The sequence below is a fragment of the Xyrauchen texanus genome, chromosome 9, assembly GCF_025860055.1.
Source record: "Xyrauchen texanus isolate HMW12.3.18 chromosome 9, RBS_HiC_50CHRs, whole genome shotgun sequence".
In the NCBI taxonomy this organism is placed as follows: Eukaryota; Metazoa; Chordata; class Actinopteri; order Cypriniformes; family Catostomidae; genus Xyrauchen; species Xyrauchen texanus.
In genome coordinates, this window is record NC_068284.1 from 39,244,939 (window position 1) to 39,363,281 (window position 118,343).

General features: G+C 37.7%; 4 protein-coding genes across 10 annotated transcripts; 1 reads left to right on the forward strand and 3 right to left on the reverse strand.

Annotated features, from left to right (window-relative positions):
- The first annotated feature begins 4,628 nt into the window (after window positions 1–4,628).
- Window positions 4,629–53,010, forward strand: LOC127649102 (enhancer of polycomb homolog 1-like). Of its 5 annotated transcripts, none has more exons than XM_052134030.1 (15): window positions 4,629–4,825; window positions 8,431–8,530; window positions 34,851–35,010; window positions 39,450–39,595; window positions 43,066–43,272; window positions 43,382–43,530; window positions 44,428–44,572; window positions 45,697–45,852; window positions 46,087–46,176; window positions 46,289–46,437; window positions 47,261–47,610; window positions 48,772–48,893; window positions 50,181–50,313; window positions 50,447–50,756; window positions 51,616–53,010. In XM_052134030.1, exons 1-15 carry the CDS (start codon window positions 4,719–4,721, stop codon window positions 51,686–51,688), a joined length of 2,397 nt encoding a protein of 798 aa, XP_051989990.1. In that variant the 5' UTR covers window positions 4,629–4,718; the 3' UTR covers window positions 51,689–53,010. The 5 variants fall into 5 exon arrangements, with proteins under 5 accessions (XP_051989990.1, XP_051989992.1, XP_051989993.1 ...); XM_052134032.1 differs by lacking the exon at window positions 4,629–4,825 and adding an exon at window positions 7,260–7,551 and having other exon boundaries at window positions 51,616–53,008; XM_052134033.1 differs by lacking the exons at window positions 4,629–4,825; window positions 8,431–8,530 and adding an exon at window positions 7,260–7,551 and having other exon boundaries at window positions 51,616–53,007.
- Window positions 53,011–55,871: 2,861 nt separating this feature from the next.
- On the reverse strand, window positions 55,872–67,959 carry LOC127649397 (NACHT, LRR and PYD domains-containing protein 1 homolog). Its single transcript, XM_052134469.1, is given in 13 exon segments — window positions 55,872–56,982; window positions 57,456–57,578; window positions 59,007–59,165; window positions 59,282–59,428; window positions 59,682–59,762; window positions 60,530–60,697; window positions 60,799–60,882; window positions 62,298–62,500; window positions 62,502–64,024; window positions 64,244–64,285; window positions 64,701–64,949; window positions 67,475–67,579; window positions 67,748–67,959. Coding segments are annotated over 12 exon segments (2,925 nt in total). The 5' UTR covers window positions 67,494–67,579; window positions 67,748–67,959; the 3' UTR covers window positions 55,872–56,855.
- Window positions 67,960–71,290: 3,331 nt separating this feature from the next.
- Window positions 71,291–100,644, reverse strand: LOC127648669 (kinesin-1 heavy chain-like). Of its 2 annotated transcripts, none has more exons than XM_052133382.1 (26): window positions 100,477–100,644; window positions 92,227–92,314; window positions 92,042–92,115; window positions 91,210–91,314; window positions 91,054–91,102; window positions 90,842–90,897; window positions 90,113–90,200; window positions 89,750–89,874; window positions 88,354–88,458; window positions 86,829–86,974; window positions 86,504–86,652; window positions 85,704–85,912; window positions 84,698–84,766; window positions 84,399–84,605; window positions 84,152–84,295; window positions 83,346–83,531; window positions 80,889–81,006; window positions 80,744–80,799; window positions 80,276–80,385; window positions 79,983–80,084; window positions 78,437–78,497; window positions 78,258–78,329; window positions 77,951–78,055; window positions 77,568–77,784; window positions 77,112–77,247; window positions 71,291–73,111 (listed from the first exon to the last, which is right to left on the reverse strand). In XM_052133382.1, the coding sequence occupies exons 1-26, from the start codon at window positions 100,600–100,602 to the stop codon at window positions 73,108–73,110; spliced, it is 2,907 nt and encodes a 968-aa protein (XP_051989342.1). In that variant the 5' UTR covers window positions 100,603–100,644; the 3' UTR covers window positions 71,291–73,107. The 2 variants fall into 2 exon arrangements, with proteins under 2 accessions (XP_051989342.1, XP_051989340.1); XM_052133380.1 differs by having other exon boundaries at window positions 83,346–83,534.
- A 935-nt stretch (window positions 100,645–101,579) lies between these two features.
- Window positions 101,580–116,926, reverse strand: LOC127648671 (tripartite motif-containing protein 16-like). 2 transcript variants are annotated; one of them, XM_052133389.1, is made up of 7 exons: window positions 116,363–116,695; window positions 106,372–106,757; window positions 104,952–105,047; window positions 104,526–104,759; window positions 104,203–104,362; window positions 104,058–104,117; window positions 101,580–102,606 (listed from the first exon to the last, which is right to left on the reverse strand). In XM_052133389.1, the coding sequence occupies exons 1-7, from the start codon at window positions 116,562–116,564 to the stop codon at window positions 102,071–102,073; spliced, it is 1,674 nt and encodes a 557-aa protein (XP_051989349.1). In that variant the 5' UTR covers window positions 116,565–116,695; the 3' UTR covers window positions 101,580–102,070. The 2 variants fall into 2 exon arrangements, with proteins under 2 accessions (XP_051989349.1, XP_051989350.1); XM_052133390.1 differs by lacking the exons at window positions 101,580–102,606; window positions 104,058–104,117; window positions 104,203–104,362; ... (1 more) ...; window positions 104,952–105,047; window positions 106,372–106,757 and adding exons at window positions 111,302–112,342; window positions 112,741–112,800; window positions 114,816–114,975; ... (1 more) ...; window positions 115,775–115,870; window positions 116,903–116,926 and having other exon boundaries at window positions 115,974–116,700.
- Between the last annotated feature and the right edge of the window lie 1,417 nt (window positions 116,927–118,343).

Consider the following 118,343-nt stretch of genomic DNA (forward strand, 5'->3'; position numbering starts at 1 on the left):
TAGCACAACATCAGTGTCTGTGGACTGAACTGTGAATCAGTTTGTCTATCATTCAATCAATTTAAAGTTAATTTCATACTGAAATATTCAAGCTAAAAAATAAACAGTTAGACCTTCCAAAGCAGATTGCTTTACTGTATCGGGTTTTTAAACATATGTTTACAAGAGGCCATCTTTATACTTTTATATAATGTGAACATGGCTTACAGAGATCGATTCTTGATAGAAATGATGTAAAGAGGTTCTTCTCCAGGTTTATTTTGAAAAGTTTGCAGAAAAGTATGTTGCATGGATATGTGTAGACAATTTTTGGCTTTTGTTTTACAATACTAGTGTTACTGAGGTATGAATGTACAGGACGTGTGTGTGTGTGTGTGTGTGTGTGTGTGTGTGTGTGTGTGTGTGTGTGTGTTTCCAGGGTTGGGAGTAACAGAATACATGTAATGGGATTACATATTTAAAATACAAAATATAAGTAACTGTATTCAACTACAGTTACAATTTAAATCATTGGTAATTAGAATGCAGTTACATTCAAAAAGTATTTTGATTACTGAAGAGATTACTTTGCATTTTATTGTCGTTTCAATTTATATTTAGTCCTTTCAGATGGAAAACTTTTTTACATATAAAATGCGATCCAAAGTGTATTTGAACATTTTCTCATGATGTGTTACATTCATACTAGCAGACAGAGAAGTAAGTTTGAAGTAAGTTTGGAACAGAAGAAATAGAAATAAACCTTGTGTAAATTGTCAACTTTACGCTAAGCTAAAATGCTATTTCTAGCCATTTTACATGCACGTGTTACCAGACACGATCATATTTTTTATCAAGAAAATTCATGATGGATCATAATTTCTTTTTTTTCTACTAAGACCTTTGATATTAGGGCAAAAATCATATTCCTGATGATCATTTTTGTATTGTTTTCCTGTAAAAATGTATTTAAAAAAATGTCAAGATCAATTTGATTTATCTTGTTTTAGAAACAACACTGCATAAGATATTTAGGTTTTTCAGAGAATGTATTTTTAACATTTTGTCTTTCTGTAGGCCTACTTGCAGAGTTTTTATAGTCAAAACGAGTGAAAAAAATCTACCACTGGTGAATGAGTAATCCAAAGTAATTAGACATATATACACACACACATATTAGAATCAGAATCAGAATCAGCTTTATTGCCAAGTATGCTTACACATACAAGGAATTTGTCTAGGTGACAGGAGCTTCCAGTCAACAACAATACAACAATACCAAAAACAGCAGCAAGACATAGGTAATTAAAAACAAAAAAGAACACAAAATAAATAATTATACATATACGTACATACACTCACCTTCATACACACCCACATACACACACGTAGTGCAAATCTAATACAATCTGTATATAAAGAACAAAAAACAGTATATTATGTACAGAGCAATGGAAGTAATGGCAGAAGTGGATATGTTGGATAATATAAATTAAAATTAAAATTAAACTGTGTATTGCACATAATTATTGCTCAATGGGGCAATTTAATTGTTCATTAGATGGATGGCCTGAGGGAAAAAACTGTTCCTGTGTCTGACGGTTCTGGTGTTCAGAGCTCTGAAGCGCCGGCCAGAAGGCAACAGTTCAAAAAGGTAGTGGGCAGGGTGAGTGGGGTCCAGAGTGATTTTACCAGCCTTTTTCCTCACTCTGGATGTGTATAGTTCTTGAAGGGGGGGGGGGGGGGGCAGGGGGCAACCAATAATCCTCTCAGCAGACCGAACTGTCCTTTGTAGTCTTCTGATGTCTGATTTCGTAGCTGCACCAAACCAGACAGTTATTGAAGTGCAGAGGACAGACTCAATGACTGCTGAATAGAACTGTTTCAGCAGCACTGGTGGCAGGTTGAACTTCCTCAGCTGGCGAAGGAAGTACAACCTCTGCTGGGCCTTTTTCACAATGGAGTCTATGTGTATCTCCCACTTCAGGTCCTGTGAGATGGTAGTGCCCAGGAACCTGAATGACTCCACTGCTGCCACAGTGCTGTTCAGAATGGTGAGGGGGGACAATGTTGGGGTGTTCCTCCTAAAGTCCACAATCATCTCCACTGTTTTGAGCGTGTTCAGCTCCAGGTTGTTTTGACTGCACCAGAAAGCCAGCCGTTCAACCTCCTTTCTATATGCAGACTCATCATCATCTCGGATGAGGCCGATGACAGTGGTGTCGTCTGCAAACTTCAGGAGCCTGACAGAGGGGTCCTTGGTGGTGCAGTAATTTGTGTAGAGCGAGAAGAGTAGTGGGAAGAGCACACATCTCTGGGGGGCACCAGTGCTGATGGTACAGGTGGTGGAAGTGAATTTTCCCTGCCTCACAAGCTGCTGCCTGTCCGTCAGAAAGCTGGTAATCCACTGATAGGTAGAGGTGGGAACAGGGAGTTGGTTTAACTTAGTCCGGAGTATATCTGGTATGATTGTGTTGAAAGCCGAGCTGAAGTCCACAAAAAGGATCCTTACATATGTCCCCGGTCTGTCCAGATGTTGCAGGATATGATGCAAACCCATGTTGACTGCATCATCCACAGACCTGTTTGCTCGATAAGCAAATTGAAGGGGGTCCAGAAAGGGTCCAGTGATGTCCTTCAGGTGGGCCAACACCAGTATCTCAAATGACTTCATGACCACAGATGTCAGGGCGACAGGTCTGTAGTCATTAAGTCCTGTGATTTTAGGTTTCTTAGGGACAGGGATAATAACTGAGCGTTTGAAGCAGCATGGGACTTCACACTGCTCCAGTGATCTATTGAAGATCTGAGTGAAGATGGGGGCCAGTTGGTTAGCACAGGAACGAAGGCAAGCTGGTGAGATGCCATCTGGTCCTGGAGCCTTCCTTGTCCTTTGCTTCCGAAAGACACGGCACACATCATCCTCACAGATCTTGAGTGCAGGTAGTGTAGCAGGAGGGGGGTTGCAGGAGGTGTTAATGGTTGTGTGAATTGAAGGTCCGAGTGCATGTGGGGTGTGAAATCGGGCCTTTCAAATCTGCAGTAAAACACATTCAGGTCGTCAGCCAGTCGTTGGTCCGCCACAGGGTTGGGGGTAGGAGTCCTGTAATTAGTAAGTTGTTTCAGGCCACTCCACACTGATGCAGGGTCGTTAGCTGAAAACTTGCTTTTCAGCTTCTCAGAGTAGCTTCTTTTAGCCACTCTGATTTCCTTATTCAGTGTGTTCCTGGCCTGTTTATACAAGACTCTATCCCCACCCCTGTAAGCCTCCTCTTTGGCATGACGAAGCTGTCTGAGTTTCCCTGTGAACCATGGTTTATCATTGTTGAATGACAAAAATGTCCTAGTAGGGATGCACATATCCTCACAGAAACTGATGTATGATGTAACAGTATCTGTGAGCTCGTCCAGGTCTGTAGCTGCAGCTTCAAAAACACTCCAATCAGTGCAGTCAAAGCAGGCTTGTAGTTCCAGCTCTGCTTCATTAGTCCATCTCCTTATAGTCCTTACAACTGGCTTTGTTGATTTTAATTTCTGCCTGTAGGTCGGGAGAAGACGAACCAGACAGTGATCAGAGAGACCCAAAGCTGCACGTGGGACAGAGCGATATGCATCCTTTAATGTTGTATAGCAGTGATCCAATATATTCCTGTCTCTGGTGGGGCATGTAATGTGCTGTCTGTATTTGGGCAGTTCGCGTGTGAGATTTGTTTTGTTAAAGTCCCCAAGAATAATAATGACTGAGTCCGTGTATTGTTGTTCTGTGTCTGAGATTTGATCAGCCAGCTGTTGCAGCGCTAAGTTCCCAGACGCGTTAGGAGGAATGTAAACACTCACCAGAATAAACGAAGAAAACTCCCGCGGCGAGTAGAACGGCTTACAGTTAATAAAGAGCGCTTCCAGATTAGGACAGCACATCCTCTTTAGTGTTGTTACATCTGTACACCAACTTTCGTTGATGTAAAAGCATGTTCCACCGCCTCTCGTTTTCCCCGTTAACTCCGCGATGCGATCCGCTCTGAACAGCTGGAAGCCCGGCAGATGTAATGCGCTGTCCGGAATGGCTTCACTCAGCCAGGTTTCAGTGAAGCACAGTGCAGCAGAGTTTGAAAAGTCCTTATTAGTATGTGTGAGGAGATGTAGTTCGTCCGTTTTGTTGGGAAGAGAGCGGAGATTTGCGAGATGAATGCTCGGCAGTGCTGTTCTAACGCCGCGCTGACGGAGTTTAAAGGGGTCATGACATGAGAAACCAAATTTGCCTTGATCTTTTGGTATATAAGAGGTCTTTGTATCATTAAAACGTCCTGCAAGTTTAATATTTTAAGACGTCCTCCCCATTCTAAACGAATCATTTATTTAATCAAGCTCAAAATACAGCTCGTTCTGGATTCATGGTTAGAAGTGACGTGTCGGTTAGAGTGACGTAACAGCGTTTGCATATGACCGCCTCCAGCACAAGATAACTACGCTTTAAGCGCAAGACAACTACGCTCATTTCAGTATCGCCGTGCGCCTCACAAGTGTTCAGTCGATGGACAGCGAGCTCTGACAGAGACTACTTGTGCACAGGAAAATTACGATGCCACACAGATGTGCTGTTCCTGGCTGTGGTCAAACAAAACCTCTGAATAAGCTGCCGAAAGATCCAGACGTCAGGGAAAAATGGATGCAGTTTATTTTTTGCGGACGTTCCAGTCACGGCAGTGTTAACTTAAGCGTTTGTTCTGTACATTTTAAGGATGACTGTTTTGAGAACAAATCTCAATATGATGCTGGCTTTGCCAGAAAACTGTTGCTCAAAGATAAGTCCGTGCCGATTATCCTGGGAACAACGACGACGCAAACTGTAAGTACTCTATTTTAAACTTTAAACTACTTTTTAAAGCGCAATTTCATTCATTATGAATAATCACAGTGTTTTTACTTAGTTTACTTGCATATTGTTCTGGCTGGGGGCGTCAATAATTGATACATAGGCACTGACGTTAGCCAATCATAACAGTGGGCGTTAACACTGAAGTCTTAAATGGAAAACGCCCCCAAAACAGACTGTTTGAATCAGAGGATGAGAAACAGGGTGGGAAAAGGTCATAAATCACTAGATTTTAAAAGTTTTTCTTAAAAAAAAATATATTAATACTATAATTGCACCTAAGGGAACATAATAATACAATAAAAAAACCATGTCATGACCCCTTTAACCTGCGTGCCAGCTCGTCTCCCTCGCCTGCTTCTCGTAGCGCATCTAAACAACACAGCAGCGCCTCCAACTAAAATGTCCAGCAAAACGTCCGAATATTGAAAAACAGGGAAAAGATGATCTGGTATGTGCTGCCGAATGTTCAGCAGTTCGTCCCTGGTAAAACTGATTGGTAAAAGACTGCTAAACACAGGACAAACTAACAAAAACAACAAAAGAATTGAAGAGCTCCACACCGAGGCTGCCATCTGCGGCGCCATGTTGTAGTCATTCCTTTTATTAGGGCTGTCGATTTAACGCGATAATAACGTGCGATTAATTTAACAAAAACGCGAAATTCCAGCTGTGTGAGCAACACACAGTTTATACAGTGAAGAAAACAATTTCTTGCGTTCAAAACACTAAGGGATCTTAAGATGTGTTTAAAGATTGAGTATTAAACTATATTTAACTCGACACAGTGACCTAAACATTTAATTTTTATGACACAACACACCCGAGACGCGACACAAGCATGTCTGATGCACTGGGTTCGAATTATGATTTCATCTTTGTGGGGGTCTCTTAAAAAAAAAAAAAAGTAGCCTATAAGCAGGCGTGGTGTGTGTGATAAATAATTGCTGAACACTGCACTTGATTCTTTTGATTTCAATGTTTATTAATACAGGAGTAGAGAAACGACAATAATAAACCACCTTATATCACCCTGTTGCTACTGATGGTATGATCATACGTGCAAAAGGGTTAACATAAACATTGAAGGAATATATTGAAGGAAAACATGCTTTATTTGTAATTTAAAATAATGGTGCTGATGATTTTTAGAGACCCCCACAGGTGTATGATTTTACTGCTTTCATGGGAGCTCATCCTCTCTATGGGAGCTCAGCTCCCACTGGCTCCCACGTAATTCGAACCATGCTGATGCAGGTCGTACGGTCTTTCTTTACCTCATACATATTTAATTACCAAGAGGTTAAGGAGATGTCCTTTAAACTGTTACACCATTTTTACCCAGTCAATCTTTATTTAAGAAACATGCTCCCTGAAATAGATCCACTTTGCTGCTCCTGTAATGCTGTAGATGAAAAGTTTGTTTGTTTGTAAGTATCTCTATTTTGACTAGTTTTTCTTTGCTTTATAAAGTCGTTTTATTTGGTTTTCACAGATTTGATAACTTAAGTTAATATTTTCTGATTAATCTGTTTATTTTTCTTGCCAAGTTTTTAATACATAAGTGTAAATTTATGTCTATAAAGCCCCTATTTGCACTTTTTTGTAAAGACTTGAAATATTATTTAAATACTCTTTGTACCTCCAACAACTCCAAAGCATTGAAAACCATTGCACTATGTAATGAATATAATGTCTTGGCATTATTGTAAAATACATCTGTAGTATTGGATGCACAGCTTTCAATGTTAACAACAAAAGATATAGAAAGCATTTTATAATTGTTGTTTTCCCCTCTTGAATGTTTGGGTCACAACCTGTGGCATAACTTGGATCTTATGGGCCCCAGTGCAAAGAACCTGATTTTTATCACCAGTCGGGCCCGTGTCTGATTTTATGGTTCCTTTTGGTCGACCTCCTCTCACCCCGGGCCTTGGAGCGGCTGCCCTCCCAGTAGTTACGCCCCTGGTCACGTCCCACCAGTTGATAACATTGTCACTGAGCTGGCTTTCCATTGTTTTTAGGTTTTATTTTGTATCTTTCTATTTATAGATGCTTTTTAAATGCATCTATGTGTAAATATTAAACCCCTTACTTTTTCTTTGCTCTAGCCCTGACACACCATAACATCAGAGAGGTCATAAAATCAATCAATTTATTTTTTATATTATATTTCAATGCTTTCTATCAAGCCAAATAAACATCACTGTTGTGTTTTATAAATGTATTAATTAGTGTGTCTCCTTGTGTGGGTGTTAAGTGTGTTTTGCAGTAATTAGTTCTGCCACTGCATCTCTTCATGCTGCCATTAAGCTATGTCTGAAGCTTCCCCCAGGTGATTGGTGCCACTCACTGACCAATGAGGCGGCGTCTCGCTGCCATTGCAAAGTTATTAACCCCTGTGGCAGTGTTGGACTCTCCCCGGGGGTCTGCTTAGTGCTTAGAGAGCTTTAATCTGCTGCAAATAACGCTTTCATTTCCCTGCCGGATCTTTTCACTGAGTTGCGTTGTCTTCATTTAGCGGAAGAGATCCCTAATCGCCGTGAGATAGACCGAGACATCGAGAGACAGCATGCCTGACGACTGTGCCGTTTGTTTGCCAAACACCACCTTGATGCGTTGCACAGTTACGCCGCCGTCTGTTTTCGGGCAAAAAATCGAAATGTGGCAAAGTCAGTACAGCTTCGTGGAGATATCTGGTAAGTCTCGACTATATTTCTGCCTCCCGTTTAATGTGGATTGATCGATTAATGTAATTTTACAACAACAAAAAAAGAGGGTTGCTGAATGAGCGAGTCCAACAGTGAACTTGGCAGGCGAGCGTCTGCATATTCCCAGCATCATGATGTCACATCAGCCTGGAAAATACTTCAGAAAAGAGCTTCAAAATTAGGTCTGGCTTAGGATGTACGCACTTGGATAAAATGTCGATTATATTTTGATAAGACAAAGCTGATGGTGCACTTTAGCGCGCAGGTTAAATATTTGCGGGTTTGTCTGCGGATGGCCGCATAAACTGAGCTAATGTGAATGCGGGACTACGTGTCATCCGCTTAAAAAAAATAAAAATAAATGCCACGACAACGGTTTTGTCCTCATTTTATTTTTTATTTATTTACTTATTTCTTGGCTTACCATGAAAGTAGATGGATATTGACTTTTATATTCTCTCGCGCTGCGCGAGTTTTATAGCGCGCAGTTTAAAGCGACCGTTATTCGTTTTCGTAGAATCCGGATTCTAGTTACGTAATTGTGAACAGACAAATAGGTTTGCGTCAATGCTTATTTCCCGCGCCTGATAAGCTACCAAAAATGCGTTCTTTTTCAGTAGTTAAGCATGGTGGCGCTGTACGCGCCCTCCCCCTTCTATAATCCAATGTGACAAAGCCATGGCAGAACAACAGTCTGCAATCTATATGCTACTTTATTGTGGGTACAAGAAAGGTTTGTGTATGATATCATAATTTGGCTTTTTCCATATATGGGTGGAGAGGTGGTGCCCATAGATATGGTGACGTCTTCACCCTTGATACTTGAGGTCAAGAGTTAATGGTCAATGTTGTTTATGTGCCTTAAAGGGGATTAGCAGACAGCTGGACAATGCCGGATGGATTATTACCCCTCTGGAAGGACAAGGGGGGGTGCCCAGTGGGCAGTGTGTGTCTCCCAGGAGTGGAGGTAAGATATCTGTTGTTACTCACAGACCACACATTATTAGTGTTTAGATAAGATTTGCAATAAGCAAAAAACAAAATGGTCTTTAACTACAGGTTTTTGGTTGCTTAATTTTATATATTGACTTATCTGCTAAATCTGAACTAAAATTTAAATTAATCTCTACATAAGCAGATGTGGTTTCAAAATATGTTCCTGATACATGTTATACAATTTCACTGATACACGGTTATAATTGTTGTCTGAGTTCTAGTCTTATACTTATTTGAGTGTATTAATATAGGAAGGACAAAGAAAATACTGCTGGATAAGCAGGCGGAAGAGAAATGGTGAATGTTTTTGCAGTGAAACATGATCTTGTGGGAGTCTTCTTTCCGATGAGAGGTAGTTGTATCTTTGCTTTCCATGGGAATGGCGCTAAGATTCTGCTGCAACATCACTAGAATGAAACTGTAAAGAAATCTAATAAAGCTAGGGTGAAATCTCCAGTATCTTCTCTTGAATCATGTTTACAAAAAATGGGGATTAACATGTCTGTATTTCAGATGGATAAAGAATAGAAGTCAATGAATAAATTATGCTGTTATTTATATTCAAGAAGACTAAATCTAGCCTAACTTCTTAAATCACCACTTGAACAGGCTCTTCTGCTAAGGGCATTTTCATACCTACTGTAGTTCGTTTTAAGGACTACAAATGGTCTCAGAGCAATATATAACATGTATTATGTGAACAACCCAAATTATATTTTTGTGGTTTAATTCACTAAAAAAAAAAAAAAACCTTTAAGGAAATTAATAAATAGATAATTATAATTTTTTTTTTTGTCAAACTCATCAGTTATGTTGAGGCAACTTAATTATACCATTTCTGTTTTGTTTGTTTGTAAGCGTACAAAGCTGAATGTTTGTATTCACAGCAATAGAGCATAACAGTTCCCGTCCACTTTTTTTTTTTTTTTAAGCTGTCTGGCTTCCGGAAGTATTTCCCCCATTCATTTCTTCTATAGACTCATTCTGTATCAAGAGTTGTGAGCCATGAACTAAACTAGCCAGCTCTGAGGTGAATTGCAACATCACAAACTTTGTTTTCTGGCAAAAAATATTTTGGAAAATTGGACATAAAGACAAAGGTACAAGGCTTTTTTTGTACAAGGCAAACTACAATCCCATGAAGCATTGCGTTCGCAGCAACTCCCATAAATTTAAAAGTGATTTATTTTTATAGTTAACGCAACACAATGTTCTCTGTTTCACTTTAATTTAACGATCGTGTAATGGCAAATGTTCTTGGAACAAAAGGGTTTCGGGTTCATATATGCTGTGTTCATGATAAGCAGGAGGAGACGCTAGAATGAGTTGAGATGATAGAATGAAGAAACCTATTTTTAAATACACCTAGAATCTCAAATGTCTTCATGTGGAATAAAGGGGTTGTGGGTTTAATGTGAGAGCCTTATCATAATGTGACCGTGAAGGATTTAGTACATATTACTATTAAACATATTACATATTTCTTAAGGTGCCAAGTGTGCTTCATACACCTTAAGTCTTTTTTACATTTTGAACTTTAAATATGTAAATAAAATGGGGATATATGATTTCCTATCAAGGCTTTAATACTATATGAATGACATGAAGAATAATGTTTTAAATATCAAAATATTTTGAAATACTTAAAACATGTCTCTCTTTTTGGTCAACTTTGGTCAGTTTTACATTTACACTTGTTTTTGGAACTCACTAAATAAATATAGTTTGATATATTTATATTATGCAATAATAAAATATTTCTGTTTTAATTTCTTCACTTTCACACATTATTTTTAATGCTCTGATTAAATCCAAAAGCTCTTATATGTCATGAAGAAAAACTTTTTTTATAATTTTTTTAAAATCATTTTATCACTACACAGAAATAGAGTAAGCGTGTTCACTCCCCTGTGCCATACAAATTAACACACAGAATATGAACCCGTTAAGACCAGGAAAAGCTGGAGCACTTTGCGTTCACTAAGTTTATATTTGTTCTTTTGATATTTTTGTTTGAGCTTGGCGTGAGCTTCTGCTGTCAGCACGTGCATCAGAGCAATTAAGACATCTTGACATCATATAAAGCAGAGCCAGTTTGTACCTTGCATTCCACTTAAGCAAAATGTACCTGCTATACCAGGGGTGCCCAATACGTCGATCGCGATCTACCAGTCGATCGCAAAGGCAATGCTGGTGGATTGCACAAAATTTATATGTACTTTAGTTAAATTTTAATAAAAATAAATCTAATGTCTTTCCTTCTTTTAGTTTCTGTCTGACTTGCACTTGACGAGGAAATATTGACCAGGCAAATATTGACTGTTTATTCAGTTGTCATGACAACTAGGTTTGCGCATACGCATCTTCCAAGGACTTCTGAGAACAGTGCGCGAAATTGCGATGCTGCTGCCCGGATTAGGCAAATATGAATGGAATCAGACAAAACAAAACCTCGCCTGGTCAATATTTACTCGTCATCAGAATAAGGTAAATGCCCAGGCTATTGTAATCTATTGTGCTGTAGGTGTTTTGGGTTTAGATTTAAAACTGAATGATATCAACATTGAACATTATTATATATTTTTGTATTAATTGGAAGATGAATTCCATGTAGGGATACATGCAGTAGTCCCAACAAGCATTCTCTTATTTTAAATGAAACTTTTTTTTTCTTTTTTTTAGTTGGTAGATCTAATTGAGTTGGTCATTTAAAAGTAGATCATCATACAAAAAAGTGTGGGCACCCCTGTGCTAGAGCATCTAAAAGGAAACACCCAGGGTTTATATCTTTAATGCATCCTTTAATAAAGTTTAAGTAATAAGGAAGTGGGTTGTATAAATGAGCACACACACTGAAACTGGCATTTCTCAGTGCGGTCAGAATTGCAGGAAAAACAGAGCGAGTTTCAAACTTCTGGCTAATACACTGTCTCGTGCAGAGACGCTCGTGCCAGACAGGCTGGTTTGAGTATTTCTGTGACTGCTGATCTTCTGGGATTTTCACACACAACCGCCTCTTGAATTTGCTATGAATGGTGCCAAAAACATAAAGTGAGAGGCAGTAAATGTGTTTTTATCATGTGTATTTCTTGCCTGAAGCTTGACTTTCTGGATAAACCGTTTGCAACGTGGAGACTTAAGTCATGTCTGAATTCTCATCTCTTTACACTGGCCTTCTGAGTCTGTCAAATGAAATGTAGGACATCATTTTGAGGAGTTGAAACACTGGTATCATTACGTCTTTTTTAATTTTATAATCAACTTGGTGCAGAAGTACCGGTACTTTTGACAACAGTAATATGTAGCAATATATTTGGAGATGTCCCAATACTGGTACCGGAATCGGGTCCGAAACCAAAGCTCATGTAATTGTACTCGTGAAAATGCTCAGATACCAAAAAGCGATACCATCTGATGTACAAATGTCATTCTGTAAACATTCAGCGTACATATTAAAATCCATTTACCATTCCAAATGAAGGAATTTGCTATCAAATTGCTTGAAATAAGAGAGGGGGACATCTATAGGGAGTGACTGTAGCAGGTAGTTGAATTTTGGAACACAGTTCATTTTAATAACATTAACCTTCCCAATAATTGATAAAGGTAATGAAGCCCACCTGTCCACATCGCCCAAATCTTATTAAAGGGCTAAAATGAACTAAATCAGACAAATTTGCTGGGAATAAATTATTCAATACGTAATGCCGTTTAGGCCTCTGGAAGGGGCCCGGCTGGAAGGATGTTACTGGACAGTATGCTGTCAGAGCCAAAGCTTTGTATTTAGACCAATTGACTTTTGTATCCTGAGAACTTGGAAAATGAATTAATGATTCTGTGGAGGCAAGGCATAGATCTGGTAGGGTCAGAGAACAATAATAAAATATCATCTGCGTAAAGGAGAAGCTTATGCGCCACACCTCCCACCATCACCCCTGGAAAATCATCCTCCTTTCTTACCGCGGCTTCTAATGGTTTATAGGGCAAGACTGAACAAAAAACGGGGAAAGTGGGCAACCCTGCCTAGTGCCCCTATTCAGAGTAAAATAATCTGAAATGAATCGATTTGTTTGTACTGCTGCTACAGGTTGTCTATAAAGTAACTTAGTCCAACCAATAAATGTACTCTCGAACCCATACATTTCCAAAATCTTTAGATAATCCCATTCTACCATATTGAACGCTTTTTCGGCAACAAATGAGATGGCAGCGACCGGAGACTGATCATTCGCTACTGACCACATGATATTGATGAAACACCTAATATTATCAGAAGAGCTACGGCCCCGAATAATCCAACCTGATCTATATTTATAAGAGATGTCATTACCGGTTAACCAAAATTTGACAATTTTTACAACTAGCTGGATCAGGGAAATTGGACAGTAACTTTTACACTCGCTTGGATCTTTTGTCCTTTTAAGAATCGGATCTGATCTGGGCTTGTGTCATGGTTGGAGGAAGCTTTCCATTCTTTAATGATTCTGTATAAACTTGTAACAAAATTGGAGACAATTCTGTAGCCTAAGATCTAAATGTTTCAGCGGCAAAACCATCTGTCCCCAGAGCCTTGCTTGTAGGTAAGGCCTTAATTACCTCATCAAGCTCCTCCAAGGTCATCTCAGAATCCAGAAAATTATTTTGTTCAGTCGTCAATTCAGGGAGTTCTAATGGTTCCACAAATTTTCTAATATCTTCATCAGTAGACGAAGACGTAGATCTATAAAGATCAAGATAGAACTCTTTAAAGGCATTATTAATATCAATGGCTGAGGTAAAAATGTCACCACAAGAATATTTCACTGAGGGAATGTTTTATATATCTAGCCACAAGCTTCCCTGCTTTGTCCCCTGACTCAAAGTATGACTGGTTTGCCCTGAATAACCAAAACTCCACTTTCCGTGACAAAATAGTATAATATCTGTATTTCAATCGAGTCAATTCTCTGAGGCCATCAGACGACATTCGGTGCTTCAGCTCCACGAGTTTGTGCTTTGGATTGTTTGGTAAATGAGGCATATTGTATGATCCGACCTAAGGCTGAGGACTCAAGATGGCGCCGAGTATGGCTGCTGCGTTGCGAGCTTCGTTACAACACTGCGGTTTATTGTTTGTTTTGTTTACAGTTCTTTGTTTTTTTTGTCTTGGATGTTGTCTGCCTTATTGTTTATGAAAGACAAACACTTTTGGACATTGGTTCTACAATTACACATCCAAAACCAGACTTCAAATTCCTTAATGAACGATCCAGTGTTGGTCGGACCAATCAGACTCTGCGCTACAAGACTGTTTTGATCACGCGGACTGGGAGATGTTCCGGTCCGCCTCTGATGACGACATAGAGGTTTACTCTGACAGCGTAACGTGTTTCATCAGGAAGTGCGTAGAGGACGTTGTTCCGACCAAAACAATACGGATATACCCCAACCAGAAACCATGGGTTAACGGCGATATTCGCGCGGCACTCACTGCTTTTAATTCTTCTAACACGGAGGAGTGTAAACAAGCCAGTTATGCCCTCCGTAACTCTATCAGTGCAGCCAAACGCCAGTACAGGCACAAACTTGAAGGTCAGTTCAACACCACGGACTCCAGAAGTATGTGGCAGGGAATTAACACCATCACGGACTACAAACGGAATAAAGACTCCGCCATGAACACTGCTGCATCTCTCCCGGACTAACTTAATACATTTTATGCTCGTTTCGAGGACAATAACACCGCCCTCGCGGAGAGAGCACTCACGGCTGACGCTACAGAAGTTGGTTCACTCTCCGTCTCTGTTGTGGATGTAACCCGATCATTCCGACGGGTGAACATCCGTAAAGCCGCGGGTCCAGACGGCATTCCGGGCCGCGTCATCAGAGCGTGTGTGAATCAACTGGCTGGTGTTTTTACGGACATTTTCAATCTGTCCCTCTCCCTGTCTGTAGTCCCCACATGCTTCAAAACATCAACCATTGTGCCTGTACCAAAGCAAGCTATAATCACTTGCTTAAATGACTGGCGTCCTGTTGCTCTGACCCCCATCATCAGCAAATGCTTTGAGAGGTTAATCAGAGATCACATCTGCTCTGTTCTGCCCACCTCTTTGGACCCATTGCAGTTTGCCTACCGCAACAACCGCTCCACTGATGATGCCATTGCATCTACAATACACACTGCTCTCTCCCACCTGGAAAAAAATGACACACATATGTGAGAATGCTGTTTGTAGGCTACAGCTCAGCATTCAACACCATAGTGCCCTCCAAGCTTGATGAGAAACTCCGGGCTCTGGGTTTAAACAGCTCGCTGTGCAGCTGGATCCTGGATTTCCTGTCAGGCAGACGTCAGGTGGTTAGAATGGGCAGCAACACCTCCTCATCACTGACCCTCAACACTGGAGCCCTGCAGGGCTGTGTTCTCGGCCCACTCCTGTAATTCCTGTATTCCCTATACACACATGACTGTGTGGCAACACATAGCTCCAATACCATCATTAAGTTTGCTGACGATACGACTGTGGTAGGTCTGATCACTGACAATGATGAAAGAGCCTACAGAGAGGAGGTGCACACTCTGACACGCTGGCACCACCTCTCCCTCAACGTCAAGACCAAGGAGCTTGTAGTGGACTTCAGGAAGAAAGACGGAAAACACAGCCCCATCACCATTAACGGAGTACCGGTAGAGAGAGTCAGCAGTTTCAAGTTCCTCGGTGTCCACATTACTGAGGAACTCGCATGGTCCGTCCACACTGAGGCCATTGTGAAGAAGGCTCACCAGCGCCGCCTCTTCCTGAGACGGCTGAGGAAGTTTGGAATGAACCAACACATACTCACACGGTTCTACACTAGTACTGTAGAGAGCATCCTGACTGGCTGCATCAGCGCCTGGTACGGCAATAGCACCGCCCACAACTGCAAAGCCCTGCAAAGGGTGGTGCGAACTGCCAGACACATCATCGGAGGTGAGCTTCCCTCCCTCCAGGACATATATACAAGGCGATGTGTGAAAAAAAAGCTCGGAGGATCATCAGAGACTCCAGCCACCCGAGTCATGGTCTGTTCTCACTGCTACCATCAGGCAGGCGGTATTGCAGCATCAGGACCCGCACCAGCCGACTACATGATAGCTTCTTCCCCCAAGCAATCAGACTGTTGAACACTTGATCTATCAGGATCAATAATTAGCACTGCACTTTATTCATCTATAATCTCACACTGGACTATCAACATATTCTCCTCAATACAACTACTTATATATATTTCATATACTCTTACTTATTGTATATTGTGTATTCTATATTGTGTGTATTGTCTACTGTACATTTGTACCGGTATATAATTATTGTGTTGTGTAAGTGTGTACATTTGATATGTAAATTGTGTTGTGTGTATGTTGTATACTGTAATTGGTATATGTCTCGTCACTGTCATGACTGCTATGTTGCTCGGAACTGCACACAAGAATTTCACCTACTGTTGCACTTGTGTACATGGTAGTGTGACAATAAAGTGATTTGATTTTGATTTGAAGAACCGCCTTAAGTTCCTCCCAATCTACACCCACAGAAGATACTTAGGACATTGATTACAGCCTTTTAACATTTGTTTGAAATCAGGATTTTGCAACAGAGTTGCATTAAAAACTATATGATTTATTTTTCTCCATATGTGGCAACATCTCTAAACTCACCAGGGCATGATCGGAGACTAAGATGTTTCCAATTGAGCAATCAACAACAGATGAAATGAGGGACTTGGATATATATACAAAAATTAATCTATTCTAGAATAAATGTTATGGACTTGTGAATAAATATATAGGCCCCACCAGATGGGTCAAAAGTTGCCAAATGTCTACAAGACCAAGATTTTTACATATTCTGTGAAGTGTCAATGTTGCTCTAGGGAGTCCATCAAAAGATTAAAGCCTCCTCCCAATATTGTATAATGAGGGGTGCAAGCGGCTTGCAACATCCCTTCAAGATTAATACAAAAAAGCCCAGATCATCAACGTTAGGTGCGTAAATATTAGCCAAAACCAACCTTTGCCCCTGAATTTCTGCTAAAACAATAATAATTCTCCCTAATTTATCTTTAATCTGTTTGAGAGATTTGAATTGTAGAGGTTTACGTATCAATGTAATGACTCCACTGCTTTTACATTAGCGAGCACTAAAGAAAACATGCCCACCCCATATCTTCCCGATTTTTGTATTTTTGTATTTTTTCAGCTTCCTGCGAGGAAAGATTTTCTTAAAGAAACACGATCACATATCTAAGAAATAACCTTCCTCCTTTTTATGGTGTGCCCCAACCCATTCACATTCCACGTGGAGAAATTGCGGATCCTTCAACAATTTTACTATGAAGATATAAAACTATACTGACTATTAAACACCATTTTATTGGATTGCTCTATTTTTAATACTATCCGAATAAAACCTTTGTCTAAATCAAGCTTAACATTTATTTTTAAACATATCACCTAAAAATATTTGAGATTGTCTAATAAAAATAAAAAAATCCTTATTTTATGACTTTTTATTTTTAATCTGTTCTAATCAAGTGTATAGCCTTGTTGCTGATATGACACTAAAAATAAATAAATAATATGCAGATATAAAGAGCTATTTAGGTGCAAATAGAAAAGTCCTTCAACGGCCACTAACCACTTAGGAACCACTGTCTGCAAGTTTATTCATGCCACATGGTTACATGATTAGTTAGTCTGTTCTTTGTTCTGAATTTGCTCTTTATTTAAATGTTCAAAGCTTGCTTATGAACGAGCTCTGTTTTGGTGTTTTTGAAGAGAAGCGCTCTGGATGGGCGTGGTTTTCACGCCCTCCCCTCTCTCTCCGTTACAAGCGCATGCGCTTTAAGCCCATGTGGGAATGGCTGATCTGGGATCGGGGGGTTGGGCCGCTGAGCACGAGCGGACCGTCAAAGAGTGTTTTTAATGTCCGCCATGTTGGCCATGGCGCACTGAGCCTGGAATCAGGGACCGGAGCGCGCTGGAAGCATACGCCGAGAGAGAGCGACCGCTACCCGGCCTCGCGCCTCTACTCCAACCGCCACCTCCACCGACCGACCCGTGCGCCGCTGGACACCGAACCGGCATTATCCATGAGAACTTTAATCGGACCAGTAGGATACATTAGGAGATCGGATAGATTTATGCTGCATCTCGAATTATAAAGAATAAAATGAGTAAACTGTCGTTTAGGGCGCGGGCGCTGGACGCTTCCAAGCTTCTACCCGTCTTCCGCTGCGAGGACCTGCCCGACCTGCACGAATATGCGTCTATTAACCGGGCAGTGCCACAGATGCCCACGGGGATGGAGAAAGAGGAGGAATCGGTACGTTTGATTGCTCAGAACCATGTATATTGACAATGTTTTTGGTTTTATTGTGAGAGGCGCGTCCCCTGCTTCTCTGCGCCAGTGAACACAAAATGGCCGCCATTTCTTATAAGGAAAAGCGTCAAATGTGTCGCTACCACCCTAGACAGTCGAAGTTTAGTGTCTTGTAACCAAACTTTATAGTTTTTACACGGCAAGTGTAGTCTCGGATGTGATTCTTATGCCGTATTTTTCCCAGTACACTGTTTACCGAGTACAAAGGAGTCACGTGACCACGGGCGAACCCGCCATTTTGTTGATATGGCTTCAGTGCAGCGGCAGTACCGCAAACTGACACAGAGGGCACCGGTCTATGCTCACTCACTGCAACCAATGGCTAATTAACACACAGCAAAACAATCAAGGGCCTCCAACACACCATGGCTGTGCAGTATTCCCTAATGCCTGAACAGTCAAGTGTTCATGCAAGAAATTGCTTTTCTTTTGGACAAAGGAGGCATCAGCTCTAGGTCAGAATAGTTGTCATGTAAACAAAAAAAAAATTAGCTGGTTTCTTTTTTTTTATTGTGAATGTTGATAAAGATACGTATTGAGATGTATTTACATTGTGCATGCACTGGGGAATTGCCTATGGTCTGTTTAGTGTATGCATTGATACGTTTGACCAGTGGTGCACATGAGGCCTTGTTTTGTTTTACTATCCCCAGCAACCGAAGCTCTCAGCTGTTCTACTCCATCTGTACATCAACCCCATCCTCCGCATCTTGAGCAAACATAGGCTACATTATGCACATCTCCCATTCAAATTCATTTCTCTGAGCAAGCTCCTCTTAATATTGAAGGATTTAGATTAGACCCATGAAACTTTGATTATCCCCCTTTTATCTCTGTATTTTTTTGTTTTTCACTAGGGCTGCCCCGACCAAACATTTTGTTAGTTTAAGCCATTAGTCAACTAGTTGTTGCACGTTTATTATGTTAATTTAATTCCTTCTATTTTTGGGGCATTTCTCTACATTACAGAGAAATACTAAACTGTAATAATGAGCCTTTAAAATCTACATTTTACAAGCGCACACAAACTAGTCACAGTGGCGCCAGCAAAAGCAGTGAAATAGAGAGAAATGCACATTAAGTTAAACATGCTGTAAGTGAGGTACTAATTTAGCTTCCCCACTCTCCATGAATACTTGGATAAGCTTTATAGTGCATATTTATATAGGTTATGTAACGTTAGAGCGAGCAGGCATGCTAAGTGGATAATGTTGGGCCACTTGCGTGTTTCAAATGATGAAAAGTGGCAGACCCAAGTCACCATTGAGGCTATGCCAAATTATTCTCTGATCTCTTTCCATACTGTTGTCAACATTAGCGGTTGACCAATATTATTATTATTATAATTGTTTTTTTTTTTAATGTCCAAATCTGATATCTAGAGCAGTGGTTCCCAAACTCTAAGATTACTTTTCCAATATCCTGCAATACTAGCTCGATTCAGCACTTTTTGACTACTTATACAGCCATGCGCATGCCTGCGTGTGCTCTATAGAGCGCTATTTTTTATTTTTTGGTTTGGTAGTGACTAGTAGACGGTGCTTCGTACACCATCTCTGAATATTCACAATGGACAAGGATATAATTTATAATGGTTGGGTTTCTTTTTAACTTCACTCTCCCAGATTGTAAAGTGCAACATTATATAAAAAGGGACTGCTTGGCAATTCGTTTTTTGCTGGTTTTACACATGCTCAACATCCACCCTTGCCACTTTCGTTAATGGAATTTCGCTGTATATAAATTCTCTCATTTAGCTACTCCCCTTCGTGACATCCCAGATGTCGCTCTGCAGAACGCAAATGAAGATTTTTAGAAGAATATTTCAGCTCTGTAGGTCCAGTGGTGGCCAGAAATCTGAAGGTACAAAATGCTGATAAAAGTAACCCATAAGACTCCAGTGGTTAAATTCAAATCTTCAGAAGCGATATGATTGGTGTGGGTGAGAAACAATCAATATTGGCAGGTGCACTAAAAAAATGTCCCTCATAAATTTAACTCGAGACATGAATTGTAATTTTGCAATCTGTAGGAAATCATGACCATTCACATTAAAACGAACCTTATAAAAGCTGTTTTAGCTTTATGATTTAAACACATTTTAGCTTTTTAAAAGTGTACAAATTTCACATTCTATCAGTTTATATGATGTCATGAAATCGCATTTTTAATAATGACATAAGCGGCTGTCACTCTTTAAAATTTCGTACTCATTTTTACAGAAACATTTCACAAGTTAGGAACCTAATAATGAAAATTTGGGGTCAAGTTTGAGAAATTTGTCTTGCAATTAATTGTCAAACAAATAATTGTGATTCATTTTTTTTTTTTTTTTTTTGCTTTTGTAACCCAGCCAACCTGTATAGCTATTATATTATGCAATGGTGAAATATTTCTGCCTTAATGCTTCACATTCACACATTATTTTAAGGCTCTCTGATTATCTCACAAGCCATTATTTCTCGTGAAGGAAGACTTTGAGATTCTGTTTCTTGCCTTTTATCATCTCCAGTGTTATCACTGCATGAATAAACCCACAATGACCAGACACAATTACATGGCCGTTAAGTGAAACTGGAGTGCTTTGCATTCACAAAATTAATACGCTTTTACCTTGTTTATATTTTCGCGGGAGTTTGACGCAAGCCTCTGTAGACTGTGTGCACATCAGAGATGTGGTTCATCTTCACACGCTCTTAATTCTTGTGGCATCTGCAGTGTGGTTCACTGAGATGCTCTGAGTTCAACTGAATGCGACAAGTGCTTTTTTCCTGCGCGTTCATGAGACCTCCTGCAGGAAAAGACCAGGCTGAATCCAGCTTCTTAATCAACTGCTTTTAATACAGTAAAAGGGCCTTGGTGCTTCGACAGTACACAACTCTATCACTGGCGAGTGAAGTGTTAATATTTACTTGCCAGTGGGTAATAACAGATGTTTTCTTTCGGTTGCATAGTGCGAAATTTTCTCGCAATGTAGAGGGCTGGTCCTGTTATTTGACAGTTTCACTCGGTGATTTAAGTAATCATGGCTGACTGAATACTACATTTCTACAATGGCACCTGAAACTGATAACTATTGATTTTAAATGATGCTGCATTCAAGCTGCTAGGTGTCAGTGCAAGTCCAAGATGACACAAAGACAAAAGTTACTAAGTGCACCTTAAGTCCTTTTTTTTTTTTTTGTCAAAATTCTCCATATTCACCTTCAAACTAAACGCACCAAATGTGACTTTCAGATGTGAAAGTGGAGTTATATAGTATTAAAGGTCTTTAATATTAATCTGTTTCTTACCCAGACCTATAATCACTTTTGAAGATACAGATTTAACCACTAGTCTTATGGATTATTTTTATGCTGCCTTAAGATTTCTGGCCACCATTCACTTGCATTTAAAGGACCAACAGAGCTGAGATTCCTCAAAGTCTTTGTGTTCTGAAGAATGAATTCACACACATAAGGTTGAGTAAATAATGAGAGAATTTAAATTTAGCTTTAAGCCCAATTCATTTCTATGGCAGGTCTTTTCAGTAAAACTTTTCCTATAAAATCGGTATTAATGTAGCTAAATCTAATCACACTGTAAAGAAAAAACTTTTTACAAGTCTGTCATACAAACCAGTGTTATCAACTGATGCCTATAATCTCAAAATGGCCATATCAGTTTAGCACTTGTGTGTGTCATTTCATTGAGAGAGCCTGCACTCCTACATGAAGAAAATAAGGTTGAGTGAAAGGCCAGTTGTTTGTGGTCTGTATTGTTGCTTTTAGAGCATGATTGGTGGTTTGTGCTGGCACGCTAATGTTTTGGTTTGGTTTATGTCTGACCGAGATCCAGCGCTGCTGTATCAGGGGTTTACTTGCATGGTGGGAATATTTCCCAGCTACACATTTTTTGTGTGTGCGGTAGATTTCAATGGTGGAACTGTAAATTTAAAATGTTCACAGTGTCCAGTAGTAATGTTATTGTTGCAGTTATTTATTAAGCAAGTTTGAAGGCAGGTAAAATTGTTGATGAAAGCCTGTGCTGTTATGGTCATGGAAGGTCTCTGTTCTGCTGTATAAATGTTAAATAATCATTAATAAAAGGATCAACTTTTCAACAACAAAGTTCTATAAAATCCCCAGTACTGTGTACATTTTTAAATATGTGGCTAATATGATGCTTTCAGCTACCATTTAAGTGTGTAATAAATCTGTGTAACCTGGACCTCTCAACCTCTGTGCACACTGTACAATTTTGGCCACGATTGTGCCATCTGAGACAAATTTCAGAAATCTTAAAGTATTTCTGTCGTTGCAGGGCAAAATCTTACAATGTTCAGTGAAACTTTCACAGTTTATTTTATGTAAATCCCAAAGTATTAGGGAATTATTTAAAAAAAAAAAAAGTACATTCAGAAGCATGTACCTTTTGTGGAATAAGCAGAGGCAGAACTATTTAAAGGAAACATCCCGGCGGTACATCTTAAATGCAGTTATATTTGATGCGTTATTGCTTTATTAAAGTTCAAATAATACAGAAGCAGGTCATGTTAATAACTATAAACTCAGAAACTGGCATTTCTCTGTGTAGTTGGTGCCTCTTCTAGGAGTTGCGCGAATGTCCCGATCTAAGGGGGAGAGATTGAAACTGCACCCGACTGAGAGAGACTCTGCCTCGGGGACGCTCATCCCTCGAGCACGCACACTTAATGGAGCTAGATTAGAAGCGACTGCTCGCGACTTATTTAATCCTAATATCTATATATATGTCCATATGCATTTCTTATCATGAAGAAAAATGGCAAAATGCAGCTTTATTAATAAGAGAGCACTTTGCACATTAGATTGGAAATTGTTTTTTATTCATTCTATTTTATGCTTGTTTATTTAGGTTTTGTTTTTTAGAACTTGGTAAAAACTTAAATTAAAAGTTTCAAAAGTTGAAGCAAATCGTATATAAGTGTTCAAAAATATTTTAAGCATACATTGTTCAGTTTTGTTATAATTATAATATATTTAAAGTGTTGCTCAATGGCATATTTTTGTTCTTAGTTCTGCTGCTAATGTTTTGTAGACTTTGTTATTAAGAGTGTTGTTTAGTAACCCGTTTTTGTGTTTTGCTTTGGTACCGAAAATGGTTTCGAATACCGTGAAATTTCACTGGTATTGGTATTAGGGCTGTCAAAATTGCTCAAAAATGACATTCGAATATTCCCTCTAAAAAAAACACATATATTCGAACTATTCGAATATCTGGTTGCGCATTTGGTCAATGACGCGCATTACGTCAATAACAGGACAAATTAATACAAAGAGACATAACTATTTTTATAGGTAGTTTATTTAAGTTTAAACATATTTGACAACGTATTACCTACACAAAAACAAGTAAATCAACTAATGGCCAAGACCTCACTCTGCTCGCACGCGCAGAGCACTCTTTCTCTCTCTCTCGCCCTCACGCTCTCTGCGCATAACGGTTTAAAAGAACAACAACAATAAACAAATGTTGAGTGCTGATCAAGAGTTTTGTGCAAGCAATATAAGGTCGCGACTCTTGTCCCAAATATAGCAGGCTTCATTCAGTGATTAAAACAAATTATTAACATTAATTGAAGTTTTACAGTATATAGAACCGACATTGAACGCTCCGAGCGAGCTGTGCTGTGGTAAACATGGAACTTTTCCTTGACATGAAACGGTAAATAATCAAACCAGTGGAAGCCTGCAGTGCATGAAACTGCTTTATCTAACCTACCTTATTCATGCAACATCTATTCAGTCAGTACAGTAGCCTTACATTTTAGTCATGTTTCTGTTTAACGTTAAATAAAATGAGGCACACAATTCGAGAAATGTGACAACAAAGACCCCTCAGGCAGCACGCCCACTCGCTAAAGCAGACAGCCGCACATCTGCTACCGCGGGCGCGTTTTTTTTTCCACATTCGAATATTAATTTTCACCTTCGAATTTCTGTTTTTTAAAACTATTCGAATATATATTCGAATTTAGAATATTCGTTGACAGCCCTAATTGGTATCAACTACTGAAATTTTGGTACAGTGACAACACTAGTTCAGTGTGACATGTTCACAGACTGCCAGAAAGTCTGAAGATCATTGCAAATCGGCCGTGTCAGCCATATAGTGTGACCAGCTATTCCGCTCCTCTCTCGCACCCCAATTCACTTGGAAAGAAATCTGCTCCGTGTTTCCACCACCATAGCAACATTTGTACCCAATTATCACTCTACTCTAGCACTTTCAGTGTTTTTTCTTCTTTTCATTTTATATAAAAAATTTTAATAAATAAGCAGTTAATACTTGGAGTAACACGTCCGCAATATGAAATAATTATTCTCTGAATTAAATGGAGTAGGGCTGCACGATTATAGCAAAAATCATAATTGTCGATTATTGCTCTTGATAATTGCGATTTTATTAACTCTTGCCCCGCCAAACACGGAATTTTCCGTGTTTTATGAAAAAACGCTTCCCCGCCAAACACAGAATTTTCCGGGTTTCCGTGTTTTAGGTGTTATACGGTAAGGAAGACCCCTCCGCATGTTTTGAAAGAGTACGCAACTCTTTGATCAAAGAAACAGACTGCGATCGTCTCAAACATGAAGAAGTGGAGTATTGAGAAGCTCAAAATATCAGACATAAACATGCCTTTTTATCAGCTTTTTGTCTGAAATGTTGTTTTTTGACAAAACTGACCTCTGTTAAAGTCGCAATAAAAAAAGAACAAATGAAGATAAAATAAAATCGTTTTTTTTGCCTAAAAGCAGAGGCTCAGATCTTTATTGTGATATATAGCATCTTCATGTATTCAAGGAAGAAAATATTCTGCGGGCCATTAAAGTTTAGCGAAAATCGTCAAAAACCCTGGCGGTGGCTGGCAACTTTTTTTAAAAAACGCTGGCGGGGAAAGAGTTAATGTTGATTAAAAATGTGAATTACTGTGACGTCACAAATTAAGCAACCGTGTGGTTTTACTGGTGGATTGTGAGCTGTGCTCCAGTTTCTTTAAAGCATCTTAAGCATTATATTGTATTTTATATTGTAATAATGTTTGTTACGGTAAGGCAAATGAAAATGATTGTAAATTGATATCTATGGTATAGAATAAATTGAATTATTGCTAAATTACTGCTTAAATTATTAGTCCACATACAGTAAATAATATGGAATAATCTATATTCAAACGTATTAACAGCTGATTTAAATCGACCAAGTTATTGCATTCAGTAAGCTCTTGGGTGGCTAGACAGGGGACCACTCATCCCGTTAGATCTTCAATGGTGATCTTGTTCATGTAAGATCATTGTTAGATCATTTTTGGCCTCAGTGGTTGCACTTTGGATATTAAAAACAGTCATTTGCGATCAGAGTTTGTGCGATTCGTGAAAATGTTAAATCTACCAATACCAGCTGCATGGCAAATGGGTCTTATAAGAGCAGGCGCAATAACAATGACGGTGATTCCTGAAATATGCTATTCAAGCCATTCTTTATGTTGGCCACACCTCCAAAACACACTTGGAACAGTTAAGCAGAGTTGTTTTGTACAAATCAAATTCACATTGGCCTACTTATTAACATGACAAAACAAAACGTATTAAATTTTTAATAAATTTTACACTGAAATCGAGCAACGCGACATGACTGCTGTCACTCACTGCAGGTTTACACTGAGACCTGCATTTCGACGCGAGCGCAGTGACGCTCCACAAAGTTCTCACGAATGCTCTCATTAAAAACAAAGCTATCTAATCGGCATAATTCAATTATTTACACCGCGTCTTTGCCTTGATTTGAACGGGATCGTTTTAGTTTTGCTGTGTATTTAACATCTTTGGATACGTCTGCAATATTCAATGAATCCAAAATATTTACAAAGTGCTTTTCGCTCTTGTTCTACAGCTTCTTTTCAAGTGTCAGATGTTTCTTCAGTATTCATTTTCGTGTGCCACGCGAAAAGAGCTAGAATAAAGCAAGCATCTGGGCATTCAGACAGTTTAAAACTTGCGCATTAGGATCAGTTGTCATTACAGTTTGGACGGAGGACTAATCTAAGTGGCCATTGCCATTTCATTGCTCAACGGATATGTTAGTGATTTGGTTAGAATAACTGCTCAACTGCTGCAAAAACGCGTTGTAAATAGAAACCATTGACGCAACAGGAGTAGACTTAAATTGAACTTTTTAATCTTCAGTTTTCACGATTACATAATCGTGGCAGCCATAATCGTAATTTCTTTTTTTACATTTTTTTTTTTTAGTTTTTCGATTAATTGTGCAGCCCTAATACAGAGCTTAGCCTACAAAATGAAAATAAATAAATGTTTGCATTTTCTGAACATGTTTTTTTTCTTTACATTTATCATGCATTTTCTTTACAACGTTATTTTAATTACCATTTTACTTTTAATAAATTTACTTTAAATGTCTGTAAACTTCTTTAGTTAAGATTCACACCACTCAAATTTGATTAAAAATAAAATAAAATGGAAAGATTGAACAATTTATGTTTTAATCCAATTCAGCAAATACAGTTGGATAAAATTATAGATACTGTGTCATGTTTGTGCATCATCCATAGGGAATTTGCAAGTGAGAAGTTTATAATTTTTCGGGCCACAAGTCTTTTTCCACAATTAATGTTTGCTTGTGGTAGCTCATTATTACTGTAGGCTCCCTCCTGCACTCATGTTCATTCTCAACATCTGACATTTTCTGTATTTGTGATCAGGCTGTCTTATTATAGACCTACTTGACAATCGATCTTTCTTGTAAATCTTAGCCTATTCTCGTGTTGGAGTGGGATTGTAGTGTGGAAATGCTGAGAGAGAAAAAAATGCTCCTCCGTTTCGCTTCTATTTTGCAACACTCCCGTAATACGAGTCATGTTCACTGATCAGGATGATTGGGACCACAGTCTGCTTACGATGTATATCGTGTAGTCTGGCAATGTCACACAGTGTGCCATGACAATATCGATGCATTCATATTGTACAGTCTGACAAGCAACAATCGTACAGTGTGCACCCGCCTTAAGTTTCTGCTGTAGTCAGAGTTTGGTGTGGAATGTCATACAACCATACCATTCATACCATTTTTACGGCATACTGTCAACAGTCTGCAAATGTTCTGAATGCCTGCAGGGCTCGTCCTTTCAGGGCTCGACAATAAGGATTGCCCGATGGCCCTGGGCCAATGTGAGATTCGGTCCAGTTGCTAGAACGGTCACTTGCCTGATCGGGCCAGTGCTGCGCAAAAATTACAAGGAGCGAGCGAAGTCTTCTAACTGATGAGCAGGCGCGAGTATATTTATCTCGCAAAGATGCGCAAATGCATAATATACTGGATGTTCCAAGGCACAGTCACATGCATGCACGAAATCATGAAGACACAGAACACGCACTCCTACCACCGTCCTCACTCTTTTCTGAGTGACTTAGCAGCAGCTATTACCAATGTGTAAAAAATGGCAGGAAAAAAACCCCACTTAATGAATTTTGTAGTGGGATTTAATGTGTTTTGCAACATGTAAAGTATCCCTGCACATTCTGTGTTCACAGTGTGTGAAATCCCCACATTTTGAGTTTTTACATGTTGGTGAAAATGAGTAATGCACATATTGGATCACAAGAAATCAATGCACTTGATCAATATAGGACTGAAAATCCATGTCTCTCCGTGCATAATGTCTCTCTCCGTGCAGCGTAGACTGTTTAACATGCATGCATTCTAGTAAAGAGACAGATCGCTACTTTTATTCACACTGTAAAAAAACAAACCCATTTTCTCTTGTTAATTTGCCTTTTAGAGATGAAGCTCCAAATGAGATGTAATAAACTTTGTTAAACACCAGTTATACACGTGTCTGGAAATCACGAGCTGCTCAATATTCAGAATGCAAGTATACATTTAGTTAGTTAATGGTTCAAAATGTAAACATTTGACACAAAATGGCATTTGATATGAAAAGAAGGACGATCACTATGGCTGTTAGGCTAGTATTATCAGAGCTGTTCAGCTGCAGGGTGAAGATGAATATTTGAAACGGTCTACTTCATATCATCCTCAAACACCTATTACATTTCTCATTTCTGGACCATACAGGTATTTTTGTTTTTGTTCTTTTGTATATAGTCAGTGTTGGTCGTGTTTGGGTTGTCTGATTTCATGTTTTACAAATTTTTAATTCACATATTAGGCCTAATGTCTACCTACTGTATATTAGACATCACAACCGATTTAGTAGCAAGTCTGTTCTCTCAGCCTATAATCAAATCTTTAACTCTTGTGAATCTTTGATCCTTCTTCTGACACACTACACATTAGGGCTGCGACTAAAGTTATTTTGATAATTGATTAATCTAATGATTATTTGACTATTCTGCGACTATTGCAACGATTAATAATTGGCTCTTAACTGATTATTCATCTTGTGCCCCGAATTAAAAGGTTGTATTAAATGTGCTTACTAACAATAAAGAGGGGGAAAAAATTATTTTTGAAAATACCTCTAAATGACATTCACTGAATTAAAGGGAAATACTTTAAGTTTAATTCAGTTAAGAAATTCACTGCAAAAAACTATTATCAAGTGTTTTTGTCTTGTTTTCCATTTTAAAAATGTCTAAAAGTCCTTAAAACAAGATAAATTAACTTGAAGCAACATAAGATTTTTGGACTTGCTTTAAGAGAATGTATCTTAAATATACAGTAAGTGTATTTTGTATATACGTGTATTTTCTTTCACTTGTTTATACGTCTGTGAGTGCAGTAAAGACAAAATTTACATGTTTTCAAGATCTATTCTCTAAAAGCAAGTCTAAGTATCTTATATGCTGCTTCTCTGATGAATGCTTTTTTTTTTTTTTTTAAATTAAGGATTTTTATATATTTTTAAAATATATTTTTATTGGAAAACAAGCCAAAACAAATCATAAATGTATATTGTTACAGTGTATAATGGGGTGAAGACTACTTTCTCACCTTTTGTTCACTTCAATCCATCTTTAATCACTAAAGAACAAACTCTCTTTTATTAATAAAGCTGTGTATTACCAATTTTCTTCACAATAAGAAATGCACAGTGACATTTATTATGATTCAATAAGTCGCGATCTAGCTGCAGCAAGTGTGCGCATTTGAGGCATGAGCGTCCCCGTGACTGTGTGTCTCAGCCGAGTGCTGTTTCAATGTCTCCCCTTAGATCGTGACATTCGCACAACTCCTAGATGAGGCGCTGACCGCACAAAGAAATGCCAATTTCTGAGTTTGTAGTTAACTACATGACCTGCTTCCGTATTATTTGAACTTTAATAAAGCTAGAATGCATTAAATATAACCACATTTAAGATGTAACACCGGGGTGTTTCCTTTAAAGAGCTCCGACTCCACTTATTCCACAACGAGAGTGCTTCTATATTTACTTATTTGGTAATTTTTGTGTAATTCCCTTGTATTTTGCCATCTACATAAGATGAAGCTGTTTGGAAAGTTTTACTGTACGTTCACACCAGAAGCGGCGAGAGCGTCCAAATTCGCTCTGGCTGCCCTGCCTTCGACGCTCAAGGACGCTCGTGGACGCTCTGACGTAGTTGAAATAGGCGGCAACGTCTGTTCAGAATGCTTTGTTTTGTGAACTATATTTAAAGGGGGCCGCAATTTAAACATCCAGACATGTCGACCATTTACTTTTTGCCGACCGATCACAAGTAGCCTATATACTCATGAACTCTTTAAAATGTGAAAATAAGAAATCGATCGATGGCAGAAAGTAATTAAAATTACAGTTGTTTGTTATCAAAATAAAATACATTTGTAGTAATAACTGTGGTCTTGGTCATATATTACAGGGAAACCCGTCACGGCAATAATTCGTTTCTCCATTTTATCTTCGGAACGAATGTTTGGTGGGAACCAAAGTTTACACGGTTATGTTCTCTAGACTTCGCTATAGCGGAGCACTTCTATATTCCAATAGGTTGCCGCCGAACCGCGTCACAGCTCATTACCATAATGTTGACTGCACTTGAACTTCCATCTGACGCCCACGCCGCTTCTCGCCACCGAGAGACGCTGGCTGTCATTGAAAATGAATGACTTCCGGTCGTTTTGACGCTCTCGCTGCCTCTGGTGTTAACGTACGGTTAGAGTGCATCTGGACTGTGAGCTGACTAATTCTTTCTCTCCTCAGTCAGGCGTGAGCTGCAGTGCTTCTCTTGCACGTTATTAGATTTATATGATCATGTTATGTTAAGATCAAACAATTATTTGATAATGAGAATTTTTGTTGACTATAACGTGGGCAAAAGTTGCATGACTTAACGGGTGACCGAAAACCCATCATCTCCACAGAACTCTTGGTTTAAAAGCACATGTGTAAATGGCAGGACGGCTGAGATTAATATGATGTATTTATTAATTTATAGGCTATCTGTAAAGCACATGTATGGTATTTCATGAGGCATAAATTATATCTTGCAAATTACAAATGTAAATAAATTTACATTTACATTGGGAATTTCCCAATTTGGAATTCCCAATGCGCTCCCAAGTTCTCATGGTGACCTAGTGACTCCTCAATCTGGATGGTGGAGGATGAATCTCATTTGCCTCCACTTTTGAGACCATTGATCCGCATCTCATCATGTGGCGTGTAGAGCGTGTTACTGCGGAGATGTAGCATGTGTGGAGGCCCACTCTATTCTCCACTGCATCCACACACAACTCACCACACACCCCACTGAGAGCGAGAACCACACATTATAGCGACCACAAGGACGTTACCCCATGTCCCCTCCTTAGCAACCGGGCCAATTTGGTTGCTTAGGAGACCTGGCTGAAGTCACTCAGCATGCCTTGGCTCTTTTTACCATCTGAAAATGTCTGTAAATTGATATTTTACATATCTTATGTTTTCAATACAGTGTCCCCTGGGGCCTGGGTAGCTCAGCAAGTAAAGATGCTGACTACCACCCCTGGAGTCACGAGTTCGAATCCAAGGTATGCTGAGTGGATTTCATGAGTATATAGGACACTGCCTGAGCAATGCTCACAAAGATAGATGTAGTAAAAGAAAATAAATGAATAAGATAAATCTTTGATTTAATACTTTTATTGAAAGGCTGTTAATATTTCTATAAGAAAACAAGTAAAACTTGGGTAGGCTTAATTGTAGCTCCTTATACTCATGAAATCCATCTTTTCAAATACAAAAAGTATTGGTGTTAAATACAAAGAAAATGAGTATCAAATTGCATTTGATTTATTAATCTTAATTTTACAATGTGTATAATTTCTCATCCAGTCTGTTTATCAGACTCCAGATTAATGGCTTTTTTGATGACATCAAAAACAGTGAAGTTTTGGATAGAGATCGACCAATAGTGGATTTTACAGATACCAATAACTCAACTGGGCAGTACCTGCTCAGTAACTAAACCGATAGTTTTTAAAATTGATACTGAATGGAAAAAATAACGCAAAGTAAAACAGTGCTGAATAAAGCCTGACTGATATGGGAATTTTGTGGTAGCAAATGTTCTCAAATAACTTGAACAAAACATTTGTTTGGCTCCAATAAAAAGTAAAATGATCCCAAGAAATATGTGCATTTCCTCCAACGTGGGCTTAATAGGTCCAATTCCCCTACATATGATTCGATATGAGGTGTCTGTAACGATCACGTCAAATAACGAAAGGCCTTTTGTTCATCATACTTTATCAACTCTCAATACCTTCCAGCTTTTCAAAGCTTTGAGAAAGTAGTGATTTAACTGTCAACACTACTAAATAACAAACGCACAAAGCACATTGCGGTCTATCCTTACTATGAGGCGGGAGCCATTGTGACAATACAGATGAATGAGAAACGAGCAAGAAAAATATATCCATGTTTTTACTCTCAATACACAAAACATAATGAATAAAGAACACTTACCAGGGTTTTTCCTGGCTCAAAATGAGGCAGAGTTAGTACCATCCTGATCATGTTTTCATACACTTGTACCATGCCTTCCAGTGGCTGAAACAAACACTTACAAGCAACATATTTGTGGTGTTCTAATAATTAGATAATGATTAGAAAATGACAATTAGAAAAGACAATTATCAACTTCTAGCATATTTCATTAAAAAAGCTAACCTGTTCAACATAAAATTAATTAAATACAACAACAGCTAATGTGTTAATTTATAGTTAACAAAAAGCAATCTTGATTAACCTCTTAACCCGATAAGATCATCTCTGATCTGAGGTATGTGGGTGGGTATGGTGGGAAGGGATGATGTGTAGAGAACAATCGGCCACTGTTTTACAGTTTGGATTGGACTGATTGCTTCGATTGACAGGTCTTGATGTACCATACGCACAATTGAAACAATGCTGGATCTTTTAACTTGTTACTTATTCTATGTAATTATGTTTCTTGTTTGTGGCATTTACAAATGCAAGTAGTTCTTAGGGTCGGGGAAAACCCTCAGATCACTTGTTTGGGAAGGTTTTTTATGTACTTTTTATAAAAAAAAAAAATAAAAAAAAAAGGCTACCTTGGTTCCAAATGCTATAACAGGGTTCCCACGCGTCCTGGAAATCCTGGAATTTTGCAATGCAGTTTTCCAGTCATGGAAAAGTCATGGAAAATGAGAAAAATACCTAAATGTCCTGGAAAATATTTTAGTATAATAAAACTGATTCTGACAAGGTTTTTGTAACATTTTCAAGTACTGATATAGTGCAGAATGTTTTCCTTCCAACACTGCTGAGGGTTAACAACAAACACATTTGAATTGTAAACTTTAGATAACGATGGCGGTCAGACGCAGATTTAAATTTTTTTGATAATGAATTTACACCCGAGGTGGTAGCAGCGTAGGGATGATGCAGCCTTTACACCTCAGTGTGTAGATTTAAGAGTCCGCTTACATGTAGGGCCCTACGATTCCGCAATGTGGAAAACACGGATTGCTGAATTCAAAAGTTGCATTAGCTATAAAATGTGAAATGTGAATGAATATGACATATTTGTGACAAAAGTGAATTTTTGAATGCATGAATAAATTAAGAAATGTTAATCTCGATATGTCCAGGTGTGATTATTAAACCATAAAGGCTGCAATTTAATTAAATAAATATATAATCTGCATGTGCTGCATGCTTCAAAATGAATGTGTGAAGCGGCTGCTTGTACGCTGAAAACCCCTCATCATGAGCGTCACGTGTTTGTGTGTGTGTGTGTGTGTGTGTGTGTTTGTAGCAGAGCGCTCTGAAGCGTGCAGCACATACAGACTATGTGTTTATTGTAATGAAATCAAAGCTTTTTGGTGTTTAATAATCACACTTAGTCATGTAGCCAACGCACAGAAACGCCAAAATAACTGCTCGTTTTAAATGAACACATGAAATGGGGAAATAAGATAATGTTTAATGTTATTAAATAATAATAATAAACCTGTATTAAGGCAATATCTCACATCTGTGATGTTCTGTTGTGCTGCACTTTATTTGATATATATATCTTCAGTGTTTCCGATTATGCTGTGAGGATTTTGTAGAAAAGAAATTAATTTGATAAAAATTTTAAAATTTGTATTAATTATTAAAATAATTGTATTTTCATTTGATTATAGTTTTATTTAAATTTGATTAGACACCATTTTGTGGATGAAATTGAATGAAACTGTCGAATATGGAATTTTGTTAAAACAACTCTCTAATAACCAAAATTTGAATGACCTCTTGTGTGTTTTTGTTTAAATATTGCAACCGTGTGGCACATAAAATGTCCTGGAAAAATGTGCTTTGAAAAGAGTGGGAACCCTGTATAACTTGCTTTGAGATAACGATACAAAATGTTGTCCTGATACAGTTGACATGATTGTGGTCATCATGTTAAGCATGAATAATGAACTAAATTAATAAATAAACTCTCTTTCTTAGTGTTGTAACATAAAAACATTTCCAAACATGAAATGTACATGTTTCCATTTTTGAGAAAATCAAGATTATGCATGGTTAGTAATTTAAGTCACTGAAATAAGGCCATGAAACACAATAGATTTTGTGGACTCCAATTTTCGCCCACAAAAATAACTTTTTGATAAGGCCATATCGGATCATGCTCCACTTCTGAGGTAAATTAACAGCGTGTCTTCCGAAAGCAATAATGCGCTCATGGGAAAGACCATATCTCGTCGGTTTCATACGGATTACACAATCAGAGAATATTTGTTTAAATTGGTTCATTTAAAAGTACACAATTAAAGATTTCTATAGACACACTTCTCATGTCTGCGAGGGAAGTATACCGAAATGAACCGAAAGTAAGTGTTTCGGTTCATTTTCGTGACGCGATCCAGACAGTCATAAATTTCATTCCTTCGAACCTGCAGATACCCTGACGTGGCGCGCTTGTTTTAATAATGAGCTCCTCTTCATTGAAGGTCATTTAAAATTTGCTTGGGCAGCTGCAGAAACATTTTCAATGCTGGAAAACCCCTGTCCATGTTTCTTCAATTCTCTGTCTCACATGAAGCCCTGCCCACTGATAGATAAGCCTGCTCTGCGCACATGGATATTTGCATATTACGATATAGCAAAATCTGTTGACACTGTCTTCGCCACGATATAGATAATCTTATTGCCTAGTATTTTAGTAAGATCTTAAATGTAGTAGGCAGTAGGTATATAAAACATACTGTGCATTTAGTAGTATGCTAATATTCCATTTTGAACGTAACCCGTGTTGGAAACGGATGCAATGTGTTATGTTAGCTAATGTTACAAATTAGTCACTTGTCAGCTTAAGCCAAGTTTGTACACTACTTCAAAAAGTATCTGAACACACTTCTTTGGGGCTAAGTCTTCTCTCTTTGTTTGTCTAGGAACACCATCTCCAGCGGGCGATCTCTGCTCAGCAGGTGTATGGGGAGAAGAGGGATAACATGGTGATTCCTGTCCCAGAGGCTGAGAGCAACATCGCCTACTATGAGTCCCTCTACCCGGGGGACTTCAAGATGCCCAAACAGCTTATTCACATACAACGTGAGTCGACCTGTATTTACTAAAGGCCAAACTGCTCATTCAGCTTCAAGTCTTAAGCAGTGAGTAGCCTAAAGGCCCCAATATACGTCCGGTGTAGGGTTGCAACGGTATGAGATTTTCACGGTATGATAACGGTCTCAGAAAATATCACTGTTTTACAGTATTACACAATTTCTATTATCGGTGAAAACAGAAGGGTTATTTTATTTATTTTTGAGCAAACACTTTATTATAATTGAAAATTGAAACCATTTATTTTATTGAAGTATGTGTAAAAAAAATCTCCCTTTTGAAAATAAAATAAATAGAAAAAAATAAGCTAACAGAATTATAATAATAAATCTAATTATAAACATGATAAAAATTATATAACATGTTATATAACTAAAGCATGTTAGTTTACATGTTAAATTAACTACTAAATGAAAAATAACATCAGCTTTGTGAGCTTTTAAAGTAATGTCCTATGATTATTAACAGTTAACATATACTGTTGTTGGCTTCTGTCTGTACCTTAACTCAGTGCTGCTTAACTGGTTTTGCTTCATGACAGATTTTACATTAGAAATTAAGTGGCAACCCACCATAGTAAAAACATAACCTGTGTTTAATGTATCTTGGGTTGCATTTCCTTTTATGTTGCATAGTTTTATTCATGGTTTTCCAGTACAAGGACATGCATCAAGTGACTTTTGTTGTTGATGTCAACGTTTGACTTTCAGTACACAACAGAATAACATTGACTGCATGACTATGATAAATGATTACTAGAGTTAAATTAACATATAGGTGCGAAGGGACTTCAACATTTCTCAATTGTACAAATAAAAAATACGTCTCTGGCTTGCTTTTGCTTGCCTGTCAATGATGCCGAGATCTAGTTTATATTTAATTGAATCACTGAGAAGGTTTACCTGCTAAATTAGTTGCACCAAACATCACAAGCAGCCTCAAGAATGGACAGAGTAGCTTTATAACACTTTTCATTATAGCAGAATGAGCAGAATATTGCACTACAGTTCGCTAAATTTGTTCAAAGGAGAAAGCGAGACATGCACTGTTGCCAGATTGCACAAAATAAGTATTACATTAGGTGGAATATTTCCAAGTATAAATCTCAAACTGGGGGTGTTGCATCTCTTATCTGGCAACCCTGATCATATTAAACGATTGTGGAGACGCGTTGGGTCCCAATGCAAGATAACTGAAATATCCAATAAATTTAAAAAAACGTAAACCCAGCCTAAACTGAATTCACCACAAAAAAAGTTCCTTAACACATTAAAACAGTCAGGATCTTGTTGAAAATAATTAATAGGTAGGCTGTGCCAAATCTGTGAGAAAGAAAATGCGCTGAAAAGTTGTGAAGTCGTGCATTAGTTATTGATCTAATTTGACAGCAGTTAACAGTTATGATGTAAAAAAAAAAGTAGCTTTATGATAGAAAAAATCGGTCTGTGATGTAGTCTAAAATAAACCTAATGTATTCTAAACATGACGTGCACACAGAATAAAAGTTTAACCCCGTTAAGCAGTGGGTATATCGTTGAAAATAGCCGCCTTAATCAGCAGATTTTAAAAATGGTATACCTAGCCTAAAACAGTCCTTTTCTAGGCTACTTAAAAGCATATATTTTTTGATGAGCAATATTAACACGTCGATATGGTCACCTGAAGCTGCTATACTGCGCTTGAATAATCCTGCACAGCGGAAAAATTACGTACAAGCACACACCGATTTAAAGAGGACTCAAATGTGAAAACATCCATAGGGACTTTAAAACATTTGGACATTTTCTGATTCCTGCACCACCCCCGAAGTGATTTCATTACTACTTTCATAAAGTTTGCTTGTCTAGCGAGAGGACATTTTCCTGCTTGCGCTGCGAACGAGAGAGGGAAGAAGCACGCGCAGCCTGAAATTAAATTAAACCGTATCTGCTCCTTTTTCTTAAATAATATTTGTATTATTTTTCTTTGGGGAAATATTAACAGACTAGCAAATTCCAGTGTGGACTAGCAGCATCAGATTCGTTTAGTCGACTAATCTTGCACATTCCTATTTTCAACCACTCATTGATGATTTTAAAGAAATGTACAGCTCTGGAAAAACTTGAGAACACTGCAAAATTATCAGTTTCTCTTGATTAACTATTTATAGGTATGTGAGTAAAATGAACATTTTGTTTTCTATAAAGTGCTGACACAATTTCTCCCAAATTCCTAATAAAAATAGTTATACAAAATAGTCAAAGTAACCGAAAAGATGCAGTGTTTTCAGACCTCGAATAATGTAAAGAACACAAGTTCATATTCATTTTTAAATGACACAATGCTAATGTTTTACTTGGGAAGAGTTCAGAAATCAATATTTGGTGGAATAACCCTGATTTTTAATCACCACTTTCATGCTTCTTGGCATGCTCTCTACCAGTCTTTCACATTGCTGTTGGATGACTTCATGCCACCAGTCCCCCACCTGGTCATCTAATGGTTAGACTGAGACCTGGACAGGCCTTCAAGCCACATTGTCTTGCAACCACTGTGAAAGTGGTCGCAAGGTAAGTCAAGGTATGGATGGAGTACCACCGGATCGAGACCCTGTCATGGCCAGCCCAATCTCCAGACCTGAACCCCATTGAAAACCTCTAGAATTTTATCAAGAGGAAGATGGATGGCCACAAGCCATCAAACAAAGCTGAGCTGCTCGAATCTTTGCACCAGGAGTGGCATAAAGTCACTCAACAGCAATGTGAAAGACTGGTAAAGATCATGTCAAGAAGCATGAAAGCTGTGATTTGAAAATCAGGGTTACTCCACCTAATTTTAATTTCTGAACCTAATTTGAAAATATCCTGCAAATTTTTTTCTAAATGACTTTTTATTTGGGAGAAACATCATCAGTACCTATAGAATAAAACCAATTAATTTTTACTCAAACGTATAGCTATAAATTGTAAACACAGAAAAGCTGATCGTTTTGCCGTTTTCTCTTACTTTTTTCCAGAACTCTATATGCAGTAGATAATGTTTCATTTGTCTTGTTTGCATTCTGAATCAATGGAGCTATTAAACTAACATACTTTGTATCAGTGTCATCATAAATTACAGCATGTAATCGACGCATTGTATGGTTGTGCAATTGTAAAGATGGGTGGATAAAAATGGGCAAAATACAGACAAAAGAATTATGAAAGGCATATCTATCTATGGGCAGATGTGTGAATGGCTTTCACTGCAGATGGCATATGAGTGATTGTGTTTTAATGTTGACTGACTGAACAATGTAAACCAGAATTAGCTGTCAGCCTCAAAGTATGTGGAGTTTCATGTCACCTACTGATGACATGGACTAATGGCAGTAAGATGTTTAGTGTTTTAATTTTTCCTAAAAGTTCACTTTGGCCAGCTGTTATGAACCACCAAACAAACTCAAAAATGCTGCCTTTTTGGACAGATTTTATTCAAAATGACATCACACATTTACATTCTTTGATTTCGAATGAAGTATACCGGGGCCATTTACACTATTTTCTGAAACAGCCAGGTCTCTTAACCTTTTAACAGACATTTCAAACATTTAGTAGAGTTTATAGAAAACGGCAGCAATAGCAATATAATAAGACACTTTACTGTTTATTGATACAAATGTTGAGTAAACCATTCTTCAGCCTATTAAATGTTATTTGCATTGTGTCCTAACCAGACGCGACAGTGACAAGCAATCTGTCTGTCCACAATACAACAATGTGATATTCATACACTCGAATGATAATAAATTACAATAAAATCAGAAATCATAAGTCAGGAGGAACAGTCTGTTTATTGAACGTAAATAATTTGGCACTGCCCAGTGTAGGTCCATACATGGCTACAAAGTTACTTTATGAATCGAATCCTATTTCAGTGTATTAGAATTGTTTGTTCGCATGGTACTCCTGTTGTTATTTTGTTGATCTCAACGTGACCGGGATGAGTGAAACCGGTATGTCTGTGAGGGAACTCCGGCTGAAGAAAGCGAGACCTTAAGCGCAACCAGTCTTTAGGTGTGTCACCCTAGGCCAAAATTACATTGTTCTGAACTGGCTAGTAAGATGACTGCTTATAATGTACTGTTATGAGAGGGATTTCAGAAATTTATATTTGTGAATGTACAGCCCGGGGTGACAGCAGTGAAATCAAAACCAGTTCAAAGGTGGAATGCCGTGTCGCGTTCGTGGCTGGTTGGTACAAAAACAAGCCATTTTTTAATGGGCATCACTGCGTCTCATCTGGTTGGGACATTGTGTTTGTTAGCTTAACTTTTGGCCAAGGAATGTGGCCATTTAGAATTTTCATAGTTTGCTTATATAAATTTTACAGTTGTGGCAAATGCTTGCAGTTGAGTGACTCTACTTCTCACTCTGTTTCTCCAATAAATTCTCTCTTACTGTCTGTAGCGTTCAGTCTGGACACGGAGCAGCCAGATTTTGATCTGGACTCTGATGACGACACATTTGTAAATAAGCTGAAGAAAAGGATGGACGTGGGAGCCCTGCAGTTTGAAGAAATGATTGACCGACTGGAGAAAGGCAGTGGAAAGCAGGTACCAGAGGCGGGAAAGCGCGGGGTATAGTCAGGATTGTCTATATTCTTGAAGGGACAAATGTACAAAATGTGTGGCATTTGGTTTTTGAGGTATGATGATTAGTGATCAACCAATATGATTATATCATATAATTTAATATAGTAGATAACATTTAATATAATAGTACTATATAAAAACAACTCCTATTTAGCTATATATTTACACTATTTCATACAAAATAAAAAAAAGAATATTGTATTTTAAATGCTTGATAGCAGTTTCTTCAGATTTCTGTTTCGTCGTCAAGTCATTATTATTTGTATAGTGCCTTTCGCTACACGCATAGTTTCAAAGCAGCTTTACTGAAAATCATGCATTAGAGTAGTTATTGTGTAGTTTGATTTAAATATGATTATGAAGTGTGTATTATAATTTAAATAATTGTATTTAGAAACTCAAATGTGGCAAAGAACACAACTGTGACAAAGAACACAAAACTCCATAAAATGTTGATTAATGGAGAAAAATAAGATTGGGATAAAACGGGGTCACTGTGGTGGCCAGTTCCCCTCTGGCTAACAGCATTCATATAATGACAATTTTACTTATGGTTTAAAATCATTAATATAAGTAAGTGTTAAGGGCCAGTGTTTAAACAAAGATTTTGTAAGAACTGTAAGATTAATGACTAATGTCTTTTAAAGTTCATTCTGGATTAACTGCAGAAATTCATATAGATTTATTGTCCTTTTGTTAGTTGGCACCTTTTGATGAAGGCTTTTGTTGTCAATTTATTGATAGTCTGTATTCCATTTTAAGAGTGTACAGCCATGGCCAAAAGTATTTGCAGTGATGTAAATTTTGTGTTTTGCAAAAGTGTGAAGTATCCCATGTCTTATGGTTGGAGTGGGCATCAGTTCATCCTCTGAAGTCCATCGTACTAGACTGAAGTGAGGTCTTGCTGGCACCGGCTGCATTTAGTCATCACTCAGACACACATAGCAGTGGAGTCCGATACCAAGCAGGAATGGAGCTCGATCTGGCCGGTTCTGGTGACCTCGAGATAGGAATCCCGAGGTTGAGAAATGGAAACAAATAGAATAATATTAGCATAGATGCCTTTTTTCTTTTCTTTTTTTTTGTAGAGTTATGGATCAAATAATCAAAGTTTCAGGTTCTGGCAGACCTAACTAAAGCAGCATAATTGTCTGGTGAAGGATAAATTAGGTGTATGTCTGGCTAAATGGACAAGTCTTTTGTCTAGACTTAAACTGAGTGAGTGTGTCTGCATCCCAAACAGTGTTGGGGAGACTATTCCATAGTTTAGGAGCCAAATAGGATAAGGATCTACCTCCTTTTGTGGATTTGGATATTCTAGGAACTATTAACAGGCCAGAGTTTTGCAATCGTAATGGACATGATGGAATATAGCATGGTAGAAGGTCACTTAAGTACTGTGGAGCTAGACCATTCAAAGCTTTGTATGTAGTTAACAGAATTTTAAAATGATTACATTTAACAGGTAGCCAATGTAACAACAATAAAATGGGGCTAATATGATCATATTTCTTGGTTCTAGTCAGCACTCTGGCTGCTGCGTTTTGAACCAATTGAAGTATATTTATTGAACTTCCTTGACATCCTCCCAGTAATGCATTACAATAATCTAGTCTTGATATTCAATGAACTCATTGAATGAGTTTTTCAACATCAGCAACAGACAGCATGTGTCATAACAAGCAATATTTATTAGGTGGAAGAATGCTGTTCTACAAACATTGGAAAGTTGATATTCAAATGACATTGGCATCAAATATAACACCTAATTTCTTCAATGTTGAAGACAATGTAAAAGTATATCCATCAAGAGTAAAAAAATTGATAAGATGATAAGAGCAAGTCATTAGTAACTCTACGTGAAGTCTCTGTACTGTGGTGTGGCCTAAATCCTGACTGAAAATGTTCATATATATTCTATTTCTCTGTAGAAATTGGCATAATTGGGAGGACACAACCTTTTCTAGTGTTTTCGGCATAATGGTAGATTTGAAATCTGTCTATATTTAGCCAATTCTCCTGGAACAAGATGTTTGTTGACATTGTTTGTGCCAACCTGAATAACAATTAAAAAAAAAAAAATCTACTTTTAGCTTTAGCCAGCAGTTGTACCTTTTATCTGATGTCAGACACTGTCAGCCGAAATGCATTTAATGGTGGCTGGTGTCTATTGCCACGTTCCTTACAATAGAATCACCTATGACCAAGCCTCTTTCAAAATTATACTTAGCTGGTACATCACTGTGTGGGGAGAATTGATTCAAAACATTAAGAGGAACGGGAAGGTGTCACTTTGCTGAGCAAGTATGCTGCTGAGACCACCCTGCGAGGGCTCATTAGCCTGAACCAAAGTATGTGTTGCTCACTGTACTACCCGCATCCGAAACAGTATCTACCAGCTTCTCTTTCTCACTGGTCTCCAGGAGCGTTCAGATGCTGGTCTCTAACTCATTAACCTTGTCCATCAGCCTGACTAATTCCATACATTTATCACATGTGAATCCCTCACTGCTGACGGAATAAGCTATAGTAAACATGTGGCATGAATAGTTAGTTTGATATTTGCCTTTTTATCATTAGACAAGACAGTTAAATGTTACAAGGAACTGTTGAAGAGAGCGAGGGAGAATGAAACAGGAGAGCACTTTAACATTATGAGCTCAAACACATCTGCTGCAGCTCTGAAATGCGGATTGCTTAAATGGCACCGTGTTGCACATTTATGTCTATTATTGTAGTAACATGATGGCACGTAACAACAAAACGAACAGTGACTGGTAGTTTACATATCTCTGTCACTTCACATGCAAGTAGGCGATTTTTGGTGCCCTCAAGATAAAACAGCCAAACTGGATAATTTATCGGCTGATGACAATAATAATAAAAAATAAATGTAAAAAGGTCTGAATATCGGCGAGATAGGAGTTGACAACTGATGATTGTGATGGGCATCATCATCATTCTCCTGATGGTCTTCAGGGTCAATGGTGTAAAGTGTTTCTCTTTAACTGAGGTACTGCATAGTGGTGTAACGGTTCACATTTTTCACTGTTCTGTATTTACTTTTAACATTTTAAAGTGTTTTTTTTTTTTTTACCTTTTTCTGTAAGGACATGGCGAAGGTTGATGTGTAATAGATCGATTATATGGGTCATCCTGTTATTTTGCTTGCAACATTGATGGCTTGTTTTTAGCTCTATTGTGTTGGGTACAAAATCTACTGCCAGCCTAAATGTATAATATACATTTTCTCTGTTCAAATGTTTTTGGGTGAATTGAGAAATATTGTTTGAAAAAAAACTGTTAATTAACATTACATTTTTTTATGCTTTCTAAAAGACTGAATCATTCCTTTCTGATTTTATGTTGTTGTTTTTTGTCTTTCCAACAATTGCTAACCTTCAAAATTTCTCTCTCACTCTGTCTGTCAGCCGGTGTCTCTGCAGGAGGCCAAGCTCTTGTTGAAGGAGGATGATGAATTGATAAAGGAGGTGTTTGAGTACTGGAGCATGAAAAGGAAAGTCTGTCAGAGTGGCACTTTCATCCCTGTTGTCAAACAGGAGAAGCGTGACAGCTCCAGCACTAGTGACCCCTACATTGCCTTCAGACGCAGGACGGAGAAGATGCAGACCAGAAAGGTAAGAAAGCAATGCTCAACAGGAAGTGCCGCACATCTGTGTATTGGCCCTACTTGCGGAGTAACAGGAGAAAACGTTTGCAGATGAGTTATCTTCCTCTCACCTTCAGAATCGGAAGAATGATGAAGCTTCTTACGAGAAGATGCTGAAGCTCCGTAGGGACCTGAGCCGAGCAGTTACAATCCTGGAGATGATCAAGAGGCGAGAGAAGAGCAAAAGAGAGTTGCTGCACCTCACGCTTGAGATCGTAGAGAAGAGGTACACCCACATAATGTACCTGCTCTACTTGCTCCCAGTTATATTCCTGAAATATCTATTTTAAAGCCCACATAAAATGCTTGACAAGTGCAGAGGTTTTCCCAATATATTGAAGGTCTCCTCCCACCTTTTTTAAATATCCAATTACCTTTTGTTGATGTCCTAGCCATGAACCATGATTTGTTATTTGCTAGTTTGGTGCAGGTGATATTGGAGCACATTTTAGAATGCATACGATTGGACGCATGTGTTTAGTATAGGATGAGTCGTCTGTATTTTTGGTCCATTTTTACTGAGAGACTGTACATTTTAACTATCATTATCCGCTTAGGTTGATGACTTTAAAGCTAATAGACATGGCCTAAAAGCCACAAAGCTCCAAGTTTAATTTCATGGTGTCTTAAATCCCAGTCCTAGAAAAAGTAATGAAATAAAATGTTAAATCTTAAAGTCATGGACATATAAATGTAATGTTAAATTTAAAAACATTTCTTAAATTGCTCAGAGTAAAAACTCTATAAAATGCTTATCAAAAATCCTTATCCACTAAACACAATTTAACCCCTTAAACTCTATGCAGCTGATTTGTCATTTGTCTTTGAGCTTGCATGGCTGAATAATTCAATGCTATATCTTCGATGTGTAGAACAAAATATGCTCTCCAGCTGGAAAAGCTTGCTTGACAAATTCTGAAAAATAAGAATTTTTGGTAGTTAGTCACAGAATTGTGGGATTTTAAATTTGACTGTTAAAATTACAGGCTGCAGCCCAAAAATGCACCAAAGTACAAGGGGTTAAAAGTCTTTGAAGTTCATGGCTCTTAAGGTGTTGGAACCCTGTAAATCTGTATTAGGTTTATTCACACAGGAGTCTGAGGCCATGATTTGTATGTTTCAGGAACAGTATGTCTGATTTTGGAGGGGAGGTGATGGCAGAGGTTCTGGCTCAGAGAGCTCTGGAGAAGCCGGTCATCCCGCTGATACCAATCACCAACAGCACCCAGTACAGACACACAGAGCATGACCGGGACTACAAGAGCAAGGTACACATATGCTCTGATCTGTGTATGTCTGGTGGGAGTGGCTTCTTTTTAGCCATCAGAATTGGGGCTGCAACAACTAATGATAATTATTGATCATAAAAAATTCATCGACAATGAATTTCATTATCGATTAGACGTATGCATCCAGCTCTGCCAGTGATGACGCTTTAAAGCCCAGTGAAAATGTGTTGCATGATTAATTCATGTTAAACAGTCTATAATACTTAATATAATGTATGATAATGCTACGGGTCCTGATATTTGATAGTTATGATAGTGCCAAATGTAATGTCTGATTTCACCTTTGAATTTATGCTATGGCAAATTTATTTTACTGGATAATCGTGCACTACCCTTATTTTATTTTTGAAAAGAATACTTCAGAAACGTAATCAGTGACAATATGGTTTTAAAAAATATAATAATTTAATATACTTAATGTTTGTAATCAGTGACCGTGTACAAGCATATGTATCTAACATAATTATTTATTTTTCAGCTTGGCAGAATTATTAATATTTCTATTCTGGTGTCACAATTGCCCTCTGCTGGGCTTTTTTTTCTTTAGTTCCATCCCTGATAAATCATTTTAAATGGTAAATGGTCTGCAATTATATAGCGCCTTTTTAACCTTAGCAGTATTCAAAGCGCTTTACACTGCGTCTCATTCACACTCATGCAAGGCACTAGCCTGCCATTGGGAGTAACTTGGGGTTCAGTGTCTTGGACACTTCGGCATGTGGAGTCGTGGGGGCTGGGATTTGAACCACAAACTCTGCGCGATTAGTGAACAACCCGCTCTACCACCTGAGCTACAGCTGCCCCAAATTTTACACTTTAACAGTTAATTTCCTTTCCTTTACTAATCAGGCTTTGTTCAAAGTTTTGTGAGGTATAGAATCGTACAGTAAACCAAACCAAATCCTTACACCCTCTCATTTCTGTTTCATAAAAAAATAACATTTTACTAATATACAGCAAATTTTGTTATTTGTCCAATTAATTGAATACATATTCAAAGATTAATCGATTATCAAAATAATCGTTAGTTGCAGCCCTAGTCATAATATTTCTCTCTACTGCAATTTTCAAATGTGTGTTTTGAATCTGTTGTGTGGCTGTAGGTGGATAAGCCAGAGGTTGTACGGCAGAAGAGGAAGTATGAGAAGAAGGCAAAGCCGTTGCCCTTGGCAGGCTCCGCCCACTCAGGACTGGCTGTTTTTAATGCTAAAGACCTCAATCAGTATGACTTTCCAAGCTCAGATGACGAACCCTCCCAGGTACACACAACATGAAATGTTAGCCGTTATTTCAAAGAAAATGCTTTTATCGCCCACATTTAATTCTCTGTGTTAAGTCACCTCCTAACTACTTCCACTTTGAAGTGGATCACATTATGGAAGAAAAATGGGTTTTTAATGCAGTTTCATGTTGACACAAAATCACTAAGCAGAAATTGAGGATTCACATGAATTGCTTAACTCTGTATGTCTCGCTCTTTTTCACACCTTCAGATGTTCTCTGGTTCTTCAGAGGTTGAGGAGGAGAATGATCCAGATGGTGTGTTTGCTTTCCGGAGGAGAACAGGCTGTCAGTATCATGCTGTAAGTTCTACACCATCCTCATTCACATTAAATAGAGCAGAGATGTTGTGTCATCCAATGTATTTCTGCATCTAGTATGTGATTAGTAAATTACTGTCTCTTTCTTTCTCAGGTGCATTCAGGAAGCACAGGGGATTGGCCCTGGGCAGACCCAACGGAGGGTGGGATAGGAGATGTGCGGTATCGCTATTCTCTCACCATGCTCACGGTGCCACGGCGATGCCTGGGATTGGCACGGCGGCGAGTAGGCAGAGGGGGCAGGTGTGTTAAGCCCCTTGCCCTTTTTGGAACCAGTAATTATAAAAGTTAACCATTCATGGTTAAGGGTATAATGCATTTTAACACAACACTTGAAGTTTGGCATTGATATCTGTTCATGGTAACTTTAACTCTTTCCCCGCCAAACACAGAATTTTCCGGGTTTTATGAAAAAACGATTCCCTGCCAAACACGGAATTTTCCGGGTATCCGTGTTTTAGGTGGTATACGGTAAGGAAGACCCGCGTGCATGTTTTGAAAGAGTACGCAACTCTTTGATCAAAGAAACAGACTGCGATCGTCTCAAAAGTGAAGTGGAACACCATACTAATACTAAAGCACTTGTTTGATAAAAATGCCTTTTTCTCAGCTTTTTGTCCGAAATGTTGTTTTTGACAAAACCTACCTCTGTTCAAGTGGCAATAAAAAAAGAACAAATGAAGATAAAATAAAATTGGTTTTTTGCCTAAAAGCAGAGGCCCAGATCTTTATTTTGATATATAGCATCTTCATATATTCATGGAAGAAAATATTCTGCGGGCCATTAAAGTTTAGCGAAAATCGTCAAAAACCGTGGCGGTGGCTGGCAACTTTTTTTAAAAACGCTGGCGGGGAAAGAGTTAAAGAATACGTTAAGTATTATATTTTTGCATGTTCTCATAATAAACCTTGTAAAAAATTACCACAAGTACCATATTGTATGAGGCTTTATGAATGCATTATAAATAGTTTAAGAGTATATAAAGGTTGGAAAGTGTTAAAATATTAAATCTGATACTCGAAGCTGAATTGATTATTTCTTCCCCTCTCTCGTGTCTGTGTAAAGGGTGTTATTGGACCGAGCCCACTCTGATTGGGATTCTGTGTATCATGGGCTGGACCCGGATTCCCCCGTGTTCCCTTCACTGTCTCCCAGCCCGCAGCCCAGCACGGATACCTCACAAACCAGCACAGATACCTCTGCCCCCTCCTCATCTCCACTTGACCTCACACAACTCCTGCTCAACATCAAAGCCTGTCGCTGGAGGCATTTCAAGCCTCGGACGGCACCGCCAGACGACCCCGACAATCCTGAGCACTGGTCCGCAAGGAGACCCCATCGTGGCTTCCTCATCCGCCCAATCAGCACGCTTCGAAGACGGGGAGGCCCCGTCTCCACCCGACCACCTGCACCAGGTGAGTTCTCCTGATGCCATACTATTACTTTGAATAGCTCCTTGTTTCCATCTGTGTTAGTAAGACATCTGTGTTGGTGGTGCATGCGAAGGCAAGCATTGCTATTACAAATACTCATACATTGAGTTGGGGGTTTGTTTAAATCTCTGTTGCCAAGTATTATTAATCCTCAGAGCGTAGCTTTTAATTTATGTTGTGGACATAAATGATACCTCAAATGGTGTGGCTTGTTGAGGAAAGCTCAAAACCAAGTGGGAGCCCTGATTATTTCTAAATGATTTGAGTATAGTCCAAATGTTTATGACTTTTGCAGAAGGGAAAAAAAGAAAGGAATATTTAAATACAATGATAACTTAAGAAAAAGTGGTGTCATGCATACAAGACATTTGTCATGTAAGAGAAAGCTGTTAAACATGCGTGTCCATGAACAGACCAGATATTTAACGTCATAGGATGGAGCCCAAGTGTAAACAGCGGAAAGAATTCAACATTTATGGGAGTATATTAGGGAAAAAGCACATACACTATAATCTATACCCATTTTTTACACACCAATGTAAAATATCAACTATCCCTTATATTTGTTTATATGCGTTTGAACATTGGGGGAATCCCAGATTTTGACGTGAACGGCAAGCACACGTATTGCAGCGCAATTCCACTGCAGGTTACGATAGAAATTTAAGGAAACAAACCTGGCAACAACTCAGGAATATCTGGAAATGAAATGAAGCGAAGCAATGGTTAATATAATTGCAAAAGTCTTCCATTGATGCCACATATGTTATTTACACAAGCTTTGCTGGGAAATTACATGGCTTTGAAGAAAGCTGCTTACTGACTGAGCCGCATGTATACAGGAGTAAGGAGCAGCACTTATACAGTACATTTAAAGGGGATCGCTGCTTTCTCACAATAACCCGCTTTCTGTCGTCTATTTAAACTAAAATGTAGTCAATGACGGTGTATGATACCTCTCATGTATCAAAAAAATTCAAATTTATTTGCACATGACTCAGGCATCATATACCTACTTTGTTTTTGTAGACAATGGCATCATTACGTAATCAAGTAGAAGTGTTCAGTACAGTTAACAGTTTAAGTAACTGCTGTGAAGTTAATATTGTGACTGACCTTTTCCCTATCTGTGTGCTCCTGCAGCTTTCAATGCGGAGCAGTACCAGCAACACCAGGAGCAGCTCGCACTGATGCAGAAACAACAACTTGAACAGGTCCAACTACAGCTGCAGACCGGCAGCACAGCAGTCACACACAACCCACAGGTGAGTGTTCTGTACAAAAATATCACCCTTGTCCTTTTAATGGGAAAGATTATGTGCTCAGTTGCATCAACCTTCCAAAACAACGGTCACAGCTCACCTTGTGATGGGTGCTTTCAAAACATGCCTCATGAAGCTTCAAAACCTTTGTTTTGAACCAATGCTTCAGAGTATGTGTCAAACTGGCTAAGTCACACGAGTTCATCTAACAAGGTTTAGTTACGTCATACAGTTGATCCCAAAGTGAAACCCTGAATATGTGTAAAATGCAGGCAGTACTGATCTCGAGGCAGTTTAGAAATTACTGAGGTCTATAAAATCAGGCTGATTCAAAGAAGAGTTGCTGAATTCCGTCATTTTAATTTCCCTGGATCACCTTGAGTTGTTCCTAAAAGGAAAAAAAAAATCTAAATGTTGTGCTTGGATAAATTTGAAAGAGACAGATATTTTGTGATATTTAAAGCAATTTATTTCTTTTTCAAAAACATTTTTATGAATGGATCAATTTTATTTTTTGGTATAAATTTTAAATAGTGATCATAAAAAGGCAGGCAAACTTGCATATGAAGGTCAACATATTTGGCATAGATTGATCTGTTTTATTCCAGGATTTTGTAGATAACTATGATGTACAGTGCAGTAAATAATTTCCAATAGATTGTCTCAGTGTAGCTGCATTTGACTAGAGCCTTTCCATTGCATTTACACGCATGTGGCCAGCAGATATCCTCCACATGCAGTGTTTCAAAGAGCTTCAAAACAGTGAATAATTTTCCGAAGCAATTGGTTCAATTTAAGTTTTGGAAAGCTTTGTTTCTGCCATAACTACACTCACCATTGCAGATGCCATTCACGTTCTAATTCCTATGAAATGATAAAGTGGGTCTAATTTGTTTTGGATATTTAAATGGGGTAGGGATGTTGTCGGGGTTAACAATGTGGAATATTTCCCAGGCGATTTAAAGAGGTGGTATAGCCTGTTCACTATGTCTAGAAAAGAGGGAGCCCACCCATAAAAAAAAAAATAAAAACACTTTTACTAATTTGTAGTGTGGTATTTCTAGTCATGGAAAATGAGAATTCCTAAATGCGTGTGAAGACATTTGGTTTTCCTGGTTACAATGTCATAAAACTGTATGACCATGTCTTAAGTTGAGTTGGAATTTGTATTTCTTGAAAGACTTGCCATGTTTCCTGCAGCACTACTCAGTTGTGGGTGAACCTACTAAATTTATACCACAAAGCATACAGAGCAGTCAGATTGGAATTAATATTTTTTTCTTTCTTCAGAGTATAGTGTCAAAGACGATAGACGCTGCCAGCGCTCAGTTTGCTGCATCTGCGCTGGTGTCCCCTGACCAGCTGATGGCACTAAAAAGTAAAGAGGAGGGAGTTGGTGTCAATGGAGTCGTCTCTGCTTCTGGTTAGTCTCCCAAAAAACTGTACACTGCGTAGTATTTGATTTATTTTTTATCTCATTCAGCACACATCAAATGTATATTATACATGAATTATAAGAGCTCCTAAAGTTTTATATATATATATATACTTTGCAGGTGTATATAAGGGCTTACATTACACAAGCTCTGCAGTGTCCATCCATCCGTCTGCTGGCCCTACCTCCCCTTCTGCCACCACTAACAACGGAACCTCCTCGACCAATCATCATGTCAGCACGACCGGCCCTGCCCCTGCTCAAGCACTGATGGGCGGGGCTGTGAGAGTGAGCGTTCCCTCACCAGCAGGCACCTTGAGTGTGCAACAGCTGCTCACTGTTCCCACCTCTGCCCTAAAACTTGCTGCCAATGCTAACAGACCCATCCCGAAGGTCACCACCGGGTCAGCTACCCTCGACATGGGGCTTAGGTGAGATTGAGTATTTGTGTGGTGTAAAAAGAATATTCCAGGTTGAATCGTAGTTAACATAAAATAAAAAAAAGGTCCTTTTTACTTGATATACATTCTTGGTCTTTTTAGCAATGATTAATTGGTACATTCAGGGCTCTACAGTGCGAGTATTTTACTTGCATATGCGAGTTAAAATAACCGTATGAATGTGGAAAATTATTTGTGAGTGACTGCTGATCTGACACCCTAATTTATGAAATTAGATTGTGTTATAGATTATAAATTCTCCAATGCATTTTAACCTCATATGCAATGTACTTAGTGGTGGGATAGTTATTTTTGCATTAAAAGTGCTGTTTCCTTTTATCATTTGCTAGATTTTTATTTAATGCATGTTGAATTCTGAATTACAATGGCTGTTTGGTTTAATTGATGGTTCCTCTGCTCTGACATAAAAAATAAAACAATGCAATTTCAAATGCAATATTCTCAATTAAATATTTCAGATGTTACTAATAGATTGAGAAATATTAGATAACATTTTTGTAGCCATATCGCCCAGCCCTACCTTCAACCACTGGCTACTTTTTACGATTCAAGTCCTACCCTACGTTTTTCGCTTTAAATATCCTGTTTCAATAGAAAATGTCATGTAGAAGTAAATGGTTGTGAATGGTTTTTTTTTGTTTGTTTTTCAAAGCCTCTTTCGACATCATCTGTGTCATGCTGTTGTGGATTACTACACAAAAAGAGTTTTGTAGTGTGATAGTTTTATTTGCCTTTTTTGTGTAATTTACCAGTTTACCAAATTAATAGATTGAATTTGAGGTCACCTGATTTGTTTGGAAAATGTTAATTAATCCGGTTTGTCTTGCAGGGAAAATCACGATCAAGAAAAACCTCCCTTAAACAGTCTTACAGACAACACAGTCGCCATGGAGGTTACGTAGCCCCGCCCCTTGAACTTTCTCACACCACCCTTCAATCGAGGCGTCTCCTTTAGGTGCTATGCATCGTAGCGACGCTGTTTCTCCATGGCAGCCGTTGGGACTTAATTGCAATGCTCTTTTTTTTTTTTTTTTCCCAATATGTTTTTGTTACTTTTAATAAGATATCAACATCTGTAAATTATGAAATACAAAAATTATTCTATGTACATACATATTTGTAATACACCCCTTGTATATAACATTACTTGAATACAGAAATTGTTCATTTGTGATGTTTTACACTTGGGGAAAAGAATCTGAATTTTGCATTGTGTGTGTGTGTGTGTGTGTAAGAGATTGTGAATGTTAGCTGTTTGTGTGAGTGTATGTCACATGCATGGTGCAAAACCTGCTGTTTTTATCTATTTATTGTGAGGTGTTTACAATTTAGTTTTTTCATAAATTCTTATTTTTAATACACTGTAACCTCCTGGGTTTCTGTGCCGTGTGTCTGCGAGTGTAGTTAACAGTTTTATGTGAACATCTCTTGTTGGAAAAAGCAGCAGGGGTTTCTCTCACTCACTGTCTCTTTCTCATGTGGCTGCTCTCACTCCACTCAAGCACTATTTTTTATTTTGTTTTTTATCAATGCTGCTTTTGTATGATTTCTAAAAAAACAACTTTTTTTTTAATCAGAATCTGATAGCCCCTTTTGTTTCATTTAGGAGTTTGTAAAGCTCTAGAAAATAGGTTTATTTTCATTACCTCTTATGATGACTGATTGTATGTCCCCTGTGCTGAGCAGCGAGTTTCTGTGTGTAACACATTCATAAGGGAAGAGGACTACAGTGTCATCTCAGTACGTGGTTTTTTTTGTTTTTTTTCCATCAGCATTCCACTTTATATGAAAATAAGGATAATGAACACAAATAACTTTGTTTCCTGTAAGACTTTATGGTGGTGCCCTTCCAGTGGTGCCAGCATGAGCTCTCTTCTGTGAAGAGGACGGTACCTCACAAGGCTACTCGTAGTTGTTGTTTGTATGTACCACAATCTGAATGCCCGTTCCAATGGCATCATCCATCTGAGGTGTTTTTTTTTTTTGTTTGTTTGTTTTTTATGTCCCACCTGGAAGAATGAATAATTAAAAAAAACAAACTTATATGAATTTTTTTTTAATAAACCCAGGGCATTAAGTGTTTGACCAGCACAGTTAGTCATTTGTCTTTGACGTGTGTGAATTTCTACAGCTTTTTTATTTTTCTTTTAACAGTTTTAAGCAAACTTCTGCACAGGCACCTGTGGATCAAAATATCTTTTGTTTCGATGTTAAAATAATTATTTCCTATCCCAGCTGAAAATGTTGTTTATTGTTGTAGACTTTTTGAAAAAGTTCCTCTGATCTCAGTGTTTTAGGTAAATAAGTAATATAGTTTGATGTACGGCCAACTCTATTACTGGATTTCAGATTCACCTCTGTTGCCTTCGCTGCCAGCGACTAAACGACCTCATCTCGTTAATTTACAATGAGGGCTGGCGACTTCCGGCAACATGAACGACGGCGACCGGAAGTCGCCAGCCCTCATTGTAAATTAACGAGATGAGGTCGTTTTGTCAGTGCTTGTCGCTGACAGTGTGAACGCAGCTGTTTGATCCCTTTATAGGTAGGAAAGATAAGCTTGAATAACTGTTACATCTGGTGTAGTTTGTTCCAGAACCTCAGAAATATATATTTTTTTAAGTATAATGATTATCCAGAGACCCTGCTTTCAAATTTTTAAATAAGTTGCATCCATAATCTGGAGCAATCAAGTCTAATTTATTTATAAAGCCCTTACACCCTTTACTACACCGTAAACCAAAGTTATGAAAAACAATAAGCATATAACATAGAAGACACAATCACCTCACACAGTTACCATCAAATAAAAATATAGCTGCAAGCAGCGAAGACGGGCCCAAGCACAATGTGTCCATTCCCATGTATGTGCAGATAGTTCGCTTCATATCTGCCCGGTTGTTTCTGATGGGGCGCTTCTAAACATCGCGCTCTAGATGTTGACTGGCTGCTTGCCACTATTTTCTATGGTAATGCTGATATTTTAAATCTACAATTAATGGTTGTATTGTTGGACTAAATTAAGAATTAAACTCCGTGTTCGTAATATCCGTTTTGACGATGTTCTGTGGAGTATTTTAATTGCTTTTATTATTTGAACGTATTAAGAGCTAACATTAACAATAATGTCAATAACCTCTCCCTGAATGTCAGCAAAGGAAAGGATTGTGGATCACAGGAGAGACTTACTGTGAAAGGGTCCAAAGCTATGAGGTTCTCGGCGTACGCGTCTCCGATGGCCTCACCTGGTCCCTAATACAGACAAGGTTGCGGAGGCTCAGACATCCTGACAAACTTCTACCTCTGCAACAGGGCATCTTACCATTTTGGCGCCCTAGGCGAGATCGCTAATTTGCGCACGGTGGGCGTGATCTTGTAGGTCTGTGGTCTGAATTCATGTCTGCATACATCAATCAATCCTCAGGTTAGTGTGTTTAGTATTTTATTAATAAAGAGCGAAATATGATATCAAAATTAAAGCGCAAAAAAGGCGGCACATTGTTTCTGCTAATTTCTATTTTTAGTCTAAGCATGACTCAAGAGTTAAATTGTCCATTATTGTAGTCAAGTAGCCTACCAGCATCACAGCCGCAGAGATGTGCATTTTCCATTCGGACATTGCCTACAAACATTATACATAGGGGGAACAGTATGTCTGTTTCCCCTTATGGTTAGTGTCAAAGTCTGTTCGCCCCATGTTTCCCCTTATGGTTAGTGTTGAAGTCTGTTCCCTCTATGTATGTTTCCCTTTATGGTTAGTGTTAAGTCTGTTCCCTCTATGTTTCCCCATTGTTGAAGTCTGTTCCCCCTATGTTTCCCTTTATGGTTAGTGTTGAAGTCTGTTCCCTCTATGTCAAAGTCTGTTCGCCCCATGTTTCCCCTTATGGTTAGTGTTGAAGTCTGTTCCCTCTATGTTTCCCCATTGTCGAAGTCTGTTCCCCCATTGTCGAAGTCTGTTCCCCCTATGTTTCCCCTTTGTCGAAGTCTGTTCCCCTATGTTTCCCCTTTGTCGAAGTCTGTTCCCTCTATGTTCCCCCTGTTTCCCCTTTGTCGAAGTCTGTTCCCCCTATGTTTCCCCTTTGTCGAAGTCTGTTCCCTCTATGCTCCCCCTATGTTTCCCCTTTGTCGAAGTCTGTTCCCTCTGTTTCCCCATTGTCGAAGTCTGTTCCCCTGTTTCCCCTTTGTCGAAGTCTGTTCCCCCTATGTTTCCCAATTGTCGAAGTCTGTTCCCTCTATGCTCCCCCTATGTTTCCCCTTTGTCGAAGTCTGTTCCCCTATGTTCCCCCTGTTTCCCCTTTGTCTAAGTCTTTTCCCTCTGTTTCCCCATTGTCGAAGTCTGTTCCCCTGTTTCCCCTTTGTCGAAGTCTGTTCCCTCTATGTTTCCCAATTGTCGAAGTCTGTTCCCTCTATGCTCCCCCTATGTTTCCCCTTTGTCGAAGTCTGTTCCCTCTATGTTCCCCCTGTTTCCCCTTTGTCTAAGTCTTTTCCCTCTGTTTCCCCATTGTCGAAGTCTGTTCCCCTGTTTCCCCTTTGTCGAAGTCTGTTCCCTCTATGTTTCCCAATTGTCGAAGTCTTTTCCCCGTTTCCCCTTTGTCGAAGTCTGTTCCCCCTATGTTCCCCCATTGTCGAAGTCTGTTCCCCCTCTGTTTCCCCATTGTCGAAGTCTGTTCCCCCTATGTTTCCCCTTTGTCGAAGTCTGTTCCCTCTATGTTTCCCCATTGTCGAAGTCTGTTCCCCCTATGTTTCCCCTTTGTCGAAGTCTGTTCCCTCTATGTTCCCCCTGTTTCCCCTTTGTCGAAGTCTGTTCCCCCTATGTTTCCCCTTTGTCGAAGTCTGTTCCCTCTATGTTCCCCTGTTTCCCTTTGTCGAAGTCTGTTCCCCCTATGTTTCCCCTTTGTCGAAGTCTGTTCCCCTGTTTCCCCCATTGTCGAAGTCTGTTCCCTCTGTTTCCCCTTTGTCGAGTCGAAGTCTGTTCCCCCTATGTTTCCCCTTTGTCGAAGTCTGTTCCCCCTTTGTCGAAGTCTGTTTCCCCTGTTTCCCCTTTGTCGAGTCGAAGTCTGTTCCCCCGATGTTTCCACTTAATGTTAAGTGGAAACAAAACAAAAATCCAGTGAGTGACAGCTCTGCGGACAGAAGCGCCCCGCCGACGAGAGAGGAGAGTTACACAAGTTTGTTTTATTCTTTCAAAACAGAAGTGCATGGAGTAGCCTTCATCTCTCAAAAGAACAATAGATTGATTAATCTGAGGAGAAATGTTTTACTTTTTGGTTATTTTTAAAACTGAAATTTGACTTGTAAGTGTAAAGTAACTAAAATAATCTCTGTAACGTATAACCACATTACACTTGAGAATTGAAAATAAATTCTTGGTCGAAACGGAGCATTCTGAACATATTTTTCTTAAAATAAAAAATAGCCAAGTGGATATACACACACACACACACACACAGCATACTTGCGGATGGTATTTTGAGCAAAGAAACCCATATATTGGTGCATTCTTGAGTTGCGTGGATTTGGAAATTGTGTGTGTGTGGACCTCACGGACAAAGTGTTTTGGTCAAATTTTTTGCACACAATTGACATTCTTTCCTCAAATCAGGAAATGTTTTATCAGCATTATACAGCTGTATGTTTGTGGTTTGTTATGGGGTATATACACTCTATATTCTTAAGGCATGATTTTCAATGACATTTTTCAAAGAAACTGCTCAATGAGAACTTAAGACATTACAGCACAATTTTCTGTAAAGCTGCTTTGAAACTATGTGTATTGTGAAAAGCGTTATAAAAAAAATTAGCTTGACTATAATGAGCCTAAATTCAAGAACTTATGAGTCACATCACATGGCATAGATTCAACACACACTAAATGTTCACTCAAATGAATGCATTCAGTAGGCCACAGGTCACGATGTCAGGACCTACATCTGAACTCATCTGTGGGATAATTGCTCATTTCTGAGAGGAGTGATCATTATATAAAGTCAGACTGATCAAACACCCTTGATGTTCATTTTAAACTGTAAGAGCAGTTGAAATTTAAGACTTTTAACTCCTTATCAGAACTCAGTTTATTTCTTCTGTACAGGTCTCCCCACAGAACTCAATGGTCACTCTCTGGTTGCAGTCGAGTTTCTCGAACTCTTCGGTCTGATAAGTGCAGTGGTCAGCGGTGGATTTACTGCATCTGACCCTTCACAGAAAAGCAGAACACATCACCACATACCATCCAGCATGAAAACACTTAGATTAAAAGACACATAATTTACTGTACATCACACTGACTGTTTGACTATGTGATCAAAACAATGACAGGTGCTTCAAGATGGACTGTGTAAATTGTTCTGTTAAAATACTTTTTCTCCGAGCCCAGCATGATATCAAACTAAAATAAACAGCCGATTGGGAAACTTGTTAGCAATTCCGCTACTGGTATAGAAATTATAAACTTCACCTTTCAATGAACTGTGGATGGCTCATTCATTATCAGTGTTAATACTTCTTTTATCTGCCTCCTGTCTTCTAAACGTAACATGAAAATATAGCCAAACATTCTTAATGCATTTTAACATCCAATTACAGCTGCCCACTACACTAGCCAATAATTACTTAGACACAACGGAACATAATACAAATAAACAGATATGTGAGCATAAAATTACAAACCCTCTAATCTTCAGAGTACAGTTGGGACGTTTGGGAGATTCCTTCAGTAATCTGATTCCCTCCTCCATTAAAAATCCATGGATCCCCTGTGCATCAACAGAGCTCCCTGAACTAGCATTAAAACTATATAACAGAGGAGATTTGATTAGGCCAAACAGAAGGTTAGTATAAAGATTGCATGTGAATGATTCTGTGCTAAATGTTACAAATCAGCTGAGAGTTCAATTTACCAATCCTACATTTGACAGCACTATTATTCTTCTATACATTTAATAACATTTCAAACTATTACAGCACAGACAGTTCTTGAAAATTAGTTACTCCACAGATGCCATGAATGCTAAAATATTTTCTTCCAGCATAATATACAAAGACAACTAGTCATTCGTAGGCTGATTTACCCCAAGAAAACAGTTATCAGTGATCCCTCATTGATCCCTCATCCCTCATTTTGTCAGATGATAAAGACAACTGACAACATTTTAAGAGTTTATAATATAAATATTACTATTTATATTATTTAATATGAATCAGCCATTAAATAATTATGCCATAAAATGCTAAAATATTTTCTCCCCAGCTCAAAATGCAACTATAGTCAAGTCAATTCATCAGTTGATTTCCCCAAAAAAGTAAACACTGATTTTAATAAAGACGTCAGAAATAATTTAAAATAAGTTCATAATATAAATATTATTATTAATAAATAATCTGAATATTATGCCAAATAAATGCTCAAATATTTCCCTCAGCTTACTTTGCAGAGACAAATCTCATAAGCAGATTAAACAGACCACCAACATCATCATCAACAAAGCTGTGTTAAAGGAATATTCCGGGTTCAATACAAGTTAAGCTCAATCGACAGCATTTTTTTTATTTCTATAAAAAAAAAAAAAAAAAAAAGCACAAATCTGGGTTCCAGTGAGGCACTTAAAATGGACGTGAATGGAGCCAATTAGTTAACGTTAAAATACTGATCCAGAAGGTGTAGCCACAACGTGGAAACAATATGTGTGTTAATGTGATTTTAATGTAATGAACTCCCTTACGAACCTTTTCTGTTCAACGTTAATGTATATCAAATTTTACAACTTCGATGGTGACATACACTGTAAACCCTTAAACGACTGTAAAAATTATGATTGAAACAACTTTACAGCTCAAATAATACATATGTTTTAATAGAATAATTAATGTGAGTGCTTTCATAAAATAATAATCTTCACATTTCTGCCTTTTTAAACCCTTCAAAAATGTGCCCCATTCACTTCCACTGTAAGCGCCACACCGTGACCTTAATTACTGCTTTTTAAAAGAAAAGGAGGGATGAGTCGAAATTATTTTTAGTGGTAATCAACATTTATGCTACAAATTCTGTCGATTGACCTTAACTTACATTGAACCCTCAGTATTTCTTTAACCCAACCAATGTGTGCAATACTGTGTCTTTCTCTTCCTCTCTCTTGCACACACACACACACACACACACACACACACACACACACAGAACAAATGGACAAATACATACACATTGAGCAGAGCCCTCACCTGAGCCCTGCCAGACTTGGGCAGGACTGGATAAGGAAGAGGATTTTGGAAGCCCATCTTTCAGTCAGGAAGGGAACAGAAAAATTAATCCCACTTAAACCAGACACAGAGGGTAGTTGAGACAGCAGAGCGTCTACCTGTTTATCAAAATCTGGACTTCTATAGATGGAAAGAAAGAGTGAGAGCGATAAAGAGAGGTTAATAACTTCAAGTGTTACCTACATACAGTATATAAAGAACATGATGAGAAGGTGATATTCGTTTTGAAAACATACTGTTCTGTTGAGCAGTTTACATTGTGGAATGCCAGTAAGAAGGTCTTCAGATTAAAACTGTGCACTTCTAGGAATGGACATTTCAGAATGATTTCTGGGAGTGAGGGTTCATTCTGTGGGCTTGAACACCACCTCACCACATTCAACCTAAGGGTCAAGGGTCAACATGAAATACACTTACTTTTGCATATCTTAAGAATATGAATCAAAATTAAGTTTATCTGTCCAACACATTTGCACTTAGGAATTGAGGTATCTGACGTACACAAGGTTGCACAACACTAAATGGAGAAAAGTTGTGTAACTATTTAGCGGTTTGTAATAAATAGCACAACGATTCTAATATTTTACAGATAAAAAAAGAATAGCATGCAGGCTGATATGTGGAAATGATCCTTACACAAGATTTCCATCAAAGTTAAAGAGTCTCAGAGACGAGCAGAGATTCTCTGCATCACCGCAGGCCTCATTCGTCATTAAACTGCCAATCAGAGCACAGAATCAATGGTCTTTAATAATAATTATTATTATAAAGTGCAATGTATACAATTAATCAGCAATCAAATTTAAATCAATAGAAAACACACACACACACACACACACACATATATATATATAATATTTGATTTTTTAAGTATTTATAACATGTTTGATGTTATTTACATTATTTTCTCCCCAATTTGGAATGGCCAATTCCCAATGCGTTCTAAGTCCTCGTGATGGCGTAGTGACTCGAGAAAGAATCTCAGTTGCCTCCGCATCCGAGACTGTCAATCCATCTTATCACTTGTATGGCTTGTTGAGCACGTTACCGCAGAGACATAGCGCGTGTGGAGGCTTCACGCTATTCTCCATGGCATCCACGTACAACTCGCCACGTGCCACACTGAGAGCGAGAACCACACATATAGCGACCACGAGGAGGTTACCCTATGTGACTCTACCCTCCCTAGCAACCGGGCCAATTTGGTTGCTTTTTGAGACCTGGCTGGAGTCACTCAACATGCCCTGGATTCAAACTTACGACTCCAGGTGTGGTAGTCAGCGTATTTACTCGCTGAGCTACCCTGGCCCCCTTACTTACATTATTTTAATATCTAACCTTAAATGCAAATGCAATCTGTCTGATATTCTTCCAGCGACAGACCAATCAACGGTTATCTTATTCAGCAATCAGTTTAATAAATGTATTTGCAATTAAAGGTGTATAATAAGATGAGATCTCAGTGTTCCTGAGATTACTGATACCTGATCTCCTCCCATTTCTCTGTGCTTTGCAGAAAGTCAGTGATAATGAGTATAGTGTCAGCGGAGATGTTCTTCAATGCAAGCTGAATTCCACCCACAGTCCTTTGTTTGCGTAAAGCAAGAAGAACCTGCTGCACACACTGATCTGACAGATAACTGCCATTCAGCCTGTAAAAGTACACACATACACATAGAGGTTTATATTACTTCAGTTACATCATGATGACATGTATAGAAATAGAAGCTCTTATCTGTCCACAGATCTTTACCGCAACTCAGTCAGTATCTTTCCTTCTCCAAGAGCTGAGATCAGATCAGTAGCATCTGTGTCTGAAACGTTTTGCACCGTCAACCTAAAAAAAAATAAAAAAATCACACCATTAAGAATCACTAAACACACTGGTCAAGCAACTTATTGGGGCCTGGCTTGCTATGAGGAACAATCAGATGTACCCATCATTTGAAGTCAATATAAATAAAATGTCTCAGTCTTTCTGTCTCCCCCCCCTCAGCTCCATGCATGATTGTAGTATTACTATAGTATACTGCATTCTTTTTTTTATTCAGTGCCACATCTTGATTTTGTTTGTTCATATAGTATGTTATAACCAAAGTACACTAGATTTGTTCCCATTGTAAACAATAAATTCTTTCTTTACAGCAGGTTTTTAAAAAGGGTGAAAAATGTAAGAAAATTAAACTATACAAGTTAATCTCAATCAACAACATTTGTGTCATAATGTTGATTACCACAAAAATTATTTTTGACAAATCCCTACATTACTTTAAAAACAAACATTTAGTTTAAAGTGAGGCACTTACAATGGAAGTTAATGGGGACAATTTGTGGAATGTTTAAAAGGCAGAAATATGGAGCTTATAACTTTATAAAGCACTTGCATTATTCCTTATAACTCATGTATTATTTGAGCTGTACAGATGTTTTGTAGGATAACCAGGTTTATGGCATCATGGCATCAAGGTTGTTAAATAGCCTATAACGTTACACAGAAAATGATAGTAAGCAATTTTATCACACTAAAATCATGTCACCACACATTGTTTACATCTTGTGGCTATACTTCTGAAACAGTGAGTATTTTATCATTTACTGATTGGCCCTCTTCACTTCCATTGTAAGTGTCTTACCCAAACGTTTGCTTTTTTTAAGGAGGGACAAGTCGAATAAATTTTTGTGGTAATCAACATTATGCCACAAATTCTGTAGATTGAGCTTAACTTGTATTGAATCTGGAATAGTCCTTTAGCCTGAATTTACCTGAACTGACAAAATTTTCATTTCACTATTGAACAAATAATGGTTGATGCAAAATTTTATAGATTTATAATATCGGCCATAAAGAAAATTGGTTATTACACCCCTCTTGGAAATGGAAGCGTAAGTGGTAGTTTCAATCACAATCCAGCCAATGCTTTCTAAGTTCTGCACATTTGTCTTTCATTGCTCATTATTCCTCCATTATTTTCACCCCCCACCACCATAAGTTTAGGTCCCGTACTGCCATAGTGGTAAGCTCCTCTCCCCTGCTGCCATCGCCATCCGGCAGGATCTGACTAGCAGAATACTCAATTCTGATCAGTCAAACATGCCATCTAGTGGTCTGATATTTCTAAATCTGCTTCACATCGGAGTCCTGATCACACTGATGTGGTTTATTTTGCAATAACAACCTGCTGTATATTATGCTCTACTTAATATCTGGCAACATTTCTATATTGGTGAGAATTCCTAGATTTCCACACTTACTCTAGTATGGGCGTCCTGCGTAGCACAGGTTGAAGCATTTTCAACTCCTTGGCTGCAAAATTAAGCTTCAGGCTTCTGAAGTTAGGACAGCACTCCAGACAGTATAACAGTGCCCAGCAGTCTGTCCTGCTTAGTGGATCCCAGGACATGTCTATCTCCCTCCAAGCTTCAATGGCTTTCTGCACAAAGTCCTTTTCGTGGAGCCTCATAGAGACAGTGAAGAATGAAGGGCAAGAAATTGTAGACTTGATCTGTGCTGACATGGATGATCCATTCTTGCAGCTGTGCAATTACAGCAGAAGGGACTGACAGACCATGTGTCTCCTTGAGAATGCTGCTCACTTCCTTATTACAGAGACCACAGAGGAACTGAATCACAGGCAGGAAATGACCTTCAGGACATCCATACTTTAATGGACAATTCTCATCCATGTATTCGGCACCATAGCTTTGCCAGTGAGAGTGAAACCGCTCTACTAGTTTACTCAGAAGCTCTTTTTCATCCATTGAGATGTAGTAAAGAGCAGTGAAAAACTCCTGAAAGCTAAGATGCATAAAACTGAACATTGTCTCCTGACGGGTTCGTTTCTTAAAAAGGAACTTTCCCAGAAACGGACTACCAGTAGGGTCTGGAACGGTTTCTTTCACCATTTTCTCTTCAAACAGGACTTGCTTTTCCAGCATCCCGCTCTCTGCTAGTTGACCCAAATTCCTCAACAGGGTTGGCACAGACTGATTCAAACCCTGGCAGTGATGCTCCAGAAGAGTGGACAGAAAGTCAACATAAATGGAGGTGGTTGTTTCCAATCCACTTGTTACATCTGCACCATCATTGAACCTCTCTCTGATAACAGTGCAGATGATCCAGCAGATGACAGGGATGGAACAGGCAGTAAAGAGGGTTTCATTGGCCTTCACACACTCATAAGCTTTACTGAAGAGTTCTTCATCCTGAAAAAACTTCTGGAAGTACTCCTCCACCTCCTTCTCAGAGAACCCAATTATCTCAGTGAAACACTGAGGTTTCTTGAGCAGCTTGCCCAGTGCATCTGTAGCAGTAGATCTGGTGGTGACCAGCAGGAGGGACTCAGACAAAATGTGACCACTCAACAAAGCCCTGAGAGAAGCCTGAGGTAGAGCTTTTTCAGACAAATTGTTTGGTACTGAAGTGTTAGGCATGTCACCATTTGGAAATCTGAGCTCATCAAATCCATCAATGATGAAAAGCCTTCTTTCTTGTGACTTGTGCAGCATCTGTGAGATCTGAACTGATGTTAAATTAGAGTTGTAACTCAAAAGCTCTAGCAAACTCTGCTCTCCAGACATGCGATTCAGTTCTTTGCATTTCAAGTGAAACATGTACTCAAATTCCTCTCTGCCGAGTTTTCCAGATGCCCAATCCAACATGATCTTTTGTGCAGTGAAGGTTTTTCCATTCCCAGAGTTTCCTTGGAGAATGACAGCACTGGGACTGATTCCCTTATTACTTGCAGTGAAAAGTGCATCCAAGACAGAGGAGTCCTTGTCTGCATTGTTCCTTGAGCTGAGGAGCTGCTGGAAACTGTCTCCCATGGAGCACATCTCTTCTTCTCGCTCTCTCTTTTCTCTGTGTCTCATGATGATCAGAGGTTGTGTGTAGCGCTCAGACAGGAGCACGTCCTCACCAGGCAGAGAGTTATACTCCGTCACAAATTCATATTCTTTCTGGATCCACTTCTTATATTTATCTGTGGACAATTCACAGTTGAGATCATTAGTGAGAAAGCTATATTAGTGTTGCGTAATTTAGAATGTAGTTGCTAAAGCATTATGATGTTTGTTTTTTATGTTTTGTTTATTTCATTTCTTTGGCAATTTTTTGTTTAATCAGGTAGGATGTCCATTAGCTTCAGAGTCTGAGATGAAAATATGAACAAATTATTTTCAAATTCAGATTAAACACTCACCTAAAATATCTAACTGACCTTCTGCAGTTTGTGGTCTGCTGCCTGTAAATGTTTTAACAGTATATATTTAACATCAAGGTCTATAGATCCTACGTCAAGCATGTTCATTTACAGATGCACAGAATATACTGAATACATGTGAAAAATGTTCTTGATTTTAAAAGGAACAAGAATGTAAAAATGTTACAGTAAAACAGTTCAAATGGGTTAACTGTTACCTTACAATGTATACAGACACCAACATTACATCCTCTAATGCCTGAAACATGGTCACTGTATTTTCTAAGGTTAATTTTCAGGTAACCACAGCTGGCAGTTTTTTACTGTAAATGTTTATTTGATTGTGTCGTTTACATTTGAGCAAATGAACATAACTCCTACTAGAGGCTACATTACAACATTGCCACACATGAAACTTAACTTCTTGTAGCCAGCATCTACAAGACTATGTGCTTACCCAGGTTTTCAAGCAAGGATGTCTCATGCTTTGCCAATGCAGAGTAAAAGGCAGATTTAACGGTGGTTCCTCCAGAGTGCAATGTTCCATAAAGCGCTCTCATTTTATTCTGGTTGGTATTTGCTGCTTTGATATTACAATATGACTCCCAATACAGCATATTATTTGACCGCAGCTCTTCTGCTATCGCCATCACATTTTCAACTCTGTGAACAAGCTCTGCCCAGTGGGTGTCTACAAATTTAGCACCTGGGAAAGAGACAACTATAATCAGTCACAAATTCAATGGTAAAAACAGCACATTTGAGAGATTTAGCTTATCTCTTCAATTATATCAATTACCAGCTAAATTTTAACCAATTTGTTGAGTAAATCTGGTACCCAACACATCACATTACACTTAGGTTGAAGTCCTTAAAACTACTCAGATTTCAGAAGTCATTTAGGACATCTACTTTGTGCATGACACAAATCATTTTTCCAACAATTGTTTACAGACAGATTGTTTCACTTTTAATTGGCTATGCCACAATTCCAGTGGGTCAGAAGTTTACATTCACTAAGTTAACTGTGCCTTTAAGCAGCTTGGACAATTCCAGAAAATTATGTCAAGCCTTTAGGCAATTAGCTTCTGATAGACTAATTGGAGGTGTACCTGGGGGTACATTGGCCCCTTTCACTTCTATTGTGATTGCCTCACTGAACCTCAAGTTTTTTAATGTTATTTTTATTTAAAGAAAAGGAGGAACGAGTTGAAATAAATTTTTGTGGAAATCAACATTATTGTAGCTTTATATGTTTTTCGTAATATCACATAATTAACATTGAATGTGTGTTATTTGGTGCATGTAGTATGTATATAACTTCCCGCATGACCTGTAATGTCTTATAAACACTTACAAATATTGTATGGCTGTTTATAAGACTACATTGCTTTTATCAGTTTTCTTAAAGCATATATATATAATTCCATTCATCCATCCATCTTCAACCGCTTATCCGAAGTCGGGTCGCGGGGGCAGCTGCTCCAGCAGGGGGCCCCAAACTTCCCTATCCCGAGCCACATTAACCAGCTCTGACTGGGGGACCCCGAGGCGTTCCCAGGCCAGTGTGGAGATGTAATCCTAATCCTGGGTCTTCCCCGAGGCCTCCTCCCAGCTGGACATGCCTGAAACACCTCCCAAGGGAGGCGGCCAGGGGGCATCCTTACCAGATGCCCAAACCACCTCAACTGACTCCTTTCGATGCAAAGGAGCAGCAGCTCTACTCCGAGCTCCTCACGGATGACTGAGCTCCTCACCCTATCTCTAAGGGAGAAGCCCGCCACCCTTCTGAGGAAGCCCATTTCGGCCGCTTGTACTCGCGACCTAGTTCTTTCGGTCATGACTCAGCCTTCATGACCATAGGTGAGGGTAGGAACAAAAATTGACAGGTAGATCGAGAGCTTTGCCTCCCGGCTCAGCTCTCTTTTCGTGACACCGGTGCGATAGAGCGAGTGCAATACCGCCCCCGCTGCCCCGATACTCCGGCCAACCTCCCGCTCCATTGTCCCCTCACTCGTGAACAAGACTCCGAGGTACTTGAACTCCTTCACTTGGGGCAATACCTCCTTCCCTACCTGGAGTACGCACTCCATGGGTTTCCTGCTGAGAACCATGCCCTAAGATTTAGAGGTGCTAATCCTCATCCCAGCCGCTTCACACTCGACTGCCAAGCGATCCAGTGAGAGCTGAAGGTCACGGACCGATGATGACATGAAGACAACGTCATCTGCAAAAAGCAGTGATGAGATCCCCAGCCCACCGAACCGCACACCTTCCCCACCCCGACTACGCCTCGATATCCTGTCCACGAATATCACAAACAGGATTGGTGACAAAGCGCAGCCTTGGCGGAGACCAACCCTCACATGGAATGAACTCGACTTCATGCCGAGGACCCGGACACAGCTCTCGCTTTGGACGTACAGGGATTGGATTGCCCTAAGAAGGGACCCCCCCACCCCGTACTCCCGCAGCACCTCCCACAGTCTCTCCCGGGGGACCCGGTCTGCAGATAAAATTGGAAGTTGCTTGTGTTATAATGGATTCTACTCTAAGGTATAACTATGACTAGGTAAGTAATATAATGTACAATTAATACCATACAAGTAGTCCAAATGACTATATTTCAAGTCTTCTGAAGCCATGCAAAAGCTTAATGGGATGAACAGACTTAAAATAGTAATTATTCTCTGAAAATCCAGTAAACATTTGATGTCTATTGAGAAGTTGTTAAAAGGATTTAAAGGATCCGGTGATGACACCTCATTGTTTATTTTCAGTTTTTCATACATCTTATTTGTTCTGTTAAAGATAAACTCAAATAGTACTCGCTAGTTTTGACAGTTCTGGTTATGAAAATGCTGCTATTGAAAATGTTTCAGGACCAGACATATTACTGTTTACATCCTTGAAAAGGTCTATCGTATAGCTTAAGAAGACTTGGGATATAGCACACAAGTTATTTGGACTACTTTTATGATGTTTACAAAGGTGGTAATTATGAATAGCCTTGTATGGAAAAGAGCTGTGTGCAGATACTTCAAAACGTCTTTTGTGTTCGACAAAGCATAACAGCGTGTTTGGAGCAACATGAAAGTGAGTAAATAATGACAACATTTTGCTTTTGTTAGAACATTTAGGGCTAGTCAGGACAACTGTATTACAACTTTTTTTTTATTAAAGTAACAGGCTATTTTGCATGTCTTCTTTCACCATAATAATGGTACTTACGCTCCGTGTCGTGGTCCATGGTGTCTCATTAACGCCTGTAAACTTGCAGTTCTCAACACACCACGCGCCGTTTCTGCAGCAGAGAGCTGTCTTAAGTTATCTATCCTTAAAATTAGACAGATGTAAAACTAATGCACTCATATTTAAAATCTGAAATGGTAAGAAAGCATTGATAACGTTACGCCATATATGACTTTAAAAACAGCTAAAAATGATAGCAATCTCCTGAATATAGTCACATGAGAGAAATTGAGCAGTTTTCTGTAGGCCTACCACTGGCTTTAAGACATCACAACAGAGAATCTGGCCTTGTCAGAATCTAGTGTTGAAACAACCTGAGCCCGCTTTTAACAGTTGAATGCTTTCTGCATGAGTCGATGTCTGAACCGGATACGTTTTCCCCCGTTAAATACTGAAACTCCCATGAGCGATATGGCGGGACGGGAAATATTTGATTAGCCTTTCTATTTCTGCCGGTTATGCAGACCGCGGTAAAGTTAGTTTGACATTCGACATCCGTTGGACTTTGGTTTCGCAGGAGTACGGGACCGTCTGAAAACTCCACTCACTACCCCAAAACATAGAACATATCCTCTCATTCACGTGCAAGTTATACATGGAAAAAAAACTACAGGTGAAATTATTACAGTATGATCAATTATATAAGTACAGTAATCAATTATTTTTACAAAAATATTCACTAAAATTCACAAATTATATTTTCTAATTTTAAAGGTTGTAGTAACTTCCTAGAGGATATATATACATATATATATTACTACTTACTACAGGTGAGATTATTACAGTAGCCTATTTATAACAATATGAGTACAGTAATCAATTATTTAAAAAAAAATGAATAGTTGTTCTTTTCCACCTCAAACCACTTAATTATTGTGCTAGTGTCTTCTTTTCCTCTGAATCTGTAGTCTGCCTGTTATTTAGATTTTTGCTAGATCATCATGTGTTAGATCATCTGATTTCTGTCCGTTTCTGTTACATGTTCAGGGAGTTTTGGATGTTCCTTGTGTGTCTCTGAATTAAGACTTTTTCCATCTGGTTTTCTCTCTCCCTGCCTGTTATGACCAATGCTACTTCACGTTTTTCTTGCCCTGATTTAATTCATTTTCCCTCTGATTGGACTTTGACTATAAAGTAATTTCGGTTCTCCCTGCTCTACCCATGATCGGCTGGGCAGTGAGAGCAGAAGAAGCATACAATGAAATTATTACTTTACATGAACGTAAAACTGATTAAAACCATTGTATCTCTCAAAATCTCCAATGTCACTTAAAGCCAGTTAATTAGCAACAACTAATTAAGTAATTTACTCAAATAAAATGAAAAACACTGCAAATTGACTTTCCTGTCACATTCATTAAAGAAGATCCCAAATTAATTTAAAATACTCTTACAGAAAGAATAATAGTAATAAACTTTTTGGTGGAAATTTTTTTATGAATTTGTTTTACATTTTGTTAATGGAAATAGTGAATATACCTACGTTTAGAAATATTTTATGACAGCATTAATATAACAATTTGGGGATAATTTTTTAAATGATTAAAAAAAGAAATACCACAGATGTCCTACTTATTTGTTACCCAGAATTATCACAAATATCAGTAATATTACTGTCATGTTTTAATGTGTTTTTGTTCATGTTTTGTGTTTATGTTCCTTGTTGCTGTCCTCTTTCTTGTCATGTGATTTCCTGTTCCCGCCATGTTTTATGTATTTTGTTCTTATTGATTCCTTGTCATGTGACCCTCTTGTTCCACCATGTTTATTAGTCCTGTCTCTTTATTGGTCTATGTTATGAGTCTTGTTATCAGTTCTGTTTTATCATCAGTGTTGTTGTCTTTTTATCATGTTCATTAGTTTAATCTTATCACTGGTTGTCTCTGTCATGTGGTTACCCATGTTCATGCATTTAAGCCCTCGTGTTTGCCATTGTCTTTTGTGAAGCATTGTTTTGGTGTAACATTGTCAAGTTGTTTATGTTTGTTTACTTTTGAATTTCACATTGTTAATAAATACTGCACTTGGGTTCACTCTTCGTCATCATTGTCTGTTCCTGTCTTCAGCCTGTCTCAACATTACAGAATACTTGACCACAAAATTAACCCAGCAGTTCAGCTACTTAGCCATCAGAATGGACAGCTATACTAGATTTGATATATATTTACTGAAGACAGATGTTAAAGCATCATCTCCACAACAGCGATTTTATGAGCACCGTGCTCTAGGAAGTGATAGTGGAGATCTCTCTTGCCGTCAGTGATCAGACTTTATTATTCCATCTCTCCTGTTAAGCATATATTACAGGAAGCAGATACAGTAACAGAAATATATAGAATAAGTCATTTCTGTTCTCATATAATTGTTCATACTGTAATAATCTCACCTGTAGTATGTTCATATATCCTCTAGGAAGTTACTAGAACCTTTAAAATGAGAAAATATAATTTTGTTGAATTTTAGTTAGTTAATTATTCTAAACTGTTATGTAAACACATTTCTGACTGTTGACATTAAAGGTGCTGTAAGACAGTTTTTGTAATACCTTACCACGCATAAAATGGCCCTAGATGAAAAATATCACAAACACAGCCGTACAGAGAAATCTAGAGGGGGGTCCAATATAATGTAAAATCTTGAATTGCATAAGGCGCACCCTTGGATCTCTAGATGTAGACTTGATGTTTTTTAGAATCCTAGCCCACACTCCCTCCTCCAGTACCATGTTTACCCATCCCCTAGAATTAACAAGGAGTAATACACAGATACCTCATGATCTTTTCCAAAAGCAGTAATCACCACCCCCAGAGTATATGCCACTTTAGGGGGTGTGAGCTACTCCCAAAAATAGAAAATGGTAACATGTTTCAGAATAAATGAATTAATCACACACGTCACTGACAAACTGTCACCTTTAAATTTGTTCCCTCTCACTTATTTCCTTCAACCACAATCTTCCAATAACACCTACTTGGAATGATCCAGTGCTTTTCTCCTTTGGTGGAACTCTGTGAATCAGTCATGGAGTTATAATTACAACAGTAATAAAAAAAAATATACAAAACCAGTCAAAAGTTTAGATTGACTGAAATATTTCTCATCTTAAAATGTTTTGATCTGAAGGAGTATGCTTAAATGTTTGAAATTAGTTTTGTAGACAAAAATATAATTATGCCTCCATATTAATATATTTAATTATAAAACTAACATTTAATTGACTTGGACCAAAAATTAAAGAAAAGCAGCCAATAAGTGCCCAACATAGATGGGAACTCATTCTATACTGTTTAAAAAGCATCCCAGTGTGATACCTCAAGAAGTTGTTTGAGAAAATGTCAAGAGTACATGTCTGCAAAGGGTGTCTACTTTGAAGATGCTAAAATATAATACAGCTATGATTTATTTTGTATTTTGTCAAGTCACAACATAATTCCCATAGTTCCATTTATATTGTTCCATAGTTTTGATTACTTTACTATTATTCGAAAATGTGAAAAAAAATAAATAAATAAAAAAAATAAGTGTTCGACCGGTAGTGTATAAATATATATATATATTAGGGTTTACACTGAATGTGTGGCATTCTCCAAGAACGTAATTTATTATCCTTCATGCACTGAAAAGGGAAGAATTTTGGGCTAATAACACAAAAGGATATTTAATAGCCTTGTCCTTTAAATTTACAGTAGGTTTTTATAGTAGTTACCACTTGTCCAAATATCAAGGAATACATGATTCTCTCCATTCTATGACCCCTTTACTAAAACACAAAAAAATTGAGAAAACATCAACATGTTTCAGAATAAATGATTTAATCACACACGTCATGCAGTTCATCCAGACAAAGTATTACCAGTAAATTTGTTCCCTCTCACTTATTTCCTTCAACCACAATCTTCCAAGAACACCTCTGTTTACTTGGAATGATCCAGTACCTTTGTCCTTTGGTGGAACTCTTTCAATCAGTCATGGAGTTACAATTACACAGTAATAAAAAGAAAAGAAAAGAAAAAATAGAATAAAAAAAACAATCTATTTATTTTAGGGTTTTCAATGAATGTGTGGCATTCCCCAAGAACGTAATTTATTATACTTCATGCACAGAAAAGGGAAGAATTTTGGGCTAATATCACAACAGTATATTGAATGGTCCTTGTGAATTTGCTTAAAGTTATAAAACATCCAAAAAGCAATACATTTGAAAATAACGCAGAAGGTTGTCATGTCCTGTAATTGAAGTCATACGCTTTTTTTATTCTTCTTTGTTTTTTACAATACCAGGAGTGTAAATATCTAAACAAAAAAATCTTAATGCTAGTTTGAAGAATATGAAGTGCTAATCCGAAAATTAAGAGTCCAGAAAAGACCATTCTGGTTTCATTGCCCTCATGTAGTCAAAGTTACCTCTCCACACACTTAAATTCAGGTAACGTTTAAAAGGATAGATATCAGACAAATATATTGACAAATGCAGTCATCAGGAAAAAATTCCAAGCCAGCCTACACCAAACGTTCTGCTTAACTGATTGGCTGATCAGTAACAGAGGTGAAGCAGTGATTCACATGATGTCTTCTGCAGTTGTCAAGTGACTCCAGTTACACATACACCTCCATTCAGAATGGAGACCAGGCAAGTGAGATATTAAACTGAACAACGAGAGATACTGGTAGACAGGACACTAAACACTACACCAGGAATCTAAAAAATATATAAATATTAATGACTCCTTAAAGGATTTTATTATGTGAGACTGTAATACGTGTGTGAAGAGCCGGACAAGACAACCTTCAAAAATTTTTTTGTTTGTAAAGAAAACATTAGCATTTTGAACCATACATTTAATTTACGCAATTCTTACAGGATTAGTCTACTGTGTGAGATTGGGTTACTCATGTCTAGAATCCACTTTACCTTCCCCTTCAGAGATCCATTAGTTATTACACAAAGTAAAAACCAGGTTACAAATCTGAATGACATTCATAGTCCTATACGGATTTAATCCCTGACGTTTGAACCTGTTTAGAGTGCTTCATATAGTAGTATTTGAGCTGTAGTGAGGCAATGCATTTGATAAACACAGTCAGATATTCTCTATTAATTTTTTTTTTTTTTTTTGCAGTGTGCATGGTGTACAGATATCAGGCAGTAGTTTTAACGGAGCTTGGGAAGGTTACTGGTTGGAGAAATGCAGAAAGCAGTTTGTCCTCGTCCATTTTCTCTTAAGATAAACTAAGCTGAGGTGTATTATCTTAATAAGAAGCAGATGCACAGAAGGTCAGAAAAGTGACACCTTGTGATTGATTTAATTGCACAGGGTTCTGGGCTGTGTCTATTATTCACATTGCTTAAGTTTATTTCTTGATTTCTTTAAATTACAATTGGTGTGCATGTGTGTGTGTGTGTGTGAGAGAGAGAGTGCAATATTCATAAAATAATTTGCTTTAGAAGGGAGACGTGACAGATGGGGAGTGGGACTGTACAGCCATGAATGTTTAAATTCAGAAGTCCTCCTATGTGCACCAGCAGGAGGGATTATGTTAATGGAATGACAGGTTTCCATGAAGATTTCTTGCATTCTGCATCATTGGTAATGAGGGATAAAAACGCTTCTTCAGCTAAAAAACAAAACAAAAGAAAAAAGGCAGTGAGAATGCTGCATCCAATAGAAATTTAGCTCATTAACACAAAGCATTTTGTTCTACATCATGTCCACACTGGGCTTTATTCTTTTTTCTTCTTTAACCCTTTAATGCATACCTCAGGTCTTAAGTGACCTGGGACCTCATTCCACCCACTGTTCATTTTTTGGAGTTATGCCCACATATCGTTAGAATATCTTTAAAAAGACCCAAGATATGAAAGTGTCTGTTATGAACATAAATCATATTTTTACAATTATTTCATGTCAATATAAGTTTACTATCACAGGATATACATTTCTTTGTTTATTACAAGACAAATGAGTGCCATAATCAAAAAATGACTAATAAATCATGGTATTCTGTGAGACAATTGTGAATTATCAGTATTCCATATGCATGTACAAATACATCTACACATGCTATTTCTTCCTCAAGGTGGCACTGATGTTTCAGTGCAGGGTTCCTGCAGAGATTTTAAAATTAAATGTAAGACTTTTTAAGACCTTTTTCAAGACCTGAAGAAATAAAATGAATACCATATCCCCATACCAAAACAAACTAACACAATCTCAAAATAAATCGTGACAGACTCTTACTTAAACAGACAGGGGACATTCAACATGGCCTTAACATTGTTTATCATTAAAACATGGTAGACTATATGCAAGTTTAAAATCCTCAAGACATGTTTTACACACACACACACACACTCTCATTAAAATTGGTTTATGTACCATATATAAATAAATAGAAATTAGAGATCGACCGTTACTGGATCATGCTGATTTGCCAATAGTTTATGAAATTGGTAGCCTATATTACATGTACTTAGTATTTCCTTCCTGTGATGGGGAGGGGCAGAGAGGTTGGTTGAGTATCACAACATAGCAACACTAGCTAGCTTAACCAATTGTGTAAGTAAGGTATGGTGTATTTGGGAAACCCATTTAAGAAAAATTATTTTAGCAATTTTATTTGGTTCCACTATTGGTGCAACTTTCTCTCCCCTTTTATATTGAAGCCTTCTTTCAGTGTTAAGTGTCTAAAGGGCTGTTCAGACCAAACACGCTGCATACAGCGCAACGAGTAGAAGAGAGCGCAGGTGTCTCGAGATACGTTTTTAAAAGTTGACCTTATTTGGTTTTTACCAGACAAGGCATCTAAAAAAAGTGCTCCTGCATGATATGTTGGTGGGAGAAAAAGAGTGAGGTGCGGCACAATGGTCAAAGACTATAGCACGTTTACATAGAAAAACAATAGAAAACACAGAGGGAAAAATGCGTACGTGTGAATGGCCCTTTAATCCGTGGTCTCCATTTGCTGCATTACTGACCAGCTTTATGTTGCGTTCCAGACAACTCGGAAATCTGAATTTTGAAGATAATGACTGGAAAGCTGCTTGAAGTTGGACAAGTATTTTCACTGCACAAAATGTGTAAACATGCTATATACAATAAATATACGAGAGGACATTCAGAGGAATTGTTTGTGTATCAATCATGTTATCTATTTTGCTCAAGAAATAGAGCTGTTCAGGTTGTAGCCCAAAAACCCAGAAGAGAATTCACCCTGGGTTCCCTTGGGATTTTCTTATGGGTTTTTTCAACTTGAGTAAAATAAGGTCTGTGATAAACATTACTTGACGATACGTGGACATTTTCTACAACAGATTACACCACTTTTATACCTCAAACATGAATTTGAAGCAGTATTGATTTTTCGTGAAAATTCACAAAATTCATGAGTGTTTATTTTTCCCCCTGAAAGTGAAGATTTAGCAGGAAATTCGAGCAGGCATGGAGGGGGAAGGAGTTAGTGAGTCTCAAGCTGCAGGGAGCATGGACGAGGTGGGGGGGACATACCACAGCACATGGTTACCTGGTCAAACATCATGCAGGCAGACTTTTATTGTGTCAAATTTCTTGTCGCTGCCCAAAGGTCCTGGGGGAAGGCTGTTATCATTGGCGCCATGACCAGGTGCTCAAAGCGGACTCTGAGAGAATAGTCTCAGCTATTAGCATCAGCAAGCATCACCATGCCCCCAAAAAGTACATGCACTTTGTAAAAGGTGGAGAGAAACCCCGTCCATGAGTAAAAACAAGGTTGGGCCTCCTCTACACGGCCTCTAACTGGCTGCTGAAGGTTGTTGTTGTGATGTTTTGAGGAAACTTAACCTAGAAGACACACTGTGAGCCCATAGAGGTGGGCTTTAGGAGCTTTGCTGGATGCTCATTCTACCAAGTCATGTACCTGTTGGGCATCACAGGGGCGGCAAAGAGATTGGCATTACATCCATGAGCGAAGCCGCAGAGAAAGCCACCAGGTGGCTATGGATCAAGAGGTCTGATCCGTGGGCATTTGCTGCTGGGATGCAGGTCAGGGCCTGATCAACCCTGGCTGGGAGAGGGTGTTTTATGTCCAAAGACCTGAAACACCCGAGGACCCCAGGTCACATCACTGATGATGCATCCCAGTGCATCTAGATGATGTATCTTACACACCACAGACCTTATTTTACTCAAGTTGAAAAACCTTATTTAAAAAACCCATAGCAAAATCCAGAGGGAACCCATAGCAAATTATTCTTCTTCAAATGTCATGGCTGAACAGCTCTATAGCTACTAAATAGTCAGCTAGCCAGCACCTAGAAGACTGTGCATTTGACATATGTACATGTGACTGTGACGTGGGATTGACTGGAATGCATTGAGGTCAAAAATTGTAAATATCAACTCTGGTATTCCCACCTCCGACTTTGTCTGGAATGCAGCATTAGTCACACTACAAACTTAGTCAAGGCTTTATGATGTCATCATATTCACAGCAAAGAGCCATAGTAATTGTAGTTCATTAAGTGTTCCAAGCTAACACAGCTACTCTCTTATGTTTCTTATGTTTAGAGACACCAAGGAAACATATAGGGTCTCTAGATTAAGGATTTGTTTGTTAGTGGCCTTGACCTTACACAAGCAATGTGTTAGATCAGTGGTTCCCAAACTTTTTACAGTGGCTTACCCCTTCAAACATTCAACCTCCTTTTGCATAGGTAAAATTCACACAAGGTAATTTGAAAATATGTTGACACAATTATCTTTGTAAAACAACTCCCTTATATTAAACATGTTATATTTTTACATGTTATATTAATCATACACGTACTGAATGGCTTAACGATTGAGATGGGAATGCTAGATATGATATAACTGCATAACTTGAAAACTCCCCCCTCATCACGTCACAGTGTGCAAGAAGATTGTGCACATCATTGCAAGTACGGCATTATCGGCCAAATTCGAGTATTGAGGGAAATATCTGTGCAATTGCGCGGTCAGCTCAAGGTGCTTTTTTGTGTCACATTTGACACTGTTAGCAAGGTTGAGCTCACTTGCTGAAAAAAAAAAAATCATGCAACAATGTAAAAACAGGTCTCTAGCGTGCGAACAAATGTGAGTGTAAATTACTGCTTGTGAAAATGGAAATTATTTGGTGGCGCTGAATGTCTGACACCATCTTATACCATCAGTATCAAAAATCCCTATGCATCTAACCTTAAATACAAATTACGTTTTAAACTGTAAAAAAACTGGACGACTGACATGAGCGAGTCTGGTAAAACAGTGAATTATTTTACTTGCTATCACTAAGCCACGTAACCTAGCAAAGATACTTGTGTGACACACAACGCATGAGATAATGCATTTTTATAACCGCAAAAGATAGGGTTATTTTATTGCATATTTTTCTGACACAACCATATTGGTGTTTCTACACTAGAAGGCACACAAAATAATTAAATGAACTGGGTTTGAATGTTATTTTAGACTGTGATGAAATTGAAAGGACGATAAATCTCAGAATGTTATTCGCATCACCTCTCGTACCCCGAGTGGTACACTGGGTTAGATAAATGGCAAGTACATAAGGTCTTTGTCCATAAATAAGCAACAGATTCTTACTCAGAAACTGCACAAACCTCTTCTCCTGCTTAGCTCCACCTCCTCTGATGGGCATTGGTTGGCTGTTCTGGAGGTGAATACCGCCCCCCCCGCGTAGCACGTTAGGGTGAGTGGGAGAAGCTACAGGCTGCTGTCCAGGCCTGATGGGTTTAGCTATAGCAAGAGAAAAATATAAATGATTTTGTTTACTAAAAAAGAGAGAGAGAGGAAAAAAAAGGACGTGTGTTCACTGTATGTCAAGTAAGCTTTAGAGCCTGACTCTTTCTGACACTAAGAAAAGTGAATCGATTAAAGAACATTACAGACATTACAATGTACTAATTGGAGTATGAACGTACTAAACATTGTATTTCTTGCATAGGTTGCATTGCAGCTAAAAGTAACCCATTAACACAAATTAAACCTGAACACAGACAATTTTTTTGCTGTTGTTTTAATAAAGGGGATTAGCGTGTATGTTACAGTATAGTCACCTATCTGTGCGGAGTGTCCTCTGCGGGCCATGTTTTTGGCTCTCACAGCCTCTTTGATGCGGTCCACCTCCAGCTGGTAGCGTTTGCGGTCACGGGCCGAGTTCTCTTTGGCCTCTCTAAGTGCCGACTCCAGAGCCTTCACACGCTCCGCCGTTGCACGAAGGCGTTTCTCCAGTTTAGGAAGCTCACAGCGCAGGTCGGCGTTATCACGCACCAGCTAAAGAGAGAAGGACACCAGTGAGTGAGCAAGAGAAATAATAAGTTAGACATGAAGAAAAGGAGGAAATAGGAAAATCATTGAGAATGTACATTTGAATTTTTAACTTATGCACGTTTACAAATCTGTGAATCGTGGTTAGGGGACTTTTTTGGTTCGTACTTGCCTGTTTATGAACCTTCGTGAGCTGTTCTAGATTGTTCTCCAGAAAAGAGATCTTCTGCTTTTGAGCAGCACTGCCACCAGTTTCATCAGAGTCCATCTCTGCACTCTACCCACACACACACACATACAAATTTCACACTTCCATTCTAAGCAAACATCAAGTAAACTGCTTAAAAAGTACAACATTCTCAATCTGGACTAGGTCAGTTGATCTAAATGGTAAGTTCTACTGTAGATGATTTACTTTTGAAAGATAACTGATGCAAAGGAATGACACTTAAGAGTAGAGAAGAACAAATCCACCACACCTTTTTAACACGAGTTGCCAGATCCTGAACAAACAATTTCCTGAGGTTGTGCAGAGTCTGAAGCTCCTTGGCCTGAGATGGATGCAAAAGGAGAATATTTAATGTACCTGTTGAATACTCTGATAAATACTGTGATCAACAGTCGCTCTCTAGTGTTGAGATGAATGAAATGCACTCACCACAGTCTCTTCCAAGCCTTTCAAATCCTGTCTGGCCTGTTCCCTGCGGTCCTGCATCATACTGTAACACATTTAAATATTTTATTTGACACCACCATCAAGACAAAGGCACATAAGGTATAAAATATAGGATGATTTCCATGTCCTGACATGTAATCACAAAACATACCACAGCACAGATTTACAAACATTTCCAAAAGCACCATAAACATCTCTTACATCTTAAAAATACAGAACACTTTATACTACATTTATGTATGGATATAAATAACAGTGTCTCGGAAAGCTTCCTATTACACAAGATAAAGAACAATACCTTGATAATGATCATGCTTTCATTTTTCTTTAGCTTTATTACTTTTTGCTAGTGCTAGAAGTCGGCTAAAATTAAATCACATAATCTTTCTAAGTTAATCACGATTCATTGCAGGTTTTAAAAGTGCTTAAATTTGAATCTAAATATACTTTTCCCATTTATTTCCTTCTTAGGAAAAAAACAATATGTAACAATTGAATGCTTTATTAACAATTTTCAAAACAAAGCCTTCCACATTATAAAATAGAAATGCACTAAAATAGCAACAATTCAAGTAACGTTAAATGTTTTCCAAAGTCTAAGTGGGAGGTTATCTAATTGAAAGGACTAGTCTCCACATAGGTTGCATGTTCATAAAATCTCTTAAATTCTCATCCTCCACAATACAAATCTGCCGGCAGACTGTGGCTTCCCGCTTTGTTACAGTAATCTTGAAGCTGCGTTCATGATTCGTGTCAGGGTATTAAGACAAAACTTCACATGAAAAGCGCTTCCAGAAAATAACGTCTTACACCTCGTCCTAACCATATGCAACGCAATCAGATTCCAGCATCAAGCTATCTGCCTGTCCACACCAGATGCAACACCACAATATTCATACACTAAAATTAGGATAAATAACAATAAAATGAAGAAATCAGAGCAAATCCCAGACTGAACAAAGTTTACAACAATGTTTATTGAACGCAACTCATGTTCTCACTGAAGCTGCGCAGGATAAATAATCACACACAAACACAGGGCAAAGTTACTTTATGAATCACATCGGCAAGTGAGATGCCGACTTTAATATACTGTATTAAGAATAATTTTAGACACATTTGTTGAATGTCCTGCTCAGTGCTATGTCGCAGAAATAGAAACCATTCCAAAAATAGCTGTTGCTCGTCGTAGCTGTTTATGACAAAACCTCTGACACTTTTTCCACTGACACCGAATCACTGCAGTGTGCTTTTGTGGAGTGCGCATCAGTGTAATGACTCCAGGCGGACACATCGCAAAAGGTGCCACCCTTCCAGCCATTGTTTAAACTGGTTTATACTAATTTCACAGACAATCTATTTATGAAATGTTAGTGTAAAACTGCAGGTGTATATTTATGCTTCTTGCAAAATTGCAGCTGGGATTTTTATATGTTCAACAGGGGAAATGAAACTGAAGCCAGTTTTATAAATTATGTTTTGTAATGGAGGTGAACAGAATAATATTTTGCATGTGAATGAAACATACGTGAGCTCATGTAGTTTGCGGCTCTTGTCCTGGTCAGTGGATTTGAGTTTCTCATGTTCCACTCTTAAACGCTCCTGCTCCAACATGATCTTCTGATTCATACTAGACAGACAAAGAGATAATTAAGTATGGACCTCAGCAAAGTTTCCCACTTTACCCAAATTGACCCTTAGTGTCTCACTACTCTCTATTAGTTTTGTATATAAATGTGTCTTGTGTAAGATTTTATATGATGTAAATTAAGAACTGCAAATCTGAAGTTTATCTTAGATGTGCTTGTGTGTGCTTCGTACTCCTGTAGATCAGTGATGAGTTTTTCCTTGGCTTCCAGCTCATCTCTCAGGCTGCTGATCTGTTTCTGATGAGCTTCTCTGTGACTCTGTATCTGCTGCTCAACCGCCTCCTACACACAGTCACACACACAATTATGGAGGACTCGCCATAGACATAATGATTTTTATACTGTATAAATTATATATTCTATCCCATAACACTCAACCTACCCCTAACCCTCATAGAAACCATTTTGCATTTTTAACATTTTCAAAATGTTTAGTATATTTTTAAGATGTTTGAATTACAGGGACACTAGGGGTGTCCTCAAACCACATTTATAGCATAATACCCTCAGAACAACTAGTTTGTAACCTAAACAAATGTCCTCAAACCACAAAAACAAACTCAGACACACATAATTAATATATAAATTAACATTAACTGTCCAGACTGAACATGCACATCTTTGTGTGTATGTTTCATACCTTGACCTCATTGGCACTCTGAATCTCACTTTCCTTCTCCATTGAATGAACCTTCTCTGTATAACCACACACAAACACACACAGCATTAGGGACACAGAAATAAATTTCAATAAGCAGTGTGTACATGCATTCAATTTTGTGTACCCTGTGCACTGATTTTGACCAGTTCCTCATTGAGTGAGTCCACGTCCTCTTCCAGCAGTCTCTTCTTCTGCTCTACGTTCTGCAGATACTCTGTCAGAGATTTAATTTTCGCTTCATGCTGCAAAACAAACATCCATTTGGTCTCTTCAGAATTTTGAATTGTACTGGGAAAATACTCCTTAGATTTAAAGTCATCTTAAACTAATTTGGTTAAGCAGGACTTTAAAACACACACTGATCAGCCACAACATTAAAACCACCTGTCTGATATTGTGTATGTTCCCCTCGTGCTGCCAAAACAGTGTTCTTAACCCTTTTGCACATACGATCAAACCGGTGTGATTACACTAGGCTGGGCTCAGACACGTATGATCAAGCCGGTGCGATCTGCATTCATACTAGTGTTTTTCAGCAAAAGAGGGTCTCATAATGAACCAGCTGCTCAAATAGTCTTTTCAACATCACAATATCAAACAATCACTAAAACGTTTAAAGCTGTTAACGTCAGAGTGTACTGTTTGCAATGCAGCCATGTTTTCTGACTTCAAACAAAGAATATAGAAACAAGTCAATCCACTCGATCCTTCTCCCATTCTATATGTCACTCATTCTAACTACTTCTGGTGCTAGGAAAGTGGAAGTGCTTGGCTTTTAGTACCTTCTATGCCACTATCTTAAATTAATCATCCTATGTTACATTGCATGTAAACAATATGACTGTGTGCATAGCCGGTAAGCGCGTTCACGATCGTAAATTATTTATCCTAATCAATCATTATAAACATCTAAAAAACACATAATATCTTTAATAATATATAATATGGCATTCAGTGCACCTGTTGTGATATAATCTGTCCTCCAGTGCATCTGCTGTGTAAAATAAAGTATAATAGGTAAAATACATTTTTTAATACAGCACGTATTAAAGAACTCACACTGGGGGTCAGTCAGTACAGGAGAAACTCATGTGCGAAAAGGTTAAGAGGAGGAGTTGACTGTCATGAGCTCAACCTCAAAATCCTCATAATTGAACTTTTTCCGTGGACAAAAATAATTTAGTTATTTAACAGAACATCCAGGCAAGATTTTCAGTGAATAACAACAAAAAATGTTGTCTGTTCCCAACACAAACCTATTTGATGGCTTCAACATACAAATCCTTTTTGGAGTTTGACATCCTCAGTTACTATCCACTTATGTTATATTGCAAAGAGCAGCTTGGACATTCTGCTAAACAACTGGTTTCGTGTTAAACTGGAAAATATATATATATGTGGTTCGAGTGACATGAAGGTGAATGGACTATGACAGAATTTTCATATTGGGTAATCTATCCCTTTAAACTTACTGAAGATGTGGTTATTTATTCCTATCATTATGGTGCTTTACAGTGACTGTCTGAAATTGTTCACTCATTCGCGATTTCCTATATAGTGAATGGCAGTGAGTGCACTATCTCAGCAGTGAGTGAACGAAATAATTGAGGCTGTCACAGAAACATAATCACATATGAACTTTTAAAATACTTAGGCCTTACTTGTTATTCTTATTTAATAATATATTAATACAATAAATCTCCATTCTGTTTGTCATTTTTAATATATATATATATATATATATATATATATATATATATATATATATATATAAATAATGATACTTTAAAGAGTAAACACATTTTATCAAATGTACATTATTGTATTTATTTGTTATACTTTAGTATCTTTAAACTCCAATACAAGCTGGGTAGCATTTATGGGCGCATAGCTCCCTCATCCGACCATAAACGGCAACAAAGTAATAATAGCCTACATGTTATAACCGAATATTTAAATCATCCACAGAATTATCATTTCCACTGTGTGCAGTCTCCTGAGTTAAAGTAATATCAACTCAGTGAATTATTTAGTAAATACAGAATTCTTCAGTTTATTGGCAAAATTCTGTATAACATATAAAGAATGCATTTTAAAATGTATCTGTATGTTTTGCCTCACTAAATTTGACTGTGTTATTTTAATCAAGTAATGAATTGTTAAAAAGTAATTTAATATATTCAACATGAAATAAAACATTGCAGGAGTGGCAGTAAACTGGCATCTATCTCTCGCCCGCTCGCACTCACTCTACCAGCTCGTATGTCTTACCCGCGGTGGATTATGGGCAATTAACTATCGTCGATTGTACATCGAATTAACTCTCAAAATTAGAGTGCATTGTGGAAAACAATGAGTGAACAAAAGTAGGGACGTGTGGCTCACTCAGAATTCAGACAGTCCTACAAAATGGCGGACAGCCGAAATAGTGCACTATATAGTGGATAGAAGGTGGTTTCAGAAACAGTGAGTGTTTGTGTTGGCTGTTAAGCATGTCCTGTGACTTTTGTCTGATTTGAGAAATATATGAATTATAGGAGGCAGTATGAGGGGAGTGTGTGGATCACCAGACAAACGGTACCTGAGAGATACGTAATTGGCATGCTGCAAGCTCCTTCTCATTTTCATCCATCTTCCTGTTGCTCTCGGACTGTGTGTTTTCCAGCTGCTTGCAGCGTTTAACCATCGTTTTCACTTCTGACTTCATCTTACTGATATAGAGTCTTGCCACAGTGAACTCTTCATCTATAAAACCACTGCCCTCATGCTGCTGCAGAGAAAGAGAGAGATATAAAAAAAACATTTCTCAAAAGACTTTCCAAAGTCTAGAGTTTGGTCCAAAGCTCTTCTAATTAACGTTACAAAATTAAAGCTCTTAGGACCTGTTTACACTTAGTCATTTCATATGTCTTGATCCCGTTTGGGTATGCACATTCCATTTAAACTTGGCCACATAAATGCATTTACACTTTGCAAAAAGTCTCATGCCTCAGATTGCTATCAGTCTCAGACGCATCTTGAAGAGAATTTAAACTTGGCCTTTTCATGATCCAATCACCTATCCAATCAGTGTAATCAAGCGTCATTACTCCCATAAAGCTGTAATCAATGTTAAAATACTTTCTCCTATCCCAGTTTAATATGAAGAGACAAGTTTAAGACATTTGTAGGTTGATTACTTGGAAAAGTGTAAACATTGACTACATGGCGGTATCAAAACATTGCTCTGTTTGTTTGAGCACCCGATCAGCAAAATTGGCTCGAACATTGCAGATGGGAGAGTGTTTGAAATTTGTTTGAAATCAGTCAATAGGTTTGCAATTCCATTTGCTGGTGGAGCAGAAATGACACACATAAACTTAGAAAAGATTTATGTATATTATTCACCTTGATGTCATTGTTGCCCACAGCTATACCAATCTCCGTCAGGTCCTTCAGCAGTGATGACATCATCTCAGTCACCCTTTTCTTCTGGTGATTGGCCATTTCCTTCAGTTTCTGCAGCTCTGAGTCTATAGATGCCAAGGTACTCTGAGACAGACAGACAGGGTTTAAATGACAAGTTTATTATCATTCTACTCACGACAGGCTGAGTGTAGGCAAAAGACTAAAATATAGTTCTGTTGGAACTCACAGATTTCTGGCTAAGTTCTTCACTGATGGCTTCAAACTCCTTGGTCTTGTCCTCCACCTCTTGACTTTTTTGATCGTAGTTGACAGCAAGTTCCTCCAGAGCCTGCAGCACCTCCTTCACCTCCTCTTTAGACGCCTCATTCTCCATCTGGAGACGAGTCAGTTCTGCCTGGAGGTTATCATGGTCTCGACGTGATGAGGCCAGCAGCTACAACGCATCCCAGACAGATGTTAATACGAGGTGTAAACAGGGCCACAGAAGTGCATATCTTCTGTTCACATCCACACAAAGTCACTAACCTCCTCCTGGTCCAGCATCTGCTGTTTGAGCTTCTCCACCAGTTGAGACTGCTGATTAATCTCTTCATCCTAGGTACAAGACAACAACAGACAGTAATATAAATATACCCTTACAAAAATATACCATGGTTTTAATACAGTAAAATAAAATGTTGCAAATTCATAGAAATGTACTTCCTTTTATGTTATAGCTATTTCAAGTTATAGTTTTAGATATATTTAAAGTCTCTAGGGTTCTATTTGTCACAACAAATACTTTACAAATACCATTGCTTTGGCTTTTGGTTTTATAAAAACCACAGAGAATTTTGCCGGCATTTTTTCAAAAGTAGACTAAACAATAATTTAATAGAATTGGGCTGTAAGTGTTCCAAAAAATATATATAAAAACACAAAAATAAAAAGCACTTATCCTTTTCTCCTAGTGTTGTGTATTTATTTTTAATTTCAAACATCTTTGTGCACAGAAATTATATGTTTTATGGACTAATTCCATGACTGCTGTCTATTTTTATGAATGATGTGGAAAAGCAATTTTTAATAAATAAACGGATGGATACTGCGATAATTAAAACAGTGGCCATTAATTTGTTCAATGTGCACGAGATATGCGTGTTGGCACTCCTGGAAGTGTCACGTTTGCAGATCGGCTCTATACGCCGTGAAGATCAATCCATAATCACGTATTATAAATTGGCTTTCAATACTGTCGTCATGATTAACACAGGCTAAAGATTGGGGCAAATTCTGTCATGTGACACTACATTTTTGCGTTAATGCCAATTATATCGGCAAAAAGTGTTTCCAAACCAGTTTTTAGCAACATTTGATGTATCGACATAGAGTTTATGTGGAAAAATATTATGTCGACATTTAGGACATTTTAGTGATAATGTGCATTTCCATCAGCTTTATTTTGATGCGCTAAAACTTTTGGAAACATAGTAAGTGGTGACTAGGAAAGAACTGTGGTACATTATCATGAAGAAAGGCTGTATGAGTGTACCTTGTCGTCCAGCTGCTTGTACATTTTGGCAAGTTCAACCTCACATTTTGCCTTCTCTGCATCGCTGAGTTGGGCCCCAAGCATCCCTGGCATGGGCGGCATGCTTGGTGTGGATGCAAATTTATCATTATTAATTGTGTTATCCATCGCCAACACTTCAGCATTCACCTTCTCCTTATCGTATTGTTCCTCAGCAGGTACAGTCTCACCTGCAAAACAAACAAAAAGGACCTTCAGGAAATGCATGTTTTTGCATGTCTAATTGTTTTATTTTGGCTACATAAGTCTAAAACTACATTGAAAGTCTGGGATCCAAAATTAATTTTAGACCTAGAAACAAAATTCTTATGTTAATGTAATTTGTAAAAGGCCATGTTTCCTGGCTCCAATCAAGGCAGACATGATGCTCTTTGGAACATTCACAAATAATGCTGGATAACATGGATCATCAGGTTTTGTGGAAACCTATGACTTATGGAACCAAAACTTGTGGAATATATATCTGCTCTAATTCAGGCTGTTGTTAAACAAAAGGGAAACTATGAATCTTTGAAACCAGGTCCTGTTAATTTTTTTATTTGACTTTTCACTCAAATTGTTATGCTGATAATATAATTAGCAATAAAAAATAAATACTAAATTAGATAAATGCATAATAGAAGTGTTTTGACTTCTGGGCCCCACTGTATGGTGAAAAAAAACATTATGTTTTCAATGCAATGAGAACAAAATAACATCACAAGTAAAAGGTTAAAATTGTTAGTGTAAAAATGTTAAATCGTGACTTTTGTTTGTCTGACCGTTTCTCCAGCGGTTGAGTTCATTCTCTAGCCATGTGATGGTGTTTCTGAGACTTTTATTTCTCTCCTTCTCTCTTTCATATTTCTTCTTCCATTGCTCTGCTGTCAGTTCAACATTCACACACACTGTGTTCTTGATAGTCTTCGCTCTGAACACACACACAAACATGGTCACAGTTTTTGGCGTTTGTGGAGTTATAAGGCTCTGTTGTTTACTCTACATACAGAACTTTGCATAAATACAAATGGTTGTTATAGTTCTTGACTTCATTAAGAATGTTGAGAAAAGACTGTGACTGAGAGGTGAACAAATGTTTATCCTCACCGCTGTCCAAACATGAGAGTGGTTTTGGTCTCAGCTTCATTGTATGAGGAGGGAGAACAGCAGATGACGATAGTGGTCCTGCAGTTTCCCCCAAGAGAATCCTGCAAGATCCTCGTCATCTTACTGTCTCTGTATGGAACGTACGTCTGAGAGAGAAACAAAGAGAGATTAATACCAGGATTACAGCAATTATATATAATTAAATGTAAAGTGTAATATTTTTGCGCAACTAGTGGCACCAAACCGAAATACAAAAATAAAGTACGTTTTCAAACAACCTTAGCTAACACCCCTTACACTCAACCCGCTCTTTCGCACTCCCTAAGAACAAATAGACCATAAAAAAAGGTGATAAACAATTAACGTCATAATGAACAAGACCACTATAACAAATACACACCGGACAGAGAGCTTGGCAATGGAATCAGCTCGTCCGATAACATTGAACGGTAGCTGGGTTTGTTAAGGTTCAAGCATCCTTATGAAGGATGTTCATAGTCCCCCTGCTGAACAGTTCACTACAAGTAACCATGCCCAAACTCACGCTATAGTTTGAGCCAGAAAGGGATCGGTGGAGCTTAGTGGATCGCTCAAAATATGTTTTGATAGTGCCTATGAGCGTTTATACTTTTGTGGTAGGTAAACCCACGAATGGCTTACATATTGTGATCAATGAACAATAAACTGGCATAGTAGAACATATTTTGACTTTTTATTTTACAAACTTCACCCTTAAATTCTACTAAAAATAGCACTTTATTGAGTACAAGTAATTTAATTGTAACATAAAAAAATAATTGTAAGATGTACAGCTCTTCAATTTAGTTACAGTAGCTATTTTATTTTTGTTAGTATTTTGTAATTTAACTATCTTCAAAGGGATAACTTTCTTAATTATAAGCAGCAGATCCCCAATACACCTTATTACTTAGCAAAGAAAAAGTTCAAATACTCAGTTGGTCCTGAGCTTTATACTGTAGTTTCAAAACTGCCCTGCCTTTGAGGAGAACACAAGGACTGCTGTGTATTAACAGCACAGTGCAGCCATTTGTTTATTTTATTTTATTTACCAGCCATCATGTGAGGAACAGTAAGTATCTAGCCTAGTCTCCTTCTGGCCAAAGCTGCACTATTAAGATTGTTCAAGTATTATAATTTAGTAATATTTTTTTCCAAAGAGACATGATGTTTCATCACTTCCTTTTTGCTCAAACCACTGACTCTTTGATTATCAGACCTGATCTTTAGCCACCAACCCAACCCTAAATTAACTACCGTATATTTTATATTACTTTATTTTGCATTGCTCTTTGGCAATCCACATGCAGCATTATTTGTCATGCTAATGAAGATCAGTAAAACTGAAATCCCAGTGAGAGTTGAACTAACATAAAGTGAATATCAGTGTTAAACCACAAAACATACTATTCGAGCTTAAAAACGCAATAGCCTTGCAGCTCCACAAGCAAACACTAGAATACAAAGAGCATAGTGAACTGATCTAAAGACTGTGTGTGTGACTCACCGAGCCCTCGGCTAAGGCAGATATCACGTTGCCCAGTGATGATAGAGACTTATTGATGTTTTTGGCTTCATCCAGTACAGCGCCTTCAGCTCCAGTTTTACTGACCTGTGAGAGAGCACAACAGTTTATGGTTAATTTTGCACTTGGTTATGCCATCACCGTGAGTTACACAGTGTCCTATCCAGACATGACGCGACACTATAAATGGTATCTTTCCCATGTTAATCAGAATTTTTGTCCTAAACAGGCATGATCGTGTTAAGCTAAGAGCAATAGGACATTCTGTTGATTACTTGGTTTCCATTTCTGTGGCATTGTGCTAGGTTGCCTCGTCCGCTGTGAACACACACCGATTCAGAGAGGAGAGGTGAAAGTCATACCAACTTTCTTTCTGATTCCCAGTCATGTGGAGCTCAGTGAGGACAGATAGTTTGCTCGTCACTGGAATCTTATCACATCTGGTTAAGACACAGACCCAGTTTCCACCTGGTATTACGATGCTTTTCAGGAGATCCAATCACATGTGGTCAGCCATAAATACAGGTCTAAATGGGGTCTAAAACATTTTGTGACTGCATCACAAAAACCACATAAGAATGTGGTCAAAAACACATGTGAACACATTACATTTGAGGTGTAAACGCTAATCTGTCCTGTATGCATCATGGCAGCAGCAAAGCACCATCCCTCACCTGTCAATCAACCGCTGGACAAAAACAAGAGTTTAAACTTTTCCAATAAAGAGCGGCTTTAAAAGAAATAAGTGTCCATTCGGAAAAATGTAAAAAGCAGATAAATACACAATCACGAGCTTCACGCATCTTTAGTGTGTCTGATATCAACCAAGACGACAAGCAGGAAACACCTGAAGCTCCTTTAATAAATGTAACACACTAAAATAATGTATAATTCTGCTTGATATGTTGTGTTTGTGCTTCAATTATATTTCAATCATATCTGTGAAAAACAGTGCAGCATTTGTTTTTCCCCCGCTCTTTTTTTGTCCAAAGCCGAAAACAAATGGTAACAGGAGACTAAAGTGTAAACAGCGATGTGTAAACAGCAATGTGTCACCTGACCACATGTGATCGGATCACCCGAGATGCATAGTTATCTCAGGTGGAAACAGGGTCACACAGTGTAAAACCATGAATTCTGCCGGCAACTGTTTACCACTGTAGCTAAAAAGGTTAAAAAAAACTCAGGAGACCATAGGTAAAAAAGGTAAAAAGGAAAACCCTAGACAAGAAGATGCCAGTATTTTCATGTTTTTGTCACATAAGGGTTACCACCAAAATTTTAAATGCACAAAATGGCACATATATTCGTCTGCAGCAGACGCATGAGTGTGACAGGCATGAGAGGTTAGAGTGTGAAAGCACTAACACAAACTCACCTTCTCACTACCTGCCAGATCGACCAGGAAGAGCTTCCCACTGAGCTTCTGTTCTGTCTGTGTGTTTTCCTGCTTCACATTGATCAGGAAGATACTGTGACTCCTGGAGCTGTGTTCATTCATATCTAAAACAGGCATACACATGCATTTATTACAACACAACATTACAATTCCTCAATGATGTCAGTTGAAAATTAGTTCTTGTGGTTAATGGTGAATGATGCAGATGTTTTGGTTTCCTATCAAGATTTTCATTAACTTTGTATTCTATTAATCATGCATGATGAAGTATGAGTATAAGTATAAAGTAATTCATGTTTCTGTAAAGGTGTGTGCGTGCATATTTGTGTTTTGTATTTATACTTGTTACTGCTACATGTCTGTTGGATTTGCCCTCATCAATAGTGTCCATAACTTCCTCTGGACTGCAAACAAATCGCTCTGTGCAACCCTAAAACCAGGCACATACAAAAATGCAATTATATTAAAAAAAAAAAAAACATATTGCAACCTATAATTTATTCTCTATCAGTAGATGGGTTTCCATCCAGCTATTTTTTATGCATGCAAATTGAAATGCAAATAAGCTCTCTAACTGAAATTGAATGCACTAGGAAGAGGTGGATTTTCTAGCGTTTCACATCAGTTAAAACGCACATTAAGTTGATGGAAACAGTTTATTCACAAAACGATGACATTTTTGACAATGTGTCGAGTTTAACCCACAACTGGTCTTTAAAGTGGGATCTCAAAGTATGCCAGAACAGTTTTGAGCATGAGCGCTTCCAGATATGCGGAGGCTGGCTGCATGTGGGCATCGCAGTCATGTCAGCCCTCATTATGTCAGAAATTCAACTTATTCTGCAGCGTCTCCTGGCAGCATTTAATAAAATGAAGTACAATTGCTCCAATCCTGCAAATAAAACTTTTCCCGTAGCAAGGAGATCATTCAGCTGCTTCATCATGACAAATCGGCTCCCTCAAGATAATGCACATGATAATTTTTTTAATAAAACAAAATGCTAAACATTTAGATGGAATGTAAATCTATTGATGCTGGTTAGGCAAGGAGAGCAGATTTCAGAATCTCACCTTGACATAAGGAACCCTGTTTTTATCTTCATGTACAGATAAATTAGTCTTCGAAACTACAAGAGATGAAGAGAGATTATTCCACAATGGAAGCAGCTCTATCATTCTATTAAATGTAAATTCTACATCACCTTAAAATAACTTTTGTCTAGGTGTATATCTGAGAGTTCAACAGCTGATAAACTTCAAAGCCGGATGGCCACCAGACTCACCATCCAACAGATCTCGAATCTTATCTAGATAAATCTCGAAATATGACACCTGAATAGAAGTAAAACAAATATAAATAGAACAGATACAACATGAAACAATATGGAAATCTTTAAATGAATAAGGAGAGAAAGAATGAGAGAAGGTAAATGACTCACTTTAATGTGGAACTCCAGATTTTCATCCATAGAGTAAATGTAGTTAAAGATGTCCTGCACTATTCTGGGAATAATTCCCATTGAATCGGTGTCATGGAGATTTCCCTAGAGAACATTCACAACAATTCAGTAACTTATAAGAATTACAACAGAGCAAAACAACAAGATAAAGTGGACGGATCCTGTATCGCCACAATTTTGATCAAACACTGAACACCTAAAATTAAATCAGGCTAAATGCTTTTCAATAATAATATTTAAACCAACTTAACCATTATATAAACCAAATTATTGGTCTATAAATATATAAAATCACAATCTACAAATTTTTTTTGCATGCGATTCAAAAACGTTTAAAAAAAAAACAAAAAAACAATTAAAATTATTTTTGATTTTAAACAATATCCAAAGTAATGGCAGACTTTTCATATCCATTGCAATAAAACAACTATCAATAACAAATTATTATAAAAAATTAGATTTAAGCATCATTTTTCAATACATGTAAAAAATGTGGTTTCTCTCTTTTTTGTTGAACATATTAGCATTTGCACTGATTCTGTATCAACTCCCCACATCATATAATTTTATTTTATTTAGCCTTCTATTGGATGCTGGAATACTTTATGGCAACAATATACTGGATAAAATGCACGGTTGACAAACGGTTGACAAATCGTGCATTCACCACGCCATGAAAAAAAAGACTCTTTACCGGTTTATACTTTTCTACCAGTAAATCAATTTAGTCAGTATTTCGCCCAACCGCTAACAGCCACTATGGAGAAAAAAAAAAAGAAGAAAAAAAAATTTGCATGCATTTCTCTCTCACCTCCATTGTGTGTGTTTTGCCTGAGGATGTCTGGCCATAAGCAAAAATGGTTCCATTATATCCACCAAGCACATCTGTGAGAAAGTCATGATTAAACCTTGATGTACGTACAGGATAAATTATATTTAAATGTAGTATATGCTGTTTATTTGACTCAAATGTTTAGTAAGCGACCTCTGGTTTACCTTTGACGATTTCTTGAGCACAGGCATTGTACACTTGCTCCTGAGATGTGTTTGACTGGAAAACTCTGTCAAAGACATACGGCTTACCCTATAGACAGGACAAAAATAAACAAATTCCGAAGCATTTAGGTCAGGGGTCAACAACCAACACCAATCAGCCACAACATTAAAATCACCTGCCTAATATTGTGTAGGTCCCCCTTGTGCCACCAAAACAGCACCCACCCACTCACACCTCAGAATAGCATTTCTGAGATGATATTCTTCTCACAACAATTGTACAGAGTGGTTATCTGAGTTACCATAGACTTTGTCAGTTCAAACCAGTCTGGCAATTCTCTGTTGACCTCTCTCATCAATATGCTGTTTCCATCTGCAGAACTGCCACTCACTGGAGTTTTTTTTGTTTTTGACACCATTCTGAGTAAATTTTAGAGAATTAAACCTGGAAATAACGTTTTAGAAGTTTGCAGGTGCGATTCACCGAAAAGGGCTAAATAGCTGATCGACTTGTGATGCACCAATGGCTTGCATGCACAGCATTAGTCTCCTCACACTATGCTTCGACATAGCCATTTACCAGGAAAATAAAAATTGGCACTCCGTGTCAAAGAGATCGCCAACTCCTGATTTAGGTTATAGTTATGTACCATTAGATGCAACCTTGCAGATGAAAAAAAATGTAGTCAGTGTAAAACATACAAATGTTAATTTTATTTTTGAGTCGTGTCTGAATTACAGAACACAACAGCATGGTCTGATCATCGGTTTTAATCTTTAAAGGCCACTCAGCTGACAGAGTGAAAAGACTGAACAAACATGTGATGTAACACATAAAATGATGACCATCACCCACCTCTACATCATAAAGAATTCTGCATCAAAGGTCTCAATGGAATGTGATAGGTCATCCTATGATTAGGGTTACTATATGATTATTATGGAATGCTAAAACCAGTCATTTACTAGCTCAGTCATAACCTGGTGTTTCTCCAATACAAGCCTTTAACATGGATTTATGAATTTCTGGCTTAAGAAAAAAAGCAGAGAAACTGTGATCAAGAACAACAGCCTTTTGACAAGCAAAGTGATCAAGTAGGCTAATCCTAATGAAGTAAACGACACATGTCGGTCAAACTAGAACTTTGTACCATTAATGTTCATGATGTATTGGTGCACTAGAATGACATAGGGAAAAAACTAAAAACGAAACCTATTCAAGACAAAACAAACTTTCTGCCTTAGAGAATGTGCTACAAAATCCTAAAATAGTTTATATAATAATATACTAAATATTTCGCTGTAATACTCATTTGTAAATCACTTTGAATAAAAGTGTCTGCTAAATGAATAAAATGTAAATATAAATATAGTAATAGCACACAAAGATGAGATCATGAGGTGATGCTCATTGACACTGATGCCAACATCAATGTAACGAAGAGTACTTTCACATTTGATTCAGTTGCTTGGACCGAACTAGAATTTGTTTCCATCCCCTCCCCCTGCTGATCTCTGTTCACATCATATAATTTGGGTTGAACCGCATTCCAATTGCGTCATAAATGTGAGTACAAGCAGCAGCTGTTTACCACTGTAACTAGGTAACAACTCAAGTAGACATCAGCTTTGCTGTGTTTAAGTATCCATCTCTTTGGATTTACCACCAAAACTTTGCATGCACAGTACGACACATATGTTTGTTTGCCACGGATGCATTGAATGTACAACGATGTTAGCGTCTGTCTGCTGTGAACCCACGGATGTGTAGCAAGAGATGTGAAGAATGTGACAAAGACGCAAAATATACATCATCACAAGTGTTCATTTCTACGATTTGGTATGATTGTGTTCATATCAGCAGCGAACCAGTCCAGAGTTCACATGAAACGAATCCCAGAGCACGTTTTCAAGCAAACCTGGGTGCTTTTCATGGGTGTGCACCAGAGTTTGCAAAACAGCGTTCACATCATCCAAACGAACTGAACGTTGACGTCATTCGAACCAGGGTGCGCACCAAAAGTGCTAGTGTGAAAACACCCGAAAACAAATTTGCCTTGTAGGTCACATGGTAATTTATTTATTTTTTTCTCACTGTATCATTGCATTCTTGACTCGGCGAGCCATAACACCTTGGGCTCATTTAGCAAAGCTCATAACAGTTCAAAATCTATCAGCTTCAATTCTAAAAACCAAACAACCGGCACAATAAAAGAAGAATCTTCAGAATTCAGGAATCTTTATACTAAAATAAGGAGCACAGAAGATTGGCTCACAATCAAGTATTGACCAGAACTGTAAACTGATAAATCATGAATGAGAGAGAACGAATCTGTTCTGGGATGTAACACAATCATAATGCTCATCAGACTCTCAAAGACATGTACAAATACAATGTATACATGTCATACGTCTTTGGCTGCTGCATTGTGTCTCATTGTTCCAATGTCTATTCATTAACAAATGCGGTTATAATTTACTCTGTTACAATAAGTACAATAGAGCGCATCATCAAAATATAATGAATAATATATATATATATATATATATATATATATATAAAGAATCTTATTTGGTCATTATGTGAAAACTCGCTTTTCAATTCAATGAAACAATGCTCAGAATGGATAAAAGGATAACGATGCAGAATTTTTCACAGCCTTCTTTGCTCATATTTACCAAGGATGCTAATATTTTTGGCCATAACTGTATATCCTTATAGTGACTAAAAAGCTCGTATTTTTTGACAAAAGTTTCAGTACATCATATACTTTACTGCATCTTAGGTTTGAACGGTTTACCAGTACTAACGAAGTATTGCGATACCAAATAAATTTACACTGTATGATATCATCTTGTTGCTAATTTCAGTACCATATTACAGTATGCTGTCATTAGAAACATGATATGAGATGTGACAAATTTGAGATTAAATCAATGACAGTTTGAAACTAAACAACCTCTGGATATGGCCAATTGTGATCATTAAACTGCAGGAGGATGTAATTTAATTAAATAATATACTGCCACATGCGCTGCATGCAACAGAATGAACAAGAGGTGCCGCTCTGCTCTGTCATCTGCCTCACACAAACTTCACACAAGTGAGAAGGGAGTATCCCTGCATTAATGGGAAGCTAGATATACCTCACCCATCAAAAACAGGAAGAACTCAAAGGTGTCAAAATAAAAGTCCCGTTAACATGAAGGCTCTGTTCAAATGGATGCGTGAAATTGAAGACAGAAAAATATAACTACTATATAAAATATCATATTCAAAAAGTAGCAATAATACTCATAACAATTACGTAATATTAAATGGTTGTATTATTATTATCAAACACAAGCAGCCTTGTGCCACAGGTAATCAGATTTTTTTTTCATTAATGCTAAAATAGCAATTTTATGTAAAAACTAAAACAAAACATAATATTTTTATTTGATTTAAACTGCATGTATCAATTTTATTAAACACCATTTGATCATAACATTTAACATGGAATCCAGAAAAAGCCAAATGGAAAATGCTTAATTTGTAGCAGTAAGACTTTATGCAGTACTTTTAATGAAGTAATGAGTTTCTGTGTAATTTCATAAAAAACCGGAGGCTTTTTATTTGGTTGATTATAGTATCGATTTAGTATCCATACTGAGGTACCAGGGCTGGTATTGTACTTTTGGTATCAGAGCAACCATACTGCATCGAGCCTAATTGTTCAACTATCATTTTATTGCATTTTCTTTAAAAAAAAGCAAATGAATAGGGTTTACAACAAAACTTTAGAATGGCTTAAATACAATGAAATATTGTGTGCAATAAACTTACATGGAATTCAATACTCTTATTATTTATCAGTCAATATAACTTTATAAATGCAAACCAAAAGGAAGTGACACATTTCAAAGACCAGGGTAAATCTGTCCAAAGTCTAGAGCGAATGACAGCAGAAGTGTAATGTTTAACAGCTTTTCATGACCACGCCACTGGTTTATGTTGTCTATAAAACCATTTTTGCTACAGCCGAATGTCAAAGGGAGACAAAATTATGATTTGCGGGTTTTTGTGAAAATACACAAGAACCCATTGGAGTAACACATTAGGGAATGTGGTTTCTCTGTCCATGCAATATAACCATATTCACTTTAATGACCGTCACTGCCATGGCTTAACTGCAACCGCCCTAACACAATTAACCTGACAGTAACAGTAAACCCACTGAAAACAATCTCCATTACTAAGATGTTGAAACTCAGTTTAACCTCTTATTCTGCAATTCATAATTACTTTAAAGCATGTCCACGCACGTAAATCATACATATTTACTCCTGCATTAACTGTACATAGAAATAGCAAGGCACAACAGCATCTAACAGAATAATGACACAACTGACACCAATTTCTTATGGGAAAAGAAACATTTCCTGGAGTTCTGATTGTGGTATTTTCTTACCTAACCTTTTTCTCATATAACTTCTACACACACAGAATCCCTGGGCTGCACAGGGTGGAGCACTCTCTATTTTCAAAGCATTATCTCACCTTTCTCTGGTGCTCTCAACCACACACACACGCTTCTCTTTTCACTTAAATTACAGTGGATAAGCCTAAAGGGTCTCCATTTCAGGCCATTCTCTCGCCTTAAAGGAATATTCAGGGAGTTAAGCAAAATTCTACAGCATTTGTGGCATATTATTGATTACCACAAAAGAGAGAGATGAGAAGAGTCTTGGTCGACCAAGGTTTGATAGGCCAGTTGGTCGCAGAAAAATTAAAACTCCATAGGAACGCTGGTTGGATGCTAGGTGGTACAATGGGGTAATTTTTGTTAAGCAGGGTTAGGCTTACACAATAAATCAAGACACTTTGATTTCAAACACTGAACTGTATTTTTTATTTATTTTTACTGAAAATTCAAATGAAACTAGTAAAAAAATTAAGTGCAATTAAAATGTGTGTTGTTTTTTAAAGATGGCTTTACAACATTTGTGAAGGGCAACATCTCTTTGGCAAAGACTTCAACCGTACTTCATCTGTGCATTCTCTACCGGTTGGGTATTTAATTGTCTGGGAAAATACTTAATGCGAGTGAATACATTTATTTGTTCCCTCCTTCACGAGATTTTATATATCTCTCGCAATATCCAATTACACTGTACAAACATACATGCACATAGATGGCTTTTCTGTCATCTGTTCTTATTAATAAAGTGAGTTTCTTCAAGCGTGTGGCTAAGGGATCAGTGAATATAGTTGCTTTAATGATTTTGCATTGAACATTAAATTAATTTATTTAAAAAACATTTCTAAATTCAAATTGCACTACAACAAAATAACGAAGATATCAAAAAATTATATAAGTAACCACTTTTCCATTTAACTTGAGGAAAGTATCCGTTTAAACATGCAGGCGGATCATGGTTCGAGGTGAACATGTTTTTGTATTATTTTATGTTTTAATGACAGATGTATAAGCTGCAGAGTTGTGTTCACAATAAACTGCTCTGTGGAAATAAAGGGAACTCAAAGCACCTACTGAGCTGAAATGTCTGAGGTCATCTGTAGCACTGATAGATTATATTGTTCTTGCACAAAATAATTCTGAAGACAGAAACAAACAAAGAGTGAGAACCTTTTACATGCACGTGTTCCACGAGACTGCTCACCTCCGTACAAACATATATGCACATAGGCTTTTCCGTCATCTGTTCTTAATGATATAATAAAGCGTTTCTTCAAGCACGTGTCTGTGTCTCTATGGGCAAATTATTTGTAATATTAATTTAATAGCCTAATAATTATAATAATAATAATACCATATTAATACATTAATGGGAAAACGAGCCAAATATCGTCTTGACATCGTCAAAGGCATCAGCTGTTGGCGATCACTCTGGCCATCATCTGTTGGCACAACCCTAATGTGCATATCTCTATAAATTAACATGTTCAGACAGTCTCTTGCTGGTTTTTCCGACACATTCAGAATCATTTCTGCTTCTGCCGATGTCGCTGAGGCTTGCTTCATGCGTGCGCTTGTAAAATTTATATTTTAAAGGCTCATTATTACGGTTTAGTATTTCTCTGTAATGAAGAACAGTGTTAGCAATGTTACTTATTACATTCTTTCTCAGACCTGGAACGCAAACCTTTTTCTGATGCCCCCCTCCAAATATATATATATATATGTAATTAAATTAATATTATAAACATGCGAAAACTAGTCGACAAATGGCTTAAACTAATGACTACTAGTCGACTAGGAAATTTTTTGGTCAGGGTACACCTAACTCGTCCTTTCTTTTTCTTAAAAAAAAATAGAAAAGAGAAGCAAAAACTAAGGATACAGGGAGGCACTTTGGGTGTGTGATGCAAACTGTGCCATCAGCACAGCCGCACAGCTTCACCGTGCGCCATCTAGACTTTCTGTGTGCGTCGTCTGTGCATGCGCTGGCCATTGACTGTACTAGTGTCACAAATCAGTATAGTGAACATGTGTCAAACGCATTCCTATTCATTTGCGGTCAGAAAAGTATACTCAGAAAGGCAGCGTGGTTGGCCAGGCCCAATCCGATCGCAGAAAAATTAAGTATACCTGGGCCTTAAATATAGCAGTGAATGGGGCCAATGTTTGGATGATTTAAAAGCAGAAACATGAAGCTTGTAATTTTATAAAAACACTTACATTAATTAATCTGTTAAAACTCATGTATTATTTGTGCTGTAAAGTTGTTTAAATCTTCCCTTTTACAGTCATTTTAAAGTTTGTTGAAATGACATTGTTATGGCAATGCAGTTGTAACATTTTATAAAACTTTACACAGAAAAAACTTAGTAAGTGACACTAAAATCATGTTAACAAGCATATTGTTTGTCTTGTGGTTATATTTTTAAAACAGTGAGCATTTTAATGTCTACAAATTGGCCCTGATCACTTATATTGAAAATGCCTCAATGGAATCTCGATATTTGCTTGTTTTTTTTTTTGTTTTTTTTAAGAAAAGCAGGGGCAAGTCAAAAGTAATTTTTGAGGTATCATCCCACAAATGCTGTCAATTGAACTTTACCTGTATTGAACCTGGAAAATTCCTTTAACTGTAACACCTCACTCGCCGTGCACAACAACATAAAAGATTTGTGCAATTAAACAGGAAATGCAAGAAAACTGCCCTATTACACCATCATTGTTTACATATATGGGATGGTCACCCAAATGATTTTAAAAGACTGCCACATGGCTTGTTTGCTTTCATACACCATTTGTCAAGACACAAGTTAACCAGCCATGAAAAATACAGGATATTTAGTTTATAACCTCATGTTGGACAAGCAAAGCACATAAACAAAATTCAACAAATACCATGAACAAAAGCAGATCCTAGTGACACACCAAGGATGCACCTAAATATTCAAGACTGGGTGAACAAATGTAGCTAAATCCTTATAAATCTGTTATTATAAAACCCATATTGAATAATCACTAATCTGAATATTGGAGAGACACATTTGCCACATTTCCTGTTGATCACATCCAGATTATTTTTTAGCTCATCAGCATCTCTAGTGGGTCCTTTTAAAGAAGATGCCACATTCAGGTCTTTCAAAGGCAAACTTATCAGTAATATTAAACAGTATATTAAGAAATATAAAGGCTATAAGTTAAGTGAGACTTTTTTTTGCATTTTACTCAATAAACAGCCTTATATCCAGTTGCATCCGTTTTTCAAATGCGAAATGTAACTCTGTTGACAGTTGTCATTGGAAGTGATTTTAAATAGTGATTTTCTTACAGTATTTACTAAAACATCCGTAAATGTGGGCTGCTTCCTGCTCATTCATCAAATATCCACACACACCCCTACACTCAAATGCTTAAAATGAGACTAATAGAAACCTAAAATCCACTCCACATCACAGACTTAACAAGTAAATAAAGAGTTTGTGGTCTTAAGAGTGTAAAACTGAAAGTCTTTCCGCGTTGACTCTGAAGCCTTGTCTAACACGGTTAGCATGAAGCTGCTGAGGAAACGGCACAGAAATGAACAAAATAAATATTTATATCCGAAATTAACCGTCGGCTTTGGGTGTCACTGGACCGGATGCAGTGGATGGAGTCGGTGTCAGATGTTCATATTTACGGGTCGTGATGAATTCTCCTTCTGTTGGTCTGTGGGTCATTAGCATTAGCCGCTCGAGCGAGAACAACAGATAAATGAACGTTAACTCTACCCACGACACAAAACGACACTCACCCCGACAACGACGTTGTCCTCGCCTTGAAATTTGGGGACGTATTTGTCCCCTCTCGTCACCTCCGAGCTGTTCAAAGGCCTGAAACGGCACATGACTTTAATGGTGCACTCCGCCGGGTCCGCCATCTTCCCCCGGTTACCGAATCACGAGAGCACCGGCGAGAACACGCACACACGCACGCGCACACGCAGACACGAATGGAGGGGTGGGGCCACTCCGCCCAGCCCAGGTCCAAATCCCGAGCGATGGGTTGTTGATTCGCGGCCCGTGAGACTATTCGGAAAGAGCTTTGGACATTGCCTTGGCGGTTGAGTTAGTCTTGTTATTGAAAGACATAATTTAAGTAATAACAACGCTGTTAACCTTTTCATGATTTTGCAATGTACATTTTTAATTCATAAGAACAAATGTCTTTGACAGAAGTATTTTTAGTTGAAATGTTATATTACAATTCTCAAAAAGCATTTAATTTTCTGACTGAGCATATTTGATTTATTTTTACTCAAATTAATATTTGATAAATATAATACATTAAATTAATGTATGTTTTGATATATCTGTATTATTTCTAAGCAAGAGAAATGGACTTTGAGAATTTTAAGAAATGCCTTTATAAGGAATATTCCAGGTTCAATAGAAGTTTCGACAGATTCGAGACAAAAAGTAGAGAGTTAGAGCAAACAGAGTCTGTTTTATATGTTTTTGAAACTGAACATAAAAAGGATCAATCTGACCCTTAAGGACGGAGTAGGGACATTTCATTTTTTTTAAGTAGCTTTGTGTTTAAATACATGAAATAAAAAAATACAAAATTGTCAGGTTCAGATCACCTCTGAGGAGGATGTCATGAGGTTTTGGGCCAAAAACTTAAAGTTAAACAGTGTCAAAAATTCAAAAGGTCCAAACTGACCCATAAGAAAAATGACTAAATTGTAAAAGGACAGATAATTGGACAAACAATATAATTTTTGTAGAATGACATCCAAAGAGCTTATATATCTACCAAAAAAATAAAAACTCATGATCAAATCCAAGAACATCAGATACACAGAAAACACAACTGTTTATTTTTTCATCCAAATAAAAGTCTTTACATGTGAAGAGTGAAAAGAAAGAATATATCACAGTTATTGCTTTTCCATTAACAGCAATGGCAAAACAGCCAGCCATGCTAAAGCTCAGTAGATGCTTATAGTCTTACATCACCACTGTCATGTCATAAATCCAAAAAGGCCACATAATATGTAAACTTTGAATACAATGAACAGCAGCATCATCAACTGTTTAAATAAGCAAATGCATGACCTATTGATCTCTAGTTTGTAGTGTTTTTTATGTAATGATTTACAGCACAGTGACAGCATGATATTATTTTTGTTAGTGTCAATTATGTTTCTTCCACATTAATTCTTCTCTCACTCCTACACTACAAACATTATTAGATACATCTGAGAACATTTTTCACTAATAATAGCTTGTGTTATTTCATAGTTTATTGATCAGAAAATAAAGGACTTTACATTATCACATCACAACATTATTAGAGGACCAACATGCAATTTGATATTGTTGTTTTGTATCATCTCTAAATAACTATTTAGCTAGATTACACAGTTTCAGTGATCCATAAATTCTAAATCCAGGATAGAGAGGTTGAGTGAATATGGTGTGGACTCTGTGGATGAGTGTCACTGTGTCAGAGATGCTGTAGAAGGACAGACTTCCTGCTATTGTATCCAAATACACTCCTATTCTAGATGATGTAGAAACTACAGGGAGTTCAGTCTCAATGTGATTGTGCCAGAATGAGTATTTGGAGTAACTGGAGGGAAAGCAATACAAACTCCAGGACTGATTATTAAACCCGAACGCACAGTTATCACTCCGTCCCTTCCTGCTTATGCTCTTATATGACACTGATATTCCCACACCTCTTCCTTTCCATTCAACCTCCCAGTAACAGCGTCCCCACATACTCTCTCTACACAGCACCTGGGCCAAACTATCGAATCTGTCTGGATGATCAGGACATGGCTGTGCTGTGACGAATTCAGTGATCACTCTGTTCCCCTCAGAAAGACAGAGGTATTCATATGCTGTGTTTGCATCCAGTGTCAACTGATGGGAATCTGATGGAGATAGAAATTAAACAGAAGCTAGATAATTCTTTTCTAAATGTTATTAAACATTAAATTGATACAGGATAATTCCTGTAAATTTAATTGTAATTAACATCAGATTGCAAGATTTTCTTTGGTGCAAATTTTGAAGTGCTATATCTACACTAAGTGTAAAAAACCAAACACAAAGCATATCAAAGCATGAATTACTGAACTGGTTTGTTCAGTAATTCAGTTTTCTCCATGGAATTGTTGAATTCTTGATACTGATTGGCTGAAAAAGACTGTTGATTTAAATTTCTATTACTGCATGACAATGAAGTAGTTTTCAAGTAAGTTCAGGTGCATACAACTTTGACACATAATCTCCTGATTATTTGAGTAGATTTAAAGGAATGTTCAGAGTTCAATACAAATTAAGCTCAATCGATTTCGGCATAATGTTGATTACCACAACAAAAATAATTTTGACTCATCCTGCCTTTTCTTAAAAAAAAGGAAAAATCTACAGTGAGACACATAAAATGGAAGTGAATGGGGTAAACTTTTGGAGGGTTTAAAGGCAGAAATGTTAGGCTTATAATTTTATAAAAGCACTCATATTAATTCTTCTATTAAAGGTGCATTCAGTAATTTGGGGCTAATTTAAAAAGTTTTTCACATTAACAAATTAATTGTGATCTGAATGGTATTTTATTATATATGGTGCGGGTCACCCCCTTTGATGTGTTTTGCCATGTTGAAATTACATGGTCCGCAGTGTTTCACTAAATGTCACAGATTATAGTAGTAATAAATAACATCAGAAGTTTCCTCAAACTCCGACATTTTCCAGATGCAAATAATATTTCAAAGCTGGTAGGGGTAGCAGAGACTATCATCGATAGATGGCAGTACATCGTCTAACACCACTGTCGGATCAGTACTTAAAGTACATTAAGTAGAGCAATGCTAATGCTAGCTAGAGAACTACTGAATGCCCCTTTAAAACCCGTGTATCATTTGAGCTGTATAGTTGTTTAAATTGTCATTTTAGAGTTCACAGCATTATGTCACCATGGCAACGAATTTCTGATTTATCACACTAAAACCATGTTAACATGCATACAGTTTATGTCTTGTGGTTATACTTTTGAAACGGTTAGCATTTTAACGTTTACGGATTTGTCCCATTCACTTCCATTGTCAGTGCCTTGTGTAAATAGGAGGGACAAGACAAAATTAATTTGTGTGGTCTTCAACATAATGCCACAAATGCTGTCAATTGAGCTTACCTTATACTGAACCCGGAAAATTCCTTTAAATTTAAGGAAGACATATAATCTGTGTGATCAATTTAATACTTTTCTGTATGCTTAGATATTTATGTTGAAACACCTCCTAACTGACTTGCTCTATCTTGTCATATTTCTTCTCTCGTTTTATCTCCCACATGTGTGTGTGTGGTCATAGTAACTTACATTGTAGGAACTCCTCTCTTGTGTTGGGATCAGATGTGGAAACAAGCTCAAGGAATATAACTATGAAAATCAATAGACATCTTAAGTGGAACATAATTTGTTAAATATACTGTACATTATTGTACCAGTCAATTCTTTGCTTTACCAATTCCAGATATCTTTTTCATCTCCTGTCTGCATAAATCCTCCACATTCTCTTTCAGTAGCAATACAAGGTCTGTTACATCACCAAAAGTGATGATTGGAGGGATAGTGAATCTGGATAAATCTGTTAATCCAGGAGGGATAGAGAGAGACTGGAAACTCTACACACACAAGTACAAATAAATAAATAAATAAATAAAAATAATTGACGGAACAAACATTTTTATACAAAAAACAATATGAATAATCACAGCATAACCACTACATCAGCAAAATACCTCAGTAAAGACCATTATTCTTTTTATCATTCCTCTTTTACACTACCTGAAGAAAATGGATGTGATCCTCTGTGTGTGAAAGCTGATCCAGTTCAGCATCTCTCCTCCTCAGATCAGCAATCTCCTGCTCCAGTTGCTCCAGAAGTCCTTCAGCTCGACTCACTGCAGTCTTTTCCTGATCTCTGATCAGCTGTGTCACCTCAGAGCGGCTTCTCTCAATGGAGCGGATCAGCTCAGTAAAGATCCTCTCACTCTCCTTCACTGCTTCCTGTGCAGAGCGCTGTAAGGACACACAGAGAGAGGACCATTAGAATCAGCTCTTACTTCACACAGCCTGTTACCCTCATTGGGGTTCAGTGGGATTGGAAAGTGCTCCAGCACTGGGTCTCCTCACTGAATGATAAGAGAGTCCTTACTGAATGTGAAAATGCTCTTCCAGCAGACAGCAGTTGTTCTTATGCTCAAAACTCACCTTGTGAGACTCCACAGTCTCTTTCAGCTTCTGAAGCTCCTTCTCTCTTTGCTGGATCCTCTGCTTGGTTGTTTTCTGTGTCTCCTCCAAATGTCTCTGTTGGAAAAGTTTACTGTTAAAGAGGCCCTGTTGTGTTTTTTGGGATTTTACCTTTCCTTTATTGTGTAATATAGCTGTTTGTGCATGTAAAAGGTCTGCAAAGTTACAAAGCACAAAGTCCATGCCAAAGGGAGTTACTCTCTCCCACAGAAAGCACTGCTCTTGAACTGCCTGAAACACCTGGTTTGCAGTCCAGCCATTACTTCTATGACTTAGCTATGTCACTAACACATTTGCATAATGCCCGCCTCAGGAATGCGCAGCTCAGAAAGCCTCAGGAGCTGAAACTCGGTTATGGTAAGGGACAGTTCCGACACACGCTCTAAGTGGTTGACCAATCAAAACAGATTGTGCCAGCTGACCAATCAGAGCAGACTGGGCTTTTCAGAAAGGGGTGCTTTAAAGAGACAAGAGTTAAAACAGAGTGTTTCAGACAGAGGGTGAAAAGAAGTGCAGCGGTAATGTACAGTATGAGAAAAATAATGTTTTTTGAACATTAAAGCATGCAAACCTAATCTAGTAGACCCCCAAAATAAAATTATGAACATGTAAATGAGCAGAAATGGGCTCTTTAAATGTATTTTTGTGGATCCATAACTTTAACCTTTGAGATCAATCGTCTTCAAAGTATCTTTGGGCGCAAATGTATTAATCTGATTTCAAGATGATAAAGGGTTTTTAGTTAGGATCCTGTATTGTGTAAAACCGTATACCTGGAAGTTGCAATGTTATATTAATTTGACATAAATAATAGCAGGTGATGTCAGAAATGGTGTCTATCACTTAAATTACACCATGATTACCAATAAATGTAACATGTCCTCATCAACTCATGCCAAGTCATTTTTATTTGTATAGCGCTTTTCCCAACACACCGTTTCACAGCAGCTTTATAGAAATTATGCTGTAATGTCTGTAATGCACAAAAGGTCCTTATTGAGCATTTTAAATAAAAACTATTTGTCTTCAAATAGTGGAATGGACCACTGGGGGAGTCAGTCCCGTTCCAGCTATACAGCATGGATATACTGCCAATATTAGTTATCTATGTGTAGTATTTATTAATTTATTATTTGAGTAAGCTGAGTAGATGTAGCCAATGTTTAAAACTGAAGAATACTGATTGAAGTATATTCACGAATAAGTGTCTTCATTGTCATTTTAGTTTCTTCCATTCCGAATTGACTGCAGAAGTCACATGAATTAGTTTAACAATATTGTTTCAGGTGGTAAAGTTTTAATTAAACACCACTTTAAACTGACATGGCTTCATATTGCATTTGAAATTACTATTAGCATTTTTAGGTTTTTCTGTTTATACCTGTTTCTCAATCATCTCTGCAGTAGCTGATACAGTGTCATGGTTTTTGTGCTTGTCCACCATACAAAGCATACAAATACATTGTTGATCAGTATGACAGTAAATTTCCAGCAGTTTATCATGTTGAGGGCAGATCATCTCCTGAAGTCGTCTGGTGGCATCCATTAGATTGTGTCTCTTACCTTTGAAGAGATTCTCATGTTGTTCAAGATGATTTTGACAGTAAGAGTTCAGACACACCAGACAGGACTTGACAGCTTTGCGTTTTCTCCCAGTACAGACATCACACTCCACATCTTCAGGTCCAGCATAACATTCAGTAGGTAGTGCAGCTTGGAGCTTTGTCTTCAGTTTCTCCACCACTTCTGCCAGCATGGTGTTTTTACCTAAAACAGGTCTTGGACTGAAGTTCTGTCTGCACTGAGGACAGCTGCAGAGTTCATTCTGATCATCCTGATCCCAGTAGCCTGTAATACAGTGCATACAGTAACTGTGTCCACAGGGAATGGTCGCTGGATCCTTCAGAAGATCCAGACATATCGAACAGCTGAACTGGTCCTGAGACAAAGAAACACTTGATTCTGCCATTGTAGGCTACTGCACACAAAAAGACAACTCAACAGCCAAGATGTAGTTATATACAGAATAAAAGCACAGAGTAAACACAAAGACAAAGCAGCTAAATCCCACACCCAGGCTGAGCAGGCAGTATGAATCACTTTCATTTTCACTGAAGGTAGGAGTGACTAACAAAGGGAGAGGAAGAGAGAGCAGCTGACATTCATCTCAACAATTTCAGTTACACATATTAGATTTTTAACTTGCCAAGTACATTGTATATATATTGAAATTTTTTCTTATATCACACAGTGTTTAATTTTTATGTAGGTCAGCTGTAAACGCTTTGGCATTACGAATGTACAAATATTTGTCATGCCAATAAAGCACCTTAAAACTGTGTGTGTGAGTGAGAGAGGGAGAGTGAGAGAGGGAGAGAGAGAGAGAGAGAGTAGCTGACTTTAATCTCAACTATGTCGGTTACAGTACATATATAAAATTATACCTGGATACTGCCAAAAATGTGTTTGAGCACATTTTAAATTTGATCTCTAATGTAATGTTGCAGTTTAAGACATTGCTTCCCCCTTTTATTATGCAAATTCTTCTCACTGGATCTGGTTATATTCAGGCCTAGCTCCACTTCATGTGCTTGACCCACCTTGACAACCACACCCACACCTCCAACTGTTGGACCACCTTACACTGAGCATGGTTTAGGATGGGTTGGACCTTATGGTAGCAGGAATTGGAGGGCACCAAAATTATTGATGATTCATCTTACAACCAGGGGCATGTCCAAATTTTTGTCCAACAATATCCTGTAAGGTACAAGTCCTTAAGACACGTATAGTACCTGTTGGTAGCATTGTAAGTCAAACCTGATGCTTATAATGCTCCATCAACACTAGCAGAAACCCTCTTCTTTACTGAGTACCATGCATGCATGAGTTTTCTTCTAGTTTTCCTCTGCATCTCTTATCCTGCCTGAAGCCACAAACCCCTAGTATAACAGTTTTTACACTCCATTGTCCAAATACAAAAATGTCAAACTTTGAGAACTACAAATACATTTGCAAGCTTCATATAGGCCTAAAACAAATTCAAGGTCCAAAGAATGTCTAGAACCACCCCCTTCTTCTTATTATTTAATAGTCACAAATGAACAGTCATGCAATATAGATTACGACATGGTTTATTTGACTCATTTTCTATTTTGGTGGGCAGACAACACTTTTGGGTGGGCTCTGCCCACCCTGGTACACCCATAGACATGCCCATGGAATGGGATGAAAAGGGGAGAAAATTGAAAAATAAATAAACAAGCTGGTGCCAAGGAGAGCCAGTTTATAACAGAATACAATTCACAATGTTGAGTTTAAAACTTGATGAAGGATCACACAAAACAATGTCTAGTGTTTACAATTTATTATATATATTAACAATAAATGTGTTCTTTGGTTTAAATGATACATTCACATTTATTTTTCACTTCAACCATTAACAGCCTAATCTGAATAGAAGCTTTCTACTCCTAGGATATTTGACAAGTTCTATTAGTTCACTAGTAACAAACCTGTTATATTATAATATTTTCATTTCTATACAATTGACCCTTATGTTGTGTTCCAGTCATTTTGACCCAGATAACTTTTTTTTTAACTTAATCTAATTGGAACAAAATTCCTTGACTTGTTCATGTATGGTCTCTGAAAATACAAAAAAATGTGGACCATAAAAAAAAAAATAATAATAATAATAATAATAATATATATATATATATATATATATATATATATATATATATATATATATATATATATATATATATATATATATATATATATATATATATATATATTTATATATGTGTAATAATTTTTATTTATTTTATTTCATTTTGTTACATTTTTTGAGTTCCGATCAAAAATGACCGGCCATTGGAAAGGAATGGACGTGCTAGAGACGTCATTACATCATGACGTATAAATGAATCGGACTTCCCATCACTAGTTTAACAGATTGCTAATATCCCAGTTAAGGAATCAATTACATATTTGGGGATTGTTATCTCAAAAGATCAAAACTCTAGATGTAAGATACATTTTGATCCCATTCTTCAGAAAACTAAAGCAAAGTTGAATCAGTGTCTTTTGAGGGATTTATCTCTAAAAGCTAGAGTTTTGTTGTGTAAAGCTGAGGGACTGTCAAGATTAGTGTATGCTGCCACTTCACTCGATGTTTCTAAAGAGATGTGTAAAGTTATTGATACTGTATCAGTATTGCGCCCCCTCCTGCTTATGATTTATTTGATACTGCAATTGGGAAACTTTGTTTTGCCCCTGGAGTTTTAAATATTAATAAAACTATTCACTCCTACTTCAAAAAGACATTGTCACTATGCCAAACTGTACTGTTTATTGGAATAGACTGGTGAAAGGTTTTTCTTTATGTTTAGATAACGTTATATTTGGTTTTACTAATATCTCCTCAAATAAAAGGAAAGAATACTATATTATAAATTTTATTTTTGCTAAATTTCATATACATAAATGCAAGTACAGTAAATCCCAACCTTTGTTTTTGGTTCTTGAAAAAGAAATTCATATATATATATATATATATATATATATATATATATATATATATATATCAAGACAGAATATATATATATATATATATATATATATATATATATATATATATATATATATATATATAAGAAAGTTTCTATATGTGAGTCCTTCAATATATTTACATAATGTTTAGCCTTCACCCCTGGCTGTATTGTTTTTCTCTTTATATATGTATTATTGTAGTTTTGACTGTACATTGTCTTAGTTTGAAGCTTAATAAAAAATAAATTTAAAAAAAACTTAAATCCCATAAAAAATAAAATAAAATCACTAGTTTAAAGGCAGCGATGATGAGGCTCTTCATTGGGATCAGACAAGCCCCATCACGCGACGATGAGCCACGGGAATGGCGTGTCGTTCGGTCACAACTGGTATAATATATTGTCTTTCTTTACCTCAGATTATGCAACAAAAAAATGTATACTATATTGTATAGCTAATGCGCATGCGTGTTCTCAAGTTGATTGACAGGCGATTTCTGTATCTAAAAGGTGATTGGCTATTTTACCTGTAAGGTAGGTTGACCGTTTACTGCCGTTGGGTGTTCCAATTTCTCCCATTCATTTTAATAGAAGTGGCCTGTCACTGCTAAATAGTCTCTGTTTTGACAAGCAGGAAATGTTCATGGAATAATGATGTCACCAACAAGGCTACAGTCCTGGATTTCACTCAGTATTATCATTTATTGGGACTGCCAAATGTAATAGGATTATTAAACAATGCTGTAAAATGTTTTTGCGAAGTTAATGCATTTAGCCTACTTACTTTTCTTTTATTTGTTGTTACATTAAAAACTTGAAATTTACTTTTGCTTATTTTTAAAGATGCGATGGATTAAGGCTGAATGCATTAGCCTACATAATAAAAGGAAATAAAAGCTACGAAGCACATTTATGCAAATCCTAAAAAAAATGAGAGACCTATTAATTTCGTTTACTCCAAAATAGGATTATGATTAAGATCCTGCCAAAATATGGTATTGTATCTCATGTTCTTAAAAAACTTGCAGCTTTCTGTTTTTAGGCAAATAAACGAGAGACGAGCCCACCTAATTACCTGTCATTTCTTGGAACTGCTTCAGTTCCCGCTCCATTTTAAACCAACTAGGTTCTGTCTATATATGGGAAGGCGGGCCAAATCAAAGGTCATATATACTGACATATACAACTGATCACCAACAGCCCCAAGAAATAGAACCACTGAAATGTCGAGAACACCACGTGACAAGCCAGTTCAATTTCACTCCCAGCAGGAAGTCGGAATAGGTTATTAATTTAACAAACGTAGGGACGGTGGTGATTGGAGTACAGTTCACAAAGGAATAAACATATTAGTAACCTTTGCACCCTCACGTTGCTGTTCTACATTCTTTGAAGGGAAATCAGTTTCAATTTATTAATATAATTAATACTACAGTTTCTGCTCTGCATTTTCCAAAATAATAATTTTCAATATTTTCAAGCTGTTTAAGCTATATAACAGACAGAGAGGAATGATACAATTTAATCAATGACTGAACTGCAAGTGACTAAACAAAAGCGTCATACCAAACAAGTTCACAGCACTCCAGTACATTGTAAACCTGATAACCAGAGACTACTACAGAGTACCAGCAGCAGAACTTTTAAAGTGGGGTGGCCACAATAGGTGCATAGTATTTTCTGGGTGGCAATTTTCAAAAGCATTGCAAGTACACACATTTAAAAAATCTTTATTGTAAGACTATAAATGCTACATGGTATTAATGCTAAAACATATCAAATAAACTAACAGCAACAATCAAAATTCAGATCAAAATAAATTCAGGCCATACAGTAAGCATGAGGCAGGAAATCACAGCCGTGCTGATATTCAGTTAAACACTTCAACTAGACAAAACAAAAATATCAGACATAAACAGGATGAAAATATACTGTCTATTAAATCTGTCCAAGCTTAATATACAGAGACAACTGTAAGTAAGCCATTCGTTTGACAGACAGAAGAGGGGCGTATTCAGAAAGTTGTTTTGAATAAATAATAAAATTACATTCACGTTTACTCTTACGCTAAAATCATGAACAGATTAATCATAGAATATTTGTATTCTTATGATATTTTTCAAGTGTTATTTCAATAACAGAATTTCAGCTGCAGTGTAGATTTATTGATTAGAAACCAAGTTACTCTTAACATCTCAATGCAAATTATCATGGGGACCAACCCTGTGACACAAACTGATTTACACAATCTCAGTTTCTTCTATATTGTTAGATCACACATTTTTACTGTTGAGTCTTCAACTATTCCAAACCCAGGACAGAGAGGTTGAGTGAATGTTGTGTAGACTCTGTGGATGAGGGTCATTGTGTCAGAGACACTGTAGAAGGACAGAGTTCCTGCACTGAAATCCACATACACTCCTATTCTACAGGAGGTAGAGTCTACAGAGATTATAGTCTCCATGCGATTGTGCCAAAATAAGTAACAAGAACCATGCCAGGACAAACTCCAGGATTGATTATTATATCCAAATCCACACTCATCACCATCACCTTTTCGGTTGATGCTCTTATATGAGACTGATATTTCCATCCCATCACTCTCACTCCACTCAACCTCCCAGTAACAACGTCCACACACACTCTCTCTGCACAGAACCTGGCAATAAAAATCAAATCTGTCTGGATGATCAGGATATGACTGGAAGGTATCAGTGTAAGTAACCACTCTGTTCTCCTCTGACAGACACAGGTTGTCATTTACAGTGTTTGAATCCACTGTGAAACGGCAGAAATCTGATAGAGACAAAATACATCAGCATCTAAATCAGAAATCTGATTTTGAGACAAACTTATAACAGTAGCTGGATCGTAGTTGTTTATAGTTTAATAAAACTGTAACAAATATAATATTAAAACAAATCAAGAAGTTCTATATCTAATTGTAAAGAAATGTATGTGTATGTGGATCAGGTTTTGCATACACTGTAAATATGAATAAATAATTAATAAATATTAAAACTCAAGTCACCTACTTTGTGGGAACCTGTCAATGGTACCCATGAGGAAAACAGCTAATTAAACATACTAATTAATGTAATGTTTTATGTGAAATCTAAAAATGGAAAAAACATTCAACATGATAGAAAAACAAACATGTTTATGAGTGTGTGACTGTTTGCATAGTAACTTACACTGTAGGAACTCCTCTCTGGTCTTGTAGTCAGGGGTGGGAATGACTTCTATTTGTGACACTGTGGAAACCAAACCATATATTGTATGAAAACATATTCCATACTTATTTTAAAACTTTATTCCCCCCACATATGTGACTAAAGTTTTGGCACCCTTGCATTATTTCCCCAGAACCTACTGAAATACATTTTGGTATATTGGCTTATTGTACAATCCTAAAATTAAATACTAAAATGATCTATACCAAATAATGAGGGGTTCAGGAATCTCATTTATGGCAATAGGAAGCATTCAATTACATTTATAATGCCCAACGGCTGTGTAAACAAATATTAAATAAAGGGCAGAAATAATATTGTTTAGACCATTTTTGTATTTCTTTGTGTAATAAACTAAGATTCAACATGTTTTCAGCCTTTTTGTTTTGGTTCACTGCAAATCAAACCATAGAAATACATACTGTACATAGATCCAATTTTTTTTTTGAAAGGGATAGTTTACCCAAAAATAAAAATTGTCTCATGATTTACTTACCTTTTAACCATCCCAGATGTGTATGACTTTTCTTCTTCAGCACAACTGAAGTAAAGATTTTTAGAAGCACATTTCAGCTCTTTTTATCCATACAATGCAAGTGACTGGGTGCTGTTACCGTGCTTTCAGACCAGAGGCGGCGAGAGCATCAAAATAGAGCGGAACACTTCTATATTCCAATAGTTTGCCGCCAAACCACGTCAAAGCTCAATTCCATAATGTTGGCTGCACTTAAACTTTCCTCTGACGCCCACACCGCCCAAGACTCGCAGCACCTCTTCTCGTCACCGAGAGACGCTGGCTGTCACAGAAAATGAATGACTTCCAGTCGATTTGACGCTCTCGACGCCTCTGGTCTGAATGCACCATTAGACTGCTGGCTATTTGACGGTCCAAAAGGAATATTTAGGCATCATAAAAGTAATCCACATGACTCCAGTAGATCAATTCTACTGTGTTCTGAATTTTTTTTATAGGTTTGTGTAAAATATAAATCGATAACTAAAACTTTATTAACTTTTAAAAAGTTGGTTCCTTCCAGCAGTCATCAAACGCATCAGTGACTTAAGCACAATGGCGTGTTCACGCGAGAAGTCAGAAGCGCACGCTTTGTATACAAGAGAAAAAATTACATCAAGTGAGAATAAGGTCATTTCAAAAAACAATTCAGCGCTGGGAGGAACCAATGATTTAAAGTTAAATACATTTTAATAATCAATTTATTTCTTACACCAACCTTTCGATTTGCATCAGAAGACATTAATTTATCGACTGGAGTCATGCGAATTACTTTTACGCTGCCTAAATATGTCTTTTGGACAGCCAAATAGCGAACAGTCCAATGGCACACATTCACTTTCATTGTATGGACAAAAAAAGCAGAAATGTGCTTATAAAAATCTTCACATCGGTTCCGCTGAAGAAAGAAAGTCATACATATCTGGGATGGCTTAAAGGTGAGACAATCAGGAGAGAATTAGCATTTTTGGGTGAACTATTCCTTTAAAGGTGCTGTAGGCGATTTTAGCATTCCAAAGCTTTCATATGACTGAGCCGCTGAATTAGCCATGTCCCCTCATTCCAAAACCCGCACTCCAAAGATCATTTTGAGACCAAAATTGAGCAAAACAGCAGCATTGTTTGTTTCTGTGGCTGTTAAATTCAAAAGCGGCACAATAGCGCCCTCAACTGACAAACATTATGAATCATAACCTCAAAGATCCACTTCAAATTCAACACTATGAAAATGAGCAAAATGATTGACAGGTGAAAAGCGTCAATGTCTGCTGTTCGCAGACATATTTTTGTTTGCGGTTTACAAAGTCCACAGCTGTCACAGAGATCGGTGATATATTCATATCTTTAAGGGAGTAGGAACATTTTATGCATACTTTTCCATGAAAATTACAGCACCTTTAATTTAATCACGTTGTGAAGTAAATGTAATGTATTTTAAAATTGCAAGGTTGCCAATTTTGTTTGGTCATGCAAATGACGCATGCTAATTTTTCACGAGTAAATTAATGATCCGTTGCTTTACCTCTGACAGATAACTTTTTTATCTTCTCTCTGCACAAATGCTCTACATTCTCTTTCAAATTTGAGACAGCTTTTCCTACATATTCGAAAGTGAGTAGAGAATTGACAGCAATGCTGTATAAGTCTGTAGGTTCAGGAGGGTTAGAGAGAGACTGGAAGCCCTACACAAACAAACAAACAGACACAAAGGCAAAAAAAAAAAAAACACAATTAATAAAACATACTGAAATATTCCATAGGCAACAATCTGAATAGTAAACTGCTCAATCAGCCATTAAAACCAGTAAAGCTCCTTTCTTAAAACACTGTCTGGTTTTTCCGATCTCTGTTACCTGGAGGAAATGGACGTGATCCTCTGTGTGTGAAAGCTCCTCCAGTTCAGCGTCTCTCCTCCTCAGATCAGCAATCTCCTGCTCCAGTTGCTCCAAGAGTTCTTCAGCTCGACCCACTGCAGCCTTTTCCTGATCTCTGATCAGCTGTGTCACCTCAGAGCGGCTTCTCTCAATGGAGCGGATCAGCGCAGTAAAGATCCTCTCACTCTCCTTCACCGCTTCCTGTGCAGAGCGCTGTACGGACACAAAGAGAGAGGACCATTAGAATCAGCAATTACTCTTACTTCATACAACCTGTTACACACATTGGGGTTCAGTGGGATTGGAAAGTGCTCCAGCACTGGGCTCCTCACAGACTGATTGGAGGAGAGTCCCAACTGAGTGTGAAAATGCTCTTCCAGCAGACAGCAGTTGTTCTTACATTTACATTTATGCATTTGGCAGATGCTTTTATCCAAAGCGACTTAGAGAGCACTTATTACAGAGACAATCCATCCGGAGCAACCTGGAGTTAAGTGCCTCGCTCAAGGACACGATGGTGGTCGAAACAGCGACCTTCTGATTAACAGTTATGTGCTTTAGCCCACTACACCACCACCACTCACTTGTTCTTCTGCTCAAAACTCACCATGTAAAACTTCACAGCCTCTTTCATCTCCAGAAGCTCCTCCTCTACCTGCTGGATTCTCTGCTGGTTTGTTATCTGTGTCTCCGCCAACTGTGTCTGATAAGAAAGTAAACTGTTCAGATCCATACCTTTAAAATATTATTGTCATAAATGTTTATTAATATTCACATTGCTATGGATTACTAATATCAGTTCATACCTTTTTCTCAGCCATCTCTGTTGCAGCTGATACAGTCTCATGGTTTTTATGTTCATCCATCATGCACAGATAACAAATACATTGTTGATCAGTATGACAGTAAACCTCCAGCAGTTTATCATGCTGAGGGCAGATCATTTCCTGCAGTCCTCTAGTTGCATTCATCAAACTGTGTCTCTTACGTTTGAAGAGATTCTCATGCTGTTCAAGGTGATTTTGACAGTAAGAGTTCAGACACACCAGACAAGAATTGACAGCTTTGCGTTTTCTCCCAGTACAGACATCACACTCCACATCTTCAGATTCACCATTACATTGCGCAGGACGAGCAGCTTGGAGTTTTTTCATTTTCAGTTTCTCCACCACTTCTGCCAGCATGGTGTTTTTACCTAAAACAGGTCTCGGATTGAAGTTCTGTCTGCACTGAGGACAGCTGCAGAGTTCATTCTGATCATCCTGATCCCAGTAGCCTGTAATACAGCGCATACAGTAACTGTGTCCACAGGGAATGGTCGCTGGATCCTTCAGAAGTTCCAGACAGATTGAACAGCTGAACTGGTCCTGAGACAAAGAAACACTTGATTCTGCCATATTGCTACACCGACAGTTTAATTCCTGGAGGTAGAAACAGTGAAACACGAAGAACACGGGATAGACAGAAGCTGAACTGCACCCAGAGTGAGGGGGCAGGCGGTAGTTTCGCTCACTGGACTGTTGGTGGGAGTTGCTAAAAGAGGGAGAAAGAGAGATTTCATCAGAAAGTTGCTTACTTTCATCTCAACTATGTTAAGAAAGTATATAAACATATACTTTCATATTATTTCCAATAATTCACAACAGCACGGTTTGTTTTTAATCTGCTTTATTTACGCTTGCGTTGCAGAGTTATGTACGCATGCACAGTTAACGAGTAGTTTTAGTACGCTTACCTGTTAATAGTTGCGGTGTTCCGGTCCGTTGCCAAAAGGGGTGCGAGTGGAAACTCAGACAGAGCTCCTTGGTTCCGGCGAGTGATTTGGGCAGTACCATAATTACCATGCCCAAGAAGATGCGCGAAGTAATTTTTTATTAGTTAGTGTTAATATATATATATTTTCTTGATATGGTATGACAAAAGCAATGTATTTAAAATGTATATTTATGTGTGTATCCTTGATGTGATTATTTTTGTCTAATTTGTTTAATTGCCATTAAAGGAGCAATATGTAACATTGATATCAATCTGGTAACAGTCTGGTGTAAGATCTTTGATAGTATTATAATGCCTATTGCTCTGTACGGATGTGAGGTTTGGGGTCCACTCTCTCTGGCAGATTACTCGAGATGGGACAAACACCCCATTCCGTAGAAAGAGTTCAGAGAAGAACACCTACTAATGCATGCCGGGCCGAACTAGGCAGATACCCCCTTATTATACATATTGAAAAACGATCCCTCAAATTTTGGACACACCTAAATTCAAGTTCCCCTAACACACAGCAACATGAAGCCCTTAAAACCCAAGAGCTGAAGCCTAAAACCAGTCCCCTTTGTCAACTGGCTCTGAAACTCACAAACCCACTAACAACCACCAGTTTCAGACCAGCACTGCTGAACAAAACCAAATCAGAATAAACCAAATCATAAAAGAAAGCAAAAATTAATATTTGGACCATTGGGAAAATGAAATTAATGTTATCGGCCCTACAGAACATATAATCAGGCAGAATATCTGCACACAGTAAGAGATCCAAAACAGAGATGGATCCTCTCCAAATACAGACTCAGTGATCACAGTCTGAACGTAGAAAAAGGCAGACACAGACAAACATCTTCTAAAGGAAGGACGAGTCTGTGCTCACTGTGACATGGGTGAGGTCGATAGACAGAGACACACTTTCTCCTTCACTGTGAGAAATGTACAGAGTTGAGAGAGAGATACCTCAACAAACTCTCAAACCTCATGCCACAGTTTTCCAGTTTGGCAGAAACCAATCAGATGCAGGTGTTACTGGGGGAGGACCATCATGCATCAGTTGCAGCTAAATTCATTTTTGAGCTGCACACCCTCAGAAACCAATTACTGCCTTAATGTACTTCATTCACAGTACTTTTATTCTCTTATGTTCACAATGTCCTGTTTAATGCATATTTTATTTTATATTGTATAGTGTATATTGTTATTATAGTTTTTATTTTATTTGATTCACTACCTGGCACCTTATTTTAATTCTATCTTATTATTATTTGTCTTGTCATTATCCGTTTTGTGTATTAATGCTTTGGCAATATTGTATGTAAACACAATCATGCCAATAAAGTACTTTTAAATTGAAATTGAAAATTGATATCAAGCGTTTAAAATGGGAATTGCAGTCCAAATTCAAAATA

What these genes read in the sequence shown, in the direction of transcription:
- LOC127648669 (XM_052133380.1), bottom strand. Translation starts at nt 100,602, where the DNA reads ATGGCGGACCCGGCGGAGTGCACCATTAAAGTCATGTGCCGTTTCAGG. An exon ending in CTGCCTTAGCCGAGGGCTCG is followed by an intron (nt 86,975 to 88,353) that starts GTGAGTCACACA and finishes TTTCTCTCTCAG; the next exon opens with ACGTACGTTCCATACAGAGA. An exon ending in CTCATCACTGATCTACAGGA is followed by an intron (nt 80,085 to 80,275) that starts GTACGAAGCACA and finishes TTGTCTGTCTAG; the next exon opens with TATGAATCAGAAGATCATGT.
- LOC127649102 (XM_052134030.1), top strand. Translation starts at nt 4,719, where the DNA reads ATGACTGTTTTGAGAACAAATCTCAATATGATGCTGGCTTTGCCAGAA. An exon ending in TGTGTCTCCCAGGAGTGGAG is followed by an intron (nt 8,531 to 34,850) that starts GTAAGATATCTG and finishes TTGTTTGTCTAG; the next exon opens with GAACACCATCTCCAGCGGGC. An exon ending in CACCCGACCACCTGCACCAG is followed by an intron (nt 47,611 to 48,771) that starts GTGAGTTCTCCT and finishes GTGCTCCTGCAG; the next exon opens with CTTTCAATGCGGAGCAGTAC.
- LOC127648671 (XM_052133390.1), bottom strand. Translation starts at nt 116,564, where the DNA reads ATGGCAGAATCAAGTGTTTCTTTGTCTCAGGACCAGTTCAGCTGTTCA. An exon ending in AGGCTGTGAAGTTTTACATG is followed by an intron (nt 115,381 to 115,774) that starts GTGAGTTTTGAG and finishes GTGTCCGTACAG; the next exon opens with CGCTCTGCACAGGAAGCGGT. An exon ending in CAGAGAGGAGTTCCTACAGT is followed by an intron (nt 112,343 to 112,740) that starts GTAAGTTACTAT and finishes TGTCTCTATCAG; the next exon opens with ATTTCTGCCGTTTCACAGTG.